General features: G+C 35.8%; 9 protein-coding genes, 2 long non-coding RNA genes and 1 other non-coding gene across 57 annotated transcripts in view; 5 read left to right on the top strand and 7 right to left on the bottom strand.

Moving 5' to 3' along the window:
• Nucleotides 1–876, top strand: part of LOC111021675 (poly polymerase) — a 1,552-nt gene extending 676 nt beyond the window's left edge. The window contains exons 1-2 of the mRNA XM_022298737.2: nt 1–79; nt 150–876. The exon at nt 1–79 is cut by the window's left edge and continues 676 nt beyond it. Coding sequence (XP_022154429.1) covers nt 1–47 — 47 coding nt within the window. The 3' untranslated portion in view covers nt 48–79; nt 150–876. The remainder of the gene's footprint in view (nt 80–149) is intronic.
• Nucleotides 877–1,825: 949 nt separating this feature from the next.
• LOC111024858 (Tetratricopeptide repeat (TPR)-like superfamily protein) lies at nt 1,826–15,310 on the top strand. Of its 3 annotated transcripts, none has more exons than XM_022302741.2 (22): nt 1,836–2,023; nt 2,127–2,246; nt 2,341–2,547; nt 2,637–2,759; nt 3,671–3,754; nt 3,831–3,881; nt 4,020–4,112; nt 4,849–4,971; nt 5,049–5,129; nt 6,168–6,415; nt 6,498–6,669; nt 7,942–8,057; nt 8,172–8,229; nt 8,541–8,606; nt 8,693–8,905; nt 9,069–9,120; nt 9,263–9,636; nt 9,756–9,850; nt 10,374–10,616; nt 13,167–13,810; nt 14,032–14,235; nt 14,753–15,310. In XM_022302741.2, exons 1-22 carry the CDS (start codon nt 2,021–2,023, stop codon nt 14,935–14,937), a joined length of 3,555 nt encoding a protein of 1,184 aa, XP_022158433.1. In that variant the 5' UTR covers nt 1,836–2,020; the 3' UTR covers nt 14,938–15,310. The 3 variants fall into 3 exon arrangements, 2 of the variants coding, with proteins under 2 accessions (XP_022158433.1, XP_022158379.1); XM_022302687.2 differs by having other exon boundaries at nt 4,831–4,971; XR_015788844.1 differs by lacking the exons at nt 13,167–13,810; nt 14,032–14,235; nt 14,753–15,310 and adding an exon at nt 10,023–10,101 and having other exon boundaries at nt 1,826–2,023; nt 4,831–4,971; nt 10,374–10,513.
• A 2,363-nt stretch (nt 15,311–17,673) lies between these two features.
• Nucleotides 17,674–23,469, bottom strand: LOC111007748 (Calcineurin-like metallo-phosphoesterase superfamily protein). Of its 2 annotated transcripts, XM_022280221.2 has the most exons (9): nt 22,870–23,469; nt 22,466–22,693; nt 22,246–22,367; nt 19,350–19,410; nt 19,100–19,240; nt 18,819–18,926; nt 18,398–18,626; nt 18,057–18,299; nt 17,674–17,941 (listed from the first exon to the last, which is right to left on the bottom strand). In XM_022280221.2, the coding sequence occupies exons 1-9, from the start codon at nt 23,047–23,049 to the stop codon at nt 17,859–17,861; spliced, it is 1,395 nt and encodes a 464-aa protein (XP_022135913.1). In that variant the 5' UTR covers nt 23,050–23,469; the 3' UTR covers nt 17,674–17,858. The 2 variants fall into 2 exon arrangements, with proteins under 2 accessions (XP_022135913.1, XP_087976083.1); XM_088119957.1 differs by lacking the exon at nt 19,100–19,240.
• A 4,247-nt stretch (nt 23,470–27,716) lies between these two features.
• Nucleotides 27,717–43,693, top strand: LOC111019630 (secondary thiamine-phosphate synthase enzyme). Of its 2 annotated transcripts, none has more exons than XM_022296137.2 (7): nt 27,717–28,024; nt 28,559–28,619; nt 28,703–28,797; nt 28,912–28,945; nt 29,849–29,903; nt 29,980–30,022; nt 43,062–43,693. In XM_022296137.2, the coding sequence occupies exons 1-7, from the start codon at nt 27,815–27,817 to the stop codon at nt 43,080–43,082; spliced, it is 519 nt and encodes a 172-aa protein (XP_022151829.1). In that variant the 5' UTR covers nt 27,717–27,814; the 3' UTR covers nt 43,083–43,693. The 2 variants fall into 2 exon arrangements, with proteins under 2 accessions (XP_022151829.1, XP_022151749.1); XM_022296057.2 differs by having other exon boundaries at nt 27,719–28,024; nt 43,289–43,693.
• Nucleotides 43,694–46,167: 2,474 nt separating this feature from the next.
• On the bottom strand, nt 46,168–58,682 carry LOC111005956 (hydroxyproline-rich glycoprotein family protein). The gene is made up of 4 exons (XM_022277672.2): nt 58,467–58,682; nt 58,169–58,330; nt 46,861–48,040; nt 46,168–46,570 (listed from the first exon to the last, which is right to left on the bottom strand). The coding sequence occupies exons 2-4, from the start codon at nt 58,205–58,207 to the stop codon at nt 46,362–46,364; spliced, it is 1,428 nt and encodes a 475-aa protein (XP_022133364.1). The 5' UTR covers nt 58,208–58,330; nt 58,467–58,682; the 3' UTR covers nt 46,168–46,361.
• Nucleotides 58,683–64,296: 5,614 nt separating this feature from the next.
• Nucleotides 64,297–75,675, bottom strand: LOC111004611 (neurofilament light protein). The gene is made up of 3 exons (XM_022275679.2): nt 74,327–75,675; nt 72,673–73,359; nt 64,297–65,632 (listed from the first exon to the last, which is right to left on the bottom strand). Exons 1-3 carry the CDS (start codon nt 75,491–75,493, stop codon nt 65,042–65,044), a joined length of 2,445 nt encoding a protein of 814 aa, XP_022131371.1. The 5' UTR covers nt 75,494–75,675; the 3' UTR covers nt 64,297–65,041.
• A 1,816-nt stretch (nt 75,676–77,491) lies between these two features.
• LOC111009827 (Nucleotide-sugar transporter family protein) lies at nt 77,492–81,888 on the bottom strand. Its single transcript, XM_022283046.2, has 5 exons — nt 81,482–81,888; nt 80,784–80,968; nt 80,380–80,580; nt 78,253–78,414; nt 77,492–78,162 (listed from the first exon to the last, which is right to left on the bottom strand). The coding sequence occupies exons 1-5, from the start codon at nt 81,609–81,611 to the stop codon at nt 77,803–77,805; spliced, it is 1,038 nt and encodes a 345-aa protein (XP_022138738.1). The 5' UTR covers nt 81,612–81,888; the 3' UTR covers nt 77,492–77,802.
• A 4,655-nt stretch (nt 81,889–86,543) lies between these two features.
• Nucleotides 86,544–111,254, bottom strand: LOC111011801 (chaperone protein dnaJ 10). The gene is made up of 10 exons (XM_088119348.1): nt 111,043–111,254; nt 110,142–110,201; nt 104,537–104,619; nt 104,246–104,405; nt 94,993–95,122; nt 92,540–92,698; nt 90,694–90,872; nt 90,515–90,595; nt 90,269–90,424; nt 86,544–86,907 (listed from the first exon to the last, which is right to left on the bottom strand). Exons 1-10 carry the CDS (start codon nt 111,127–111,129, stop codon nt 86,797–86,799), a joined length of 1,206 nt encoding a protein of 401 aa, XP_087975474.1. The 5' UTR covers nt 111,130–111,254; the 3' UTR covers nt 86,544–86,796.
• A 3,720-nt stretch (nt 111,255–114,974) lies between these two features.
• On the bottom strand, nt 114,975–115,081 carry LOC148207968 (small nucleolar RNA R71). The gene has a single exon (XR_015789144.1). It is a non-coding gene; the product is annotated as a small nucleolar RNA R71 (small nucleolar RNA).
• Nucleotides 115,082–118,097: 3,016 nt separating this feature from the next.
• Nucleotides 118,098–119,646, top strand: LOC148207967 (uncharacterized). The gene is made up of 2 exons (XR_015788992.1): nt 118,098–118,625; nt 119,310–119,646. It is a non-coding gene; the product is annotated as an uncharacterized LOC148207967 (long non-coding RNA).
• On the bottom strand, nt 119,126–125,237 carry LOC111007652 (uncharacterized). Of its 14 annotated transcripts, none has more exons than XR_002601005.2 (7): nt 125,125–125,237; nt 124,597–124,981; nt 124,396–124,442; nt 123,874–123,948; nt 123,476–123,597; nt 123,204–123,382; nt 119,126–122,817 (listed from the first exon to the last, which is right to left on the bottom strand). XR_002601005.2 is itself a non-coding variant. In XM_088120059.1 (6 exons), the coding sequence occupies exons 1-5, from the start codon at nt 125,140–125,142 to the stop codon at nt 123,376–123,378; spliced, it is 312 nt and encodes a 103-aa protein (XP_087976185.1). In that variant the 5' UTR covers nt 125,143–125,237; the 3' UTR covers nt 119,126–122,817; nt 123,204–123,375. The 14 variants fall into 14 exon arrangements, 5 of the variants coding, with proteins under 5 accessions (XP_087976185.1, XP_087976182.1, XP_087976183.1 ...); XR_015788990.1 differs by having other exon boundaries at nt 123,874–123,945; XR_015788986.1 differs by having other exon boundaries at nt 124,644–124,981.
• Nucleotides 125,238–127,972: 2,735 nt separating this feature from the next.
• On the top strand, nt 127,973–142,297 carry LOC111007686 (uncharacterized). Of its 29 annotated transcripts, none has more exons than XR_015788804.1 (14): nt 127,982–128,461; nt 128,574–128,683; nt 129,342–129,574; nt 129,782–129,900; nt 132,037–132,160; nt 132,927–133,111; nt 135,648–135,722; nt 136,902–136,958; nt 137,086–137,149; nt 137,262–138,726; nt 139,961–140,394; nt 140,791–140,882; nt 141,680–141,988; nt 142,195–142,297. It is a non-coding gene; the product is annotated as an uncharacterized LOC111007686 (long non-coding RNA). The 29 variants fall into 29 exon arrangements; XR_015788802.1 differs by lacking the exon at nt 139,961–140,394 and having other exon boundaries at nt 128,047–128,461; nt 137,262–137,341; nt 138,420–138,518; nt 138,637–138,726; nt 140,791–141,988; XR_015788783.1 differs by having other exon boundaries at nt 128,056–128,461; nt 137,262–137,341; nt 138,420–138,518; nt 138,637–138,726; nt 139,961–141,988.

Genomic DNA, 142,297 nt, shown 5'->3' with positions numbered 1-142,297 from the left:
CCTTTAAACTCAAATTGAGCACCATCTATGAAGGCACCGTTCTCTAGGGACTAGGGATTCCAGCCTCCCATTTTTTTGGGTATGTCCATCCCCTCCCCCTCCTCTGCTCTGCTCTGCTCTGATATATATGTGTTTGATAATTTCCATAGGCGCATACATACAATTCTCCTATGTAAAGAAACAAAATTGGAGAAGCTAAGAGGGTTAGATGGATGTGTAACTTTCTTTTCATTCTGACTTCCGAGATCCAATTTTTCAATGTTAATGAATTGAAGTAAGAGGGAATTATCCACTTCCGATCGAGAAATTCCAAATTCGATCCATATTATTGGGGGCGTCCAGCTGCTTGTGTTTTTTGTGTATGTCCACATTAATTGGAGGAGAGGGCGAGAAGAAGAAGGAGCGGCAAAGGGCGGAGGGCGGGGGTGGCAACCTAATTAAATATTGTTAATGCAAGTCAGAGTCAGAGGGCGAGCGGTACATGGGATTGGATTTCAAATGTGAAGGCGGAACCGGAAGAAGACAGAATGTGAAGCCCCGCAGCGCAGCCAAAGTTGATGGATCTGAGTTTGAAACCAAAGGCTGTTTTTCCACCACACAAACTCTCAAATCTCAGTTCTCTTATGTTTTATGTAAATTCTATGTTGTTTCCTTGCATGGAGATGCCCAAATCTAATTCCTTTTTCCATCCTATTTCATTAATAAAAAGTCAAACCAACAACTACCTAAGCTAACCTAACCTGTACATGCATTATGATTGATGCAAATGCATGCCTATTTGGTATCAGGTATAATTTTTCATGTACTGGAGTGGAGACATACAATAACTGGAAATGTGGATTTATTTGGATATATATATGACTATGATTTTAAATTGATGTGGCGATCATTTCATAATTCTCTGCGCCACTCATCAATTCCAAACCTTACAAACTCCCCACAATCCTCCAAATCATACCCCTCAATCATCTGATGTCAGCTCCCTTCATTTCGTAGGAACGGAACTCACGAAATTTTCATTTTCTTTATTAAAAACAATACAATTAGAACACAACGACTTAATTATTAATTCAGGACCCAACCTTATTTGGAACTATGATATTTTGATAATTTTACAAATAGAAATGATAGATACTTATAGGAAGGAATACAAATAAGTTCGAATAAATGATTTTCAAAATTAAAGTGAATCCCACTAGTTGATTTAAAAATAAAAAAAAGAACTCAGGGAAGGTTTGTTATGCAATTCGAATTCGCTTTAGCTTAATATTGTTAGATTTGTTTTTTAAAAATGTTTTTGCAATTTTGTATACTGAATTTAATGGATTTAACGAATACTTGTTAGACATATTTATTTTAAAAGAATTATGTGATCCAATAATAAAATTATGGAAACTAACATTTTTATGTTTTTAGTTTTTTGGAATTTAAATTTAAATTTAAAATACATAATTAATAGAGATAAAATATCCATAAACATATTATTTTATGTTATGAACTCATTTATTTTTGTTAAAATTACAATATATAAAATATATTACTATTATAAAGTATATAATATAACAAAAATAATATTTACACAAAATTTATAACGTATATATAAATTAGTTAATATTATCTTAAATTAAATTAAATATTAAGTTGGTAACTACCTTAATTTACACATATATTATTAAATACTTCTTTAAATTGAAATTTAATTTCTAAAATATACCGATAAACATATATTTCAAAACAAATACCAACTCTGTTTTTATTTCCTCTATAAATCACAATTCACAACCATTATATTTTCCCATTTTCTTTCACCTCAAATATCGAGGCCATTTTCCGCTCTTTAGCTAAAAAGAACTATAAAAACCATCGAGGCGCTGTTAATGTGCTACTCCGGCCGCGGAGGATGGATTTACATTTACTTGACATTAGCTGGTGAGCGAACCACGAGAGCGAGCTTTCAGGGCGGTTTAGGGTTTACTGTTTAGTACTCAGATGCACAACAACGTCAGTTACTGGCATAACAATGGCACGCTTTCTTCTCTCTTCTGGTCTTCCCCATCTTCTACCGTCACAGTTGATTCTTCCTGGTTTCATTGACTTCTCTCCTTTTCTTTTCATTATCGTACCAGGAAGAGATTGCAGTAGAAAAAGAACATGTAGGAGAACCGGGGACCCCTTATATTACGACAATACAATTGCAAGAAGCAGTTGACGCTCATCCAGACGACCCCTCTTCCCATTTGAAACTCGTAATTTTCGCACATCATTGATTCAGCCCCGCGTGCTCATAAACAATATTTAATGTATAACTTATGTACAAAATTCTGCATCTGCAAATTTTAGGGGATTTTCCTGTGGGACAATGGACGAAGCCACGATAAGGCGGCTGCGGCGGACCATTTCCTGAAATCAGCCAAGTTAGACAATCGGAATGGTGCCGCTTTCAAATATTTAGGGCATTATTACGCCACATTTTCTGTCGATATCGAGAGGGCTCTTAAGTGCTACCAGAGAGCTGTCAGTCTCGATGCTGAAGATTTTCAATCTGGGGTGCGTCTTTCCTTCTATTTTACTTGGTCTATTTCTCCGTGTTATCCGATACCAGTTTTAATATTGTTCCTACTGACGATTATAAATAGGAAGCCTTGTGCAATCTGTTACACCATGAAGGAAAGGAAAGTCTAGAGGTTGCTATATGCAAAGAGGCTTCTGCTAAGTCACCCAGGGCCTTCTGGGCTTTCCGGAGGTTGGGCTACTTGCAGGTTCTCAACTTTTGGCTGTTATCTCTCTGTTATCATTCTATTTTCCCCGTTATCTCAGTACTGTTGAACAACACCAGGGACGTAAGGAGTAGGGCAATTGGTCATTGCAGTGTTTTAAATTTAAAATTTTGTGTAAAGGAATTAGAAGTTTTTACTTTTACTTGCCTCTTAAATTTTTAGAATTAAAATATTATTATTATACATAAATAATATTTGGTTTTTAGGTTTTGAAATTTATGCTGGTAAACACTATATTTATGGCCAACATGAGCATAACTCTTATTATTTAGAGGTTGGAGGTTCCATCTCCCGTCCTTGTTATCTATTTTTATTTTTTTAGATAAGATTGTTATCTATTTTTATAAATGTTTTTAAAATCTTAGTCAAAATTTAATAAAGAACCATTCGGAAAGAAATTTGAAATCAAATAAAGTAATTGTGAGGAAATATACTTAATTTTTTAAAACCCAAACTTATAAGTAGTCAATATAATTTAACATTAATTAATCAATTTTGTTTTAACGATATACACTATCATTTGTAATTACCATATTATCTATAACATATTTGATTCAATTTTATAATTAAAAATAACATGATACCATAACATAAAACTACTGATTACTAGATTGATTGCTTATAATAATTGTCTGACATTTCAATTTACTTTATAAATTGGAAATGATTGTATCTTTTAATATTATGTTACCCCATCAATTTACTGCCGTGAATCATATATTGGCCTGGAACGAACACATGATATGTTTTCATAATTTTGAACACCTTTACATTAAATCTGTTAGAAGTCCATTAATGAATATTATTAAAAATTACAGTATTAAAACAACGTATAAACTTGACTTTGCATTCTATTTTCTCTTAGCTCTGTTCTACTGCTTACCTATTGGCAGGTTTATGAAAAGAAATGGGCTGAAGCTGTTCTAAGTCTTCAGCATGCCATTCGAGGATATCCTTCTTGTGCTGATCTGTGGGAAGTAAGCTTTAATTTTTTTAAACATTTTCATTGTACCTATTGAGTCCAGCTAATGTTGAATTACCTAATTGTTTTAGGCCCTGGGTCTTGCGTATCAGCGACTTGGCAGATTTACTGCTGCAATTAAGGTAGTTGATTTCTCGATCTTCTACCTTTGGTATTGGTTTTCTTCTTCCCTATCTCTGATGAACAGAGTTGTTTTTCTCTTCTTTTGTGGAGTGAGATAGAGTTCATTTTAAAGCCTACATTATTTTCTCTTTGAACAGTCTTATGCTCGGGCCATTGAAATTGAAGAAGATAGAGTTCTTGCTTGGGTTGAGAGTGGAAATATTTTCTTGACGCTTGGTTCGTTCAAGAAAGTAAGACTTGTCTACCATATTTGTATTTACAGATTGCTATCTTTCATTCATTTATATGGTATTGATTGTGCGTCTGACATTTGGTTGTTGGCTGGACAATGAGAGTTAGCTAACTTTCCCTGATGAACCTGCCTTATTCATGTTTTTATTTAGAAGTGGATTAATGTTGTTGAAATAATACATTGTTGGTTTAGTTGAGCAGTTATGTAAACGAATAAGATATCTTTGTTGTGCCCTTTTTTTTAATAAGAAACAATGTGATGTATGAAATTAAAAGAGGAGGGGGGGAACCCCAAAACTGATGGAGTTAGAAGAAATTTCTCCAATTGGTCAAACGAGAATAAAAATTATATGAGGAAAGAGTGAAGACGATTTACACCAAGAAATAGCATGAAAAATAATGTTGTCACAGAGTCCATCACATGAAAGCTCTTTTTCAGCAAAAAGTCTTTTGATTCCTTTCATTCCATGTTGTAAAATAAACGCTCTAATAATGTGCTTCCAAAGGAGCTCTTTTTCTTTAAAACTTATGAGTTGTGAGTTTGAGTGATTGGGGAAATATATGGGTGAGTTGCCTCTGCATTGATGCAGTTATATATATCTGCACTTGAAATTAAATTTATTTATTAACCAGAGATTCATATGCCTTTGAAACTTCTGATACGTTTCCCAAGTCACTTATTTTATTTGGTCATGATGCTTTAACGAATTTGAAAAGGGAGTTGAACACTTTCAGCAAGCTCTAGAGATATCACCTAAAAGTATTACTGCACAATTTGGGCTCTCTTCAGGGCTTCTTGGTTTGGCAAAGGAATGCATTAATAAAGGGGCGTTTAAATGGGCATCCTTTTTGTCAGAGGTTTGATCTTGTATTTGAATGATATTACTTTTTAACCCTTTTTCTTTCGTTACAAGATTTTATTTTACTGATTTTAGGAAGCATCTAAAGTTGCAAGAGGAAGTACTCATTTAGCTGGAAACTTGTCGTGTATTTGGAAGTTGCTTGGAGATATTCAGGTATGCATGATTCTTTTTAAATAAGTTAGCCTATTGATTTTATTTCATCTTAGGTTAGGTAATGGGAAAGTGGACCTAATTTTTGAGGGTACTATAGTTCCCATTAATGTTCTAAAAGGCTAGAGGCAACTTTGGGAAGAAGTGTGAGATGTTAGCCCTAATTTAAATAAAAAAAGGGTTGAAATACTATTTTGGTTTCTCTACTTTAAGCTTTGGTTCATTTTGGTTCCTGTATTTTCAAAATGTTCATTTTAGTTTCCGTAATTACAAAATGTTCGTTTTGGTCATTGGACTTTTAAAATATGGTCATTTTGGTCTTTTAATTTTATTTTTAATTTAATTTTTTTTGTCACAGCTTCAACACAATAGTGAACTCAATATTTTTTTTGAAATGTAACCATGATTTTATGTTAAAGAGTTCTCATTATTCGTAGAATTTGTGCTAAAATTTTGTAACTCGGGACCAAAATGGTCATTTTAAAAAAATACAGGGATCAAAACGAACCTTTCAAAAGTACAGGTGCTAAAATGGACCAAAATAGTATTTTAACTAATAAAAAACAATAATAAAATCATAAAAATGTATAATTAGGTATTACTGAGCATAATGATTTTATAGAATGAAAAAAGAACTAACTTCTCTCAATTGAACTTACTTGAATAAAGATTGTAAAGCGCCATTTAATGGGCGGCTGGATTACCATAGTTTATGATGTATTAGTATTAGCATTATAGACATGAATTTTCATATTGTACAGAACAATTAGCCAATTATCATTCTTCTTCTAACCATTACATGAGACACACAAATTGTGCATTCTCATGGAGGTGCAAGCTTCATATACAAGAGGCATAAGCCTTGTATGATTCAAAGAAGCATAAACTTTGGGGCTAAAAGTTTGAGCCCCTCCCTGAAGCAAGCCTCTAAAACCTAGAAACATTGGTCCAGTGCTAATATTTGCTTACACTTCATCGTGCTATTCGTATTCTGACATGACCAAATCCAATCATGTGATATGAATTATATATCTTATTTAGCTTACGTATGCAAAATGTTATCCATGGATGGGAGATGACTGTGGAGTAGGAATGAGTTCAGAATCTTTTAGATCTTCCGTCCTCTCCTGGAAACAGACCTGCAGTTTGGCTTTATTTTCTGCCAGATGTTCCTACCAGCAAGCTCTGCACTTGGCTCCATGGGAAGCTAATATTTACACAGATATTGCTATCACTTTAGATCTTATTTCCTCCTCGAGCAATGACTCTGGATCTGGATTCAATTCCTGGTATGGCATCTATTTACTCTGTCCTCTTCTGATGTCATTGTATTATTCGACAACTTTCTTAGATTCTCATCCTCCATTCCAGGCAGATATCTGAAAAGATGACATTAGGGGCCTTGATGCTCGAGGGTGACAATCATGAATTTTGGGTGGCAATGGGATGCCTCTCTAACCAGGATGCATTGAAGCAACATGCTTACATAAGGGCATTGCAGTTAGACGGATCTCTAGCTGTAGCCTGGGCTTATCTTGGGAAGGTATTTTTATATACTAGTATACTGCTTTAAGAACGTGTCATTTTTCAGGATTTTTAAAACCTTTTTAGAAATAAAATTGAAAGTGTGGTTTGTGAGGCTCAAAAAGGGAGGAGTTTTAGGAGAATAATGATCTGCAAAACAAAACATGAGCTTGGACCACAAATCATTTAATGAATTTTTTTTTGAGCTGTGAGCGATTAAATTCATGAATTATTGGTTCTATGAGGTCAAAGTCATGTTTACTTCATTGAAAATTCAACCCTCAGTTATATTTTTATATTTAAAAATCATTCACCTCCGAGAAGCCTTGGATATTGCGATAGAGCTGCCAAACAGATTGAGAATGTACTGTATTTATATGGGAATGTTAGACCATTGGGCAGGGTCAGGGCAATGCCAGAAATTTTTTTAGGGAGGGGTAAACATTTATATTATAACTTTTTATATCTATAAACTTCCAATTTTAAAGTACTAAAAAAAAGAACTTTCAATTCTACAAATTTAGAGGGGAATTAGAGAAAAGGGCAAAAGATCGAAAAAGTAAGAGGGGGGCTCCTTCTTTGCTCCGCCCTTAGGTGGGGTAGCCATTTCAATCTTATTCCCATTCTCAAATGACGTTTAGTTTACTTTTGTTATCTAATGATTAAAATTTATAACTCCGTTTAATAATGTAAATGCACAGTTACATGCTCTTACTTGTCAATAATTATTTCTGGCTTGTTATCTACTCATGTACCACTTATATCCTTCGTACTAAATGAAATTAGTGAAATATGCTTCATTTACCATGATAGATTTGGATGGTTTTATAAATATGATGTTTTGAGTCTTCTTATCCCTACTTCGATTACCTTTTACATGAATAGGAATTAGAGAGACGTCAAACAATTGAATTCTCGTCACATGATTATTTAGGAAGGAAAAAAAGAGAGAACGGTTTAGGAGAAGGATTAAACATTTTTATTATACAATAAATGATAGCTGATAATTCTGTTGCAAATTATGGAAGTACTAATGGGCAGGGGAAGAAAAATCTTTGCTCTATCAAAGAACCCATACACAAGTGATGAGATTTACAAGAATACCCCTGAAATTGAGAATGATAGAATATGGAACAGCTCAATCTTTTGAACACATTGGGGGAAATTGGATGTGGTTGGAAAATGTGTGGGCAGTGCAAGCATGTACTTTATGCTTGGTTTGGCGATGATGAAGATTTTCATGTTCCTTGACTTTGGAACTTTTCTATGTTTCTTACACATTCCTTTACAGCTATACAGGAATAGGGGTGAGAAGCAATTGGCAAAGGAGGCATTTGATTACGCCAGAAGTATAGATCCTTCGCTAGCGATACCCTGGGCTGGCATGTCAGCTGATTTGAACATTAGGTGATATAGAAATGTTCTTTTGGATATGTTTTTCATCATGAGGAAAAGATTTGTTTTTGTGGGTGGGGGGTGGGAAATCAAGGATGTTTGATTGATGAGATTTCTATTTGACAGGGAGTCCACATCAGATGAAGCGTTTGAAAGCTGTTTGAGAGCTGCTCAAATACTACCTGTAATTTTTCTGTCTTTTCATATCATTCATATAATATAACTGAAAGGATGAAAGGATTGGCTCATTTTGCTTCTGTTTTAAGATAATGGAATCAGGTTCTCTGTTCCGTTTGGTTATTTGAAATAATAATAATTGTTAAATTAATTTCTTTCTTTTCCATTTTCAGCCTCCCGACACCCCAAATCTCGGCTCTCAAGTTTCTTTCTAACATTTTTTTTTATAGCTTTTCTTTTTATTGATTGTGTGCAGCCATTGGCTCTTTAGTGGTGTTTATCCACAAAATATTCTAAAAAAAACCATATCCTTTGTAGGTGGCGGAATTCCAAATTGGTCTTGCCAGGCTTTCTCTGCAGGCAGGCCATCTTTCATCTCCACAGGTATGATTATTGTTAATTGGTAGATTAAATTCTACTCGATATCCTTTTTGCTTCAGAAGATATTAATGAATTTTTTTTATGTCCAGGTGTTTGGAGCCATACGTCAGGCTGTTCAACTTGCACCTTGTTACCCGGAATCCCATAATTTGAATGGACTAGCTTTTGAGGCACACTTAGACTATCAATCTGCTGTTGCTGCTTATCGTCTAGCACGCCTCTCAATCAGCTATTTTTCAAATAGGGTTCCAAGGTCTCATGTCAGAGATATATCAATCAACTTAGCCAGATCACTCTGCATGGTAAATTTTACAAGAATTTTTTCTTCTTGACCTATACTTGTGTACCATGAAACCTAAATCCCTTCTGGTTTTCTCTTGCTATTACTATTCTTGATGGAGAAGTTTCTTACATAAACTCAAAAAGAGAATTTCCTCTCTCTGAACTGCTATTTCTTTTGTGCAGGTGGGTAATTTCTTTGAAGCTTCGCAGGAATGTGAAAATTTGACTAAAGAAGGTTCTGATTTTGGCTTACTTATTGGAGCTAACTTTTTTCAGTTAATTGTTATACAAGTGAGAAATCTCTAATTGTTATACGAAAAGAATGAGAAATCTCTAGCAAATTAGTATTGGAGATTTGAAATTTTTTATGGTTCCAGGCATGCTCGATGTTCAAGGTTTGCAGGTATATGCTTTTTCTCTATGGCAATTTGGAAAAAATGAACAGGCCCTTACTGCTGTGAGAACCCTTGCTGCTGGCATCTCTACCATGGAAAGAACATGCGTTGCAGCATCTGTTAGTTTCATATGTAGATTGTTGTATACAATATCCGGATTGGATCCAGCAATTAGCAGTATCATGAAGATGCCAAAAGATTTTTTCCAGAGTTCAAAAATGAGCTTTGTAGTGTTTGCTATTCATGCTATTGATTGGAGTGATCGGCTTGAGCCTATTGTTTTAAGCAGCCGTTCGTGTCTCCGGTCTCATGAAGAGATCACTAAAATGCACTTTTTGATTGCTCTCTCTAAGTTGGTTAGCTTCCTATTCTAGCTGTTGGAACCTGAGTCTTTTTCATCTTCTGAATTTGTCCATATAATAATCATATCTGGTTGTTAACACAGTGACTTGATATGATCCTTTTGGCCAAACAGATCAAACATCGATCCGATAACTGCCTAGGATTTCGGAGTGGAGTGATGCATCTCAGAAAAGCTCTTCATGCATACCCCAATAGTAGTTTGATAAGGTAGATCTACTCTATGATGAAGATCAACCTTTCTTCACAATTAACCTGGTCTCCCCTTCTTAAAATATAACTTATAAGCCTAATTTTGCACTTGATTTACCACTAAGAATTATTTCACCGTAGTGTTTGATTGTTAAATCATTTCATAATTTCACGAGTCTAGTGTTGTTAGGTACTGCTGCTGAAGTCCCGCAAGTATACTTTACCATGTTCAAGAACCTTCTCTCTTCTCTTCTCTTTTCGTTGAGGAGGTGGGGGGATTACATACTAATCTTATGAATTTGGCATGATTGATTGACCTTTCTTCTTGCTTGGGTTAGTTTGATCTTGTAAAAGTTTGCCAACGTATTTTATTTGTGTGATGAATTTTTATTGTTATTAGTGCATTATGTCTGCCCATTGTTGGCTTTGGTTCATCAGATTCCTCTCTCTAGATTTATTTAGTAAATGGCCCTCTATTTTTGCTTGTCATTATACCACCATACTATTGTATTGAAGGGTCTAAATAACATGTTCCAAACAGGAACCTGCTTGGTTATCTTTTGTTATCCAACGAAGAAAGAGATGACAGTCACAGTGCTACTAGGTGCTGCAACATGTTGTATGGTTTTGACAAACAAAATGGAGGTCTGAAATCTGCATATGAAATTCATGGTGCTGGAGCAGTTGCCTGCTATACAATTGGCACCAGTCATCCGCGATTTTCTTTCCCAACATGTTCATATCAGTGCCAGAACGGGATTGGGATCATCCGAGAACTTCAGAAGTATGTTGCTGTACTTTTTAATAGCTTTGAACGAGTACTTTTCTTGTTAATTGATGTAGTTTATACACACCATGTTCCAATTAAGCTAAATAGTCCAAACACCAATGATTGTTTGTAAAAAATGTTGATGCAATTTATGGAATACAATAATTAGCTTGAAATTGCCAATTTGAGCATAAGTGGAATACAATACTAATTACCATCCCAAAGATTGATGGCTTAATCTCCATCCTGCAATTGTTCAACTCAAAAAAGTAGTCTGATTCTTTAGGTTCCTTTTCAAGAGTAGTGGCTTTTTGTTGTTGACTTTGATATAATTTTACAGATATCTTTGTTGTATTTTCTTTTCTGGGTGTTCGGACATGACTCAAACAGTCAAATGGACAAGGATATTTTTGTGTGATGATTGCAGGAAATATAATGGGGCATGTTTGCATGCATAATAGGCTTATTGACACGCTTAGAATAATTTAAATATTATGTGTGCTGTTTTTCTTGTGATATGAAATTACAAAAGGTGGGACAAAACTCAATTCAATGAAGTTATAAAAAACTTCTCCAATTGGATAGAAGAGAAGAGAAGCTATAGTAATGAAGAAGAGGTGAACATTTACACCAAGTAACAAAAAAAAAAAAAAACTATCATCAAAAAATTGATGAAAGGACCGCATAGTGTCTTTGAATATCTTTGATTGATTTAAGTAACCCAAAAGAATGCTTGAACGAAGTTCATCAATAGAAGCTTCTTTTCACTTTTAAACTGATGGTTTCTAAGGGCAATAGTTAGGAGAGATGAAGCATAATTTGGAAAAGCCAATGTAAACCAAAACTAGATAGAAGATGAGTCCAAAAAGTTTTAGCAAACTCACAAATTATGAAGATATGATTTTGTGACTCAAGATTGTTCTTGCACAGCGAGCACCATTGTGGTGAAATATTCATGTATGACATTCTTTTTTGAAGTTTATCTTGAGTGTTGATAGCTTTTATGACTGCTTCCAAAGGAAAAATTTTACTCTTCTGGGATAATGGCCTTTCCAAATGGCATGATTCAAATGCGGGGCTTCATCTAAGATTCCTTGGAAGAAGAGAATTTGTTGAGAACAACCGGTTTGTTTTGAGCTTCCAAAAAGATTTGTCCATGAGATTATTTAGATGAATTGTGGAGAGATAATGTAGTAGCTCAGCCCATTCATTGATTTTCTCATCTTTTAAGTTTCTTCTCAATCTAAGGTTCCATGCCCCCGATTCATCCACCCAAACGTCACGAACAACCTGTATTTTCAAGGTTAAGTGAAAAAGAAGGGGGGATTTTTGAGCTAAGGCAGTTTCCGATAGCCATACATATCCTTCAAAAGGAAATATTTGCCCCATCACCAATTTTGAATGATAATCTATCAAAAATCAGATTCTGAAACTTCAAGATAGATTTCCAAGGGCCCTCTTGCTGTAGATACAAAAAAGGTTCCTAGCTTAGTTATTGATGTTGGAGGCCCATATTTTGCATCGGCAACTTCCCCAAAATGTCGATTTTTCATTGATATATCTCCATATCCATTTGCCCAGGAGAATTCTATTCTTGTTTTTAAGACTAGATACCAAGATCCCATTCTCAATGGGGAGGAGAAAATTTTCCCATTTCACAAGATGCATACCTTCGTTTTGACCCTCTCCTTTCCAAAGAAAGTTTCTGAAAATTCTCTCTAAAGAATGACCTTTTGATGGCATGGCAAATAAAGACGGTAAAGGAGGTACATCAATGTGGCTTGAATATGGGTGAGTCTCCCTCCTTGGATATATTAGAGTTCCTTCGAACTTTGAATTCTTTTTTCACCTTTTCAATCATTTATTCCCAAGGCGACAAAGATTGATGTTTACCATTCAAAGAAGACCTAGGTAAGAATTTGGCCAGGACCTCACCTTGCAACCAAATTTTCTAGCCAATTCACCTCGTCTTCTTCCAGATTGATTACCAAAGCACAGATTTATGGTGATTAATATTCAGCCGTGATGCTCCTTCAAATAAATGACCAATGTTGAAAATGTTGAAGAGATTAGTGATATCTGGTTCGTTATATGGAGAGAAAAGAATGGTGTCATCCGTGAATAAGAGACAGTGGATACCAACTAATTTATTCCCCACATCAAAACCTTTTATGAGATTCGAGCTTGCTTCATGTACCATAATCCTACTGAAACAATCCATAATCATAATGAAAAGGAAGGGAGATAAAAGGATCTCATCAAAGAAGTCCCAGTAAACTTTGTCTAATGCTTTCTCAATGTTAAGTTTTAGGACTACACTTGTTTTCTTCTTTCTTTTCCACTCATCTATAAACTCATCTATAAACTTGTTTACAATTAAGGATGCATCCGAGATTTGTCTTCCTGCAACAAAAGTGAAATTCTGAGATAAGTTTGTGGGAAGAACTTTTTTGAGCCTCCATCTTATGTGTGCTTGTGATGTTTTAACATATTTGTATTAGATCCTTACTTACATCCAAAGGTCAGGAAAAAACAAGTTTTATCTTTTTTTTTTCTCATTTACAGGTGCTTGCATCAAGAGCCATGGAACTATGATGCTCGATATCTTCTTATACTGAACTTTCTGCAGAAGGCACGTGAAGAAAGATTCCCTTATCATCTACGTGTGACGATTGAGCGGCTAATCTCGGTTGCCTTTTCCAATGAATTATATTTGAAAAAAGATACGTCCTATCAATATAAAAAGTTTCAGCTGTTACTTTGTGCATCTGAGATCAGTTTCCAAGGCGGTAGCCAAATTAAATGCATTAACTACGCGGAAGCTGCGTCGTCTATTTCACTTCCTGATAATTATCTATTTTGTGCACACTTGTTACTATGCCGAGCCTATGCTGCAGAAAATGATTCTAACAACCTCCGCAGAGAGTTCATAAAATGTTTGGACTTACAGACAGATAACTATCTTGGTTGGGTATGTCTTAAATTCATTGCATCTCGATATGAGCTTCATGCTGAATCCAATATCTTAGAACGTAGTTTTAAGGAATGCTTGAAAGAGAGAGAGAATCTACAACACATGTCAATGCCCATGTTTAGTATGGTGGATGGTTTAACATCCTTTTGGAGCCAGGATTTTATGGTTGCTGAGAAGTTTTTTGCTCAAGCTTGTTCGTTGGGATGCGATGATGTCTGTCACCTCCTCTGTCATGGTACTTTCTGACAATTCGACTCAAACTGTGTGCAAGCTATTTCTTCCAAAAGGCTTATATGTTTTAAGTGGCATTGTGTTGCTATTTTCAGCTGCGGCATCCTTTTAGTTTTTTTTTTCCTAAATTATTTTGTTGTGGGTTCATCCACTCTAAGACGTTTTAATCTCAGTTCAGATTTCCATTTGTGCAGTGGTTATTTATTTAATCTCTAATTAACTCAGGTGTAACCTGCATGGAACTTGCGAGGCAGCTTTGCAGTTCTCATTTCTTGATGCTGGCTGTGAACAGTCTCCTCAAAGCTCAAGTAATTTCTGTTGTTCCAGTACCTATTGTATCGATCATGCTGGCTCAAGCAGAAGGGAGCCTTGGCTTGAAAGAAAAGTGGGAGTCAAACCTTCGTTTCGAATGGTTCTCGTGGCCACCAGGTTTATCTGTGTTTCTCAGTCTGATTTTTTTTAATCTAAGAAAATCATCGTTGACCTTCTGTGAGAGTACTAGGAGGAACATATATTGATAATATTACTAGGATGTCAGTGAGGGCATTATGGTAATTAGTTAGGGATGAGTTGGTTATAAATAGAGGGAATAGATGGAGGATTAGGAATAGTCGTGTGAAGAAGTGTGAGAGATACCCCTCACGAAAGGCTATTGATATTGTAATTTTTTTTTGATATTGCAATATAGTTCTATTGTCACTTTCTTGTAGTCGGGACCTAACACCTTTTCTCATCGAGGGGATGAGAGTAACTTCTATCACAGGTTGAAATTAACACTACTTGTTCTATTCGGTTAGTTTTCAAAAAAGGCGTTCAATTAGTCTTCTATATGAAGTGTTTTAAGTATATCTTTCTGTATAGAAATTATATTGTCCACTATTGATTCCATGAAGAGTAATATGTTATAATGAACGAACCCTGATAACTGTAAGCATGTTTCTGGCAGATATGAGGTCTGCAGAGCTGTTGTTTCAAATGCATTTGTTTGCAAAACAGTCGAAAGTTGGGTCTGATCAATTGGGCGTCGAGTCACGTCAGCCTCCTCTGAGATGGGTTCTTCGTGCAATCCACGTAAACCCTTCTTGTATGAGATACTGGAAGGTGTTGCAGAGCTTGTGGAAGGAGATCTGACATTTCCATGCCGGAATTTGAGCTTGATTTCTCCCGTGTCCTGGGACAGAATTCAAATCATATTGTCGGATGATGGCAGTGGTTTCCCATTATTTCTTAATTTCTCCCTTTGAGCTGTTGTATTAACTAGCTAAAGTTCTTTGGGGCTAGAAAGTTTTTTGTTCTTGGAAATAAAGTGGCCATATCTAAGTTTTAAGATTAGACCTAGGAGAAGTTGATGTTTTCAAAAAACCAAGAAAGAAATTGTAGTTAATTATGCAAATACGGAACTTCAAATGTGAAAATGTTGTGTTTTCAAGAAACTATGAACTATAAGTTTTGAAGAACTTGTTTGAAAGAGTTTCAAAATGGATAGCTATGAGGTTTTTTTTTTTTCTTCTGACTGAGATAGCTATGAGCCTGTTTGGTATGCAATCATGTGAGATATAATATATATCATGTAGAAATATATTATGTTTGTTAAAATTAAATCATGTAAAATGTAATATATATTATAAATTATATAATATTGTTAAATAATAATTTGTATATATGTTAATAGAATAAATTTTTAAATTGAGATTTAATTTTTAAACCTGCTGTCAAACATAACACAAAAACATGGAATATTCTTTCATTGAATTTATTGTTATATTGAGGTTTCATCAGATCCCTTGCTTTGGATTTTTGAGTTTTTTCCATTCAATTTTTGTTTCTTGAAATGAGAAATAGAACATGTGTAGTGGATAGTAAAAATAATTTATATTTCAAAAAATCTGACCAGCTTTTCAAAATTTAAAATATAGCAACATTTTTGAAATTTTATTTTCAAAGTTTTTATCATTCTGATTTTACCCCTATGATATCCGATATACATCTAATGTATATCCGTATTTGATATACTTTCAATCTATATATGATATGCCTTTGATATATTTCTGATATACATTCAATCTATATATGATATACATTCGATGTACTTCTGATATACATCCGATATACATTATTAAATATACTCATAATATACATTATTAGATGTTTGTATTATACCTCTAATGTATATATATCTGATGTACCTCAAATTTACGATATACTAAATATATTTGTAATTGATATACTAAATATAAGGTATATCAGTTGTTTAAATTCTAGTTTGTCATTGCAATTTGTTAGTTGGTATACTAATATTATTGATTACTATATCACTAGTAATTATTCTATATTAATATTAATTAGATACTAAATATAAGGGATATAAACTATTTAAATTTATAAAGTATATCATATTTTTAATTTTTTTTTACGTGCATGATCCACATAAACTTTTTATACAATAATTTTATATTTCAAAAATTTTTTTGCACCATTGTTTTCATATGAAAAAATATTGGATATAACAGTATTATATCAACACACATGTATCATAATTATATTAATAGATATCATGGTTATATAAGAGGTACATTAATAGTAAATTAGAAGCATATAAGTTATTAAGTATAGAAAGAAGCGTAAATGTTAGAGAATTTTTCAAGTGTTGGAGAAAAATGAAAGAGTAGGACATGTTAGGAAGGGAATATTAATTGGAAAAAGAAAAATAAATGTTAGAAAGAGAAAAAGTCAAATAACCAAATATTTTTAAGGAAAGGTATTAATTAAAGAAATTAATGTCAGAAAGATAAAAATGAAAAGAAGACATATGTTAGAGAAAAGTTAGAGCATGAGATATTTTAGAGAGAAAAAAATAAATTTAATAATGTTTTCTTTATTTATAGTATTAATCATTTTTAATTCTTAAAAAAATCCTTTTTATTTCAATTAACATACATCATTATCCTAATATATTTTTTTAGTAAATTTGATTTTTTTTAAATAAAATCATGAATTTCTATTTTATTAGTTATTGTTTAATTTGTTAAAATAAAATGTTATTATTAGATGACACACATACAATTAAAACTAAACGATATTTTTTTACTAATACCTTTTCTTTTAATAAAAAATTATACTAACTTTTTCGAGTTGATGTATTTTACATTATTACTATCAATAAAATTGTTAAAATATAATTCCTTATTATTAAATATTATAACAACAAAAGTTAATAATGTTTTATATTAAAAAACTTGAGCAGCACAACAATTAAACACATGTATCATCGACTAAAAGGTCATTTCCACGTGTTAAACCAAAAAAAAATAGATAGTTATAATAAATAAATTGGTCAAACAATATTACTCTCAAATAAGATTTATTATTTCTTCATTAAAATAATATTAGCACATGATTTAGTTAATTTATTGATAATTATCTAGAAATAAGGAAACAATCTTGCAGTAATTGTTATGGACTCTGATTGGTAATCTGTTTCTCTTCTCAAATTTTTGAGAAACTTGAGCATTTGGTGAGTGTTCATATTTTTTGTTTCTATTTTTAAGAAACATTTTTAGAACCCTGTACCAAAATTTTGGAGAAATTTTGAAAATAATAAAATCAAATCTCTTATTTCTTATCTACGTTTCCATTTTTTTCAAAACATAGATAAAAATACATATATAATAAATATAACATAAAAAATTAAATATTAGTTTTAAAAAAGTTAATTTCATATAAAAGATAAATTTTTTAATTAAAATTTTAAGAATGAAGAATAAGAAATAGTTACCAAACATATATTTCTATTTTTTTTTAATAAAAATAGAAAGAACAAATAGTTACCAAACCAACTTATGTAAATAGAAACGTACTCTATACATCTGGTACCTATTCCAATTTTTTATTTTCAATAACATATGAGATGCAGATTCCAACCTCTGAAATTTTAGTTGAGTATGATGTCCCATTGGATTGGCGGTCAATTTTACATTTTACAGCATCTTTTAACTCCGATCTCTCCCAAGAAAGCGAGAAGAACAAGGGAAAAAAAAGAAAAAAAAAACCTCTTAATCACGCTTGCATTTTCGGAGGCAGCTCCTACATGCCAATGTGACCGCATAAGCAATTCCCATCAAAGCGAGAAGCAGTACTGCAACATTGAGGTAAACAAACCATCACTACTGATACAGATGATAATATTACTGGATAAATGCTTCTCAGAGATGAAGCCTACTACAAATCAGTATGCATGTTTTGTAACTTACAAGTCAAGGTACAACAAAACAAAATTGCCAGCCGATATCTGACTACCCATCCCAAAGTAGATTCCAGAACACAATGCCTCTCATATTCTCCCGTTGACAGATACTCACTGTTTCCCGAGCGCAATGAACTCAAGGACACGTTCACACCAACTGCGGGGAGTCCATTTGTATCTCGCACTTCCATTTTTATTGTTACTGGAGTTGCATCCCAATCGATTTCAACGACTCCAAAGTTTGGTTGGCCTAAAAGGGAACCCATAATTTTACAATAACAAGACACGGGAGGTGAAACACCGAATGCATCTAAACTCTAAACATTAAATTTAAGATCAAAGGCATACCGAACGTGCAGGAGTTGTATCTGCAGTTGCTTTTCATAACTCTCATTGTAGTTGGGGTCAACCACGCTAGAAACCTCACTACAAATTGTAATGCTCGCGGAACCACCCTCTCAACCGCTTGGGTAAGACCACTCGAGGTTATGTCATATAGCGGATATTCAACAGCACAATCATAGCGTGAGATTTCTCCAAAATGAACATCTCCGCTTATAAAGAAAACTCCTTTTCTCTTAAATCCAAAAGAAAACAACAACAACAACAACAACAAACTATTAGTAAAGACACAATGCAGGGTGGAATGTTACTTTCAATAACACATGAACTATAAGATTTCTCTCTCTTTCCTTTTTTGCCTTTACCTTTTGGGCTTAAGTTCTCGAAACATTGAATAAAAAATTGGAGCATAGGAATGGATATTTACCTTGCTATCTGCAATCAACTTAAAAAGGAAATCTCTCTCCTTCGGGAAACGTCCCCAAGACTCCAAAGAGAACAACGGACTGGTGGTTGCTGAAAGATTAGATATAACCTGAATTGCAGAATAACTGTGACATGAACTCAAAAATGTAAAGCTGACACCTGCTAAACGACGCAAGGAAGTGGAGAATTCTTATCATAAGATTCATCGCTGAACAAGAGTAAATAAAGATCCACAGAAAAAGGTGCACAGGCTAAAAGCTTGTTGAAGTAGGCTTGAGACACCTGAATGGATGACCCAATTATTGTAACTGCAGATTCCGGACCCTTAAGCTCTCTCTCCAGCCACGCCCGTTGAGCAGACCCCAGAATAGTTCCATCACTAAACATTGGATCACGGTGATATCTAGTATCTAGTAGTATAACCTATTAAACTTCAAGTCACAAACATGGTCGCCGAATGCTAATTATATGTTACACCATCACTAAACCAAATTATGAAGGTGAGAATCATTGATAGGGCTTCATTTTGTACCTTAATTTGTTTACCTACAGGGCCAAATATATATGATGCATACACACCATGCTGCTTCCGCCTGGAATTGAAAATTATGGAAACAATTTAATAGAAAAAAATGTCTACAAAGAAGTAAATTAACAATCAGGGTTGCACTGCTATATAAATTTAATTTATTGTAGGCCTGAACAAATAATAAATTACATATCTTTTGTAATTTAAGTTTAATATAGTCTGAATTATCTATTCACTGTATACCAATCCTTTCGCCGTTGTCAGTTAAAAGATGACAAAAAGTTGGTGTGAATTTTAAGATTACCATTCCAGTAATCAAGAGAGTTGTGAGCTAGATATTAACTATTGGCGGTCACTGGTTTTCGGTTTCCAAGGGGGGACAAAATCTTGTTAGGTGGGATCAAGTACAGAAACCTATTGAAGAAGGTGGACTGGGCCTTCATAGCATCAAAGGTAAAAATAGAGCTCTTCTTGCCAAATGGAATTGGAGGTTTCTCACAGAATACAATGCACTTCGGAGAAGAGAGATTAAAGCCAAGTTACCATCACAGATTATCGAAATCCTTCTATCAATCGGCTCCCTTGCATCTGCCAGAGGGCCTTAGGAGAGACATTGACAAACAAAAATCTCTAATTTTGGAAATAATACCTTATAAGGTGGGAGGGGTTCTCTTCCCATCTTTTGGAAAGATGTTTGGCTTAATAATGAACCTTTGTGCTGCACATATCCTCTCCTTTTTGCTTTACATGACAGAAAATCTGATTCTGTTAAAGAGTATTGGGCTATGGAAAACAACTCATGGGACATACATTTTAGAAGGAATTTAAAGGATGCCGATATTGTGGAGTTTGCTACTCTTCTACACAATTTATCCACCTCTTGGCTCTCCTCGAACAGGGACACCATCTTTTGGTGATTGGAAGCTCACGATACCACCAGCTCTCTCCTCAAAGACTTGCAAAGGTTCTTAGTGTTGGGATTATGGAGCTAAAACAGGAAACCTATATACTATGAAGAAAAGGATTTTTCAACACTATTACCAATTCCTACTGGGAGTAAGATATTGTTGTCTTATAAGGATTACAATATTGTTTTCCTATAAGAATTAAAATATTTGGCCTCTTATAAATAGAACCTTTATGTTAAGGTTTCATTTGTACAGAATCCAAATGAAACAGATTTGAGTAGTTGTGGGCAGTGTTGAAAAGGATTTTGTATCAAATGGGTTTAGTGAGTGTTTTTTATTCCTGTACCTAAGTATAGTGTGTTATAATACTCAAGCTAGAGGACTTTTGTTGGGGCCTCTGGGGGATATTTTTTTGGGAGAGTTTTGTATTCTAATCCTTAAACAATTATAAGTGAATTACCCACATTTGAGTGGAATACTGGACGTAGCCCTTTGCTGTGTCGTTATTCTTGTGCTTCCATAGTTTTCTTCTTATTTTCATATATTTTTGTTGTGTTTGGATATTTCTGTGGAAGGAGAAATTATTCAGGGTCTTCAATTTCCCAACAAGCTCCACTAGATTCTTCAACTCTATGTATAAGGCCATTTGGAAAGATCATTACCCCCAAGAAGATTAAATTCTTTCTTCGGGAAATCAGCCTTCGTGCCATTAACACTCGAGACAAACTTCAAAGGCGAATGCCCTTTATGAACATCTCTCCTCATTGTTGGGTCTTGTGCAAGCAACACAGTGAATCCATTGGGCATGTTCATCTCATGCAACTTCTCCTTTAGCTTATGGAACAAAATCCTTTCCCTCTTTGGCTGGTCGGTTGCTCTTCCTCCAGATATGCCTCTTTTATTGGCATCTATTCTCATTGGTTGTCCCTTGAAAAAGGAGAAACTTTACCTTTGGTTACATTTTATATGGTCTCTACTATGGACCGTGTGGGTGGAAAGAAATCAGAGGATCTTCAAGATAAGGAGCACTCACTTCACAACATTTTTTAATCTATAGTTTTTTTGTTATATCTTGGTGTAAATGTTCTCCTCTCTTTCATCATTATAGTTGTTATCCAATTGAAGAGCTTTTTTGTAACCCCTATATCGGTTCTCTCCTCTTCTTGTAATCTAATTTCCTCCTATCAATGAAATTGTCTCTTTTTGGGGGGAAAAAAAGGAATGGAAGTCTCTCTTTTACGGAAATTTACCTCTTCTCAATAGGGACTGTGATGACCTACAAATAGTGCTTTCTAACCTCTAGCACCTAATTTAAGACTAGTGCAAATATTAGCCCAGTGCAAGGCGGTCAAAGGTAGTTGGTGAATTGATGATAATAGGAGAGTCAATAACTGAGGCTCCGGGAACAGATTCACAAGTAAAGTTCTAGAAAACAGAGTCTAAAACTATTATAGAACTTCCTAGATATTGGACAAAATATTTATAAAAAAATATGGAAAAGAAAATCGTAAGGTGTTAAAAGTCGTTCTTCTATACCCACCACCCAGCGTAAAAGCATAATATCTTATGACCATATGCTTCACACCTCAAATTTGAGTTTCTGCAATGCAAATAAAATGCTTTGCATGAAAACTTCCAGCTCCTCACGACAACTTCTATTTGAGATGGACATATACGGGAGAAAGAGGAGCTATGCACAGAAATGAAGAAGAAGGTGACATAACATAGAAATAGTGGATGTAGTACAGAATGCTTGCATATGGAATAATGGTATGTTTACATTATTGCTAACAACAATTTTAAATATGAACGTCAACTTTCTAATTTCAGTTTATGGAAGTAATCAGACGTAAGGAATAAAGTGCGAGAGTTAATATCGAGAATTTAAAATAAGAATCAGATAACCAAAAAAACACAACCCTCATACTCCAGGAATAGCTGAAGTCGTAGGTCAGGAAAATAATATGTAAAAGTAGAAGGGGAATTCCCACCTTGGACTATCAAGAGGTTCATCTAAGAAATCAAGGAGAAGCTTCTGATTAGAGACCTTCTCAGTAAATTCCTTTCCAGCATCGTTTAATCCATAATCATGGTCATCCCAGACACCGATTACCTAAAACACCACAAAAAATTTAGAAGTGGCACCCTCCCTTTAGCCTTTAAATATCAAATCATGTACGGGATTTTTCGATGAATTTACGGATCAGGCACCTTGGTCCTCTGTCTAAGACGAGTATAACCTGGAATTGTCTTGCCCTTCTTATATTTGAGGACCATTTCCTGCTCAGATGAAGGAGCAAAACGTGGAACATTTTTCCATGGTCCAGCCGTCCTTTCCCGACCAAGTAGTTTGAAAGGGCGCCTAATGTCTCCGTAGATGTTATCACCAAGCCAAATGAAAACTTGCGGGTCGAAGTTGATTATGGAATTCCAGATTGGCTGCAACAAACGACTCCTTGTTAAATCTTACTTCTAGTATAAGAAACATTGATTTTCATTCCTTTCACGTCGCAGTACAAAATTGTTTTGAGACAGAATTAGAATATACCACTCGTGTCCGTAGATAAAGTTAATTTTAAAAAGGACAAAAGGAAAAAAGAACCAAAAAAAAAAACCTGAGGAGCGTCCTGATTGGCGCATGATCCGAACGCAATCCGGGAAACTACAGCGTGGGGATCTTTCTGTTTCTGTTGCTCCGTTTGGGAAGCACTGCTTCCTGGAAACCGAAAACCAGTGACCGCCACTCCAATTACAATGAAAACCCGCCACCATCTCCATCTTCTCTCAATGCCCATTTCTGTTTCTTTGTTCCCCTAATGGAAGGACAAGTTGATCGGTAGTGGCAGAATATGTTGAACTGATAACATAGATAAGTGGATCGATTCCGTACTCGCCTAGGAAATCAAATAGAAGAAGCAGATAATGAAAAGTAGTTAATCAGGAAGCACGACCTGCCTTGATAACAAAATCAAACCATCAAGGAAGAGTGCCTATGAAATCAAAGAAGTGCAGTTGAGCTCGAGTTTGCAACTAAGAATTTGGTCTGCTTCTGCACCTTCTTAATTAAATTTATTGATTGCCCAAAACTGAGCCTGGAAATCAGGGGCCAAAAAAAAAAAGAGAGAGAGCCTGGAAATCGAATGAATGTATTTGATATGTACGAATATAATTTTTTCAATCCACCCTGCGAGAGTGAGAATTTGCACTCACCCTTTTTCAAATAAAATATATTAGCATTCGTTGATACTTTATATAAAAAATAGAGTATTTCAACTAAAAAATAAGACAATTAGATAAGATGGTAGAAAAGATTGAATATGATGTAAATTTGAAATAATAAATGTAGTTATCAATTTTTAATTAAAAATAATTTTATAAATTTAAAAATAAATAAATCTAAGACATGATACATTATCATTCAAATTATGTAATTATAAATCCAAACAAAGAAATTATTTGTTACATAGTCAAAATTATAATAGGAATAAATAAAATTCTTTTTTTATTACTCTTAAGCTACTTTTTTAAATTGAAAATTGAAAAATCAAATATCAGTTTTTTATCTTTAAAATGATAAATATAAATGATACGGCACCTTTTAAATATAAAAATAAAATCTCAAATAAGAGAAATTAAAGAATTGAAATTTGAAAAATAACTGAATAATATGTACTGTCATGAAATCATTTAAAAATTGTGGGATAAAGAATCACACGACTAAGAAAAATAAAATAAACACTGCACCAATCAAAAAGACATATTAATTAAGATAAATAGGAAAACTAATACTAAAATAATATCAATATATTCTAAAACTTGAAAAATATTAAATTAAACTTAAAAAGAACCTTAACTAAATATTAAAACACGAAAGTATCATGAATACATGTAATTTAAAATAATCTATAAAAAGATTAAAACAATCTAAAAAAAACTAAAAGTTAAAAGATAACATGAATACACTACCTCTTTAATAGATTAAATAGATTTTTGAATTCAGATATAGGTACAAAATTAGAAAATATAAACATAGAATCTAAAAGTATTTAAGATAACAGCAACCACTCACATTAGGAAACAGATACTCAAAATATGATCAAGGTAGGTACAAAATTAACATCAATTTAGAAATCCAATAATTAAAATTAATAAATTCAATTTTTTTTTTTGAAATCTCAGCATTCGTGATCGATGAAGATGAACAGTTTTTCAGCGAACGAAATAGACAAAATAATGGGAACAACTCAGACGAACTTTTAGTCTCCTTGGACAGAGGTATTGTTCTTACAACTGATATGACTAAATTGCAAGATTAGAAAAAATAATGTATTATATAGTCATTTTTTCTGTCTATTCTTAAATTTATCTCAACTTGGATCTTCATTTACAATTAAATGGGGAATGAAGAAGGAAGATGCTTTTATATCTTTGCCATAAAAGTGTATCGTCATGCTTATTCCTCTCTTAGGTAAAAAAAATATATAAACATAAAATAAAAAATCTAAACAGTCATGAAAACAACAATAAGTGGGATAAATACAAATATTAAATTTAATTTTATAGGGATCCAAAAATAATAATAAATAAAGAGAAAACAACAATGTCAGTTTATTAAAAATAATACACATAATATGATAATAGTACAATAATTCACATAAATTTGTAAAACATAACGCTCATAATTCACATAAATTTTAATACTTTACCTCTTCATCGACTAAAATTAATTTTTATATTCACAAATCTTGATTTTGGCATACTTCAATGTTTTTGGTGTTCGAAATTATCAAGTGTACGAATTGTCACAAGTAATATAGAAGAAGTAAGTAAAGTATCATCTCCACATGGAATGAATGATTACTAATTACCAAATTCTCCACTTCAATTTTATCTGAATGTCGAATGTTTAATGGTGGTGAAATGAAGTAGTTCTAAAAGAAACTCGATCTAAAACAAAAGAAAATATCACAACTATCAAGAATCAATTCAAGCGGATTAAACTCTAGAGCATGACTTCACCGATATTGCCCTTAACTCTTCCGACTACTTTATTCAAAACTTTTCTAAACAATGGTTGTTGGCGGATTCTACCCTATTGACTCGATATTCTTTAACGATTTTCTTTGAAAAGTAGAGTATCTATATCTCTATGACTACTCTGACGATTCAAATAATTAAGTACGTAGAACCCAAAAACTATGCCACAAAATTCACAAGAATATCTCTATCTCTTGCTTTAATTTGGGAGAACTATTCAAATCTAGTCAATAATCTTATAATGATTGGACATACTATTGCTATTCATAATGGAAAGGACCATTTGCCTATTTATATAACGGATCGCATGGTAGGTCATAAATTGGGAGAATTTGCGCCCACTCGAAATTTCCGGGGGCATGTGAAAAATGATAATAGATCTCGTCGTTAATAAGATAATTCGTACTATTATTTAGTATTTTCTTTTATTTAATTGAAGAAATAATTGGAAAATAAAACAGCAAGTACAAAAATGAGTAATAACCCCCAGTAGAGACTGGTACGATTCAATTCAACATTTTGTTCGTTCGGATTTGATTGTGTCATAGCTCTATAATTCGGATTAGGTTTATCGTTGGATGAACTGCATTGCTGATATTGACCCTTTTCAACCTCGATTTATGACAACGAATCAATGTAAAGAATGGTCAATTCTCAACAATGCATTAAAAATATAAAAAGTTCTCACAACCAACAAGTTTAGAAACAAAATCAAATAAAAAACATAGGAGAGTCAAGTTTGATAAAGGTTACATCAATGTCCTGGAAATTGTATTTAGTTCATGCTTGAATCCAAAAAAAAATTCTCAATCAACATCATTCACGGAAGTTGAAGCTAAAGGAGAGAAAGAAGAAGAGAAAGAAAACAAATCTGGCGATCTCTCAAGCCTCCGTCTTCGCGTTCCTTCCGATCTTCTTAAAATCCCCACTTTTCTCTCTAAAAACATCTATTCTCTCTTTGTTTTCCCCCAGCAGCTAGGGTTAAAATGATATATTTAACAAAATTCTATCGCGAGCGCCTAGGCGCCCAAAAACACGTGCCAGCAAAAACCAACGCTTCAATATTCGTAGCGTCTAGGCGCCCAACATTCTTTTTTTTTTCTTTCTGCCAACTTTGGCGCCTAGGCGCCCAATGCGCTAGAACGATGACCCTTTTTGCTTCTTTATTTTCTCTTTTTCTCTTCTTCTTCAACTCAAGTCCTACAAAAGAAAGAAATACTAAAAACGATTAACTATCTAAAGAAAATGTCTGTAAAAACTATCAAATAACCATAAATTACAAAAGCTAAAAGTCACTTATCAGTTCCCCTACGAAGAACAGAAACATGTAATTTCCACTTTTTTGGAGATGTATGAGTTATTTAATAAAAGAAGAAATTTTTATAGATATTTTGGGACAAAGAATATATGAGTTTTTAATCGTTTGTAAATGAAGAATAGTCATACCTCTTCAACGTAATACTTCTCTAAACAGACACCTCATTCAACTTGGTATATCTTAAAAATTTGGGGGCAAAATAGGAAGGTAAAAATTCTACTCAATAGCCCCATTTAGATGAAGTTACTGTTAAATGTCTTAATTAATTTAAGTTGTTATTGATTTTTATCTAAAATGTAACTATATTTATTTTCACAATTTTAAATAAATTACTTTATACAAAATTTAAAATAAACTATATATTTAATTAAAATTAAATAATTATTTTGTTTGTATTTAAGATGTCAATATATTAGCCAACATGGATCTAATTGTCATTTGTCTCTGACCAATAGCACATGAGTTCGAATCCCCTCCTATCGCTTGTTGTACTAAACAAAATAATAATAATAATATTATTAGGGTTTAGAAGTTTTAGAAGTTTATTTAGTATAATATGTTAGGTAATGTAAATCTTCAGCTATGTTTAGGTAAACCAAATATATATATATTTTTTATTACAATATGTGAAGTGGGAATTTGAACTCGTGACATTTTACTCATAAATATTTAAATTCGACAAGATTTATCAAATTTTATAAACTTTTTATTTTATCGAATTTCATCTTAAACGTAGAGGGGAGTTAAAAATCTTCATCCTACATTTTAAAAATTGTTGCAAAATTGACCTAGGGTAAATTTACATCGGAAAAAAGTATAATTATTTGCGTCAAATGGATTATATAATTTGTATTTTAGTATGAAATTGATAGAATATAGAAAAAATGACATCAGAGCGAAGTTTTTTTTTTTAATCTTAAGTTTTGACATAATTATTTAATTTGGGACAGAATTAGTTAATTAGCAGAAATTGAGCGACGGCAAAAGTTACAAAACTTATTAAATCTATAGTTGAATTTGACGAAATAAAATAAAAAGTTAAAAATGAGAACCGATAAATTAAGGGTAAAAAGTATTTGAATGGATTGGTTGTCAATGACACTGCAGATGCCAGATGTAGATGCGTCCTTTGGTATTCATCCCATCATTAGGCGGTTCGGCTTTGGGGACGACGCAGGAGTGGTGCGGGCTTTGGGCTGCAAATAATGCAAGGCGCTGTTCTCTTGGCTGTACAAGCACAACCAGTCCGAGTAAAGTTGGCGAGGAGCATCAATTGCAATACCAGTAGTGGTCATCCGTCCGCCTCCGCAGGCTCAGGCACTCCAAGCCAGATGGCGGCCGCTGGTCCGAAGTGGGCTCAGAAGACTGTTACGCTGCCTCCTCATAGGCGGGGCTGTCATCTCATCACCCCGAAGGTGATCAATTGCTTATCTTCTCCCACCAAATCCACAATCTCGTATTCATTTACTGGGGTTTATTTGAATGATCACCTTCTTTCTCTTTTCATAACTCCCCGATGCTTAACCCATAGCTTCTCATCCACATCTTTCAGTTCCCCTATTACTACTTGAATTCTGAGAGTGTCGCATTCTTTTGATATATCCGAAAAAATCCTCTTATTTTCCTTTTAGTTTGAAGCAGAAAAAGAATCCTCTTTCTCGTATTTGTATATGTATTGGATATTTCTCGTGTCATCAATATTTGATATCACTAGATAAAGAACCACTTATATTCTAAAGGTGGCTTTTACCAGAAAATGAAAATCAAAGAGAAGAAGATTTTCGTTTGCAAACAGTCTTATATATATTTAAAGAATACTCAATCCCCATCCCTACATTTGTTGCACTAAAAAAAACTGCGGTGAGATTTTAAAATGGGGGGCGTTACAACTTTAACGTGCACTAAATTTTTCCTTATATTCCTGCTACTGATTTTGAATTCTGTATCAGATAATGAAGGAAATTGGACAAGACTTGGCAGAGTTCAAATGTGGCCTTGCTCATATCTTCTGTAAATCTTCTAATCCCATTTTCCTATTTCGGAGAATCATGTGTAGTTAAATTTATTTCTCGAATCATTTTATGTCTTTTCAGTGCAGCATACAAGTGCCTCTCTTACCATCAATGAAAACTATGATTCGGATGTTCGCAGCGATACTGAAACCTTCCTCAATAGGATAGTGCCTGAAGTTAGTTTGTAATTGGCACTTATCATTTTCAACTCTCATTTATTGAAACCTGTCCTATTTGACCCATTCTCTCTGTCTCTCTGTCTCTCTGTCTCTCTCGGGGGTTGTTTGCAGGGGACATCTGCTCCTTGGAAGCATACACTTGAAGGTTATCGCAATTTATTTCCTTCTACTTTATACTTAGAATTTTCCCTGTTTTTTGTTTTCTGATTTCATATGCTGAAAAGGATAATATACTGCTAAAAGGGCCTGGGCCTGGGATTTTGTCTGCTATCATAATATTGTAAGATGGTGGTGCATGGCAATGGGGGACGAGAGAATATGAAAAGTAGTATTTTATGAGAAAAGGAAGAAAAGATCAACCAACAAGGGCCAAGAATATTTACTACTTAGATAGAAACGCAGACTGAAACAAAATTTCTCTGAAGTAACCTACATGTTATATTTGTAAAAACCAAACTCACTTCTGAACCTCCATCCCATCTAAAAGATGATTGAATTGGTAATTATTATCAATAATTAAGCTTCCGATAGAAAAGGATTCTTAGACTCAAACTAACGAATTTAAATAAACTAAAACCAGGATAAAACTAATTCAACAAATTTGTTACACCTACTTCTGGAAATTATTGAATGTATCTTAGAATAATAAAATAACTAGCAAAACATGTTCTATATATAAAGAACACTATTGTTGCAAACTTTTCTTTTAGAACTTTCAAATAGAATGCAAGTGCTTCAGCATCGCGCATCCTGTTGTTCGGTCAAAAAGAAGAAGGGTTGTGCCCAGTCCTAAACAGCTCTTCCATTTTGCCTTTTGGGAATCAGATGATGCACAGAGAAAATTCATAAGAAATATAGGATGGGAGGTTTGGGAAGGCCTTTATTTTTCCTAAAAAAGTTACTCTCTGGTTTTCTAGTTCTAAAATGTTATAAGGATTGGGTATATTGACAATTTTTTTTGTCATTTTTGTTCATGCTGTCCTAGAGTCGAGCAAGCCATTCCTTTTTATATATATATATTTTGACAATGAATATGCTCATTATGCAGGTCCGGATGACATGCCAGCACATATTAAATCATCAATGTTTGGCTGTGCTCTCACGTGGGTTATTCTACATAGTTTATGGATTAAAAGCCTGGTTGACTTACAGTTCTCATCTGTTGGTATTCTTTTGCAGGATTCCAATTACAAATGGAACGTTTAATATGGGTACTTGGCAGGTACAATTTAGTAGATTTTTAGTTTATGTGTCGTGTATATATATGTCTAGTTTTTCTAACTAACAATTCTCGCTGATAGTGAGAATGATTAATTGGAGAATGACATCTTTTAAATTTCAATATTGATGCTTTATTCATTTAGAACACGATTATGTTATTGATATGTTTTGTTATGTTTTAAATTTCGAGATTTGTAATTTAGGTATGAGAACAGATTTGTAATTTATGTTATTGATATGCTTTATCAACCTTTATATGATTTGTTATGCTATTTAGAACTGAATTATGAGCTATAGCTATGTTAGTCTTATTGTCACAATAAATCCATCCAGACATCCTCCAAGGAAACTTCAATTCTTCAAGTATCTTTTTGATCCATATACCTTCACAAATTCCATACTAAGACTCTCAACTCTACTTCAACACTATTTGTGGCCACCACAAACTCTACTTCAGCACTATTTCTGGCCACCACATTTTGTTTTTTACTTCACCATGTAACTATATCGTCCATCAAAGCAATAATAATCAAAAGTAAGTCTTCTATCGGTAGCAATTCCAGCTCAGTTTGCATCAGTATGAACTTCTACTTCAGTACTTCTAAGTGGTTATTCTTTTTTAATAAAATACCTTTTCTAAGAGTTCCTTTCAAATATCTCAAAATTTTGTAGGTTGTTTCTAAATGAGTCTGTCTAGATGCATGCATAAATTGACTTACCATGGGGGCTTTCTCATCCTCGGGCCTTTGGGCTGTTTCTCTCTCTCTCTCTCTCTCTCTCTTTTTTTATTTATTTTTTTTATGACAAGTGTCTATTTCCTAAAAAAAAAAAAAGGTTCAGCAGGGGTTTTTGCAATCCTACAACCAAGTAGTCTTGTTTCTCCAAGTTAGTCAAAAACATATTTTCTTTGGTTAACAAAGATACATTTCTTTAAAACTCCAATCTCTCCATTACCTTTCTTTTAGAGTAGAAGGAAATTTAAACGCCTAAGGTCTTTGAATTAGGATGAGCAGCTGCATTCGAATTTATTGGAAGCCTTTAATGAGGAGAGAGAAGGCAAATGCATGATCTATTCGAGGAATTCCTAATTTAGAAGGGGAGTTGAAACGTCATTTAAAAGAAAGGGATTTAAATTGTCTCTCTCAAGGGGTGATTAATTCAACAAATGAAAATATAGCAAATCAAGAGCCGTTACAAGATTTCTCTGTTTGAAGATATATGCTCTGAAGTTAGCCTCAGTAGTTATGCCTCTTCCCACATTTCAAATTCAATAAATTCTTCAAGTGAAGTATTATGTGAACAATCCTTCGCAGAAGAATTTTATGTTCGATGAGTTTCAGGAAGTTGAAAAGTCTTGATTAATTCCTCCAATCCTGAAAGAAGTTGGTATTACCCTTGTTAGAGTATAGATATTAGTATATTTTATATTCTTGTATTAATATTAATTTGTCCTTTACCTTCTCCTTATAAGATTAGGTCAACCTTATATATTTATCTATATATATAGACTTTAATAATGAGAATATATTAGTGTTTTTGAGGCGCAAGGTGCACCGCAAGGCAACAAACCCTTTGATCGCCTTGAGGCGAGAGGCGATACAAAGGCGACGCCCGATTGAAGCGAGGCGCACCTTAATAAATAAGTAAAAATTATGTATATAGTGCTTAAATTACCTTAAAAAATCAATACCAAAATAGTAAATGTCAACAATACAAAAAATCAATACCAAAATATCAAAAATACTTTAGGTGAAAATATTTGGTGCAAATAAATTTTAACTTAAATAATTAAGAAAAATTAAAAATATAAATTTAAAAAGAAATTAATAAAATTAGTGGTTAAGTAGAATACTAAAATTAAATCATAAATTAACTTAAATAAAAAAAAAATTATTGCAATCTTTCCCTTTCGCTTCCAAATGGCAAGATAAAATTGCATGCAATTGATGTGCATGCCTTGAAAACGTAAAAGGAATAGGAAAAGTCTCAACCAAGCATCAAATCCCCATATCTTTTAATCTATTTTTCAATTCTTCTTCTACTTCTACTTTTCCAATTCCTCCTCTTCTTCATCTCTAATTCTTCTTTCATGATTCTTCTTCTTCATCTCTAATTCTTCCTTTCCGAGCACCTACGTCGCCCTGAATACACATTCATAGGTGAAACTAAATATTTTGATTGTCTACGAAGAAGGAGAAGGAAGGCATGATGGCTTCATATCGTGCAATGAGTGGGGACAAAGGCGGTAGCAATGGCAGCAACAAAGGATGAAGCGGTGGTGAAAGAGGAAGACTTTCGTGTGGGTATTTCGATTTTTGGGTGTGGGTTTGCATCTTTTTAGGGCTTCTTTTGTGGGTTTTTTAAAATTATAACAAAAAAAAAAAGAGTCGCCTCGCTTCAAAGAGGTGCTTGCCTCACCTTATGGCGATGGCGCCAAGGCGCAGCAAGGCGCATCCAGGCCAAAACGCCTCGCCCCTCGCCTTAGGCGAGCGCCTGGGCGCGCCTCGAAAACACTGGAATATATCACATTGGATTCTCTCCAACCTTAGTCTCTACATGGTATCAGAGCTCTAGGTTTTGTGCCCATTAGAGTTTTGTGCCCATTAGGGTTTTGTCCCTTAGGGTTCTGTTCATTGCTATCCAACTCAACTGACTACCACCGTCACCGACCACCACCACCGCTGTTTACTGATTCGCCAATGCTGCTGTTTTCCAATTGCTGTTCGTGGGTTTCGTCTCGCCGCCAATCGCCGTCGTTTTCGCCGTGTGCTTTCGTCACCACCAGTTGCCACCCGTCGCCTTCGCCCCTCTGGTTGTCGTGGGATAGCACTTAGGGTTTCTAGTTTTAGAAAACTCCTAATCCGGTTTGGTTCCAGCAGTTTGATTCATCTGTTTTGTTTGGTTCGGGTGGTTTGGTCTGGTTCTGTCGTTTTGTTCAAATAAGTTCGTTTGTTTGTTATGGCTGATAAGAAATCAATCGTAACTTCTGAGGTGATCCCAATGATATCAAAAATCACATAACACAAGTTGAATGGAGCACGAATAGATTGTTTGTCTAACAAGTTGGACATGATTAATATAAATGCACCAACTTAAGGGGGAGTGTTAGAGTATAAATATTGGTATATTTTATATTCTTGTATTAATATTAATTTGTCATTTACCTTCTCCTTATAGGATTAGGTCAACCTTGTATATTTGTCTATATATATAGACTTAAATAATGAGAATATATCACATTGGATTCTCTCCAACCTTAGTCTCTACAACCCTTATACCAACTTTGTCAACAAAATGAAATATTATCTTGGAACATCTGAGGTCTTGGTAAAAAGAAGCAGAAGCTGACAATAAAGAACTTTATAAAGAATCATTGCCCGGATATTGTTCTCTTTAAGGAAACCAAGGTGCAGCAAATTGATAAATCTTTAATCAAAGGCCTCTGGAGTTCGAAAGACATCGGTTGGTCCTCAATTGGTTTAAGTGGCAAAGCTGGAGGCTTATTAATCATGTGGGATGAGAGCAGATTTTGTGTCAAGGAGCTATTGGAGGGATGCTTTTCATTAACCATTTGTATTTCCTTTTCTGACTCTAATGAGATTTGGTTAACAAATGTTTACGGTCCATCCGATTATCATGAGCGAAAACACTTTTGGTTTGAAGTCTGTGATGTCTATAGCTATTGCGGAGATATTTGGTGCATTGGTGGTGATTTTAATGCAACAAGATGGTCATCCGAAAGATCTTCTAGCGGGCGAATTTCGAATGCCATGAAAGCTTTCAATTCCATTATTGAGGAATTAGAACTTCTGGAGGTGCCCCTTTCCAATGGTAAGTTTACATGGTCTAAGGCTGGTAATGGCTTCGTTAACTATTTGATTAACAGGTTCTTAATCTCTAAGGAGTGGGACAATCTTTTTGGCAACACTAGAGTCTCAAGGGCCAAAAGGGTCAAGTTAGATCATTTTCCCCATTTGCTAGAAGCAGGAGATTTATCTTGGAGCCCTTCTCCTTTACGGTTCTACAATTCTTGGCTAAAAGATAAGGAGTGTACTCGTATTATCGAAGAAAAATTGGCAGCTGGTACTTCTTATGGATGGGCTAGATTTCCCTTTCTTCCAAACTGGGAAATCTAAAGGCACCTATTAAACAATGACATTTGAAGAATGAAAAGAAGAAAGAGGCGAAAGAGGAATAGATCATCAATGATATATTCTCCCTTGATCTCTTAGAAGAATGTTTTGGCTTATCTTCCGGTGAACGCGATAAGCATTGTGCCCTTCAAAATGACCTTCTCAACATTTATGTTGAGGAAGAGAGGACTTTGATTCAAAAGTGTAAAGTTCACGGGTTCATGAACAAGGAAAGGTTGTGATTACAAAAGAATTTCATGTAATTTATTCACTACCAAGAAGTAGTGCTGTATGTCACAACCATACTAGTAGAGAGTAGGTTGTGACGCCCACGTAGTGTGCAAGTGTCAGCGACAAGCATATGTCGCCCATCGGGCCATGTCAAGGGCCGAGAGTGAAGTGCCGTGATGCGACCAAGGAGGATGGTGCATCACCTATCACACCATATGGATGTGCTCAAGAATGCCTAGAGAAGGCATATGCAGAATGCAAAGCGAAGGCGACGTCAGTGGTGTCGGTGACAAGCTCAACGGGGGCCAGTTGGGGCCCCGGGCCACGACCCTAGAAGTTGGGGTTCCGTCGAGAGTTTGGACGAGCGGCTTTAAAGTTAGATGCATATTAGTGAGATATGTAAGCACGCCAAGTTTCGTGTCAATCGGAGTTCAAACGTGCACTCTACGTTGGCGAGTGACTCCTCGCCACTTTCGACGTTCATTCCTGCCAAGTCAAGTTTGCCTTAGAATGTACCTTAGGGGGAGGCATGGTGTTGGCTCTCCACCACCCCTGGGCCATGTTAGGGCCTAAGTGAGCCACCCCATGGCACATGCGTGTGTCATGGCGAGGGCGAGCGTCTACAAGACGAGTGTCTTGGGCGACTTCCGTCGAGGATAGAAAACTCGAGGACAGTGTCGGGCGGCACGGGTGTGCCGGCATTGCGCCTCGGTCCATGTGTCGGAGGTTGCACCACGGGGGTCCCTATGCGGTACGGTATGCTCAAACGACACGGCACGAGCGCAAGAGTCGTCGTGCCACGATAGTGTCCGGATGGCTGGATGTCCGGAAGGTCCCGATCATTAAGACAAGCACATGGGTCGGTTCTCGGTATGCGTGTCCAAGTGAGCAGTGAAGCCCGATGACATCCCGAGACTCGGGGTGGCATCCTATAGTACCGGTGTCACCCGGTAAGTGAGAAAAAGCTAGTCTTGGCCCGGTAAGCGGCAAGACTCATCCCGGTTGCCAAGTTTAGTCATTCATTGTCCGGAAGTCGGCAGGAATCATCCCGGCAGTACCCGGTAAGGCCGTTTAGCCCGTTATTGACTAGTTTCTCGGCAGGAATGGTCCTAGAGACGTCCGATGGGTCCGATAAGCTAGTTTTGACATAGTTAAGCGGCAGGAATGTCCCGGTTGTACCCGGTTGGCGTTTTAAGCTCGTTCTGACCCCGTTATTGGTCAGAACTCATCCCGGTAAGGTCCTGGCTCATCGTAGGAGCGGGACGGTCGAGTGACCGAGAACCAAGATGGTTGAAAACAAGTTGCGACGTCGCGTTCAGAAGACCTTGGCCTAGAGTAGAGGCAAGGTAGAGCTGTGGGACTTGGCCTAGTGTAGAGGCAAGCCGGCTAGAGTCGCGTTAGAGTTTAAATGCACGTACGGGCGACGTGCATTGCCGAGTCAAGTGAGAATTCCGCTGTAAGTGAAGCTCGGTTGAGGAAGAAAGAACCTCGCCTAAGGTCCGACGAAGCCACAAAGGGGCGTGAAAAGTGGATTGGAGCTAGAGTTCCTCGTAAGGCTGGCCATGGTCCAGCTTTGATCATGGCGCCGCACGGTTGAAAAACGTACGACCGTGACACTGTACATCCCTACAAAAAATGTAAAAAGGAGTAGTTTTATCCTCAAAAACTCGGGAGTTCCTTTCTAGCCAAAGGTGCCACAAAAGTGCTCTTGAAGCACACTTTCAAAGAAATTTAACCCTTTTAGGAAGCATCCACCCATGAAGAAATTCAGAAAGCCAATCATCAATTTGTTTTGGGAAGCATGTTGCCACCCCGGAAATATCTAGGAGAAAATACCAGCCTCTTGCTGCAAACTGATAGTGAGTAAAATTACGATCAATGTTCTCACTACTTCCATTGCACAAACTGCACACTGAGGGGGAAATCAACCAAGTTCGGTACTTCTTTGGAGCAAATCATGTGTTTTAAGACTTCTATGTGCCAGAGACCACAGAAACACCTTAATCTTCTGTGGAGCTTTGAAATTCCAAACCGCCAAAATGAGAGGGGATTTTAAGGACGGGTTGCACTCCACCATGTTGAGACAAGTCGAGCGTGTGGAAAAAAGCCCTCCTTTTCCTAGGGACCAAGCTACACGGTCCTCTCCTTCCCCTAACCTCACCACATCGATAGTGTGAATAAGGTTAATCCAGCTATCCACTTCCCAATCAAAAAGGCCTATACGAAAGCCTAAGTCCTTCTCACTCACTCCAACAAGCAGCAAATGTGGCCTCTTTTTTTTGGTGGAAATGTTGAAAAAATCAGGGAAAACATCATTTAGGGGCCTCTCTCCATCCAAGTATCCAACCAGAATCTTGTACGATTCCTCTTTTGCACTTTGAAGGTAAGAAATTTGGAGAAGAAGGTGCTGTTTTTTGCAATCTCATACCATGGTCTACCTTTAGCACTCCCCCCCGGGGGAGTGCCCCACTTCGTTTTTGTCTTCTCCATAAATATTGGCCATCACCCTTCTCCATAAGGCGTGGGGTTCGTGAGTGAATCTCCATAACCACTTGAGAAGAAGGCTATTATTTTGTTGCTATAAAGCCCCTATACTGAGTTCACCAAACTGCAAGGGGAGGCTAGTTTTCCCCCAATTCACCAGGTGGTTACACAAACCTTTTGAAATCCCCCCATTCCAGAAGAAATTTCTAGTTAAGCTCAATTTCTTTAGCCACCCCCTTTGGAGCTTTTAGGAGCTAGAACAAATAGAGAGGTAAGCTAATAATCACCGACTAAGCTAGAGTTGGCCTACCCCCTTTTGAGAGAAGGAGATTCTTCCACTTTTCAATCATTTTCTTCACTCTGTCAATAAGAGGTTCCTAAAACGACTTCTTAAAATTTCCTCCTAGTGGGATGTCGGATCCTCTCCACTTTGCAACCCATGTCTTCCTCCACATGAATCCCTATTAGAGAAGTTTTCCCCAAATTCAAAGACAACCCCGAGGCTTTAAGAAAAATGTCCAGGACCATCCACCATCTATCAAGCATTCCAAGGTCATTTTAGCAGAAAATTATTGTATCGTCAACATGTTGTAAGTGAGAAACGTTCACCTCATGTCTACCAACCCCAAAACCTCTGACCAGTCTTCGTTGGTTGCAAAATGAACCATACGGCTAAAAGAATCACCAATAATCGTGAAGAGAAAAGGGGAAAAAGGGTCCCTTTGCCTCAATCCTCTTTTTGCCACAATCTTACCCCTCGATTTGCCATTTATGATAATGGAAAAATTCGCTGAAGATAAACAACTTTTAATCCAATTTCTCCACCGAGGGCCAATGCCCTTTTGCTCCATAACCGCATCGAGGTACATCCCATCCACCTTATCATAGGCTTTCTCGTAGTCCAGCTTAAGAATGAAACCAGATTTCTTCCTGTTCCCAACCTCCCATTGTCTTAGAGGCTAGGAGAATAACATCTATGATTTGTCGACCCTCTATGAAGGATGATTGAGCATCGTGAATAATAGGTAAAACTTTCTTAAGCCTTTCTGCCAACACTTTCGAGATAATCTTGTATAGCGAAGTCACAAGGCTGATCGGTATATCTTCCCCTACCTTCATTGCCTTCGTCTTCTTCGGGATCAAATAGATATACGTCTTATTTGTACTTCGGTCGATGACAACATTCCTAAAAAAATCTTGGAACACCCCTAGCAAATCTACCTGGAGGACGTTCCATGACTTTTTAAAGAATTCATTTGTGAAACCATCCGGACTTGGGGACTTCAAATTTCCCAGGTTAAAATCCGCTTGTCGAATATCTTCTATATCAAAAGGTCTTTCAAGCCAAGCTTTCCAATTCTCCTCAAGGCCACCCCATTGCAAATTTTCAACAAAAACTGATGCCCAGAAGTATCCCCATATAAACGTTCGTAGAACCTTACTAGCTCCTGCTCAATCTCCTTTTCTAAGGTAAGCAAATCCCCCGAGTCTGTTTCTAGCATTGACATGCTAAATTTAGACTTCATTGCCGACGCCCACCTATGGAAAAAGCTGGAATTCTCATTCCCTCTTTCAATCACAGCAGCTTGCATTTTTTAGCCCACTTTCTTTGTTCACTGATAATTAGGCTCAAGTAGGTCTTTTTATGTTCCTCCCTGTCTTTCCTCTCAGCTTCATAAATCAAGCCATTCTAATTTATCAAGAGCTTTGATTCTATTTTCACGATTCTTTAAAGCATCTTCCACCACCCCAAAGGTCTCTTTGTTCCACTTCTCAAACAGAACTTTAAGAGCTTTCGATTTCCCCATAAAAGCATATCTCAACCAACCTTCAGAAGGGAGGGATGTCCACCATGATTCTACGTTTTCCTTGAGAGTGGGGTGGTCTAACCAATGTTCTCAAAATGAAAAGGGGAAGGTCCCCATTTCTTTAGCTTTAAAAATAGGGGAAAATGGTCCAATGTCGTTCTTGGGAGCCTAATTAACTCCACCTCTTTGAAAGCCTCCCCCCAATTATGAGAGAGGAAGAATTTGTCTACGCAAGTTGCTACTGGTCTCTCCCAACCGTCGGACCACGTAAAAAAACCATTCTTCATGGGAACGTCAACCAAACTCAACTCGTTGATCAACAAGTTGAATTTCTTCATACTTCTAGTGACTCTTCCCCCATTTAACTTCTCTGTTAATCTTCCCACCACATTAAAATCCTCTGCTAAACGCCAGTTATCAGCACACAGGCCATTGAGATCTTGCAGCTCCTGCCTAAGGTCATCTCTTTCTTTATAGCTAGAAGGCCCGTAGACTCCTGTAATCTAGCCAAAGAAACTATCTTTGACGTTAGCATAAATAGAGACCGAGAACGAATCTATCATGGAATCCTACACTTGCACCGAATTTCGGTTCCACATGACAAGAATTCCACCAGCCGACCCTACAGCTTCTAGCTCTGCCCACCCTAAATTTTAGTGAAAGTTTCCTTTTTCTTGCTGTAAAAAATCTGTGGAAAAAACTTTGTTTGCATTAGCTTTTTTCAACCAATGAAGCTTGTACCTTTGGATCAAGTTCATTTCTTCTCAAATATGCAAGTTTGCAAGATCACATTTTAGAGCCAAACAAAGATTAATTTCTTCCCGAGAAATATTGCTATTCTCCTCTTTTGTGTTGATCCACATAATGTCTTTCACTATGGAAACTCTCTGTTTCTTCTCCTGTTCCTTTCTGCCAAGTCCCAATCCATTCTTTAAGCTTGACTTTCACGTTGCGGAGCTTCGATGAAATAATGGAACCTGCCCTACCTGATGAAGAGAATCCTCTGCAATGATTTTTTAATGATCTGTTTGCAAGCTGTCAAGTAACCATGAAACGAAAAGGAGAAGGCCCCATAAGAAACTGCCTTGAATAATGGGTAAATGATCCGAAACAACTCTTGAATTATTAGTTCCAAGCAACATCCTTCAGCTTCTTTCTGGTATGCAGCTAAGTCCTAAAGTTTGGCTCTTTTCGGTCAACGGTATTAAAGCTTTACTATCAGAATTGTGGTTCAAAAGAAATTAAAGGATTTTTTAGGGCAAAAGCAAGTCCTTCGCTGTTTCAGCTTAGCTAAGTTCAAAGCTTTTCATTGGTGTTCTTTCTCAAATTTATTCTTTAATTATTCCCCTAGCCTTTAGTTTCAATTCTTGTTTTCATCTTTTATCTTTTTACCTCACTCCTTTGGGAATTTGTCTCTTTAAACAGTTTTTGTTCCTTTTTATTCATCAATAAAAAGTTTGTCTCTGGTTAAAAAAAAAAAAATTGTTCTTCAACTCTGTGCGATCTCGATAATTCAATTTAAAGCATTTGGTCATATCCTCACCCTGGCCTCATATTTCTTGTATTGGCGAAGCACCTTCCAATACTGGTCTCATATTTCTTGTATTGGCGAAGCACCTTCCAATAATTGCTAGTTGTTGGTAAATATCCTCATCGATTATTATCCCTGTACAATCTCTCTCTTCCACTAAGAATTAATTCATTTTTCCATTTTCTCGCTTTTGGCATTTGTAGATTTAGTTATAGATTTTATTTATTTTTGGATATCTATAAGTATTTCGGTTAGCTTGTGCACACCTCGACTAATCTCATGGCACAACCGCTTGACCATACTACATTTGGTTGCCAAGGGAACTCTTAGGATATTAAATCATAGATAGGTGGTCACTATGATTCAAACCCATTACCTCTAAGCCCTTTACTATTTACAATGGCCTTAATTAACCACTGGGCCAACATATAATAGTTCAAAATTAGCTATAGATTAATAGGCAAGAATATTAAATTTCCCTTTATACGTATAGAAAAGAGAGGTACATAGTTGACAAACTTTTGAGAGGTCAGTTCTCTCCACAATTTTGAGAGGTCAGTTCTCTCCACAATACACATATGACCGTGATCCCATATTCTAGGAAGCACAAACATGGTGTGGTTTCTTTTCCTTTCAATTTATAATCATTCTATTTCTTCATTTCTTCATTGCACCGCAATCACTCCACCACCCATTTCTCCTTCATTGCACCACAACCACCCCTCCACCCCTACCAGCTTCTCCCTTGCCTATCACTAATGCAAGCCACCGACACTAATAAACCCAGGGACCCAGTTTCTTTCTCTCGCTAATCGCTGGATCAAACCACCAGCACTAGCAACCTAGTGAACCAGTTTCTCTTTCTCTCGCCACCGCAAGCCACTACCCACCCGCACCAACAACTGTCGTCCCAACTTCTCTCTCTCTCCCTCTCGCGACCACAATCGAAAGAAAAAAAAAATCGGTTAAAATCGAAAAACCAACCAACCGAACCAACCAGTCAGTCGATCGGCTTAAGCAATGTTTAAAAAAATTCGGTTTTCATTTCGAGAACCAATGGGTCGGTTTTGGCTAAAAACCGGACTTCGATCGACCGGTGATTACCCTAATGCAATCTCTCTCTTCCACTGAGAAATAATTCATCTTTCCATTTTCTCGCTTTTGGCATTTCCAGATTTAGCTATAGATTTATTATTATTGTTATAATATACATTTTTCTAGATATCTATGAGTACTTGGGTCAGCTTGCGCACACTTCGACTAATCTCACTGCACAACTGCTTGATCCTAATATATTTGGTTGCCAAGGGAACTCTTAGGATATTCAATTTTAGATAGGTGACCACTGTGGTTGAAACCTATTATCTCTAAGCCCTTTGCTATTTACATTGGCCCTGATTGACCACTTAGCCAACCTAAGATAGTTCGAAATTAGCAATAGAGGCAAGAATAGTAAAGTTCCCGTTATTTACGTATAGAAAAGAGATGTACATAGTTTGCAGACTTTTGAGAGGTCTGTTCTCTCCACAATACACATATAAACACAATACACATGTGACGATGATCCCATATTCTAGGAAGGACAAGCATGGACACGCAACACAGATACGACATGACACGGAACGACTACATGTTAATTTCTAGAAAAGTAGGACACGACACGCTGGGATACATTAATTTTTTTTTATGAAAAAAATATGTGCGTATTTTGATATATTATTAATATTTAAGATTGTTATGAAGGAGAACAAATGAAGGAGTGTGAGAAAATGCAAGTGAGGAAGATGAAACGGAGGAGAGAAGAAGAAATGGGAGAGAAACTTCTGGAAAAGAGAAAGAGAAGAAATTGAAAATGAAAATAGAATCTGGGAGAAGAAATGGAGGAGAGAAACTTCCGTAAAGGAGAAAGAGTGGAAAAAATGCCACGGAGGAGGAACTTATGAGAAGGAGAAGGAGAAGAAATTAGAAACGGAAGAAAAAACTAAAAAGAAAACCCTAGTGGTTTGGGCTGGGTTTTTAAAAAAAAATTCTCTTAATGACCTGTGTGTCCCTCCCCCCTTCCCCTGTCCCTGCCTGCTGTGTTCCATGGTGTCCGGCGTGTCTCAAGCAAATCTGATTAGAAAAAATAGACGCGTGTCCGAGCATGTCGGTCTTCGACACATGTCTGACATCGACACTTCGCCATTTTTTAGCGTGTTGGTGCTTCCTACCCACTATTTTCTAACTATCATACCTTATTACTATTTACTATTATAACTATCCAATAACTTCCTTCTAACTCTCTTGTAACTACCCATATAATACATATATCCTAGTAACTCCCCCGTACCCTTCCCTTTGATAAGTAAAATGGATCGGAGGAGTGATTTGTCCATCATATGTCGGGTACAAAAATGTTCAAACTTGAAGAATCGATAGCATTTCTATTATTACTGAGGAATATTAGGAAGCTTTCCCTTATTCATGAGGGTTGGACCGGGACTTTCCTTTACCCTAGTGTTCCTGCTTATCTCCACTTCCTCCACTTCTTTCAATGTGCAAGTTAGCAAGCAAAAGTATGTAGGTGACTAACTAACAGAATTCTGTAATTAGCAGCCTAACCACTCCATCAACTACACCAGCCTTATGATGAACTCTTTTTCTTTCGTGCTTATGTTAATCATGATAAGGACTTATGTTGAGCCAGAAAATTAGTAGTGTTGTTTAATTTGATTTTACTTTTCATTATTGTAACCATTTGAATTGGTTGTAATACATTTGTTTTTGCATATTTCTGGTCCTTAAGTTTATATGATTCTTTTAATTTGATTGAATTTGAGGTAATGCCTAAGGGATCAGGATGCCGCATTGCAGGTTTTAAGGATCGGAAGTTGACTATATCAAATTTTGTTGCATTTACTAGAACTAGAGAGATGAGATGGGGAAGGGTTGATGAATAGATTGGGAGTTCGGATGGGGGGGTCTCTATGCTTGGTTTAGCGTGACGAATGGATTTGTAAATGGAAGGCTACATTCTACGACAGATGAAATTGTTAATTTAAATTTAAAGGCTAATTTTGATTGGGCTTTGGATGCTTCAGGGAATATGGCTTTGTGAGCACCGAGACCACCCCACTGCACGCAATGTTGTGGTCACCCTGAATGGAATTTAGGAATATGCTAAGAGTTGGAGCTTCTGTCCACCCCTCCATTTCCCATGGTTGTATCAATGTCAATAATAAACTATGTCTCGCTTACCATCTCGGCAGACCTGGACTGACTTGGACCATGTCAAATCTCTGTATACCTTATCACTCAGGTTCTATAATATACTCCTTTCGTACTATACCAGTTCTACAAGAAAATTTTTGATGTAGAAAGATGAAAGCGAATGCGAAAATGGAAATAAATTGGATTGGAAACATGCTCAAAAGTAAAAATTGGAGGGATCGACGGATTGTCGTCTTTTTCTGGCGCAATTGAATTAAAACAGCCTATTCTTTTAATATCACTGCGAGTGTGACAATGGTCACGTTTTATGTGTGGACTTGACTTTGGGGGTTTAGTTCTCAACTTCCCCTATTCCATATTGGGGGGCATGTCCACATTGAATTACAGGATCGGCATGTTGACTATATGGACTTGACTTCGGGGGTTTAATTCTCAACTTTCCTTATTCACTTAAATTGTTATTTTGAATTTTTAATTTATTACATACCTTCGTTTTTTTTTATTTCATTGGTTTGGTGCACTAATTTTTCTTTCCTTCATTTTTACACATCATATTTATTAGCTATTATAATATAACTTCAATGTAATTAATCGATCAATCGATCTTAATTCTCTTTAATACATGACCATATATTTCACTTTTTATTTATCCTATTTCTTTCCATATATTGATTTTGATACAACATATCTATTGCCTATTTGCTTCGTATATTGGTTTAGATACAACTATATATTGATTTTTTTATATGTTCATTTTTTTGCTTTGCAAGTTTGTTTCTCTATTACCAACTTTTCCTTGTCCTTTTACTAATTTTCTTATGTAACTTCTTAAGATGGTTGGATCCTTTGTTCATGTTGGATCTTCCTTCAAAATTAAAATTTTGAAGTACTAGAAACAATGTGAAAAATAAACAAGGTATTTCAATAACCAGTGTAATACCCACAAATTATGAAAAATACGTTGAAATAAAAATCCCGGAGATGTCTAATAGCTAAGGTTGAGTATTTAAAAAAAAAATCTCATAAATTTAGGAAGAGTGGGTATCTCCTCTATTCGGTTTTAACTTTTACAAAAAATGTTAAAATGCTAGATTATCAATGGAAAACATAAAACTGTTTTAACTAGTCTTTTAAAATGGATTTATTCAAGGATGCTGCATTTTTTAAAACCGAAAGATATAAAAATACAAAATCTTGACACTTAACCACAGGTCCTACAAAAATTCGTTTAACTCCATTTTCTACCAGCATTCTCAAAAAATAAAAAAAAAATAAATAAAAACAAATAGAACACCATTTTCTAGAAAGCATACATTGCAAACATACATCGTTGTAAACTCTTCATAATGAAGGCATATCTTCGAATTCTTACCCATGCTCTTCACTCTTTTGGGTAAGTGCACTCTTCCTTCTATGAAGTCGTGTAAATAGTTATATCTAACGCAATCTCTCAAGAGTGACCGAGCTAAGAGTACTCACTTTCAATCTCTTTCCTACAGTTGTTTTTAGATTAAATATGAGTCTAATGGTTTTTTTTCCAGGTTTGTAATTATAAAATACCAAATTTAAATCAACATATGTGTGTATGAATTTGAATTCAGAACTTTTTTATTGGAGATAGATACTTCGACCAGTAGAACTATGTTCAGGTTGATTCATTTTCACTGATTTTTGAACTTCTACCTAATTAACCTTTTAATGAACGATCAATTTTTAACTATTTATTTTTAAGCATCTCATAACTTAGATTATATGGTGTTTGAAATGACTCATTATAAGAATAGAAACCATGAACTAGTTGAAAGAGCATGATTCTTTTTTTTTTTCTCTTTTTAACAAATGATGAAGTGTCATTTCAACTAAAAGAAACCACGTCTGAGACATTGAACAACGTTAGAGAGCCCGAGGTTAACCATTTTGTCAAAGGATGGACATGTTTAAAGAAGCAATTTCTTTAGCAATTTAATAACGTTATTCGAGTTCCTAGAAATTCTCCTCCCGTAATCCTAGTACAATTCTACAAATCTACTGGAGATATTTCGCCATCTCGATCCTTGTTGAAAATTTTTTTGTTAATAAAAAATGATATTTTGAATTAATCTTAAAGAGGATGTACTGAAGAAGATGAGATATCTCCGAAGAGCCAAGGGCCGCCACTGCATTATACCAAATAATTCTATGATTGGTACATTTTAAAAGTAAATCCATGTCTGTACCAAGCTCAAACATCGAATCAAAGTATTTATCGGTCAAACTAGAGATTTTACCTTTAGTATATTATTATATTACATGAATGTCGAATCTAGGATATTTACCAATGAAGGATAAGACCTAACACTCATTTCAATTTCTATTTTCCACCATACGGTTAACAGGACAAACAACACCATCAGAGTTGCTGAGCTCGCTCCACAAAATTTGTCCTGTGTCCAACCAATTCCTAATCTTGTAACATATCTTGATATCTGGGAGTATCCAAATCAATTTACATGCACCTCAACTAATTTCATGAGATGGGTAACCCTACTACAAACGTTTCTTAATATTTTAACAATCTTGGTTTCCTACGAAAGTTCAATCAATGACCACCAGGAATAAATCACTTGTTTATCTCCCTCGAAGAAAAAGGTCAGACGAACAGCAGTTTAGATGGAATAAAGCATAGTGACGATGGGTGTACACAATGGGCAAGCAGATTGTACGGTGCTAGTATACAATTCACTGAAAAAAGTCAACTTCATCTATCAAGTACAGAAATTCGACCCATTCCATATCTAAATTTGCACGATTAGGAACACAAATTATAATTGTTCATCCGTCCAGTGACCAAGTCATAACTGAGAGAGACAACAGGTTAGATCATAGGTTAGACATTCCATGGAAACCTGCAAAGCAGAAAACAGATACACAAACAAACTGAAAACTATTTTTGAGATGGCTCTCTTAGTCGTGCCATGAAAAATCTCCCTTGACCTCCCTTAGGCTCCTTCCTCTTCTGTAGTCAACTTCTGCATCAGAGCAGGATAATCCAAGATTATACTTGCGACTATTTTTGGGTGGCACTATCCTTGAGAATACATCTTCTGTTTCAACTTGGTTGAAAGAGGAACTTGATCCTGACATGTTACCAGGTTGTCTTTGCAATTTATTGTCTGCATCAAACAGGTGATGATTGTAACCAAAGGCATGCAATGAATAATCTAACTATTTTATAGTATCAGAATTGTGGGTCCGCACTTTAAATTATCCTTACGGGTGGAAGAAAACTAGTGCTAATATTCATCAGCCTCCACAATTCTACCCCCCACCAAAAGAAAGTATAACATCCTAATTATTTGACTTTTTAAACACATTTCCTCAGAACATTTTTATGCCTTTATTTTCTTTTGATTTCTCATTTTACAGAACAAGTATGTGCTTGTATCAGGTTACAGGAGCTCACCTTCACAGCCATTGCATAATGGCAGCACTTCAGCGCAGGTTTCCTTTTCGACAACATCAGATGCTGGCTTCATACTTCTCTGACTCTGTATAGTTGTCTTTGTGGATTTTAGTTTTTCACCTAGCAATGGAGGTTCAATACTTTCTTCTGCCGACAGACTAGTTGAAGTAAAAGGTCTCATAGTAAAGGAATCCTCCATTACATCAGATATCTCCACATATTGTGTAGTAGTTATAATTTCATCTGCACTGAAACCAAATGATGCTCGGTAAGCTTCTATTTCCTCCACATCTTGTTTTGGAGACTTGCTGTGCCGGTTTTGATAACCGTTCCCTCCAGAAGAGTAAACATCTGAATCCTTTGATACACTCAACCTCCCACCGGTATGAGGGAATGGTGGATTGTCCAGATAGAATTGTGCAAATGTAGCAGGGCAGAAGAAATTGGAATCTTGAGATGCCAAAGATGTTCCTGTTTTCTCGTGTCCAAATAGCCGACCAGAACCACTTCTTGGATATTTTCCATCTTGGGGAGAAGATGAAGGATTCCACTGTGGGGGGAAGTCCCTCTCAGGAAATGAAGATGATAGGCAGTCGCCGGATGTCCTTGAAATTGGTGATACGAGGCTACTGGCTGGACTTCCAGGATAGAGAGAATATGCTGCTTGAAGATCATTTGAAGCAATGTAATTTGTCTTTCCAGTTCCTTTGAGATCCACTGATGAGGAGAGGAACTGAGCAAAAGGCACATCAGGGGAAGAAGGCGTAGTTAGGTGAGCTAGTTCGGGTGGGGGAGTGAGTGGAGCGGTTGATGGTTCAGTGGTGAAGGCTGAGAAAACAGGAGGAGAGACCAGTTGTGGTTCATGGGCATACGGCCCTGTAGCAAACATTGTCGATGAAGGACCTCCAGGTGAGTTGGCAGATAAGGACAAGAAACAGCTAGGTGACTGAACGGTTGAAGGGAGTGCAGAATTTGTAAAGGATGCTGGTGAAGAAGGTGGGGCAAGAAGGGATGGAGCTATAACTGTAGCCTGGTTGGTCATTCCAGCTGCTTGAGGTCCATTTGGCTGGGTTGTCACAGCATTGCCCTCAGGTAAACGAGATGCAGGTACAATGCGCTTTCCACCTTTCTGAGAGTGAAAGCAGGATAATGCACCCCAACATCCACCCCATCTCTTCCGCTGGTACAGAGGAAAGAATTGGAAGGTAATCATAACAGCTCATTCGAGAATAGTCTATGAATAACCAAAAAAGTTTAATCCCACGGAAAATTTTGTTCTCAGAAGCCAAGCGTAACAAATAGATTTCATTGCAAAAAATTAGAGCCATCCTTTTTCACAATTTTTGCACCAGTTCAAGCCAGCAGAGAGCCAGTACAACATGATTCAGGTTCAACAATCAGTTTTAGCATGAGCTAAGTGCCTTCTAGATCTAAGCATGTTGTTAGTGGAAGGAAGTGAGCCACTTCACCGCTTCAGAAGAAGCTGGTTGGAAAGTGGGGGTCAATAAATCACATATCTACCAGCACTAATAAAAGCTGTAATTCAACAATTATAAATAAATAAATAATAAATATATATATGTATGTATGTGTATATATATATATATATTTAACGCTAATATTCAACCAAAGTTTTCCATCTGCAGAGTATCGCATCATTTTACTTCGTCTTCTATAAATAGAATTCCTCCAACCTACACTCACTAAGTTTAAAATTACAACTTTGCACGATTGAATTAATGGTCAGGAAACTTGTAAGAAATTCCAGCAAGTTTTGTAGTACGTCTTGATTTACAAAGCAATGAAAATACGAGAAACTAAGCAAGGGCGGTTAGTGGTTTGATTTTCAGAAACAAATTCTAGAACTAATTTTAATAGTAGGAAATGTTTTGGAAAGTGACTAAAAGTTATCTTCTGTGTTTCTAGAAATGACAGCATCTCTCTTCTTTTCCTCAGATCTTCTATCTTTCACGTTCTTATGGAATTCCCTCTCATCTTTTTTATTTTTTTATTTTTAAATGAAATCCTCTCTCATCTCCTTGAATTTGCTTCTTCTCCAAATCGGTTGCTACTGCTTCCTGATTTACTCATTCTTCACATGGGTTTTCTTCTTTTCTCATATAGGACTCTCATCTTGTCTATTACTAGTAATTTTTTCATTGGGTTTTGATAGCCATGGTTTATTTTTTGTATTTTTACATTCTTTATCTTGTCTCTATTTCACTTCTTTTGGAGTTTGTATTGTTCTCTTTCATTAATTAATGAAAATTTTGTATCTTCCAAATAAAAAACTTATTTATTATGCTTCTTCCTTTCAGATGATTTCTTTTATTTTATTCTCAATAAGTCTTTCGTTTCTTTTAATTTTTTGTCTCTATTCTTTTTTTTCCCTTAAAAGAAACCTGAGACATATGTATTATAAACAAAGAAGAGTTGAAACAGCCTATGGACTGGGGTAGAGAGAGTCCCCACCCAAAAATACTAAAAGAAAGCTTTCCAGTTGTTCACAACCATGGAGAAGTTTTTTTTTTTATGTGAAACAAAACTTTCATTGAGAAGCGCCACCAAAATAACCATGGAGAAGCTATAATTACAAAAGAATTTCGTATTTGTAAGGCGCCACCAAGAAGCTGTGTGCTGCACATTCCTACAACAAGGGTTAAAAGTGTAAACCTTATCTTAAAACGTAAGCCGATTCCTTTCTAGCCAAATGTGCTAAAGAAGAGCTCTAACCGCATAATTCCAAAGGAATTTAGCCTTTCTAGGTAAAAAACCAGCCCATCAAAATTTCAGATAACCAATTATCGATATGTTTAGGAACACAAGTCGAAATGTCAAAAATATCCTGCAGAAAGTACCAACCTTGGGTTGCAAAAGGGCAATAGATGAATAAGTGGTCTATGGATTCACCATCGCTATTGCACAAACTACAAATAGAGGGGGAAATAGTAAGCTGCACTTCTTTTGAAACCCTCTTGGGTATTTAGCTTCTGTGCCAAAGACGTTGATTTTATTAGGAATTCTAAAATTCCAGATTGGAGCAATAAGAGAGGTCTTCAATGAAGGGGGAGCCTTTGAGAGCTTTAAGAAAGCAAATTTTGTGGAGAAGCTCCTTCTTTTCCTAAAGCCAATAAACCTTGTCATCACCTTCTCCAAGTCTTACCACCTCCAATAATTGAATGAGTCCCACCCTACTTTCCATTTCGCTATCAAAGAGACCTCTGCGAATGCCTAAATCCCAATTTCTTGATTTTTTTTTTAAATATTCTTGAGTATCCAAACCAGTTTGTGTGTACCTCAACTAATCTCACAGGACACCCGCCTGACCCTACAACATTTATTGTCGGGAAACACATAGGAATTAATTCCTAAGGTAGGTGACTATTATGAGGTTTGAACTCATTCCCTCTCAATTAATCATAGGCCCTCTGGACTAATGAGGCACCCATGATGGTTCATTCTCTTGAGTTCTTATGCTGACAATCAGAAATAGATGATTCTTTTTTCAAAGAGATGTTGTAAATGTTCGAGAAATATGCTCGAAGAGTATTATCCTCTATCCATTCATTAGTCCAAAATCTCATTTCCCCCCATTTTGCACTTTGAAGTTAAGATTCGGAAGAAAAATTCATTGTTTTTCGTGATGTCGAACCAAGGTCTCCCCTTTGCTTTACCTTTAGGGATAAGAGTGAACCACCTATTCGGACTATCACCATAGATACTACCAAGTACTAATCATCCTTTTTCATAAGGCCTCCTTCTCTTGAGTGAATCTCCAAAGCCATTTGGGAAGCAAGCTATTATTTTATTTTTATTTTTTGTTAGAAAGTGCCTATGCCCAAACCTCCATACTAGGGAGAGAAGTCTTCCTGCAAATCACAAGGTTATTGCAGCCACCTTTTGAACTTCCACCATTCAAAAAAAAAAAAAAAGAAAAAAAGAAAATCCTCGCTAACTCTTCAATTTCGATACTCCCTTTGGTGCTTTAAGGATAGAGAAAGTAAAGAGGGAGACTACTGATCACCAATTGAACAAGCATCAATCTTCCCCCTTTAGAGAGGGTTAAGTTGCTCAATTTATCAACCTTTTTCCTTGTCTAACATAGTAAAAGACTTCAGTAGTTGCATCCCAATGAATTCCCAAGTAGGAGAAGGGGAGCTTCTCCACTTTACAGCCCAACTCCAAAGCCTGTCAGACGGGTGCTATGCTCCAGATTTATACCGTCAAAGAAGTTTTGCCTAAATTTAAGGAGAGGCCTAAAGCAGCTAGAAAGACAACGATCACCAGCCACCAGTTAGAGAGAAGATCATCCTGCTCCAGACAAAAAATAATAGTATCATCAACATATTGTAGGCGAGAAATTTAATCTCATTTTGCCCACCAAAAGACCTCTTATGAACTTCCTTTGGTAGCAGAAGTGAACCCTGACTAAATATGTCTGAATAGGAAAGGAGATAAGGGATCGCCTTGCCTTTAAGCCCCGTCAGGCAAAATTCTTTCCCCTCATTCTACCGTTAATCATAATTGAGAAGTTGGTAAAGGACTAACATTCCTTGATCCACTTTCTCCATCTTAGGCCAAAGATTTTCTCCTCTAAATGGCATCAAGATAGTCCTAATCTACTTTTCCATAAGCTTTCTTATAATCAAGCTTCAAAATAAAACCTGATTTTCCTTCTGCATCCCATTCTCCCACCAATTTCAAGGTCATCGAAATCGCATCTAGGATTTGTCTTCCTTCAATAAAGGCCACTGCGCATCATGGATAATCAAAGGAAAAACTTTCTCGAGTCTCTCTGATAAAACCTTCGCAATGATCTGATAAATGGAAGAGATCAAGCCAATAGGTCCAAAATCCCCAACCTTCATCGCCTTGGTTTTCTTTGGAATCAAACAAATATAGGTCTCATTAGTGCAGCGATTGATGATGAAGTTTTGAAAACAAATCTTGGAACACTCCAAAAAAATCACGCTTCAAAATGTTCCAAGCTTTTTTAAAAAACCCGTTGGTCATGCCATCAGCGCCAAGGGACTTCAGATTACCAAGACTACAAACTGCCTGATGAATCTCTTATTTTTTGAAAGGTATTTCAAGCCAATCCTTCCAATTGGAGACAAGCCGCACTGCAAATCTTCCACCACAAACCTTTTTCCCTCGATAACACCGGTACAACTTGGCAAAAAACTCAACCACTTCCTGCACAATCTCATCTTCAGTGTTGAGCACAGTACCATCCTCTTTTTCTAGGATAGAGATTAAGGACTTCGAATTTCTAGCCGAAGTCCACAAGTGGGAAAAAATGGGAATTCCCGTCACCCTCCTTTATACATTGAAGCTCGCATTTTTTAGCCCATTTTTCCTTTGCTTTTTAAAGTCCAGTAGCCTTCAATTTTGATCTCTTAGCATTTAGGGCACTGTTCATTCCTCCCACCTCCTCTAATTTGCCTAACTCATCAATGCTGTCCTGGACCTTCTTCAAGCTCAATTCTACAATGCCAAAAGATTCCTTATTCCACTTAATCAAGTGACATTTAAGGCCTTTTAACTTTTTTATAAAAGCAAACCTCGGCCGTGGAAGGAGCTCCACCAAGAATCAACATTTGTCAGAAAGGAAGGATGATCCAACCACATTGTTTAACCGAAAATGGGAGGTCCCCATTTTTTATTTCCCATATTAAGTTGAATAGGGAAGTGATCTGAGGTAGTTCTAAAGAGACGAACCAGCTCCACTTGTTTAAAAGAATCAACCCAACTTCTAGAAAGGAGAAATATATCAAGGTGCATTGCAGAAGGAGAGCCCCTAAAGTCTGACCAAGTAAAAAGGCCATTCTTCATACAGGTATGTTAATTTTTTTTTTTTTAAACAAGATACGAACTTTCCATTGAAGAAATGAAAAGAAACAAAATTGTTTAAAGATACAAACTCCTAAAGGAGTGAAGAAGAAACCAACAAAAAGCAAAAAACATAAGAATCCTAAGCATAAAAAGGTCCCCCCCCAGCACCAGCATTAAAAATGAGAAAGAGCCCAATAAGGAGTCAACTCCTTGCACTGAGTTTTGATTCCACAAAATAATCACCCCACCCAGAGAACCTACTACACCTAGCTCTATCCAACCTATGTGTCTCAAACTCCAGATCAACTTGACCAAGTTTCTATCAAAAGCCTCTAGCTCGGTCTCTTGGAGAAAAACAAGAGGGACTCTTTTGATTCAGATGATGGGGATGATTTTATTGACGAGGTTGGTTTCGATATGAGCATTAGCAGCCAAGATTCTACACCTTTTTTGGAAGAGCAAACAAATTGTTTTGAAGACCTTTCGAATCATTCCTTTGCAGAACATTTTAATAATCTCTTCAATTTGGACAAATAAATGGTTGACCTCCCTTCTGTTCAAGACCAAGGGAAGATTGATGGTTGTCTCCTGAGGGTAAATTTTCGGGTAAGGAAGATGTTGAGCAGTCAATTCCCCCTTATTTCAAAGGGGCAGGAATTTTTCTTGTTCCCTTTCAATCTTCTTCACGAAAATCTTTCTTAGGGGTTATCAAGAAACTTCTAAAGATCAAGATTTCCATGGAGGGGTCAAAGGTGAAGCTATGTGTGGCAGATATCCCATCTAGGAAGGGACGAAGGTGAAAGGTTATGTGACAGGTGGTTTTTCAAGGAAGTTTTGAAGGTGGCATGATGTAAGGTTTTTTAAATTCTCCCTGTTTTGCTTTGCTTTTTCTGTCTCCAGAGGCTGGACGTTCTTCCTTTTGCCTTAGATCTTTTGTTGAAAGGTTTTGGGTTCAGACTTTCTTCTTGTTTGTTCGAGCCTGTTTCTGGAGGAATAGACGTTCAGGCCATTGTTTCTTCGGCCTCTTCAACGGTTAAAAGTTCGGCATTTTGATTGTTTTAGAAGTTGTGGAGCCAACTAAAGAGCTTGTTTATCCCATATATATGATCGTCAATGTAGATTGGTTTTCGTTGGTTTCTTCCAAGAGTGGCCGATTTCTGCTTGGTTCTTTTTGGAGTATGTTCTTGGTTTTGTTTCTAGGGAAATATTTGTTTTATCCCTCAAGCATTCTTCAAGTCAGGACTCTAAGTCGTGTTTGTGGAATCTTCTCTTGAAGTTCTTATGGTTCTCCAAGCGTTGTAGCGTGCAGTTTGCAGAGTTTCTGCAGCATTGTCAGCGTCGCTGGGTTTTAAATGTCATTTATCTTTTTTTTGTGTTTGTATTGCTCTTGTTGAGCTTATTCTAAGGTTTTTTTTGGTTTAATTTTTTAATTTTTATATTTCTCTTCTTCTTTCATTACCTATAAGAGGCACCCCAAGGTAAGTTAACGGCCAATTACTAGCAGTACCCAATGTTTTAAAAGGCTTTTGAGGCTTACGCCTTGCGGCCCGCCTCGAGGCAAGGCTCTAACTTTTAGCCTTAAGTCTTACGCCTTCTTTGGACTATAAGAGGCTTGCGCCTCGCATAGAAGAGGCTTACGCCTCTTTGAAAACGCACTGAGACTTAAAGTATACGCCTCGTGTAATGATTACAAGAATACTATTAATTTTTCCAATTCTTAAAAAATATCAAGGTTTTTTTTGTATGGAATCCTAAGCAGGAGTTGTGACAATTCAATCTATTACTACTTTTACTACCTAGACTTTAAAAATATTGAAGACAACAATTTATAGAATAAGTAAGTTCTATTGGTGATAATAGTAGTGATGTTATGATGTTTTTTTAGAAATTTTTTTGAGTGACAAGTAACAAGTGGATATTTTGATAATTTTATATAACTATTATGTTTGGTAATACTTGACCACACAAATTTAAGATTTGTTTAATTCTTTTAATTGAAATTGACGCTTACGCCTCATACTGCCTCGAGGCTTACGCCTCGCCTTTTCAAGAGAAAAAGCCTCGAGGCCGCCTTTAGCCTTTTAAAACATTGGCAGTACCACCCAAATCCTATTCTTGAACTTTGTCGTACTCCACATTAATTCCTGAAATATACTTTTATCTTTGTTAATCTTCAAATCAGAGGCTTTCCTCTAAAGAGTCAAGGCTACGAAAAGGATTCTCCAACTCATTAATATTAGTGCAAAATACAAGGACTTCATTAGCAAATTGAAATGGTTCACCCAATTCTTACCCATATTCAAACTGCAAAGCAACCAGAATCCACCCCCTTAAAACTCTTCGAAGAACATCAATAACTAACAGGATCGGACAGAGCAAATTTCCTTGTCTCAGACCTCTGGAAACTTAAATTCTACCCCTCTGCCAGTTGCCAACTATCTATTAAAGTTTTTAAATATATATATAGTTTTAGTTGCCTTCCTTGTTAGATGAAAGAAGGATAAATAGTATGTAAGGAGGTTTGTGAGGACTGAATGGTGAGTTTTCACCTTTAGAGATGTAGAGGTTGTTCCATTTGCTAAGTCCATTCTTCAATCTTTCTATTATGGGAAGCCAGAAAGCTTCTTTCCTTGAGTTGCCATTTAGTGGAATCCCCAAATAAGTTGATGGCCAATAGCCCATTTTATATCGTCAAGCCTTGGCGATGGCTTCCAAGTTCTGTGAGTCCAGTAGAATGCCTAAAATTTCAGATTTGTTGTAGTTGATGTTGAAACCCAAAGCCATCTCAAACACTTTGATGATTATGAGGAGATTTTTTATGCAACAAGGGTCCTTGTTAGAGAAAAATAGGGTGCCATAAGCAAATAGTAAATGATTTACCTTGATGGAGCTACATCTAGATGCATAGCCAGATAAGGAGTCTCCTTGTCTGATTTCTCTAGTGGAAGAGCATTTGCCCCTCGATTTCCCATTTATAATGATAGAAAAGCTTGATGTTGAGATACAAGCTTGATCCATTTCCTCCATGTGGTGCAGTTTTACGAAGCGTCTAAGCACAGTTCATTGTTGTTCCAAAACCCTTGTGATAAAGAACAACATCTACCTATTACACCATGTCAAAAGCTTTCTCTATGTCTAGATTTAACACTACTCCTTCAATTTTCCTCTCTTTCCATTCATCAATAATCTCATTTGCAATGAGCGATGCATGAAGGATTTGTTTTCCTTCCACAAAGGCTTATTGGAAGTCAATGATAGTGTGACGAAGGACCTTTTCTAGTCTCTCAGAGAGCACCCTTGCTAAAATCTTGTAGGCATAAGGAATAAGACTGATAGGTCAGAAGTCGTGTACTATTTTGGCATCTCTCTTTTTGAGGATGAGACAGATATAGGTTTCATTCAAGCTCACTTTTTATTTTTATTTTTTTTAGGCGTCAAAGCCTTGCTCCCCTATACCCAGGGACACCCGCACCAATCCCAAGACCTGGACTCAAGAGACATCGAGGGTTTTTGGTATTAAGTTTATTGGAAGGTTCGAACTTGAGACCTCTAAGCCAGCATAACCAAGAGACCTCAAGTCCTTGCCAACTGGGTTGCACCTTCAGGGCCATTAAGGCTTGCATTTATGATTCCATTTTTGAAAAAATCCTGGAACATCGCCATGATGGCAGCTTTGATGATGATGTCGACTATGATCATTTCCTATCTTCTTAAAATCAAGTAACAAATTTAATTTTTTAAGAAACCAAAAAACGCACATGTTTTCTTTAGAACTCAAGGACACATTTGTACAACCTATAGAACATATCCTGTTCAAGTAAGGTCGTCAAGACCGCACATGTTTTAAGTAATAAATCTTTAAACAGTTTCCTGTAAGAGTTTTTCAATCACGAAAGTTTTGGAATTCTCCCTTCTTTCTAAATAGATGGGAAAAAGGAAACAAATTCATAATATCAGACGTAGGCGTTCATAGAAGGTTCTAAATTTGTGGCATCTTAATTGGATCTAAGGCCTTTTTCACTCCATCCAATCCTTGGGGTTGAATCACTTCATCATTCTTGACCTATAATTAAGAGAAAGGGATTCTGCTGATATTGGATGCCATGGAAAATAGTCATCTCATTAAACCTGCATTTTAGGATACAAATCATCCGATTGTTCAATTTTTTGAAAAAGAAAAGTATTTACACTTAGAATATAATAATGATATGTTATCAATCTGTGTTAACACGCTTCATATCAAATTCCAGTAGCTCATTCTTTTCTGTCTTGATATTTTGGCAGACTGAGTATCTGGTTGCTATAGTCATAACTTCATTTGGACTACAAAATCTCCTCTCCTTTCAATATCATTATTTTATTTTAAAAGGCATTAATAGTAGAAAGACGAATAATAGATTAAATTTGGTATCTAATTGATTGAGTGTACATGGAAAAGTAGCTACGGAAATATACTAGAGTTTCTTGGAAGTTTAGTCTCATTCAGCAATATTTTTGGATGATCCTTAAAATGAGTTGGAGCCACCGTTATGCCGTAAAAATTGTTCCCAAGCTGTAAAAAATTGGCAAACTTTAAACTCAACTATCTTTTTTGAGAAAGGTAAGTAATGAGTAATTGTTTGGAGATAAGTAAAACTGACCACCTAATTCAGGTTCCTACTAGCAAGAACATAACCATGAAACTTGTTTAATGTGAAATATTTTCTTAAAACTTCTTTGTATGTCTCATAAAGATTTGTATGTAGAAACTTGATTAACTGTGACGCTAAAAAAATTATTAGGATGTCTATGCTTGTTGAATTTGTATGCAGAACATTGATGAATTAGCTACTTCACAGAGAATGACGCTCATTCTTCTTGAATACCAGTTCCAATAGAAAAAGATGCTTAGAGGAAGCAAACAATGTGAAATTAAAAATTATCTAATAGCAAAGGAAACCAACGACTGCACACCTCACTCCCAGCTAAGTCAGATGCATCTCGCCTTGAAGGGTTTAAGTATATCACAAGCGTTCATTAGTTACAGACAGAGTAAGTTCACACTAAGATTAACGGAAGGGAACCAGAAGTGAAACTGAAATTAAGTAATAATTAGCATAAGGTGGATTGATCATAAATCAGATCAGGACGAGAAGGCGATGCCCATCAATCAAAGCGGTAGACCCGTCGGAGGACTGGCTAAAAAACCATCACGTACATGGGATCCGCATCAGTAAATTAACTCGGGATAAGAAGAATGGATTGAACAAATTTGCTAGCAAATATAAGGGTGGCGAAGAAAGCAACCCCAGATCTAGGGAAGAACAGGCAGAGAAAAGAATGCCTACAAAGTAAATCCTAAGCCTAAGCAAGCAAAATGGTGCCTAGAGCACACTAGATCTACCGCTACAAGAAACAATGAGCAAAAACCATCATATTCCGGAGCAATAAATTTCATATTAGCAGAATGATCAGTGAGGGAAGAGATGCATACCCGTTCCTGCTGAGGGAATCTGTTCTGCTCGGACCCCATCCGTAACTAGTAGCTCGACTAAGTTAATTTATATTTTAGTGTCCTGAGCTGCACCTTCCTACAAGACTCTTGGCCCTCCTCCTCCTCCTCCTCTTCCTGCTGCTGCTGCTGCTCCTCCTCCTCCTGACGGGCATAAGTATAATTAATTATGCGGAATTACGTTAGTTAGTGAAATGAGGAAGTTTAAACAGAAAAAGGTACATATCTATCTCTATTGTTTCAGCTTGAACGTAAAGAGGAGAGGAAGGAGGTCCATTACCGTCAACTTCGTCAATTTAACGACTAATGGGAGTCAGACCCATATCAACCCTGATATTTCTCAATTCACAGTGCACAATCTGACAGCATTTAGATTTGCTCTCGCAACGCGGAAAAGAGCGACTGATAAAGAGAAAGAGAAAGACGATCCAATATACTTTAATTTTAATAGAAAAGAGATAAAATATTAATCGAAAGGACAAGGAAAGACAAAAGCGAGAAAGATAAAGAGGCATAACACAGTGAACTATGAAGTGAGCGTACCTGAGAAAAGATGCCCTTTTGCTTTTTCATTTTATTTTCCCTCTATTTCAATTTTACCTTTCTTTTGCGCCATTTTTCTCAATTTTTAATTTAGTTCCGTTTTTCATCTCTCCTTTAAAAGAGATTAACTAAATCAAATTATTATATTTTAAAAGATTGAAATTACCTTTCCTAATTTTTTTTTTTTTTTGAAGATTAACCATCAAACTATCCAGCTTTAGGTTCATAATAATGTCTCATCTGTCTCATGTGTATTTGGTAAAACTTTTAAATTTTCATGTCTATCCCTTAGAGATGAAAAAAATCTCTTCAAGGTTGGGTACCAACTCCAAGAACAGGGAATGTATTTTCCATCATACCCTGATCCCTTCTCCGATTCCATTTTTTAACCAATAAATATATTTTTTAATTACCTATAATACTAAATTGTGAATAAAATATTAAATGTTTCTTTTTTTTTTTTGGAAATATTAAATTTTTCTTAAAACTAATTATTATATTGGTAAATAATATTTTTTCAGTAAATAGATATAATTTTCATATAATTTATTACTTCTTATTTTTTTAATTCTAAAAACAATTGAAATTAATTATTAAATCAGTAATTTTTCCTCAAAAATCTTTGTCTCTGGACGAGGATTCCTCTATTGGACCTCTATTCCTGATATCAGAGAATAGGTGAAGACAGAAACTAAAAATTTCTAAAAAAAAACGAGGGGACGACATCCCGACCCACATTTTAACCCACTTTCATATCTTCTCTACATAGATTTTTTTCTCTCTAGCCTATCTCTTCAACTCTAATCTTTTAAAGGTAGAAAATAAAAAATGGTTATTGTTTTGGTTTTTGTTTTTTAAAAATAAAAAACAAAATATGGTTATTATAATATATATGGTTTTTATATTTTTAAAAACAAAAAACAGAAAACAGAAAAAGAAGAATAAAAAATCAAAAACAAAAATCATTATCATACCATACCATACTTTTTCTGTTTTTCATTTTACTGGTCTACCAAATAAACTTCCCTTCCTCATTTTGCAAAATAACTTTTCAAAATTTAAAATATGAGAATACCTATAGTTTCTTTTGTTTAAATTATAATTATTTCCTTACAACGTTGTCGTCTTAATCGGCCCCGTGCTTATCCATGATGGCCGGCTGGTTCGTTAGACTGTTTATCCAACTTTTTAAATACTCGTTTTTTTTTTTTTTAAATGATTTGCAGGTACTCTATCTTTTCTCAAATTACTAATTCTTCTCGCTCTCCTTTTTCTTGCAATTATTTTCTTCTCTCCCCTCCCTTCTCCCTCAGTTTTTTCCAAACCAATTAGAAAAAACAAGAAATTGACACTTTCCATTCAAGAAGTAATACATGATTTCTAACTCGTCCGTTGATTTCGAGGCTACATTTTTACTTCTTGTTGTTGCTACAGTTGAAGTAGTCAAAATTGTGTGTCTACAAAAATCTTATTCACTAACACCAATGTATTAAGTATCAAGGGAAAGACCGAAATGTCGCTCAATATTTTGGAATTATATTGGTAGGCTTGAAATAGAGGAAACATTATTTTTTCTCAAATGTCGAGGACACATCAACATTTCGTGAACCGACATTTTTTCAATATATCCTCTAAATATCAATGATTTGCATGATTTCTAACTTGTCCATTTCAATATTACATTTTTATTTCTTGTGGTTGATACAATTGAAGTAGTCAAAATTGTGTCGACGGAAATCTTATATTCACTCGCAGGAGAAATGTGTTAAATATCGAAGAAAAGAATGAAAAATTGTTCTATATTTCAAAATATCGATAGGTTCAAAATTTTATGATGAAGAAACATCGTTTTTCCGTCGACATTAATGTCGACATTTGACACTTTTTCGACCATCCTTGAAATATTAAGGACCCAAAGATTTGAGTACTACCGTACGAGCCACATTGAATTCAAAACACGGCCCATTTATGGAGCCCATGGGCCACAACCACTATCTCAAAGAGGAGATGGGAAGAACTATCTTGGGGAAATGCCAATAATCAACCAAATAAATAGCAGGTTTTAAAAAAAAGGGAAATCATGAGTAATGACAACGTACAACATATTGTAATAAAAATAGTCTAAAATTTTCGTAAATTACATATATGGTCATACTTGGATTTCATGTTCATATTGTCTTTGCTTCATTTCTCAATTTTACCCATCTACTTTTCAGCCGCCCATATTCCAGAAAATCACATTATCAAACCGTAAAATACCTAAATTCTCTCTATAACCAAACCAGCAAGATCTCGAAAGCTACCAAATCTACATTAAAAAACACCAATCTACCTATATCATTAAACTTTTTAAAAAGATTATTAATTTTCTCCAACATAATCTAATTAAAATTTATAGCAAACCTAATTAATTGGACAGTAAATTCTATTGCAATCACCATCTTAAATACGGTGTCTCCTAAATATTCTTACAAAAGTTTCATCAATCCTTATTTTTTATCAACCCAACAATGGACCAACAAATCGAACAGAGAATGCTTGTAAAGTTTGAGTCTCCAATTCCATGATCGAAATTCATCTAGTAAGCATTCAGATTATAAGAAGAATTTAATTCAACAATAGAAGAACTAAATAATTTTTTCTTGTTATAAAAAAAAAGATTTTTTCTTCTCCTGGATAGTTTTCTGCCACAAAATATGTCATCCAAACCGTTTGTTGTCACATTCGTTGGGAATGAAGCTCTGCCCCAGCTTGATTCTTTGGCTGTGCGAATTGTGTCATTTGATCCCCATTTTAAATTATGCATTAGAATCCTAATTTGCAAAAATTAGAAGCAAACGTTGGAGGACTCGATATTTAAGGTAATATAATTATTGAGAGTTGGGAGAAAGTAGTAGAAGATAGAGAAGATGATTGGAAAGGAAAATGAGTTTCTTCCCCACAAAACATTGTAGCCATAATGAGCAGTCATATGATCTCATCATGTCTTTTGCAGCCAGGTACTGTGTGTATCTTTATTTACTCTGTATTTATTCTATTTATACGTCTCTTTACTTAATTTGTCTTTATTATATTTATATGATTCTTTACTTATTCTGTCTTTATTCTGCCTATACGCCTATTTACTTACCCTTTGTCTCCTCTTTATTCTTTCTATACATCTCTTTACTTATTATGTTTTTATTCTGTCTATACACGTATTTACCCTATATTAGATAGAAATTATTATTCTTAACCATGGTAAAAACTAAGTAATGAAATGATGCAAGCAAATCGCTCATTATAGTGTAAGTAAACTACTTTCAATATCACGTAAGTATTATTATATACAATGTATGAATAAGAAAATACCTTAGCTTCATCCTTATCCAGATGCTTCACCACGTTTCTAGTTTGTCCTAACCTTTATTTGTAACCTATTTTGTAGGTTATTTTTTTATCGATTACATTTTTTGGGAGAAGGAGACGGTTCGTGAGTTTGGTATTAATTATTGTGTCTCTCAATGTAGTTACCCCTTCCATAGTTTTAAAAACAGTATTTGATTTTTCAATCTTATTTTTTTATTCATTTTCCAGTTTTCTAAATTGATTTTATGTTTTTGTTAGTCCATTTTACATTTTGATTCCTTCTTAATTTTTTTTATTTGAAAGTATGCATTTAAAAGATTTTATCTTATAAATTTCGAAATTTCTAAATCTAGAGGTTATTTAAAATTTTTGAACTTTATAATTTTGATTCACTATTTTGTTTCCTAGGTGTATTTGTTTCAAGAATATTTTCGCCACAAATTTATACCGGTAATGACAGGATAATTTTACCTATTTTGATTGGAGGGTATATTTGTCCACATAAAATTATCTAATTCAAATCTGACCGCATTTATATTTGATTATTTTGACCATTTTTCAAATCAAACTATTTAATATAGCTGCCCCTTTAGTTACCCTTTAAAAAATGGTTATTATAAAAATAGGCAACTAACATTTTTTTTTCCTTAACAATCTTAGAATTTATTTTGGTCAAATGTATCCGTGAAACAAAATACTTATACAAATGCACGATTTTAGGATTTTTTTCAACAAGTAGTAGCAAAAAACATGCAGCATCATGGTAGAAAAATCAATTTACAAAATCAAAATTAAATAAACTAAAGATTATGTAGTTGTTATTTTCAAAGTAATTGCAACAAATAAAAGTTAAATTTTGAAATTTGGAAAAAACACAAAATGTATACTAGAATCTGATGATAAAGATGAGAATGATGTTGGGCAATTAATGAAATAATAAAAAGAGAAGATTAAAAAATTTGTAAATGAGTAAAATAAAGATTTTTTAGGTTATGGTTTTTGATTTTTTTATTATTTCAACAAAAGGTAATTGAATTTGAAGATAAGAAATCACTAAAAATCATTTGAGAGAAGACGTTGTCTAAAAACAATATTTATATATTGTTTTATTTGATTTTTTTAAAGATAAACCTTTGTTTTAGAAGTCATTTTATTTTAATATTTTAGAAGATAATTTGTTTTTAGTTTTTCAAAGAAAGATATATCTTTTTAAAAAGTTTTGTTGGGTTTGTTTTAAAATCTCCTAGGGGTTTTTTTTTTTAATCAAACCCTAGTTTTTAATTAAAATTTTGTTATACGGCTGGACCAAAGATTTTGGAGAGCAGTCCCAAAAATCTTTGCAGAATTTTTTAGTTTGAATTTTTTAAATATATAGTTTTGTATAATATCTGATATTTGGTAAAAAAGGGTAAGTGGTGAATTGTTTTCTGTATAAAAAAAAAACTTGATATTTTATTTTATAAAATAGAAAAAATTCAGTTTAAAGTTACCAAATTATTTAATTGTTTTGAATTGATTTGCTAATAAAAAATATGCATTTGCTCTCCATGTGCCAGTTTTGGTAATGGAAGGAATGAATTTATGTTATGGCTTAATTGTGAAACATTTTGTGGTCTAACGTTCATTTGGAACGCAGATTATGTGTATTAATTATTCACGTGGCCTTACATTTAATAAGCAATTCTAATTGTTTAGATCGATATTTATTTGATAACTCTTATTGAATCTTCTATATCCTAACATAAATTAATGGTAGAGACTAAATTATTACATATGACTAAATCGTTACTATTAGACTAGATTATTACATATGACTAAATCGTTACTATAGAGACCAAATGTGTTTTCAAACCTTAAATCTTTAACTAGAATTAAATCTACACAATTTATTTGTACCATTTGGACTCGTGTGATGTATATGAGTACTTAAAACTAGCATAACATGTATACGAGTTTTGAACGGACAAAAACAACCCTACTTTGTCAATAGTTTCGTCTACCGTACTTATTGAATTTCCTCTTTAAAATACATTATTTCTGAAATTTCCCCTAATAATCATTGCAAGCACTAATAAACCTTCATATTCATCAATTGTAATCATGGTAATCTTTTCTTTTCCATCCTTTTAGCAGTATGGATAATGATTAATCAGATGAAAATGAGGCTTATTAAAGATTATTTATTTATTTTTTATAAACAGTGAGAAGGGCACAAAAGGTCAGAAGATTTTTCCTTTAATGGAACAAGGTTTCAAATTTTCAATAGTTTATTTTTGGTTCTGTCAATCTAACTCAATGGCCAAGCGCAATCCATACCTATCAACAAGATTTTCAGGATCCTAAGACTTGGTAAAATTCATGTCAAGTACGGTCGAAATGGTCCCTTTTTATCAAAGACCGAGAACCTGCCATGACTTTATATGAATATTCAGCGCAAAAAGGCAAAAAGATGAAAAAGACCAAAAAGAAATACATTCAACACATGTATGTCATGCAATACCTCGAAAGAGAAAAGGCCAGCAGAATTCAGATCACTTTCGTCGTCCTTCGTAGGGCACAGAGAGCTTTCTCTAGGCAAAGAACATAATTACTGCGACGGGTTATGCCAGCTACCTTTTTCTGACGCATTATGAAATCTCATCTTTGAGCGGAAATGATCAGGAATGCCACCACCAAATTCTTCCTTGCTGATGAGGCTCATTTGTCTGTCAAAATTCAAAAGGAACCAACAAGGAAAGATGGCAATCCAAAGCGACAGACGTCTGCATTATAACAGCAAGACGACAGCATATTGTCTTGATACAAGAGTTTGAGCAAATCTTGACGCTGAAGAGAGTAGATAAGTGATCTGAGAGTCAGCTCGTTTAAGTACCTCAAACTCCTATCTGCAGCATTGATCAGATACTCTTCCTTCATTGAATGACAAACACTAAAATTACACATTATCGAAAGCAAAATTTCCTTTTAATCGTCCAATGTAGGATCATGAATAGATGCTACCAGGTCTGCTAATTTCTCACGCCCTAGATTAAAAACAAGTTCCAATGAGATGAAGTGTTTGGGGATATTTGAAAACTCGTCCTCATGGAAATCATAGACTGGCTGAAGTTTTCTGGCTTCACAACGTGCTGATTCACTCTCTACAAATAGAAGGTTAGCTTCTCCTGTGTCGCCCAACTCTAGAGCAGCAGCTCCATCTGCTGCTGCAGCACCAGCTATTATAAGCAACCTCTGGAATCTAGCTTTCGCTACTTCTTTTTCCTTCAATTGAATCAACTCCTCAGTCTTCTGCAACCATTTCATGGTGCCTCTAGTCTCTTCCTCGAGCTTCTCCAGCTCTAATAAAGCTCTGTCAATGTCAATACAGATGCTATCTTTCTCATTGCTCAGAGACTTTGCCTCAGCAGCAACTCGTGCAGCTTCTTTAAAATTTCTACCAGCAGCAACAACTTTCTTTTCCGCTTCCAGCTCAGGAACTCTCTTGTCAATGAAAGAAATTCTTTGCTTTGAGGAAACTATATCTTGCTGGATGTTTGATTTTCTTGAAGACAATTCCTTCAAACAATTGGGAAAAAGATTAATTGAAGACCTCAACCATACCTCAAAAAGTCAAAATTACTATGAAAACAAGGGGGGGAAAGGGAAATGTAAATCGTATTACATAAAACCAGAAGTCCATGTATAAAAAGGAACCGTTAAAAATGCATACCAATTCACAGAAAATTTTGAAAAAAGGCCTTCGACCCTGCTAATTTTGAGTTATGAGAGAAGGGAACCGAGAGTCCTTTGAAAGGAAAGATAGTTTGGGGCGAGAATAGAAAATTGTATTAGGGGAACGGCTAGGCTAAAAGTAGAAAATCTTGAAATGTTAAAACAACCTTTTCTGCAATAGGGTGGAAAGAGTAGATAGACTTTACATTTCCACGATTACTCATCTTCCTATGGTTAACCAAAGACTACAATACCTATCATCTTGGTATTAGAGCGGTGTAACAATCAAACCATGGCACAGAAGAAAGTTGAAATGAGGGACTGGATGGATGCACTAGTGGAGGAGATGGGCAATGCAGGAAGAATTGCAGCATCCAACAGCATAGAGGGCAAATTGGAGCACTTAGCTATCTCAGAACGTGGTACAAGTGTTGGTAACTCTTGACGTCAATCAAAAGATATTGTTGATCGAACAAAAAACTCCTGAGAATAAAGGTCAGGAGAACCGGAGTATTGTAAATGAATAGAAGAATAAGAATTTGTATTTCAATTAGTTCTCTTGGATACAATACACTGGCTTTTATAGCCACTCAAGCCTTAACAGACCTACGATTAACTTCTATCTAACTAACTGACCATCCATGAGCCTTTAACGGCAACTAACCATATAAAAGGCTTCAACTTCCATAAACTTAGCTGGCAGCCATGACTAACTAAAGCCTTCAACTACTAGTTTATTAAGAGGGAGAATTTATAATAGACTCCCTACATCATAGAGGATGAAGTGGTATTAAAAGGTCTGTCAAAACGGCAATCAGGATTGAGTTAAGAGGAGGAATAGAATAAAAACTAAGGAGCAGAGAAATTTGGTGGAGAAATCCCAAGATTTTGGCATGACATGAGTAGAAAAGGTGGCAGACATGAGGATAGGATTGGAGAGGTATCAAGCATGTAGATGCCAATTTTCTGAGGAAATTATTTTTTAAAATTTTAATAGGAGAGCATTTCTCAGGCAAAAATCTTGGCTCCTGGATATCCATGGCAGAAGATATTTCGTGATTCATGCGTTCTATTGGACATAGAGAAACCATCAGTGGGAGTGGTAAGTTGGAGGGTCCATTGACTAGAGAGTATGTTCATCAATGGGGTCGAATCTAACCGTACGCGCAGAGGTTCGACTCTTATACTCCATTGGGTCAACTCAAATTATGGACATGCTCAATGAATTGAAGTCCATGATCAAGAGGCCCAGGAAAGCAAAGTTCCGCTAGACCATTGCAATGCAAGAGCACAAAGTGCAAGGACTGCTTGACAAAAAGGGTTAAGAATTGATTTTGACCCACACTATAACAATAGAGAAGCAGACTGTTAAAGTATAAATAAATGATTAAATTTACTATGACCCATCAATTTAAGCTTTTGAGTTCAATGGTACTTTAATACAAACTTCAATCTACCACAAATAAATGCTTTAGATGCATCTACTTGAAGTCAAGTTGTAGGAAAAAAGAGTTCCATTGTATTTTGTAATGAGAAGTTTTGAGTGATCACCATTGCCTCAGTCGTGAGCTGAAGTACAGAATGAGCTTGACCAGGAATTGGAGCCTATAGATGAGAGAGGACAGTGTTCCCAGCTGGCAGTGTTGGGGTTAATGGTTGAACTATCACTTGATTTGGTGGTGGGTTCAACCACCCCAGGGACAATGAAAATGAAATGGGAAACTGAAGGGAACGGACTGTTGACGTTGGTGGACAATAAAGCTACCCTCAATTTTATTTTAGATCTGGCGTGCAAGTTGGAAGTCTCGATGGTGGAAACACATATTACAGGGATATCATGGACAAGGGGTGGCATAGGTGGTGCAAGGAATGACAATAACAGAAGATTCTATTGTTGAAACCAAGCACTGATGTCATATTGGGCATGCCATGGTTACAAAGCTCAGAGGAAGTGAATTGGAAGGCCATGACGATGAAATCCTGCCTGCAATACACCACGGTGATACTCCATAGAGATCCCTGCATTCCTGGTCAAGTCATGTTGCCAGAGGACCGGTTTTCCTTTTATGGAATTGTGCAACTTCCCCCTCCAATTAGGCCCAATCTTAGGAGCCTAATGATATGACCCACAGCCCTCACCTTCCAACAAGGACAAAATAGATTCTTGACTCAAAGTCTACATATGAAAGAAAGCTAATGGCCATCATTTCAACTGTTTAAACATGGAGATATTAAACTGATAAGAACAGATCTTTGAACATTTTATGTTCTTTTTCATTTATCAATGAAAAGTTCCTTTCTTGTTCAAAAAAAACATGGAGATATTATTGGGCCGTTGCATTCAATTAGATGTGGTGGCTGCCTTCTTCCTCTTAACTTCCTCATACTCGGTTGAGGATAATTTTTCTCCTCTGTTCTTGATGAATCTCTGCAGACTGACCTTTTCTCCCCTTGGTTGATTTTCCAACGAACTCCGGTCCATGTTCTTGGGTTTGATCGCTGGCTTCCCGCAATCCTTCGTCCCTGCTTCCGAATGCTCTTCGCCGTTGCTTCTTCCTTCCTTGATCTCTCTTTTTCCTCTCTAACAGTGAATACCTTTTTGCATTTCTTTCGTTATTTGAACCATTTCATTTGAACGTTCCGTCATTTCCCTCAACAATTGCTACAACTCCATTCCTATCAATAATCTCCATATCCTCGTAACTGTCTCGAATGAAAGATTCATAGCCAGGACGAACTTGCTCTGATACCAATTTGTTAGGTACCCGAATACAAGAACTTAACAAGAACACTATGTTGCAACACAAAAGAGTAATTACAATACCGATAGCCTTTCGAGAGGGCTATCTCTCTCCCAAAGAACTCTCTCAAGTTCCTTACCAAAATACTAATCTCCAAGATGATCTTCTCCTCTCCCTACTACCCTTATTTATAACAACTCATCCCTAACTAATTACCATAACGCCCTTAACCCAAATAATAATATCATTCCTTAACTATCCATAATAGGACTCTCACACACTCTTCTTCATGCACACATGAACTTTTCATGGAAAGTTCCCCAAAGAAGGATATCAATGATTTACAGAATCCAAAGTGACTTTTCATGGAAAGCCTTCCTTTTGAAATGAATCCACTCACAAAGAAATAAGACTGCTGTAGCTTCCAAAATCCAATAAAAAACTAAAACGAAGGTGACTCTTCATGGATAACCACAAAGGATATGAAAAGCCAGTTCCAATAAAAACTCCAAGATCTCTCCACCCCTAAAAATTTTATGGCTTGTATCAAACCAAATGCCCCACAAAGTAGCCAAGAAACAGGCATGCCACAAAAATCTTTCCATGTCTCGAAAATGGGGAGATAACAACACCTCCTCCATCGCCCTACAATCCCTGTTACGAGCCGAAGCCACCACAAAATACCCAAAATTTGATCTCATAAATCTTGTACAAACTGACAAGACCACAAGATATGGTCAAGATCCTCCAACTCCAAGGCTCCTCTGTAGAGAACACACGACGGACCCAAAAAGAAGGAAAAACACCTCTAAATACGATCCAAAGTATTGACCTTCCCTTGTAAGACTTGCACCCAAAGAATTTAATCTTTTTTGGAATTTTGACATTCCAAAGAGAGGCAAACAAAGGGGTTGAAGGGAGACGGGAAGGAGAGCTCAAAATATAGAAAAAAGAACAATGGGAGAAGGGTGAGGGACCAAACCCAAAAGGATATGAAAAGCCAAGGAATATGATAACCACAAAGGATATGAAAAGCACTTCCCATTAGAACTCCCTCGATCTCTCCACCCTTATCTATTGTTTCTCTCAAATAAAATGCTCCATAAAGTAGCCAAAGAAACAGGCATGCCACAAAAATCTTTCCATGTCTCGAAAATGGGGAGATAACAACACCTCCTCCATCATCGCCCTACAATCCTTGTTACGAGCCGAAGCCACCATAAAATACCAAAAATCAATCTCATAAATCTTGTGCAAACTGATAAGACCACAAGATATGGTCAAGATCCTCCAAGGCTCCTCTGCAGAAATCATACGACAGACCCAAAAAGAAGGAAAAATACCTACGATCCAAAGTATTGACTTTTTCATGTAAGACCTGCACCCAAAGAATTTATGCTCCGTTTGGTCTCTGGAATTGGTAGGAAATGATTTCAAATTCCACGATTTTAAATGACGGAAATGATTTCAAATTCCTAATTGCGTTTGGAACCAAAATGATTCTAAATCATTAAAATTAAAATTTATTGTTTGGATGTTCACGAGAAATGAAAATAAAGTATAACATTTTACTATTATGCCCTTAATATTTTGCAGAATATTATATTATTAAAAATATAACATTTAATATAAACTGGTAACTTCAACCATGGAAACATTTATTCTAAAAACTAAACTAAAAAAAAAAAATTAATCAAATAAACCTAAAAAAAGTTAAAACTTGTCAATGTCACATTTATTTTAAGAACTAAATTGAAAAAAAAAAAAACTTGTAAATCTCTTGATTCAGTTTGTTTGTTTTTTTTAGCAACTCTAGATTCAAAACTTAAAAAGAAGAAAAAGTATACCAAAAAAAAAAAAAGAACATAAACATAAACATCTAAACAATATTGGAATATGAAGAATATTAAATACACAAAAAATAAAATAGAAAATAAACCTTAGTTTGTTTGAATGGTGATGAAAAAATGTATAAGGATAGTCACTTTATAGTTATTAGAAATTAAAAAAATAGGACAAATCAAAATTTGAAACGAATTTGGTTGATGATGATGTGCAAATGAGATTGGAGTGATACGTATTCTTTTTCCACCAAAGTAGGGCAAAATCGGAATTTGCTAAGTTTAAACTTAAAATCCTCGTAAATCCGACCTATTTGGAATAGAAAATATTTGAACCAAAAAATGAATTTCAAATAATCTAGGATTTCAAATTCTTTTTTCTTTAGTTATCCAAACACATGAAATGATTTCAATATTCATTCAGATTTTGAAATCCCTCCCAATCGCAGGTTCCAAACAAGGGGTTAATCTTTTTTGTAATTTTGAACTTTCAAAGAGAGCCAAACAAAGGGGTCGAAGGGAGACTGGAAGGAGAGCTCAAAATATAGAAAAAAGAACAATGGGAGAAACTCCTACAAGGGTTACCACACCCCCCTCCCCGCACAAACTAATTGCCCTTAAATTTTACATGACCCAACTCGATGGTGAAACAAACGACAACAACTACCACAGATCTCTTAATCAAGATAAAAAAAAAATCATTAGCCTCACTTTGATGATCAATGGAATTTAGATAACCCTCATGTAGCATAATAGAAGCCAAAGTAACATTGTCGAGGAAGTGCGTGAGAGTGCATTAGTAGTCATAGTTTCCAAATAAGACCAGATAATCCTCATGTAGCATAGTAAAACGTAATAGAAGCCAAAGTAACATCACCGAAGAAGTGTGTGAGAGTGCATTAATAGCCATATCATTCATGGCATGGATAGTCCCATGATGGTGTTGAGACGGCACATACTCCCTCTACACAACCATACTCCCTGGCCCCTAGGCCGTTACTCTCTCTAGCTCATTATGTCTTTCACCCTAGTACAATCCCTTTTTTGCCCCTTCTAGAATAAAGTCTCACTCTAGGAGGCCTAGCACAACACTTATAAGATTCAACTACCTCCCAATTTCAACATTAGCCCTATCTTTAATGTTGCAGATTTGTACTCTTATCAAGCTCCGGATGAGTTTCGTTTATCTCCATAACTCGAGGACGAGTTCTTATTATAGAGGGGGGAAACTGATGCAACTACCTAGCTTATTCTTTTCATTAGCTAGTTAGTTAGTAGTTAGCCTTTTAGTTAAGGTCTTTAGTCTCCTTCTGTCCGTGTGTTACAGATAAAAGTCCACACCTCCCCTTTCCTATAAATACCCCCAGTTATATTCTTCTTAGCCCATTATTAAATAATATTTCTCTCTTCCCATTGGGTTACATCAGTTGGGTTCAACACCAATGACCGATTTTACTTGAAATTGCCACCATAATTTAATCCCCATCTAGTATCCACAATGGGTAATGTACATATGTCGTTCCATGTTTCTTAGTAGCAAAGCCTTATGTACTAGTATGACCCTGCAACTGGTGCCAACATGGACTCTAATTTTGAATGCACCACAGATCCGTAGCAAGTATTGGAGATACAACACTGATACTTGGGATAGCAAGGGAAATACTCATTAAATGGAAAGACTTACCCAGGTTTGAAGACTCTTGAGCGCCCCCTTACATTATCCCAAACCAACTTTCCAACATTGGGACAAGGTGTTGTTGACATGTTCGAACCCCAGTTAAACAAATTCATGTAAGAAAGGCTAAAAATGGAAAGAGAAATAAGGAAAGTCAGTTGGAGGAGAGAAAATGCACCTATGAGTAAGAAGGGGGTAGATAAGCAGCAAGCATGATTTTGTAGTACACATGTGGAGTGGGAGATCGGACTTATAACCTCTTAGTTGGAGATATATGCCAAAACCGCTGAGCTATGCTCGCTTTGGCCGGACATGATTTTGTAGTAGAGAAAATAAGAGAACTTTGGAAAAGAAGTATGGGGGATAAGAGCTTGAACTTTACTGGGCTGGTAGTGCTTCGTCCTTTGCTTCATTTCTATAACTGGATACCTAACAATTACTAATCAAGTAATGGCCATTCCATTTGTCCTAAGCATATACTGATATATAAACTTTTCAAGAAATAGAAGTTCAAAATCTCACAAGATATGGAAGTTCCATCAGTAGTATTTCCTCCATCTCACCTTTTTCCTTCGCGTGGGAAGTAATAAAGAAGGAAGCCATGAAAAAGTAGGAAACAGAACTAACCTGGAGAGAAGACCTAGCAGAATGAAACTCTTGTTGAAGCATTTGAACATCCTTGGAAAGATCATCCTCCGTTTGTGTCAGAGTAGCTTTATCTTCCCTTGTTTTCAAGATGGTAGACATCAGAAATTTTCTCAGCCTGGCAACTTCCCTGTACGCTTCTGCATCTTCTACGGAAAGGTGAGCAATTTTCTTCAAGTTCGCTCCTTTTTCTTTCTCCAGAGTGAGGAACTCCTCGATTTCCCTTCTTCTATTTGAAAGAGTTTGACTTTCTAACTGCATCTGAGAGAGGGTTGATTGTAAGGCAGCATATTTTGCATCCATGTTTGATTGCACATGCTGAAAACCAGAAATCGCATCAGAAATTCTTTTCTCAACAGCATCAATCACAGAGTCATTTTCTTCTATCTCCCTTTTCTTCTCTTCCACCATAGCTAGTAATTTCTCCAGTTCATCTGTCAACGCGGCCTTTTTTTGACAAAGAACTTCTTTCTCTCTTCTGTCACCCTCAACCAAAAGTTCAATGGAATCATTCAAAACCATGCAAGACTCACGTATAATTAGTGACTCAATTTCAATTCCCATCTTCTTGGCCTCCAAGACTTCATTTGACAAATGCCACTTTTCCAATTCTTCTGCAGATTCTGAATCTGCCATATTTAAGGCTAAAACAACACTATTTGCAGCATCCTGCAAAAACGGAAAATAAATAAAGAAGTCATTTCGCTCACATGGAACAGACTTAATCGGTGAAGATGACAAGTGTACAATGCTGTGTATTGCATGTCCTTATAATCTTTAATCAACCTCTAATTGGCTGTTTTTCTTTCTAATGCTCCACAACTAAAGAATTTAACGTGTACCCTTTTTTTAGTCAATTTCGGAGTGTTTTTGTAACTTCCTAACTTAGATTTTAGGCTTGACTTGTTATCCGTATTCTGTAAATCTTAATTCATTAATACATTGCTTTCTTGTAATCTAAATTATATGTGTTTAAATAGTAAATAGTTAATGGAACAAACGGAATCAAAGCAAAACTTCAAAAGGCTTGGTTCAAGGATCATTTGGGATAGGCGGCTCTATCAATTACTACCAGTGTTAAGAAGGTGAGATGGACGAAAATATCCATTTATTTGCTGTTCCATGATTTTAATGTTCTACATCAATATTGACAAGAAAAACAAACTTTATCTTCTATGGTAAACATTAATATTTTTCATATTATGAAAATTAAAAATTGGAAGTCTATTGACAATTATCTCTACTGTTATGTTAAAAAAAGAAAATAGAGCACTCCAAAATATGAATGAGCGGTGATATTTGGGAATTGTAACTACACAGAAGACTTTCCGAATTTTGATTCTTGCTTATCTTCAGAGAAAAAATTGTTGTGTTTCAATACAGCCATATTAATTTTGGATTATTTATTTTATTTAGTTCCTAATTCCTATAGAAATTGAAAACTTATCAACGTTTCCCCTGAAATTTTATTGAATAACTTCATTTTTATCATTGTGAGACATTTTATCAATTGACAAACGAGCACGAACTATGTTTATGCTCTTTATGTAATGCAGACAGAGTGAGTTGTACGTGTACATGCAAGTATACAGAGATGTCAAACATTAAGATGCATAGAAATCCTATTTGAACGGACCATAGCAAAAGTTTGGAGCAGAGAATCACAATTTTCCTCGGTGGCAATCAAGAAGTCCAAAACCTCGTGCATTCTGGAATCCATTGCATCACATAAGGCTTCAGCATCTTTTAGTTCCATGAGGAAGGCTTGCTTTTCTCGCTCAGCAGAAGCTAGGCTCTCGCTAAGCCTTTCTGCGGTTTCAAAATCTTCGGCTTCGCAGGCTTCCTCCAACTGCTTTTCAAGATGTGAGTACCTGTCTAATGAAATTTTTAGATTATCCATAATTTTGCGTTTCCGTTGAATAACTTCCTTCCTGGAGGTAGACACAGAGGCAACCGAGTTACGAGCATGACCCAGCTTCTCGGAGATCTGAATCCTGACTTGCTCCAATTTGAACTCGGGTGAATCGCGTACTTCAGCCTCAACGCTATTTTTTTTATGTCGATCAGCATCTTGTTGGTTTTGACGTTCCGTTATGTGATCTTCTTGAGATACAAAACTAGTGGATTCGATGTTGTTGTTGTCTACTGAAGGACCATGAGGAGCTAAAGTCTGTGGTGGAGAAGCAGATGGTTGAATCTGAGGTAAAGCATCAGGATGCTGGTCGTCGTCATCGCCACGAATGTGATTACTGAAATGCGTAGAGTGAAGATCGGGAGTGGGGTTTGGGGTATGGGCATCTCTGCCGTAGCCAATTCGCAACCCAGCTCTCCTTTTCCTTCTCGACATCTGTCGAGAGACTGAGACGATCAATCCTGGGTCTCTATCTGCTGCTTCTCCTACTACCGAACCAGGGATTTTCATAATTGTGGCAGCTTGGAGAGGATCGGTGATTGGTAGCGAATTTTGGTCTAGCTGGATTTGAGTTTGGTCCTTATGCATGGAAGTGACCAGCGTGAGGTCCGAAAAGAGGTTCTCGTCAAGGGGTTCAGAAAGATGTGAAGATGAAGCAGTCGTTGTTGCCGAAGTGGAAGCTGAAGCACTGACCGTAGTGGTAACCTCATCTGCAGCAGAATTCGGAAGGTCAGGCTGATCAGAAACAATTGGACCGGGATCATCACTATCTTCGCGAGTCGGATGGATTTGGATTCGGTACTCGGAAGGGTCGAAGAGTACCATTCCTTCGAAGAGAGAATCATTCTCATTTCCATCCTCCTCTATCTGATCATTTAGTTCCACGTCCATGAATTCCGAAACTGCTATCTTCAATTGCAGAAAGTCGATCACTGCTCCTTTCCACTCTTCCGTTGGAATAAACTACTGCGGAGAAAATTTTGGCACCCACTCTAGTCTAATCCTTTTTCCGAGTTCAACCAAGGTGGATGGGGACACTTAGGTCTTTTCATTAGTACCTAGGAATTGAGATTTACCGTTTTACGACTTCTTGATATTAAATCTTATGCAGATGAAAATAATGAATTCCTTACCTTTAATTTTACCTTCACTCCTTTGAAACGTTAAATTTTATTTTTCATTTATTATAATAAACTATATCTTTATGGTTCCTAAAATTCGACCAAATTTCATGACACTTCTATCTTAAAATTGTGAACTTAAATATAGTTCAGTCAGACATCTATATTTTATTTTTGTTTGGTAATGTACATATGCCGTTCCACATTTCTGAGTAGAAATCTATCACATCTTTCTTTTTCTTCTTTCGAGAGGAGGAGGAAGAAAAAAGAAAAAAAAAAAAAAAAAAACTCCATCACCTCACCTCTCCACCCTTCCGCTCCCCTTCCCTTGGCAGAAGAAAACTCCCATCTCCTCTCCAGTCTCCATCCTTTGCCTTTGCCCTTTGCCCTTTCCCCAACTACCGCGTGCACACTACCTCCCCTAGAACCGACGCTGCCCCACCCCACTGCCTTTCTCTCTCTCGTAGAGATGATCAAACATTGCAAATCAACCGAAACGATTTAATCAAAGTAGGTCAGTCGTTTCGGGATGTTATACAATATTATTTGAATTAGTTTTAGTTTACATTATATTATTTGAATTAGATTTTCTATTTCTATCATGGTTAGGAACTATGATGTTATAAATACTTCATTAGATTTATATTAAACAATTCAATTCAATGAAGTCTTATTTGTTATTCTTCTTATTTTATTTCCTCCCCTAAATGTTAACATAGAGAACCTACGATGGAGCCTATTGTTGATGTTTTGTCGGTTTCCTTTAAATCCAGAAAATTGAAACTTTTCTTTCTCATGATTTTTGCTATTAGACGCCACTCTTTCTTTCCCATGATGATGTAATTTTATATAACTTTTATTATTTGATTTAATTTGATTATAATTTATATTTAATTTTGTAATTGTTGAGTTTACTTGTTATTATTAATTAATATCAATAATTAAAAAAAGAATTTATTATTATTAAATATTACAACAATAAAATTTAAAAATATTTTATATTAAATGTTTGTTCTTGTAATAAAAAATTATTTTAGTTGAAGTAATTTTATTTTAATTATTTTTTATTTGTTAATATGAAATAGATTATTGTAATAAAAAAAATATTTATTATCAATAAAATAGTAATTAAAAATAAAAATTTATTATTATTTTAATTTTAAAAGGATTAGCAGTATTTGTAATTAGTTAAAAAGAATAAAATGGTATATTAGTAATTGTTATATATTTGACTCTTATTCCGATTACAGCCAATTTTATTAAACAATTTCTAATTTGTTCATATTCCAATTGACTTGATTCTAATTAATTTTCATTATGGTTCGTGGTTAGTGAATAAAGAATGCCTCAATCTCATTCTCATTCTTTAATATTCATCATAGTTATGCTACTTTTCCTTTTTTACGCGTTCTTTGCATAACTTGACTGAGCCTTTTTATCTTTTCTCCCTGAACAATTTATTAGGTACCAATCTATCAGTTTTTTATTTTATTCCTAAATCAAGCATTTTGTGATTCACAAGTTTTTTTTTCCTATCTCAATATATATTTTAATTTTAATTTTCTATTTTGAAATAGAAAATGGATATTTGAAAGGTGGTCCCCAGATTTAAACTTATACTAAATATCAAAATTCGAACATAAATTTCCCTGGCTTGATATTAGATCAGGGCAGGGCCTCCTTTAGTATGTAAAAACGTGGACTAAAATATTAATCCTCACATGCCAAGACAAATGTATGTCGTATTGGTATTTGATACATACACAAATAAGAAAAGAACTCAATCAAAAGTAAATAAAATAACAGGTCTCCAGTTACAAGAGACGTTTACATTGTACCAGCCTTTCTGGGTCTTGCCACTAATCTCTCAGCATAAATATTATGAAGAAAAAAAAATATACATACATATAAACGTATAAATTTTAAATTTAAATAAGAAAACTATAACTGGACGGACAGGGTTTCTACTCGAGCATATAATATCTAAAACTGAGTCGGTGTAGGGACCGGGAGATGGATAAGTCTAAGACTCTAGACGCAACATGAACAATGCAATGACCTAAGAAAATAAAGTGAAATTTATCCTTTAGTCTCACCTAGTTCAATATCCTTAACTGGATTGGATTCCATTCCATCCTTCAAAAGTCTAATTTCCTCCTCTGTCAAGCTATTTTTCACATTGATATTAGTCTTCATATTGGATTGCTTCTCAACCTCCACAGCCCAACTATAAATGACCATACCAACAACTGCTAGAATCATGCCCGATATGTTTTTCAGAGTCAGCTCTGAATCAAAGAGCAGCCAACCCAACGTGAGAACACACACTGTTTTCATGTGACCTAACACCTGGAAGGAGACAGCTGAGAAACGTCCAATGCACAGGTATTGACTCACATTGCAGAACACAGCGAGAGAGCATGAGAGAAGGATGAACAACTGCAAATTTGTACCATCATCAGAAATTAGTTAAAAATCCGTAAATGCATGAATTGGCTAAATTGATACTGGAAAACACCAAATACTTACAACGGCACCAGAAGACATCTTATAGTTCAGTAGAGATTTGTCACTTAGGTAGTAATCAATAAATGGACCAAGAACCAGGAGAGAGAGGGCTTGAATAGGTGCTGTCTTGCTCAGCAATTCAAAAGATCCAATGGAGTACTTCTTCTGTAGTGAACCTATAGTCTGTTGCAAGAATACACTTTCAGAGATGAGAGCATTTAAATACTATTACATTCATTGTTATTTTTATTATTAATTGAGAACAGAGAAAAATATTCTTATTACATTTATTGTTATTTTTAGGGAAAAATACATGGTTGGTCCTTGAGGTTTGGAATATGTCTCTACTTGGTCCCTGGAGTTTCAAAATGGACACTTTTGATACCTAAGATTTGAGGCAAGTGTTATATGTCTTCCCTGAAGTTTCAAAATGAACACTTTTAGGATTGAGAAGTGATTTGAAATGGTCCCTAAACTACTTTTGGAGGACCAATCCACTGTTAAAATGACGTGGCACTTAAACGACTGGTTTGACAAAATATATTAATCCAACAATATACTTTTTAATTGGACTTCTCTCCTTTCTTCTTCTTTTCAAACTATCTCCATCCCCTTCTTCCCCCCACCGCCACCAACCTTCGATGATCTTTGCCAGCCACGAAGAGGGAACTAAGGAGAGAAGGCTCTCCCGCTCTCCTCTGCCATGGAATGAGGGAAAGGGGGGAGAGGGAGGAGCTCTCCTTTTATCCTTCATTCTAGCTCCTCCCTCTCTCCTTCGTTCCTTCCTTGTGCTCGGCAAAGGTCACCGAAGGTTGGCAGTGGCCGGTGGTGAGCTTCATCAGAGAAAGGGAAGAAGAAGAAGGTGGGGGGAGGGGGGTGAGGGAGGAGCTCTCCTTTTATCCTTCATTCCAACTCCTCCCTCTCTCCTTCGTTCCCTCCTTGTGGCCGACAAAGGTCACCGAAGGTTGGCAGTGGCTGGTGGTGAGATTCATCAGAGAAAGGGAAGAAGAAGAAGGTGAAAGAGTGGAGATAATTTGCAAAAAAGAAAAAATAAATGAAAGAAGAGAAGTCCAATTAAAAAGTATATTATTAAATTAATATATTTTGTCAAATCATTAATTTAAATGTCACGTCATTTTAATATTAGTCAACCAAAAGTAGTTCAAAGACCATTTAAAACAATTTCTCAAACTTCTAAGATCAAAAGTGTATTTTATAACTTCAAGGACCACATAGACACTTACTCTAGACCTTAGAGACCAAAAGTGTCCATTTTAAAACTTCAAAGACCAATAGACACCTACTCCAAACTTCAAGGACCAAAACTATATTTTTCCCTTATTTTTATTATTATTTGAGAATAGAGAAAATTATTCTTCTATAAGCAAAATAGCATGTGAAGGTTAACAGAGAAAAGTATTATTTTATAAGCAAAGCTTTCTTCTACCCACTACCTTGCCCGACGGCAAGATGATCAGACAGAGCCGAAGTTCTCAGTGCTTTTAGAATCCAACTTAACCTCAAAAAAAAGATATATACACACACACACACATACACAAGGTTTGACGAATTTAAGAAAAAGAAGAAAGTGGTAACACAATTCCTTGAAGGAAAGGATAAAAAATACATAGATGCATCAAACTATGATGCTGGTTTGTCAAGTGATTCCAAATTTGAAATTCGAATTCAAAAGGTTTCACCATCTCGCCTGACCGTGAGATAGCTGTATTTAGTTATTTTTCCCAGAATTTCAGTATCCAAAACATCCTCCAATAAAAAAAGATAATAATAATGATGTCCAATTGTTATTTCTGGTACGATTTTTAAGAAACATTTTAACATGATTGCCTACAGAGGAGTGGGGTTTCTCACTCGAGGTGGTTAGAACAAAGCCACTGTACCATAACCTTCAGAATACAACACAACCTCCCGTTAGAAAAGATTTAAGGTCCAATTTTCTACTTTTTCTGTTTCTCTTCTTTCAGTGGGAAGAACAAAAAAGAAAACGAAAGAAAAACAGTCGCACCCTTGCTGATAGAGAGAATCAGGGAAGAACCAATTGATCAACATATATATAAAGTAAAAGGAGTGAAGGCTAAACAGGGGACAAAGAAACCCGCACAGTTAGATAGGTGAAGAAGTACTCACAATTTGCTGCAAAGATGTTGACAAAACTGCTATGCATGCACATGTAAAACCTTTGAGATTAACTTTTACATCGGTGACAGTGCAAACTCCCACACCAATTACTACTACAACAACAGCAATTTTGACTTCTTTTGAGTAGTGCTTGTTATGAAGGATCCATTCCATCACACAAACCACAGGGATCATACTAAGTTTTGAGATCTGAAACAAAAATATTCTCCGATCAATTGAAAAGTAAGAAAGAAAGTGAGCAGAATATGGAGTGATATTGCATGAAGACTCAGTTAGATAACCATTCGTTAACTTGTTATGCCCAATGCTTTCTTATAAACTAAATTAAAGCGCATAAGGTTCTCGATAGTCATATAATAAACAAGGAAACAATCTTCTTAGCAAGTACATACTTGGTAAAATCCCACTGAGTTTAACATGAGGCTAAAGTTCATTCCCGTGATAGACATATTTGCGACAATAGAAAACCAAAAGAGTTCCCATAGAGGAATGTGCTTTGAGGTGGAATAACCGGTGGCATTTGAGACCAGACCAACAAGTGCAGTCACCGCAAAGTGGAACCCGGTCAAAGTTGTGGCTGAAAAGACAAAGAATTTAAATAAGCTTAGAGGTATTACATTTAATTAGGTCCATAACAGAACAAAGATCCACACGAGAATGCAATATAGAAAACATGGTTAGAAGTAGCAAGATAGAAGAAAACGTTCGTTAACTATGGCACAGAAAACTGTCCCAAGTTTGCAAGCGAGGGATGAAACGTCATTTGCAATATGTCTATGAGGTCGAAAACGTTGGCCTACACATGTAAAATCGCATCGAGCTTAGATAAAGATGTGAAATTCAACTGTAACTAAGAGAATCGATCCGTAGTTTTTCGCATTACATTAGATGTAACGAGAGTGAAGAGAACGAGACCCGTGGATAAGAAATTTAGATCGTTTAAGAACGGATATTGCCACCAGGAGTATAAATAGCAGCATAAAAATATTAAAAAAGGAATGCATAACTTTGAAATCAGAGATCTACAGGAGAACTCTTCGAGTTAGGGGAAGATGAGAGAGTAAGAACGATAAGATTCAGTGACTCTCACCGAAGCTGAATCCATAACCATTGGCAGACATGAGCTGCTTGTTAGCCATGATAATCCCGACTGAGCTGATTATGTTCATCGCCCATGCCCCAACATCTGATACCGCCGACGATTTCTTCTCACTCTCCATTTCTCCTTTTTCTTTCCCTCTCTCTTTCAAACTTTAATTTGTGCAAAATCTGAATGAGAGAAAACGAAAAAGGAAGAGACGGAGGGACGGAGAGAGAAATTGAAAGACCCTCCAAACAACAGATGCCCAGATCGGATCTTAAAATGTGTTACAGATAAGTGAATGTAAAAGACGACGGAAAGACAGGCGAGAAGACAACAATAGAGAGGCAAAACATTAAAATTTAAAATGGAAATAGAAAAGAAACAAAAGGAATATGAAGGGGGAGGGGGGAGGCTTATACTTATTTCTAATTTTTTTTTCTCCTTTTGTTTCTTCTTGTGAAAAGAGATAGAGTAGAAGATCCGGGATCTTTGAGGTATCTTTCCTTTTCCTCTCCTCCTTGTTAGTTCTTTCTTATTGAGTCTCTACCTACGAGTCAAGTCTCTATCTCGCTCTCGCTCCACCTCCGCCTCTGCTGGACTCCTCTTTTCCAAGTTGATATTTCTTCTTTTTCTGTTTACTGAATTATCAGATCCACCCGACTCATATGAGATATCTGTGACAGCAACAAAGTGTACGTACGCGTCGCGTGGGGCTTTTCATGTTTACTATCACTTCTTGGTCATCAAGTCATACAATTTTACCCTTCTACAAAATTTAGGTCAACCTTTTTTTATTAGGGACCGAATTAAAAGTTTATCAATTTATTTGATATTTTTAAGAGTGAATAGATTCAAATCTTATAGATTTGTTGAGAAAAATTAGTAATTCTTATGTAGATTATGAGAGAATTAGTAATTCCTATATAGATTACGAGAAAATTAGTAATTCGTATGTAGATGAGTTGGAATGCACCTAAACTAGTTCAAACACTCACGTACATTGGAAAAAAAAACTTAAATTTATTTTTAAAACTTTTAAGAACCAATAAATTTTATAATGTTATATAATTTCTTCAATAATTTTGATGTCAATCTTTCTCTTTTTTTTTTGTTTGAGGAATAACAATTTTGATGTCAATTAAAAAAAATTACAATTTAACGTAAAATATTGTAAGCGAACTGCTTTTTTTTTTTAATTGGTATTAAACATTTAAACGATATTTATAAATTTTGTTGTTTTTACAGTATTTAGAGAAACATAGGAGACGCAGTGTCTCCGCGAGTCCGTGATAGATTTCATTTAAAAAGGAAAAAAAAAACAGAAAAAGAAAAGGAGATGAAGACACGATTTCTTAGGTCAAAAAGATCATCTCTTCCTGTTTATTCGTTCTCTTTTTCTTCAAAAAAAAAAAAAAATCGTTCTCTTTCGTTTGCCAATATTTTCAGCAGCACACTTGGTAACTCAACCGACAATAAGCAATCTGTTAAAAGTTAAAACTTCATCCAATCAATAAGTTTTAACGCACGGCACTCCGTCTACGCAAGTTTCCCATAGTTCCACCCACAGTTACGGCCGGACTCAAATCAAACTAAAGCACAGCCTGGCAAAACCCATGGAATGGTAAATTTGCACGACTCTGTTTTGGTGGATGAAACTGAAAGCTCCGCTGCGAAAATATGATGTGTGAAACAAAGCCCAAAGTTGGAGGTTGAAGCTCAGAACACCACACTTGGGCAGAAAGTGGGAGAGACAGTGAGGGAGTGGGGAAGGTACCATTTTTTTCTAAGAAAGAGTTGGGTGTAAGAAGGGAGACGATGAGACGAGGAAGAGGGGCGAAGGGGGCAAAGAGGAAAATTGGGGCTGGGCACGGGTGTCACGGTCATACTTTTTTTCACTGGACGGGGTCATGATCGATCATAGCCAGACTTGAGGGAACGTACTTTTCGTGTTCTTGGTGACTTCATCAAACCTTAGGCAAGGTTCTTTCTTTTCGACCAAACTTCATCATGTGAGCAATTTTGCTTGTGTCAACAATGCACGCCGCCTGTATGTGTATTTCAACTCTCTCGCAACTCTAGCAAGCTTACCTCTACTCTGAGCAAAATCTCACCGCTCAACCTTGCCTCTACACCAGGCTAAGGTCCTTTAAACTCGATGTTGCATCATTTCTCAACATCTTGGTTCTCGGTCACTTGGTCGTCATGCTTCTACACTGAGCCAAAATTTACCAGGATGAGTTCTGACTTTTAACCGGGTAAGAACTAGCTTAAAATGCTTACCGAATACAATCGAGTGATTCTTGTCGTTTAACTATATTATAACTAGCTTATCAGGGTCATCAAACGCTTCTAAGACTATTCATGTTGCAAAACTGGTTCATAACGGGCTAAAAGATCTTATCGGATACTGTCAAGATGATTCCAGTCGAGATCCATACAAGGAATGACTAAACTTGGCAACTGGGTTGAGTTTTGTCGTTTATCCAGCCAAGACTAATTTTTTCTCACTTACCGGGTGTCCACCAGTATAGTAGGATGCCATCCTAAGCATCGGGATGTCATCGAGTTTCGTTGCTCCATCCAGACACTATCGAGGCATAACGACTCTCGTGCCCATGCTTCTTAACTTGAACATATTGTCTCGAACAACAACCCTATGGCGACCCACGGGACGCGGTACAATGTCCACACACCCATGCTGCCCGACACAGTCCTTGAGATTCCTATTTCCAAAGGAAGACATCCAAGACCTTAGTTTTCTAATGCTCACCCATACCATGACACACGCATGTGCCATGTGGTAACCTCACTTCGACTACAAGGCCAAGGGGTGGTGGAGAACTGACACCATGCCTCCCCCTATAACATATTATAATGCATTTTTACTCTGGGAGGTGTTTTAGTTGTTTGCATATCTCGCTAATATGCATCTAACTCCAAAGCTACTCATCCAAACTCTTGACGGAACTCTGACTTTAAGTGCCCTTACTGAGCTTGTCACTAACACCACTAACGCCGTCATTGCTTTCCATCTTGCTTGTGCCTTAGTTGGCTTTCTTACGCACATCCTCTTGATGTGTTAGATGATGCACCATCCTCCTTGGTTGCATCACGTTACTTCTCTCTCAGTCGGTATATGGCACGATGGGAACAAATGCATATCACCACCACTTATGCGCTTCGTGGGTGTCACAACATACTCTCTTATAATATGGTTGTGACACGGGGTGGATTTACTGTAGGTCCACCTGAACCTTTAGATATATACAATAGCTTATTAAATGTGGTCAAAATAGCTCTTTGGTCCAGTGGCATGTGAGCGCCTAGCCTCTTTGAGTGCTTGTGGTATGGATCTTTGAGGAGTCACACTGTATGAAGAATTGAACATCTATATACATTTTAGAAAATCTCAATCTCTCTTATATAAGTAAAATTTTCTTTACACAAATATATCACTTTTTAGAAAATGAAAAACAAATGTATGCTGGTAAGATCTTCACAAGGAAATTATCCGATAACTCTTTTATTCCTTCTCTAATACATTTTTGTCTTTATAGGCGGCTACGGAATAGGAAAGTCATTAACCCCTCGTCAATTCCTTCCTAGATCATTGGATTTTGTGGGAATTGCATTGGCATTTACTACCTTCCTTCATAGAGTCGTCGGTTACTCCAAAGATGGTGGAACAAATTGAACAGATTTTGAGATGTGTAGTGGTGGACTGGAGATCGACCCCTCTAGTGTAGTTGAGTTCGACTTTCTGACCTTCATATGCTGATGGCTCCGTGCGACACACGACAATTGCATCTCAATTCCCCCACAACAATTAGGGAACTACAGAAGGCAATTTTGATTCTCTAGAGAGTGTTGAGCTAGCATCCTTGAAGATGCTTGATGGAAAAGAGAGGTAAAGTAATCCAATGAAGATGCTTGATGGAAAAGAGAGGTAAAGTAATCCAAGGAAGGCACTCACAAGTTCCTGGATTCCATAGCTAAGGTTTACTTTGACAGATTTTAGATGAGGGTGGAGGAGTAGCTCTTTCAATAAAATATACATTTGTCTCTTTAGTCTAATTGTTGTCAACGATTTTCAGGTTTATTTTTATTTTCAATTTATAAATTGACATCACACATGGATAATATTTTTTTACAAATTATTTTATTGATATCTTTTTTTAATGTGAAAAAGAAGCACATAAATGTAACAAATTTCAAAGATACTATAAATTTTACATAAAATATTATTATCATTCTTTTACGCTGAGATTCAAACCTAAAAGGCTACTCTTAAAAAAAAAGGAAAAGAAAAAAAAACCAAATGTAGCCATTGAACTATACTCAAGGTTAAATTATTACTCATTTTTATATATGTAAGGAAAAATTGCATAAATAACCTCTATAGGGTTGTTCTAATCATGCCTATAAATTTTTAATTTGATCAACCATCTCTAAAACTTAGAACTTTTACTATAAAATTCTACAACTATAACACAATTAATGTTAGATTTCGAATGAATGTGCATTTACTAGATAAAAAATTAGCTTTTGAAATCTAAAAAAAAAAAGTTAGAATAAATGATATTTTTAGTTCTTGACATTTGAACAACCTGTCTATTTTATCAAATAGGTTTCAAAAGTTTTTGTTAGCCAATTTAACATATAAATGGCGTTGCATACTTTATAATAAAAATAGTTGACTTGACAATTTATAAAATTAAAAATCAAAATAAATATTTTGCATTTTTGGTAATTCCATTACAAGTTCTTAAAATATTTATATCTATACAATACAATGATACATAGAATTTTTAGGAGTGCACTAACTTTTATTTATGACATATTTAATTAAATAGAAAAAAAATAATAGAAACACAGATACAAGAATCTCTGAATAATTTTTCAAATCATAAAAAGAAAATAGTTACAAAAATTTATTCTTGAGAGTACGTGCAAAAGATACTCAGAGCAACTGTGGATTAGAAATAGTCAACATAAACTAATTCAATATTTTTCTAATTTGGGGGAAATCAAACTGAAGCCATCGATGATAGCGGCATTTGGCGACTGGTGCGACGGAAACACAGTCCAATGTAATAAAGAGTTCAAGAATCATCACCAAGCGGCAAAAAGCAGCAGCTGGAATGATGAAAAGTTCCGACTACAGCCATTAATCTTATAAATACTATATCCACGACACGACACATAGCCTCAGACCAGAGGGATACGAGATGCTTTCTAGCACGATTATCCACTCATACAAGAACATCTAAAACCTTACAAATACAATATCCTACATGATACATACAAACATACACATTGACTCAATCCCTGCTGGATGAAGGATGTCTTTGTGCACCTGGAGGTGCTGTTGGCCTCGGGAAGTAGTTATTAATATGTGCACCTGGAAAATTAGGAGCCTCCACATACGGACTCTGTAGTACAATTGTTTTAGTTTTAAAAGAGCAAAACGGGAAAAAGGTTAATCAGTTGGACTGCTAATTCCAAAAGAAGTTCATACGTTACAGATCAAACAAGGTTATGAAGTAATCTCTGAAATACGAAAGAAAAATATCCGACTAGTGTGAGCATCATCATATTATCTTTTTTTTTTTTTTTAATATTCGTGAGTGTGTGGACAAGCTTACGCGCACCTCAACTAATCTCACGGGACAACCGCCTGGGGAAACACATAGAAATTACTAATTCCTAAGGTAGGTGGCCATCATGGAGTTTGAACTCATTCTCTCTTAATTAACCCTAGCCCTTAGACCAATGAGTGACCCATGATGCATATTAACATTTGATGTCACACGTACGTTAGGAAAAATGCAATTTCCACTCTCAAATTACTACAATTTAGACTCCAATTTTTCAATTCAATCACGATGTGAGCCCCACCGTTACTTTTGTCAAATTTCTATTATACGGCTCAATTAACCCCTAAATTATTGAAAATACAGCAATATAGCATCCAATATTATAATTTTTGCAAGTTTAATGAGTTTAAAATTAACATATTAAAGGAAAAAAGAAGTCAAAGCGAACATAGCTCAACAGTAATTAACATATATCTCCAACCAAGATGTTGTGAGTTCGATCCCCCATCCCACATGTTGTTACTAAAAAAACAAAACAAAAAAATAAACAGAAAAAACCTATTGTACCGCAAAAATAACTCAATTACAAAGAGAAAAGATGTGAAGTATCAACAAATTGTAGTCAACAACAAAACTCAAATTGAACTACGTATTATATTTAAAGATAAAATTTATTAAAGTGCAATATAAGAAAATTTTAAGATCAGATGAAAGAATTTATTAAAGTGCAATATAAGAAAATTTTAAGATCAGATGAAAGAGAACACAAACACGCCAGACGCAGGGGAAGTGAACACCGCCGCATCAATTGTATTAGAACTTATACTTTCTGTTAGACTGTTGTAATATTGTTACTGTGTTAGCCATTCTCCCCTGTAACTGTACTTGGTCTATATATATGACCATTTGTTCATTAAGTTATAAAAGTATTATTTACTCTCTAGTTTTAATGGTTCCTCGGTTTTTTAAACTTGTTGAGACACAGTTTTGGAAAACCATTAAATGTTTTCGCTTGGACAATGCTCCTAAATTGTCTTCTGTTGAGTTTTTCCAGACCAAAGGTGTTCTTCATCAGTTCTCTTGTGTTAGCCGCCCTGAGCAAAACTCAGTCGTTGAGAGAAAACACCAGCATCTGTTGAATGTGGCTCGTTCCCTTCTTTTTTCAGTCTTGGTTCCCATCCAATTTTGGGGAGAATGTGTTCTTACAACATCTTTCTTTCCTGATTAATCGAACTCCTTCACTCCTACATTGGAACACTCCGTTTGCTTGTTTATATGGTAAACGAGCTAATTACTCGTCTCTTCGAGTTTTTGGATGTCTGTGTTTTGCATCCACATCTCCTCACAATCGGTCCAAGTTTCATCCAAGGAGTGCTTCCTACTGTTTTCCTTGGCTATCCTCCAGCAGTGAAGGGCTACCGTCTCTTTGAAATTGAACACAACAAATTTTTTATCTCCCGAGATGTGGTGTTCCATGAAGATGTGTTTCCGTTTCATACTATCAATCTGGGAGAACAGTTTTTGGATCCATTTTCTGATATTGATCTACCAAAGTCACTTGATTTTTCAGGCATACCTACTGGTTCTGATGCTCCATTGCCTCATAATACTGTTATGCCTCCAGTTGGTGCCACTGTTGAGCCTGATTTTGTTAGTTCTCCTGCTGTTGCTTCTTCTACTGATGCTAATGATTTGGCCATTGTGACTGATTCCAGAACTGGTGTTGTAGTTCCTAATGAGGTGCTTGGTGTTCCTTTTGGTTCATCCACTGATATACCACCTCCTACTGATGTTGATACTCATGTGCCTGCTTCTGCTAGTCCTTCTACTAATGATGAGTCCACTGATTTACTTGGCTCTCTAGAATTGTTCCTACACCAGTCATTCGAAGGTCTAGTCGGCAGTCTCACCCTCCTCCTTATTTGAGGCACTACCATTGTGGTTTAATCCACTCTCGTGATGGTCTTGACTACGTAGAGACTTTTTCTCCCGTTTCTAAGATGGTCACGGTTAAAGTTTCATTGACTTAAGCGGTTTCTTTGCAATGGCCTCTTGTCCAGTTGGATGTAAATAATGCCTTCTTGCATGCGGATTTAGTTGAAGAAGTTTACATGGACTTGCCTCTCGGTTACAAACATAATGTTGTTACAAACATAAGGTTTCTTGCTTCGAAACCTTGTGTTTTGCCAATGGATCCTAACATCAAATCCCTGTTTCTGATGGAAAACTTTTAGAGGATCTTTCTGTGTATAGGCGCTTGATTGGACGATTGTTATACTTAACCATTTCTTACCCTGACATCACCTCCGTGGTTCACAAACTCAGCCAATTCGTGTCACAGCCTCGGCTATCTCATTTAAATGCTATACATTCATTGTTGTGATATTTGAAAGGCTGTCCTGGGCGTGGAATTTTACTACAGCCTTCACATTCTTTTTAGTTGCCGGCTTTCTCTGATGCTGATTGGGCATCTTGTGTAGATTCTCGGAAATCTACTGCGGGCTTTTGTATTTTTTTTTGGACGAGTCTCTTATCTCTTGGAGAAAGGAATGCGATTAAATAAAAAAGGTTGATGGAAAAAGGAATATATCTAAAAGAGATCGTCACCAACAAAGGGAGAAGACATGGTCAGAGTTGGAAACATCGACACAAGCTTAAGAGTAAAGTGAGAGAGGTCGAAGAAACCCTTCCTTCAAATGAAATGGGTCCTGTTTCCTCTTGCAAACACGAAAAGGAGAGTTAAGAGTACGGGTCCATTTCCTCTTGCGAACGAGAAAAGGAGACAGAGAGACCCAAAAGGAAAAAAAAAAGATTGTTTGCATTTAAAAAAGAACTGATTAAACAGATATTGGCGATTAACTTAGAAGTTTGTTAAAAAAGTAGTTACAAATTGGTTGAAGAGGGTTTAAGGCAGAGACATATGTGTATGTTCAACATGTATCTGACACCAACACTCTGCTTAAAATACTCGAGGACAGTTTATCCTTCTGCACTTGATATTTGCTACTTTACATCTTCACTTCTCAATATTATTCATTCTAAACATTCATCCTAGAGATCCATGCTTAGAAATAGAGACATTAGATAAATTTCATTCAATTCTTGTAACCAAAAAACTGAAAAGGTTACAACTCTAAAAGAACTTAAGATTATACCAAAAAAATAACAAGTCTTTGAGGAGAAGCACGAGAAGTACCTGTGTTACAAATGCAGCATAAGATTTTTCTTCAGAGCCTGAAGATTTCAACGTTGAAATCGGAGAAGCATCATGGCTTGATTCACTTCCATTCAGTTTATCTACTGAACCTTTTACCACCGTTTCACTCTCATTCACATTGGTGGACTTAACCCTCTTCATCCACATACAAATTTTGAAGTAATAACCACTTAGGGAACATGACATAACCAGAACATGTTATGGAGTAGTAAAATAGAACAGTACCTGGAAAATTTTACCAAGTGTTTTCAATCCCTTTGCTCGTGCACGGAGCTCCTCCTTCCTGACGTGGTTCTCTTGAAGTACCTGAAACAGTTTTTAATCATTATTTCATTACTAACAAGAAACGCCAGATTATAACTGTTACTAGTCAAAAAAGGAAAATACGGATACACTAAAGCAACCTGTTGACAGACACGTGAAAGTGTGGCCTCAATGTCAGCCACGTTCAATTTCCAGAGGGAATCAATCATCAGTTTCTTATGAGATTGCACATATTCTTCAAGCTCTTCTTCAGTATAATTTCCTTCAGCACTAAGTTGCTTTTTCATGTCCTCCTGAAGTTGAATCAGTGCAATAGCACCTAATGCACCAGCACAAAAACCAGTTCAATCAACCGACATTAATGTTCTTCAAGCAGCAAGCTTAGGTGCACAGAGCAGGTAATGAAATTGCTGTTTATACATTCAATTAGAAAAATCTAAACAAGCTTAAATGTTGAATTCAAATTTTGATTTTAACAAAACTATTGGAATTTTCACCAATTGGTCTCATATTTCCGGGATAAGAGTCCCCAATCATTATGTTCAGAAATATAACAATCCCAATCAAAGAAGAGATCTCATTCAATCATATAGTTCTCAGCTCTCTCATAAAATGAACTACCATTTACGCTGGCATTTGAGATGATCTTCTTTAAGACCCTGTAAGTTCTGATCTTTGGTTTGAGCTTATAAAAGCGAGCCTTTCTTTTCTTGTACAGAAGAAACCTGTCTTTAAGACCCAACGGATTCCAATTCTCATTCTTGCATTCTACTGATATTAATTCCACGATTGGTTATGCATCTTTGGCGTCCTCTCATCCACCCATTTTCTTGCACCCAATTAGATCCAACTTCTTGTGGGCAAATGTGTTTTGAAATCTTTTGGTTGCTGAGTGTGTTCCACACCATGGAGGCGGTCTCCCAAAATCTCCCTCAACTCGAGGGTATCAAGCTAGCCTGCACCTTCAACACTTCCAAATGGTTCCTTCTTCGAGGTTCATCATGACACCGACTTTTGACTGCACAAGCCGTAGAGTTTTTCCATTATTCTTGTAAAGGTGGCCGATAGGATTGCTACAGGATAGATTAGGGATATTTTTAAGATATTGAGGATATATTGGTAATTGTGTAAGGAGCTTTAGTTATAAATAGAGGGAGGAGGAAAGGAGGAAGGGAGGCAATTAGTGAGTATGGTTTAGGCTTGAGTAAGAATCCTCAAGAAAGGGGAGGGTCCAAGTACCTTGAATTACTTGGTAATTATTGTAGTTCTTATACATTTTATATATCAATATATCGTTAGTGTTTGAGTTCTAGTAATTTTGGAATCAGAGCTGTTTGGTTTTGGCCATGGAATTTGAGATAGATGAAGTTTTACATGAAGGGATGTTGACAATTTTACGTGAAGAAATGGACCAATTAAAGAACCAACTGATGAAGGAAATGGGCTCAATGTTCCAATCTATGCAGGAATCTGTGGCCCAAGGTTTCAGAGAAATAAGAAAAGAGATTGCAGAAATAAAAGAGGATTCTGTAATTAAATCCTAATAGGGGTGGTATAGGGCTTTTTTTTATCTAGTTGGGGTGTTATTATGAAAGTTCCTTTATCAAATAAAAAAAAAAATTCTTATTACGAGGCTATAAATATGTAATTCAAAGCAAGTACACACATGGTTGTAACCTACTTTATGAGTTAATAGTCTCCAAGATTCAAGAATCTTTTAGCTTTTGTGTGCACCATACTGTTTGTTTTAAATCAAACAAGTTATTAGCCAAGATCATAGCATAAGTGTGCACAATTACACATGCAAAAGAGTAAATGAAATAAATCATTTTTCCAATTTGAATAGATTAGAGCTCCTTGAGGTGGAAGGGAAGAACAATGATGAAAAACGGAGCTGAAATAATACCAGTCAGCCAAACAGTATTACAAGGAAAAAAAACAAAAACAGGGGGAAAGAATGGACTTAAAACAACAATATATGCTAACCTGTGGCTGCTGTGACTTGGGATTTTATGAAGTGCCCTTTGTTTCTAAACCACTCCGCAACAAATGGCACACCCAGATAAATTGCCTTCTTCCCAAGCTCTTTAGCAGCCTGTCTGGCATATATATAGCCAATTGTGTTTAACATATCAACTCCATAGGCTGCACAGAAACACAAAGACAAACGTAAATAATCAGAATAGAAATTAGGGGAAAAATGTGAATGAAATAGGTCATGAACCATATTGTAAGATGTTAATAGTGCTTCCACTATGCTTTTTATACATTTTGTACCCAATATCTTCATTCTTGTACCCAATATCTTCTTGTGTATGCTAATAAACTAAATGATGTTAGTTTGATTATTAAACTTTAGTCAAATCCCATAAAATGAAATTTAAGGGATTGTGAACCTTATCTCTTAATTATCAGTAAAGATTGGTTTTGAGTAATCTCTAGCAGAAAGTTGGTTCATGGTTGCACCAATTAGTATCAAAGTAAAACTCTCGTATAGGCCAATGGCTACTATTGATTTTTTTCCAGAAAAATGAAAAAAAGGAGATCTTAATGACGAAGATGAGCCTTGTAATCTTGTGTTCAATATCAAACAGCAAGTAATAAATTTCAATGAGCTACTAGATCGATTAACCTCAATACATCAACCCTGATTAGTGATTACAATTAGCGTAACCTTAATATAGGTTTTTCCCAGCAAGTTAAAGATGCTAGGTTGAGATGAGTTTTGGTTAGAAGTTGGATTGTAACCAACGAGTGAACACATTTGGTACCTGTCATTTACGCCAAAACAATTTTACGTCCTCGAAAAACCCAGCAATCCTTGCACCCTGGACTTCACCATATATAATACCCACATGCTCTAAAATAGATCTTTGAAGGCCATGAATCTCATGGTCGCCACCTTTTTGAAACCAACATTTGTTCTTTCAGTTGCTAGAACATAGTACTAAGAGATTCAAACTTTTTCAAAAAATCTACTAGGTTGATGTAGTAATTTGTTAGGTGTTTAAATGTTAGGGCTCTCTTTGTAATTTAGCTTAAGTAATTTATTTTTTTAGTGTTAGGTAGATTATTAGTTAGTTACTGTGGTCCATAAGCCAAGCCTATAAATAAAGGGTAAGGCTTCCCCTTTTCTGTACACTTTTTATCATTAATAAAATAACCAGCCTAAAGCTTTTCTGCTCCACCATGAGTTTTGCAAGAAATATAAAGTCACTAATTGCCTGTTGCCCATGAGACCTAGTTTTTTTGAACAGAAGATACAAAGAATGACAAAAAAAAGTAAAATCATAATTACAAAGGATCAATAAAAACTCCCCAATTAGCATTCATAAGAGAGGGGGAGTAATGTGAAAATGAATCAACAAGAGAGCAAGGTAACTCTCATCATAGGACCTTCGTTTGCCCTCAAGTAACTGCAAATTCCATTCAAACCATAGCTCTGGTAATAAAGCTTTAATAGCATTCAACCATAAATACCGAACTGAAGACAATAAATGAGAAGCCTCGTGTAGATCTAGTGAAAAATGAAAATAGTGGAATGTAGTGAAAACTGAAAATAGTGGAATGTAGTGAAAAATGAAAACAGTGGAATATAACCTTTACAGAGTGCAAGGTAATATAATCTTCTCTTCAAAGCATCCGCAACTTTAAAATTATAGGACGTGTCATTTAATGGTAATATCAAACCTCTCTATGAATGAAATCCATCAGGTGTGCATCTTGTTTATACTCTTTTGGGAATTCAAGTATTTTAGTGAATGATAGTCGCTTGGTAAGTATATATTCTCAGCCTAACAACTAGTGGCGCCTACTGCTTCAACGGTCTTGCTAAAGTATACAATTCTATACATACTTCATTGTTAGTGAGAGGACTCCACCAATTTCTCACTAAAGAATCTACCACCGCCATAAATAATTCATCAAACTATGACAGGACAAATACTAAAGTAGATCTCAACTTCTGTTTTAAGTATTAAATTTACCTATGTGCACCTCCCTAGTAAAAGCTTCTCTTCCTTGAGAAATTTACGAGTGGATATGAGACCCATTTTTAAGCCATTTGTGAGCGGAGTTGTGGTTGCACTGAAGTTTCGAATGAACTATTCATCAAAAGTTTCCAGGCCATGGAAGTTTAGTTCACCTTTGCAAGTTTCTGCTTCAAGACCACTCATGTAGCATGTATTTCTCAAATTTTGTTTTCATCAAACCAGATGCTATCCTTCCCTATTTACAGACTACCTATTCTGTGCACATACTTCGTAATTATTATATTCTAAATGCTTGTAAAAAACATGCTATGCGGCTAATAACTTAGAAGCATATGAAAGTAATCCTGATGATCTGGCATGCCTACCCACACGAATTATGGCATATGAGCTTTCTACACTTCATTACCCTTTACCCTTTTATATTGATCCTCAGAAGGACCACATTACCTGCGTTGGAGAGCCTTGCTACTTCAGCTTCAGCATTATTAACAAAATCGTCTTTGTTACCTTGAACATATTGGTTTAGTCGACCTCTCAAAATTTCTGAAAGCTTTTCTTCTCTTTCCTTTTGGACAATCTGCACTGGAAAAAAAAAAACTTCATATTGCATGCTATGCAACTTTGAATGATGATAACACTCAAGTGAAAGCATAAAAGATAAAAAAAACTTCGTTCTTGGTTCAATATCAAAATTCAAACCTAAACATTTTTTTTTTGTTCCATCGGTTTAGCATAACTAAATTTAAAGCATCACAATGGTGTTCTATGTCTAATCTTTTTGGGAATTATTCTCCTACTATTATTTGTTCTAATTGGGGTACTTCCTGTTCCCATTTTTAGCTTTCGTGTTTTGTATTTGTTTCTTTGTCACTCTTTCGAGAGTTTGTATAGTTGAACATTTATGTTCCTTTTCATTATTTCAATGAGAAGTTCGTTTCTTGTTAAAAAAAAAAAAGTTTATTAGTGAATCTGCGGCAAAGCGGAGCCTCTGATGATATGGCGGCTTGTGCTGTACTATCATTTTGGATTCCCGGCCTATTTCGGCACTAGTTAAATGGGGCGAATCACCCAGATCTTGAATCAACTAATAGATCATCAAATCAACAGGGACCCAATACATTCTCCAGATGAGTTGGGAGCTTGGGCAGCCTGCACGCGCGAGGAATTTTGATGTAACTAACTCTACTTTAATTCGTTAGTTTAGTCTTTTAAGGTAGTTAGGCTTTTACCGTTAGTTCACTATCCTTTTACCATGGCCTTATAAATAAGCGTCTTTGTACATTTGGTCATGGATGCTATCATCAATAAGATTTGATTCATACAAACCACACCAATTTTGGTATCAGAGCGCCGCAAATCCTTGGGCTTTTCAAGAATGGCAGGGAAAAAGAATGCTCCGAGTGGGGGAGATTCTTCTCTTGCCGAAAAAGAGGTGGAAATTGCTGCTGCCCGCCCTCTCTCCATGATCATCAACCATTCGTTTACTGATGGTTGAAGAATCTGTCGAAAATCTACAGCAGAATGTGGTAGAGATTAAAAAAATCCTTCATGTGCTGGTAGACAAGATTGACAACATACAAGTAAACCAGCTGAAGACGAAGAATGGGAAAGAACCATAAGGGGGAGGGATTACAATCATTCGTGAGACACGCTTTCTAGCCCCAAGAAGTAATCAAGAAGACCTTCCTATCCAAGGAACCCACCCTGTTCTGACAAAAAATCTTCCTATCCAAGGAACCCACCTTGTTCTGCCAAGAAATCTTCCTATCCAAGAACGCCACCATATTCCTCCGCGAAACCATGACATCCCCCAAAATCATAACCAAGATTTCCATAATTGACCACTTAGAGAATACCATAATCCTGTTTTTGCCCCTCCACGTTATCAAGATTGGCCAAGAAACTATAATGGCCATCGAAGATTCCTGTAGAGACAAAATGTTTACCGTGACTCTTCAAGTGATGAGGATGACTTACAAACTTGGCATGAGGGCAGGCGACAAAACAGATGTCATCCCTAGCACCATCGGGAACAAAACTACTACAAAATGAAGATTGATCTCCCTTACTTCGATGGCAAGATGGACATCGAAGGCTCGAATGGATTAAAAATGTTGAGAGCTTCTTCGATTACATGTCAACTCCGGATCATAAGAAGGTAAAACTGGTGGCCTTCAAACTCAAGGGCGGCGCTTCAACGTGGTGGGAGCAGCTGGAAACAAATCGCCAATGTTTCGGTAAGTTTCCTATCCGTTCTTGGGAAAAAATGAAAAAACTAATGAGAGGCCGGTTTCTACCTATAAATTTTGAGTAGATTTTGTACCATCAATATCAAAACTGCAAATAAAGAACACGTTATATTAGTGAATATACAGAAGAGTTCCATCGTTTGGGGGCAAGAACTAATCTTGGAGAAAATGAGCAGTACCAAGTGACTCGATTTGTTAGTGGCTTACGAGCTGATATTAAAGAAAAACTCCAAGTTCAGCCTATTGGCTTTCTTGATGAGGCTATTGTCACAGCCATAACGGTTGAAGAGCAGCAAGTCAATAGGTTTCGGGTTTAATATCGGCGTCGAACCTTTGATGACGATCAAGCTAGTTCTTCCAAGAAAGGAAATCTTGCTTTCGAAAAACCTAGTACCAACAATACATCTACTTCAAGAGCCTCCAAGATGCAAGGAAATAAAAATAAAATCTTTAAGAATCTTGAACACAAAACTCTGGCAACGTCGACTTTATCTTCTGGATACAAGGTTTTCAATTGCTAAGAATATTTGGCTCGAATCTTTCTTTGAATTTCAGAAATCTCTCCATCCTAATCAGCTTGTAACTACATCTTCCTAAGATTGCTCTTCTAAACAAAAAACATGTTCTTGCGAATTTTGACCAGCTCATAATTAAGAGAGGCTAGATAAGCATCAATTGAGAAGGAGATAAGCTAGAAATGTACTTGAAGGATGAAACTATGTATTCATTTGATGTAGTTAAGTAGCTGCTTCATAGCTTTTCTCGTTTATTAGCTACTGTTATAGCTTTTATTTTAGTAGCTTTACTTTTACTGCACAATAACAATAGTTACTCATGTAACTCTTAAGCTTGAAACCTCTAAAATAGGTTGCAGTAACAATAGTTACTCATGTAACTCTTAAGCTTGAAACCTCTAAAATAGGTTCCAACCTTTTAATGAAAAAGCATTGAATCATTTCTTAAAAGACCTTGTGAGGTGCTGCATCAAATTGGTATCAGAGCACTTTCAATCTTGGGTGCAAGAGATGGCGGGCAAGAAAAGCACTGTGGGAGACTCTTCTCTCACCGAAAAAGAGACGGAGTCAGCATCCCTCCTCTCACCACGATCATCAACCGCACGCTTGCTGTCAATTGAAGGAGACGTGAAAGTCATCCAAAAGGAAGTGGGTGAGATTAAACAAATTCTGGAAATTATCCATGAGAAACTCGAAACTTTGAGTGTGCAACAATCTCCGGTTAGAACTCCTCAAAATTCTGCAAGATTGGATCAAGAAATGTGGATGGAGGATCAAAGGACTAATTACCTACAGGAGAAACACCCTACACCACTAAGAAGAGTCCAAGAAGTCAATCGGAGACCAAGAATCCTCCAAGAACAGCAACTTTTTCATCAAGAATTCAATAGGAACCCTTTGTTTCAGCGACATCGTGAGTTGCTAGTCGATTCCTCAAGTGAAGAGGAAGATGACCTTTCTGCATTTGAAGGAGAACAACTAGGTATGGGCTAAATCCTAATAGGCCACAAGAAGCTAGACTATCACAAGAATTTCACAAGAATCGTCAATATGAGTCAACAACCAGGGAGAATTTTTTACTGGCCTCTAATTTTTTCCAAGGAAGACACCCTTCAGATAAGTTCAAATAACATAGAAGATGAATTTCTTTTGAGTTTTGCTGATTATTTTGATGGAAGGGGATAAAATTCTATTTTGTTCGGAGAAACTTTTCACTAATGCTGTAGAATTTGATAAAAATCCTAAAGAAACTCGTGTGGCTAGAGTTGAGAAAGGTTTGGTTGAAGCTAATATTATTAGAGTTGAACAAACCGGAGAAAGTTCAATTTGCCAACCTCAAGAATTCGAATCTGATTTGCTGCACGAAGGTCATGATGTGGTTGCATTGCAGTTAATTTCTTTGGAGAACCAAGATCTTACTATAAAAAATTTGGGTTTTTTACAAATTGATAATATTACTGGTTGGGTTTTTGGAGTCTAGATGCTGCTGGGGTATTTTCTGTCAGTTCTCTTTGTAAACCAAAAGGTCTTTCTGTGGAATTACCCTCTGATTTTTGCTCTAAGTTATGGAACTCTTGCTACCCCAAAAGGGTGAATGTTCTTATGTGGATACTGATATATGGTAAGGTGAATACAGCTGAGGTGCTTCAGAAAAAGATGCCTACAAAGGCTCTCCAGCCTTCCTTTTGTGTTCTATGAGAGAGGGCTTCAGAAAATCAGATGCACACTTTCTTTCTGTGCCCTTTAGCAGCTGTATGTTGGGCTGAGTTGCTGAGTTTATTTAATCTCTCTTGGGTTCTAGATAAAGATTGCTCAAAGTCGATTTTTCAGTTGATGTTTGTCCCCCGTATGCATCCTAAAGCGAGTCTTCTCTGGGTTAACGGATCAAAAGCCCTCATTTCGGAATTATGATTTGAACGGAATCAGAGGATTTTTGAAGATTGTAAAAGTTTGTTTCTTGTTAAAAAAAAAAAATACTGGCGGGAGTGAAGAGGTTGAAAAATTCAGAATTTTCATTGAACTTCAAGAGCATAGACTACAAGAGAATGCAAGAAAGCTCTTCCTTCCAAGTAGACTTCAAGAGTGTAGATCCAAGAAAGAGAAAGATTCAATGTGTGGGAAAGTTGAGAACCAAACTCATTCGGCTTTGAGAAGTATTGGGATGAAGAAGAAAGTGGGTAGTTTTGTGAAGAAACCCGAGAAAAAGAAGGTTGATAATTTGGAACACTTTTGTCTCAACAAACTATTGCATCAAAATTTATTGGGATTTAATTCAGTTTGGGGAAGAGCCTCACAAAAAATAATGAGATGCTTCAACGGTAAGACAAACTAGCAAAAGGATCTCCTGACTTTAAATAAGACAAGCAAGGGCATAGAGAGCCTCTTCAACTTCTCATACTAACGAAAATTAGGAGGGACAAAATGGAATAAAAGCTCCTTGAAAAACCGAATCATCGGTCTTTGATTATTCCATAAACTAAGATAAAGTCGGCAAAGAGGCAATTGGGTGGGGATCATGACTCTTGGAGGTGGTTTATTGACCCCTCAAGCAGCTTTAGTTGCAAATCTCTTCCAAAACTTATCCACCGCAAATGCCATTTTAGATAATTGTCTTTGCTTCATAATTTGGAAGGATAATTATCCCAAAGAGTAATGATTTTTATTTGGGAGGTCTTTCTTGAAAGTATTAATACAGCTTATAGGCACCAAAGAAAGAATGTTGACTCTTATGCTCTCCTTGAGTTGGTGTTCTATGTGCAAGAAGGCCTAGGAGAGTCAAGATCTATTTTCTTCCATTGCGATTAAGCCTCAAAGTTTTGGAATTTAGAGCTTTCTGCTTTCGGTTGGTTTATTGTTTTGAATCAAAAAGTAGCTAACGACCTTGTCTCTCTCTCTCTTTTTTATTTTCTTTAAACAAGAAACAAACTTTTCATTGATAATATGAAAAGGTAGAAAAAATTTCAATGATACAAGCCCCCAAAGGAAGCAAAAAAAGAATAAGAAAAACAATCAAAACAAAGAAACAAAAAATCCATGAAATAGATGAGATTTGCAGCCTAAGAACAGATGCTGAAAAACTGTCATCAATAAAGCCTGCCAATTCAAAAGGACTGACTGTTGAGGAGGAAACCAAAACAATCACTTAACACAAACCGATCGCTCGAATGAAGAAGTAAAGAACACCAAGGGAAGATAAGAAAACTATAATATCTCAACCCTCAAAACTACTGAAAAGCAAAACCAAACAAAAACTTGTTGCCCATAATTAAAGCGGAGCCTACCTACAGTGATTGGAACTAGGGTAAGGCCTACATCTTCAAAATATTTTAAAAAAACTTTGATTGTCTGCGCAAGAAGTTTTTTTGACTACCCAAAGCTGCTCCCGAGAAGGAGAAAGAATGGTATCCATTTTTGCAGAAGAGCGTAATTGGTTGTTATCCTCTGCAAAAAGTAAATTAAAATCCTCTGTAAGGGAAACCTCTGATAAATCTTCGTTAACAACCTCTTGCTCTTTGAAAAAAGGTAAGTATGTTCCTTTCTCTCTTCTCTCTCCTCTCTTCGAAGGTCGCTGAAGGAAGATTGTTTGGAGGCTTCATCTTAGGTGTTCTATATCCATCGATCGGATTGTTTGGAAGGCGAACTTTTTGATACTAGTTTCTGCATAATAGAGGTTAGTAGTTGTCGAATTGATGGTAAGTTTTTTTGCATTTGGGCTGAAAAGGACCATCTTATGCTTGAAGACGTGAAGAGAAAAGAGATGTTCTCTCTTCATCCAGCTCAATTTCTTTGGCTTGACAATCACACGGCAAGTTTAGTTCATAAGCCGCTTCATTCCTCCTTCTTTCATCATGAGTGAAATGAATCTGGTACTTGTCGTATTCATAAGCTGAAGATTAGAAATTCTTGGTTTGTTTCATGTATTATTTGGCCATTCACTAGAGGAAGAAGAGTCATATTAGTTCCGGTTTGCTCTAATATGTCAGGATGGAATGACTTCTGGTCTATGTTAAAAAAAATTTCTGCTAGGAATGCCGAACGGCAGATGAGAGAAATCTCAAGATCTAAAGAAGCTATGATGGGGAAAGATTCTGACATTCATATTCAAAGGCAGAAACAGGGCACAACCTACGCTGAAGTAAAGGTATTTGTTCTAAAAAACCTTCTTCTTTTTGGAATTTAAATGAGAATTACTTAGGAGAAGAAGGTAATGTAGTTTGCAACAATCATCCGGAATTAGCTGCTTCTAAGTCAAATCAGGCGCATACACCAAACCCTCGTACAAAGACAGTTCAATGGTGCAAGAAAGAAACCGAAGTGTTGAGCTTAGATTGGAATAATTTAATGGTGGTTTCCAGATGTTGTGCTCATGACGATTGGGCCAAGATCTCTGCAGCGTTTAAAATTAAATATTCTCAATCTTGTGTGCTTAATCCTTTCATGGTGGACAAAGCTTTATTTAAGCTCTGCAGTGGCCGATTATCAAATTTTAATGAGTTACCTGGTAGGTGGCGATAGGTGAATGAATTTCGTCTTAAGTTAGAAAAATGGAGCTTTAATAAGCATAGCAGACTAGATTTTACATTAGGTTATGGAGGTTGGATCAAAGTTAAAGATCTTTCTCTTTCTTTTTGGAACCGAGGATGTTTTGAAGCTATTGGGAGGTATTGTGGAGGTCTTGTATCCATTTCCACTAGAACTTTGAATATGTTGGACGTTTCAGAAGCCATTATTCAAGTTGAACCAAATCAGTGTGGACTTTTGCCGGCTTTCGTGGAATTACTCCCACAAGGATCTCGGTCTTTCATTATTCGAATTTCCCAAGATCAAAACTCTGCTCGATACATGAGGCCTTATTCATTGTTTAAGCACGGAAATTTAATGAACTCGCTGGATATTGCTAGATTTCAGACAGTAATGGAAGTCGAAAGATCTTTTCCTCTTGGTTTTGATGTTTATTCAAATAAGAGGAATAATATAGCAAGCCAAATTCCATCTTGAACCGGTTGGAATTTCTAAAGTAGACTGCCAGCTCTCTGATTTTAATTGCCAACCAATATGCAATGGAAATTCTAATATTACAGCAGTTAGAATTAATGAGCCAACTAATGAGCCAATTAACGAGGCACCTCTTGATTGTAATTTTCAGAAGTCAAAGGTTTTTCCTTTCCTTTTGCGGTAAAGAAGTTACACGGTCGTATTGAGCCCCTGCCTTTTTTCTATACAAGGAAAAAAGCAAAGAAGTTGACATTTGATAATCTGGAAAGGATCAATTCAGCTGAAAAATTGCAATCAAATTTATTGAAGGCCTTTAATGAGGAGAGAGAAAAGCAGTCTGATTGGATTTTTTCTCAAAAAAATTAACAGTGACCTTTCAACTTCTCTTTCACATGGAATGATTAATTCTACCAAGGTTGGGGATCCTATTCCTTCATCTTCTCCTCTCCCCTTTGTTGATGATTCAGGTTCGGAGATCAGTATTAGCAGTCCTAATTCCTCCCCCGTTCCCAATTCAATAGAAGTATCTAGTGAAGTACTGCGTGCATCATCCGTAGATCAACACATTCAATCTCTTTTTATTGAAGAAAAGGAAGTGCAAGAGTCCGCAGCCATTCCATCATTTTTTGAAAAAGTTGGGATTCAATTAAAGAAAGCAAAAACAATGGGTTCTGGGTTCAAGATTCTGATTTTTCCAGCAAAGAAGAAGAATTTTGCTGTGGGTTTGTAGATTATTTCGATGATATGGAAGATGATTCTCATAGGAGTGCAAAGATTGGAGGAGATGAAAGAAGCTTGAAGCAAGAATATACCACAAAGTCTTTCCTTCACAGAAGACTTCAAGAATGTAGACATGAGAAGAAGTATTTTTGTTTGGATGAGTTAAAAAGGGCATTTTCAATTGGAGTATTTTTGAACCACAAGAAAAGGCAAAATTCCATTTTAAAGATTGTTCACAACCTTCTAACTCCACTGCATTTAAACTCGAGGACGAGTTTTCTTTTAAGAGGGAAGGAAACTGATGTAATTACCAACCCATTAGTTTTATTAGTTATTAGTTAAAGGCTGAAGTTAGTTGGTTAGCTGTTATTAGTTAGTTGGTTGGCTGTTTTTAGTTAGTTGGTTGGCTGTTATTAGTTAGTTCTTGTTAAATGTCTTTAACCCTCTTCTATACAAGGGGCTGCTGTCTTCATTTGTTGTGTAGTTTTTTCAATCAATAAAATTCTCTCTCATTTGGTTTACATCAAATCTTCCGAGTCATTTCTTCTTGGATATACAGTCAAGGTCGTAGAAGAGCATTTAGTTGTTGATGCTGCTTTTGTTAACGGTTTTGAAAGTTCTAGTGTGGTCTCCTCGATTCTTAAAGGCTTTTATGGCTGAAGATGAAGATTTTTTGCCAAGTTTCCTAAATTTTTATGATTTTGTCATTGTTCTTTCTAATTCTTTTGTTTTGTTTCTTTTTCTCTCCCTTTAAATAATTTGGTTCCTTTTCATTAATCAAATGAGAAGTTCGTATCTTGTTAAAGAAAAAAAAAACTCTTGCTCTTCCAAAAATTCTGCTGAATCCAATTTTAGATGATGCCTTTTTTGTTGCAACCACTTGGTGTAGGCTTGGCAGAAGTTTCTGTAATTACTATTCAAACAATATTTTTGCTAATTGGAGTGCTTTTTCATAACCTCCTTTGGCTAGGGGCTGACTTTCCTTCCCTTTGCTTTAAACCCTAAACCCTAAGATCTTGAAGCATCCAAGATCTTTATATACAACCAGGTGGCCAAAAGTCAAAACCCTAAGATGAAAAGCTACTTACCTAGTTATCAGGAGTTTCCTAACTACCAACTAATGTGAGGACTATAATAGTCCACAATTTCAAATTTAGATTGTATCAAGGGTTTGAATTTTTAGGTGAAAAGAATGCCATCATATCATAGTGAAAGTTATACCCTCATCTTCTCTTGCAACCGTTTAGCATCAAATTGCTCCCCTTCAGTGAAAATGTCCAGAGAAGCCATTGATGCCATGGCGAGCTGACCTATGTATTCCTCAAAAAGTTCACTTCCGAAAAGCATCGCAAAAATTGCTGCAGGATCAATAATCGCATCACTGCAATCAAAGACAATAATGTAAAAACTTAAAAAAAAAAAAAAGGAAAACTTCACCCAGTAATTAGAAAAATAGAAGTACAAAGAAAAGGAGAGAGAGAGAGAAACTATATAGATGGGGGAGAAACTGACGTTGAGATTCCAGATTTCCCATGAGCATCATAAGCTTGCCTTTGAGCTGGATCACTTAATACTTGGTAAGCTTCACCTAGAACCTGATTCCAAATAAAAAAAGGAATGTTTAATTCTGCACAAATTTGCAAAGTGGAGTAACAAATAGAACGTGAAAAGCTAGTGTATCTGATTGTAAAGAAATAAGTTCAAAACACAACATAGACCTTACCTGGTTTCTAGCAAATGATTTCCACAAGGTTAAGGTAAAATCCATAAAACCAAATTACAGAAGTCCCATTTGTTGGTTGAAATTTCTGTAAGCAAAAACTAGTGGATTCTCATAACGCATAGTGATTTTCTAGGTGTTCGGTGCAGTCTAAATTTGTAATCTTTTTTATTTATTTTCTTTAACAAGAAACAACTTTTCATTGATATATGAAAAAGAGAAGAGGTCAAAGATACAAACTCCCAGAGTGAAAGAAAAAGATTAGAATAGAGGCTCGACAAGGAACAATATAATCAAGTTAAAAACAATACAAGTTAAAAATCATGACAAGAGGGGCCAAAAAACTTCATGAGTGAGACTTGGGGCATTACTAATCTTCCGAACTTAATTAGTTGAAGAATCCAAAAATGATGATCCCTGAAGTCATCCTTCAAATCTTTTAAGTAAGCTTGAAGTAACCGAGTCTGCTCTCAAAAGCTTTAAAGTAAAAATCTTCAAAAAAGTTTCAAACAACCAAGTGAAATTAAAGCTTCCGCCACTTCGCTTCCAAAAAAGAATTCAGAATCACAATGAGATAAAGCCTGCTGAGTTTTCAAAACTACTCCTTGCTTGCCAAACCAAAGCATCCAAGCTGACTTCAAGGGAAAATAACCTCGAACTGACAAAAACCACCAGAATGTTCAAGACTTGGAAATGCCTTTCAACTTCACAGGATATCATATGAAACCGAAGAAAGATAAAAGATGTGACCTTTCAATCTTCAGAAGACATAAACAATGGGCGGATCCAAGGAGAATCTAAACCTTTTCTGCTGCTTCTAACTGAGAATGGCCTTTCAGCTTCAAGAAGACCCTCACTTTCTTTCTTTCTTTCTTTCTTTTTTTTAATAACCGGGAGGCAGAGCTCTTCCCCCTATACCTAGGGGTACCAATACCCACCCAAAGGCCCGAACTTCGGAGACATCAAGGGTTTTTAGTATTAAACTCATCGGAAGGTTCGAACTTGAAACCTCTAAACCAGTATGACCATGAGACCCCAAGCCATTGCATCCCGCTTTCTTTAAAAACCTCAAACTGATGTTTGGAAAATCTCAAAGAAAAACAGATCTAGGAAACTGAAAGCACTCCAAGTCTTGAAAAGACCTTTCAACTTCTAAAGATATCTTCACACCTGATTTTAATGAGGTGATCTTTTAACTTCAAAACGACTCCTGCTCTGTTTACTTACTTCATCTCTTTGAATGGAATGTGATTTAGAATAAGAATTGTTTCTCACAGATGTTCCATGAAAGAATCTTCATGAGATACGTTCAAATGGAACAAGGGAGATCCAAAGGCTGATTCAAAATTCCAAGTATTTTAATTGTAACTGATTGATTGGTACAAGAGAAATACCTACTTCTTCAAAAAACGAGGTATCTCTTCTATCTTTTCATCTTCCTTGAACAAGAGATTAGCATCTTCTAGATAGATAAGTCACGAGAAATAATCAAAAGGGACTTTGAGGGAATCTGAAACAGTAGGCGAGTCTAGAAAACATACACTAACCGCCAAGTCTTCCTCATTATCTGAAAAGTCAAGAGGCACACGTCGAAATGCTGCCAAATCGTAGGTTGAGTGAATTGAACCGCGAGAGGCACACGTCGAAATGCGGCCAAATCGTTGGTGGAGTGAACCGAACCATGAGAAAGTGACCTTTCTGCTTCTTCATTGCCTTTCTTTGGCAGAAACAATATTTAATCTCTTTTAATTTTAACGATATTTCTAAATAAAACTAACATTATCTTGTCACAACCAACCCTGATTATATATTTGTAATTGTTGGTGGCCTCATGGCTTCTGATGCTCTAGAATTTTTTTTTTTTTTTTGGAATAAGATACGAACTTCTCATTGAAATAATGAAAAGGACATTCAAACAAACTCTCGAAATAGTGAAACATGAAAGAAAATAAACAAATAAAGAACTTAACAATTAACAATAAATACATCTCAGTTGGAGCAAACATGCTAGGGGAATAATTCCTAAATAATTTCGATAAAGAACACCATTGAGAAGCCTTGAACTTAGCTCTATTAGGGATGTTCAAAAAACCCGGTGACCTGAGCAACCCGGACAACCCAACCCAAACCGTAAGGGTTGGGTTGGGTTAGAAATTTTTTTGAGTTGGGTTGGGTTGATTTTTTCAAGAATCGAAAATTCGATTCGGTTCACAGGTTCAATAAGATTTTGGTTGGTTCAACCCGAATTGAACCAAACCGTTCATTAATTTAAAACAAATATTATATATATATATATATATATATCATATAATTAAAAGCTACGGTTTCCTTATACGGTTCCCCTTCTGCCTCTCCCCTTTTCTCTCACCTCCCCTCGCCCTTCATCCTCCCCTCCCTCTCCCTAATCTCACCTCCTTGATTTCCCTCTCTCCCCCACCTCCTTGATTTCCTCACCCTTCGTCTCCCTCTCCCTCTCTTCCGTCTCCCATCTCCCTCCTCCTTTCTTCTCTCACATCTCTCGCAATCTCACCATTCTCACCTTTCTAACAATCTCACCATTCTCACCTCCCACCATCTCACCTCTCACTGTCTCTCTGGTCACTGTCTATTACCGTTCATCGCCGTTCATTGTTGTCTGCTGGCAGCTAATTGCTGCTGTCCACGCCCTTCAGTCTGTCGTCCGTTCCCAGGCCAACCTAGTTTACAAAAGAAGAAAGAAAAAAAAAAACAGCAACCTGATGAACCGACCCGACCCAACATGAATGATATAGGGTTGGGTTGGGTTGGCCATTAATTTTGGTTCCAACGGGTACTTGAGCTAGTCAACCCGAATTTTCGGGTTGGTCCCAAAAATTCCTCTAACCCAACCCAAGCTAACCCGTGAACACCCCTAAGCTATATTGAAGCGCACTGATGATGATTGTCTCTTTTCTTCAAATACTCTAGAGTTCCCTTTGAACCATATCTCGTAAAGCATGGCCTTAATAGTGTTAAGCCAAAGAAGATTGACTTTAGAATTCAAAGGGGGCCCGAGGAGAAGCTGAAGGACATTATCTGCTGCTATGTTGCTAAATGCCCATGACAGATTAAATTCCTCAAAGATTAGTTCCCAGTAATGTCGTGCAAAAGGGCAATGAAAAAAGATATGAGTCAAGCTTTCTCCATTAGAATGGCATAGAGGACAGAAGGATGGCATAACATTAAACCTGGGCAACTTTCTCAGCTGTATTCCCATTTAGAAGAATCCAAGTGAAAAAACTCACCGTTTTGGAACTCTTAGTCTTCTAGATTGGCTTTACATAAGTCCGGTGGCATAGATTTGTCTGAAGGGGACTTGCGAGCTCTAGAAGTTTTTTTGGCAACTTTCTTCCCAGTTTGAAGATCCAACTAAGCTTTTTATCTTGTCTCAAAACCAAGCCTGATGGTTTTTATTGTTTGTTCATTCTGTATTCCTGTTTTCCTTTCATTGATTTTCCTTATTTCTCTTTTGGCTACTTTCACTCCCATTAGAAGTTTGTTTCTCGGAACATTGTATTCCTTTTCATTAAATCAATGAGAAGTTTGTATCTTGTTTAAAAAAACAAAATAAATAAAACTGACACGATCTTTTTTTTCTTTTCCTTTTTTATAACTCAAGAATCAAAGCTTTGCTCTCCTATATCCAAAGAGACACTCACACCCACCCTAAGACCCAGACCCGAAAGACATCAAGAGCTTTTTGTATTGAGCTCACCTGAAGGTTTGAACTTGAGACCTCCTACCGGTATGACCAAGAGACTCCAAGCCCTTGCTGATGGGGTCACCCCTTGGAGGCTAAAAGTGACATAATCTTTTCGTCTTCAAGAAAACTTTTTCCTCGAATTTTTTCGTATATATAAGAAACAAAATTTCATTGGTAATATGAAATAATCCATATGACAAAAGGAAGGGGGAGAAAAGCCTCATAAACCATTCCAAGTAGCCAGGAAAACTCATAGTTGGAGAAAAAGCTTGCACAGACCAAGATAAAGCCAAAAAAACACAAAACAATGAATAATCTCTCCTCTCCCTAAAATATTTTATTGTATCTTTCTAACTAACAATTTAAAGAAAAGCTTTTGGTAACCACCCTTGGCGGTTGCTTCAAAACTGAGAGGAAGACTAGCTTTTATGACATTGAACCATGAACCTCCACAGCTATTATAGATGCACTTCCTTAATAACTCGGAGAGAGTAGATTGTAATTTTTCCGGACCGAATTGAACAAAGTAAGACGGCAACTTTTGAAAATAAGTGCTTCCTCGCTTGTCCAATATGTGACTGATTTTCTCCAAGACAGGAGTCCAAATATGAGGAGATTTGGGCACCCCTCTAACGGCATCCCTAAGAAGATCATAGAAAAAGAGTTTTCTGCATAGAAAACCAAATAGCTTCATAGATGATACGAGATCATAGGAAGAATTACCTTTACAGTCCCAAATATTCGCTACTCTTGATATTTCCTCTTCATTTGTATTAAATTCAACATAATTGGTGAGATTAATCTAACCCACAAGATGAATTCAAAAGTCTTAACTAAATTGAGAAGGTTGATGATTTTGGTGTATACTAAAAGAAGAAAGTTGTCATCAGAATATACATGTGTGTGTATGTGTTTCATTCTAGGTTCAACAAGACCACGCTTGACATCCTTTCAAGGATTATACTCAAACAAGATAACCCACTAGGAGGAAAACAAAAAGGGAAATTGGGTCTCTTTGCCTAAGGCCTCTAGGAATAAATGCAGAAACTTCCGGTCAAGGGAAGCCCCTTTTGGCCTTTAAATGAGATTCTGGCAAACTGATTTCGAAATTAATCAAGGATTTATATCATCCTACAGAACTTTCAAACTATTAGGTCAAGCAACACTCAGTAGCCCAGCACAGAATTTCAGCAGCAAGATGCACAAGCATGCCGAAATGGAAATATTATACACACGTTGTTTGTGTTTCCTTGGCAAAAAAAAAATTAAGAACAATTTTAGCCAACTGAATCCGTAGAACAGAAAGATCAAGATGTCATCCAACAGCCATGCATAAACTTCGGGCTCAAATCTCTTCAAGAGAACATCAATACTTGCTTCAACAATTACCTACCTATCAGCTATCACCAGCAGTATTCATGACTTTACAAGTGATTGAATTAAATGGAATGCCAACATTTCTCTTCATCAATCAAAGAAAAGTTATTACCGTAAGAACCTTGAAACACAAAACAGTTAACATGTAATAATGAACAGTCAGAAACCATTCGATACTGTTGCACGTCAAACAATTATCAAGAACGGTTCTTTTGTCTTTTTTTTTTTTTTTTGTGTGTGTGTCGTGTGTGTTTTGGGGGGAGAGGGGGTGGTCAGTTGATACATTCAACAAAGCATGCCTGAAATTTTTGTGCTGCCAGAGGATCACTTGGGTTTTTATCTGGATGAACCTGCCGTGCCTAAAATCCATAAAAAAAAAAAGTTGAAATTATTGATAAAAGTACCAGTCTACCATGCAGAAGAACAAGTAGCGCATAGACAAAATATAGAGTAAGATTAAAATGATTCATTAAACCTTAAGGACAAGATTGTTATGAAAAGACTAAACTCAAAGTTTTGAAACAATAAAAACTAAATTGAAAAATACCCAAATATTGACAACTAAAGCATTATTTAGCATATTCTGAATCCAAAATATAACAAATAAATCAATTGCTTTACATAAATGTTTTACAATGAAGTCAAGAAAGTTAATCATTATTATTATTTCTTTTTTTGAGTTCAGCACTTAGCTGGCTGGGGATCAAAACATGGTAATAAGATCGAGTTGACAACGACATTATCATTAACTGCACTTGAATTTGCTTGCTATAGACTACTAAATATTTAATTGACTAGTCCTATACAATTACTGCGTGTGGGAAAAATGAAAACATCTGAAATGCGAACATTTAGGGTCATAATGGTAGCAAATAAAGCAGAAACCACAGAGGAAAAATAATACGAGAAATAAGTGCACATGGCGTTAGATTCGATACGCGAGGGTCTGTATATCAACAATATCGAATAGAACCAGCCGCAAATGATTGCTCATATATAACAAAAGAGGCATGAATATCAAATCTCTCCAAATTAATCTGAAATGTGTACAGAGCATGAGTTGATACAGAAGAGGTAATCGAGTCCGAATGTCATGGTATTCTCCGTAACGAGAACATAAAAAGTGGTAATTGAAGAAAGAGGAGGAAATTAAGCCGAATATCACAAAAGCTGGGTAGAAATAATAAAAACGAAAACCACCTTGATGTAATAAGCTTTCTTGATTTCGGCCTCCGTAGCCGCGGGGCTGACTCCAAGCACGTCATAATATTCCGTCTCCTTCACCATCTCGGACTTCCGATCAGACGATTGAATTTTATGATGTAGGAGTTTAAAAGTCCCCGCCGGCCTTTTGCTAGAATGAAGGTCGGAATGCCGGGTTCAATTGTTGGAAAATGTTAAGGTGAATAATTTATTTATTTAAACAAGAGTGATTAACAAGATTAGATGACTCCTTGGAGAATAGAAGAAAGATCAAAAAATAAAAAATAGAAACGAAAAAAAGTATCGCGAGCCACGTGGTACGATGCGCGTCAGTCCGCCTTCTAAATATTACCAGTACGATTTTTTAATTTAATATTATACTAACATCATATTTAAAAAATATATATATATATATATATTAACGTTCGAGGAACCCTAGATGCTGTCGGAGTAAAGGATCGTCAACAAGGGCGTTCTAGTGCGTTGTTGATTCTTATCCAAGACTTGTATCATTTGATGATGCCATGTGAATCGCTAGAAACATGTGAAGTGTATGGCTAACCCAATAACGAAAGTTTCGTAAGGGAACTGGAACAGGCTACCATAAAACAAACACGGCCGAAGATCCATTGCTCTATTTTGCATGCTCCGCTCCCAAAATGCAGAGAGACTTTCGAGGGCAGATCCGGGTTGGTTGGTCCGGAAAGTCATGGGAGAGGCAGGCTAAGTGAAATAAAATAATACCCTGGACACATAATTAAATTTTAAACTATAGCTCCTGCTATGAGAGGTCCTGGTTAAACGAAACCGAGGACCGCTCATGGCTGAGTAAAAAAAACTACAAAACCCCTTTATTCAAAAGAAAAAAAAGAAATGGCAAAAAAAAAGGTTCTGTAAACTTCATTTTGTAGTTCCAGAGAGGGTTATAATACTTTTGAAATTACTCATTAAAACTCTATAATTAGATATTATTAAAAAAATAAAATATTTAAAAATGAAATAGAAATTGACCAACTCTGGGAACGTGGGCTCGGACCGGATGAGTTGGACAGTGAGTTACGAATGTCACGTAAATGACCTGCAAAACAGAATGAGCACTCTGATGCCAAAGTCAGTGAAAGTCCGAACAAAGTCGAGAGAGAATCAAAATGTTCGCGTACCTCTAAACGAACGGAATGGATCTAATTATATGCGAAGACCCCAACACTGTTCCCGACAAGGCCTCAACGACTCTTTAAGGTTATCGTGAAACACGGCGTGTTGTCGTGGAGTATGTAGGAGGTGTGACTGAACTAAGGTAAGCTTATTAGTTCAATAGGAGATATGGGAACGTAATTGTAAACACGCTTGTTCGGCTCGGCACATAAATGGTTTGGCTCAGGGTTTAGGGTTGAGGGTTGAGGGTTTAGGGTTTAGGGTTTCGGGTTTCGGGTTTCGGGTTTCGGGTTTAGGAGTTTCGGGGTTAGAGGTTAGGGGTTAGGGGTTTCGGGTTTCGGGTTTCGGGGTTTTGGGTTTAGGGTTTTGGGTTTTAGGGTTTAGGGTTAGGGTTTTAGGGTTTTAGGGTTTTAGGGTTTTAGGTGATTACGCTTGTTTACATGCGTAAAAAGAAGGTTTTAGATGCTGTTTTACTATGTTTCAGCTTTGTTTCGGATTTTTCTCGGTCGTTTGAGTTCCAATTCATGCAAAATTCATATATTATGGTTTGTGGTTGGCTTATATTGTATTTATGACATTTTAGGACCATTTGGGAGTGCAAATTAATCAAAAGAAGCAAAAAAGACGGAAAAACCTACATGGGAGGCGTCAGGCGCCTGCGTGCCTGCAGAAAAACTGGTTTTCTTCCAACTTTGCCCTTAATGAAACGCATCTTCCAATGCGTTTTGGTGGTTCCAACCGATGCATACGTGTAGAAGAAGTGTTCCACTATCAGTTTGAGCACGATTTGGTCAGTCAAAAGAGTTGGAAATGGGTGATTCACCATCGTTTTAGGACCTACCTAACCAAGTCTGCACAGCTATAAATTCCAGCAACTTCTCCACCAAATTCATCAAGCCTTGCTTCCTTTTCTTGATCATTTTTAGTGTTTCTTTATTGCTTTCTAAGTACTTTTGAGTTGCTTTCATTAGTTGCTTTTGGTTTTTAAATCCCGAGTACTTTACATTCCTTTATTGAGTTTTGTTTTGTTTCCATTTGTACTTAGTTATTTTCTACTTATTCAAATATATAAAAATCCAGCACTTTGTTTCTCTTCTCTTTGCCTTTACTTTATTTTTAGTTAAGAGAGTTGTGTTTTTGGAGGAAAGAGCACGTGACACTCCCCCTTGCTTGAAAGAGAAGGGCGAAGCTCTCAATCCCGATAAAAACCCTCCGTTAGTTAACTTTTGTTGTTCACACATGCATTCCAATTTCGACCATTTTACTTGCTGTATTTTCTTCAATATGTCTTTCTAAATTCCCGTCTCTAGCCCGGTTATGGATAGTTAGCCTTTTATGTCTAAAAAGGGTTGCTAAGAAGTAGTGTTTTTGCTTTCCATTCATTGCTCAACATGTTTTCTCAAAACGTTAGGATTTAGAGAATGCCACTGTAAGTCTTAACAAGTCAATACTGAAAAGGTTGTTTATTTGCATTGTTGAGTGGTTAAACCGAGGAGAGGAGCGCCTTAGACATAAGGGTTCCGCTTAAGTAGCCTAGACATAGGACCTTAACCCGAGGTTGCGACTATTTCCATCCTAAAACTAAGATATCTCTCGTAATAGACATATTAGGGAATGTCTTAGGACTTTGAACTTGCTTAGACATAAGTCAAGTGAAAAGCGTAGTCGTTGGTTCCTAAAGTAAAATGCATATCGTCCTTAGCATATCTTTGATTCTTTGTTGGCTAACTTGAAGTAATTCGGGCTAGATTTTATCATTATAAGTCCAAATCCCAAATCCCAAACCATTATTTGTGACCACTTCCCATTTTACAAGAATCACTCATTTCAACATTCACTATTCTTTGAAACTTTAGAGTTTGGAAATTATTTAGAAGTCCTTGAGGATCGATACTTGGATACTCCATCCATTTTATATTACTCTGACAGGTGTGCGCTTGCATCTATATAATTGTTACCACGCTTAGTGCGTGCGTTCAGCAAAACGCCAGTCAAGTTTTTGGCGCCGTTGTCGGGGACTTTAGTTTTAAAATTATTTTCAAATTCTTTTAGTTTTTATTTTTGTGAATTGTTGTTGGGTGTAATTTCCATCCACCGTTTTTGGTCGTTTATCTCACAAGGGTAAGTTAAAGTGCATGAGCACAAGATCTTTTCTTCTACCCCTTGACCCTGAGATTGAGCGGACCCTTCGAAAAACTCGAAAGGAGCAAAGACTTCGAAAACAACTAGAAAAGCAAAAAGAGAGAGAAGGTGAAATCAGTCCTGAAAGTGAGGTAGAGAGTACGAGCACATCAATGGCAGATATTCCACCTCGTGATCCGGTTGATCCACCTGCTGTTAACGGTAATATGAGGGAACATGCAAGAAATGATGAATTCAAACATATTCAGATGGCGGACAACAGAGACGTGGCAATGTGAGAATATGCCGCCACGGCTTTTCAGAACTTTGATTCAGGGATAGTCAACCCTATTCCAGCCCACGCAAACTTTGAGCTTAAACCAATGATGTTCCAAATGTTGCAGACAATTGGACATTTTGGAGGGCAGGAACATGAGGATCCACATGATCATCTGAAATCATTCATTCAAATTGCAAATGCATTTCGATTACCTGGTATAACAGACAATGCTCTTAGACTAACACTTTTTCCATTTTCTTTGAAGGACCAAGCTAGACCATGGCTCAATGCATTTCCACCGGGATCCATCACCACATGGGGGTCGTTAGTGGAGAAGTTCTTAACAAAATTCTTCCCACCTACTCGCCACGCTGATATCAGAGAGGAGATCATCTCCTTTAGACAGTATGATCGTGAACCTGTTCACGAGGCGTGGGAAAGATTTAAAGAACTAATCAGGAAATGTCCGAACCATGGCTTGCCGGCATGCATCCAGATAGAATATTTCTTTAGAGGTTTAGATCATCCTACTAAGATGATGCTAAACAATGCTGCCAATGGAGCCTTTACAAAGAAGACATTCAACGAGATAGTTGACATCCTAAATGACTTAGCTTCACACAACGAACTATGGTGTTCGCAAAGATCTAAGGCAGCACCAAAGAAGCAAGATCGAGCTGGAGTTTTGGCTCTGGACATTGCGACCTCGATGCAAAAAGAGATGGTTACAATGAACCAGAGGCTGAAAGAGATGGCATTGGGAATAAAAAATCCATTAGCCACGCCGATACAACCTGTGCAGTCGGATTATTGCACTCCTGCCCCTGTTTGCCAAGTCAACGATCTCATTTGTTCATTTTGCAGTGAAAACCATATTTATGATAATTGTCCACATAACCCTGCTTCCGTTTTTTATGTAGGACATGGGAACAATATGAACTTTAACCCATATTCGAACACCTACAACCTAGGTTGGAGGCACCACCCTAATTTCTCATGGGGAGGTCAAGGAGGTTCGAGCGGTTTTAATCAAGGGCAGAGCCAGCAGAACAAGCAGCCCTATGTTCCACCTACACAGCAATACATCCCGCCACCGCAACGACAGTACAATCAGAGAACACAGACTCCACCAGTTCAAACAAATATTGCATTTAGTCCTGATGAGCAACTCTTTCTGACTCGAACATCGGTCGAGAAAGAGAGCGAAACGGGAGGTCTGCTCTATTATTGTTAGGTCTATCTCTAATGATTTTCTCAGCTCTGCTTTGTAGTACAATCATTGCTGATATTAGTTTGACTACTGCAAATCAATTGTATTACTGTCATTATTTAGTTTGTTAATAGAGGAAAAAGAATCACTCTCTCTCTCAACTTTACCACTGCTCTGTTATAACAATTGCTACTTAGATTTTAATTTTATTTTTTTTATCTCTCTGTTATTTATTTCGATTTTTGTCAGCTTGCTTAATCCTCTCCAAACCACCGGAAAAAAAAAACAAAAAACTCCTTCCAGATATATGGCAGAGTTAGATTTTGACAAAGTCCTCCTTCATTTAGAAGCTGCCGGTAAGGCAGCAACTCTCCGAGTGCGATTTTCTAATTCGAGCAATATATATAATCTATTGATAAGGTGTCCATTTGTTTGCTTCTTTTATCTAATTTAATTGAACTTTGTAGAACTAGATTCAATTGAAAGCATTGGTTGAAGAAATGCGAGCACGGAGTATATAGGTCCTGATAAATTGGAGCAAGAGCTAGCTAACTGCTTCAAAAACGTCCATATTGTATAAAATGAAAGAATTTGATTGAGTAATTCACATGAAAGAATAGTGTTTGGAAAACGTCATATTTTATATAATGAAAAACGTCCATATATTGTATACAATGAAAGGTTTCAACCTATCAGAGTTGCTGAAAGCCAGCTTTCCTTCTCACAGGCCATCCTCCCTTGAGACAGGTTAGCTCGATGACATGGAGCATCATATTGCATACAATGCATTTTCTGTAAGTTCTATTTTTATTTTGTTGAGTAATTCACATCCTTAAAAAAATTTGTTTATAAGTATAATTTATTTCCTCTTTGAGACTACATGTCAAAGTTTTCGACTCCCTTTGCACTAGACCGCGTATACATGTCAAACTGAATGCCCATTGTGACATAGATCATCATATTGTATACAATCTGTATTCTTCTAAAAAAGCTCTAGTATTTGAGAGGTTGTTATTTTCAGGGTCTAACACTCTGCACTATTCAGATATATTGTGACTAATTGTGATTGACATGTCAGATGGCATTTTCATGTTCATACAAAGGATTGTGCTGTCCTTAGAGATGTAAGTGCTGTCTTTTTCTCAAAACAGAACTTGATCATTTTGTTTATCTGGTATTCATATTAGTAAGAGAATTAAAGTTGACTATATAGTTTTCATTGACTAGTTAAATGCCTTCCATGTAACACCAGGACTGTTGGGCATTTATAGCAACCTATCGAATGCAATTCAGTGAATAATTGCTAAATTTATTTCAGGAAATGGAAATGTCGGCTGATGTGCTTGCCGCAGGTTTGCTTGAGGTTGCTGATCCATATCATGCAAGGTTTCATTGACAAAACATTTTTTCCCTCGACATCGCGAGTCTGTTTGTTGTTCTAAAGTAAATCACATTCACTTTTAATAGTGATTTTCTTCCCTCCAACTTTTGATAACAAAAAATAAACAAATTACTTTGAAAATATTTCCTAAAACAATTCAAGAAAAACAAATTTGAATTCAAATTACTAGTAGTGCAGTAGGATAGGATTCAATGTTAAGGTTAGATGAGTGTAAATGAAATGGACCTAAAGAGACAATTGCTTGCATTGTTATTTCACAATCACAAATGAAAGGGAAATCAATTTTACCATTTTGATTAAGAATATAGACCTACTATTAATTCAATTTATTACATGTGAAATAAAATAGAATTACAAAGGTTGTGAACTAAATTGTTTTGTCGGTTAAAAATATTCTTCATGTATTTATAAAATTATATTCCAGTCATTAACATTACACATTATTACTTTGATTCGAAATAAAATTATGATTGTATTCTTAAATCTAACACTAGATATCTACCCATAGCTTAAAATATATTCTTACATTTTATTAATTCTATTAAATATGCTACCATAATTAAAGTGATAACTAGTAGCTAAAGTTATTATTAAAAAAAAAACTAGTCAGTGAGATTGATGATGCTAAAATAAAATATTTAAAATGATAAAAAAGATTGAAACCAAATAAAACTAACAGAGTTTTAAGTAAAAATTTGAATTCGAAATTGATTATAAATTATTGTTTTAGACACATTTCTAAGATAAAATTATATATATATATTTTTATAAAATTGGCCCAAAACTTAAAGAAAGTAAAATGAAATATTTAAAATTTATAACGGAAGCAAAATAAAATTAGATAAAAATTTGAAGTTTAAATTAATTGAGTGTATAAATTTTTTGCGACACTTTTTTAGCATATAATAATAAGATAATTAGCATAATCAGGGAAACGATTAACAATTGGTTTTACAAAATTTATAACCAAGGAAACGATTTAGATTTTAATAATTAAAAAGAAAATTAAAATAAAATAATGTTTGAAAAAGAAAGAGGAAAAAGAAACCGTCAAAACGGATCCAGTAATAGGACTCGGGCCTCGTCCATTAGTTCTCGCGAGTCCCACTTTAAGCCCAGCTGGACTTTCAATTGCCACGTAACTTTCACGTCCATTCCACACGGTGCCTTTCCCTCTCTCTTTCTCTCTCTAAATACGCAACTCTTCTTCTTCTCCATCTTCCCTCTCTCTCTCTCCTGTCCAAAATCCGTCCGCCATTTCCACTGTCCCGAAGCTCGGCGATAGCAGCGTATTTCTTCTCCTAGGACTCGGTCCCAACTGTTCGTTTTCTTCTTGTTCCGGTGTTGCAAGATCAGAATGTGTTTTGTGTAGAGAGATGCTGCTCTGGCTCCGCCGTTGAATACAGTCTCAGGTTGCTTGGTTTTACTTTTGCATTTTACCTTATTTGCGCTAGATCCTAGGACTGGCCGATTCGAGATTTTTCTCTCAAATCGTTTCTGTGTTCTGTAACTTCACGGTTCACTGGATTGTTTTGTTTGAATTTTGCTCCACCGTGTTGTATTTTTCCTGAATAACTTGTTTCGTGAGCTACGGAAATCGGTGAGAGATTGGCGAGGGGGAGAGTATTTGTGTTCTTGTTTCGTTTGAAATTTACTGGCAGCTTCACAGTAGGTCTTTGAAGTTCGCGACCTTTCTCGGTCCCCAATCTTCCTTAATGCAACTTTTGAGAACCGACTTTTCAATTGTTTTTGCTTTAAATCATGATGGTAAAGTGCCAAGGTCCATTTTCCACCAGTTTCTCTGGACCCAAAAAATTCATATAATCCGTCCCCCTTTTTCCTTTTATCTTTCTTTTACTTTTTTGGTCCTGTTGACCTTTTCGTTTCCCTGATCTTATTTTAAACGCAAATCAAATACTAATCATACATATATAACTGAAACAATATACAGGATTTCAAAACAAGTTTGAGTAATTAAAATTTCCACCTATCCTAAGCATAGACATGTTTTTCACTTCAAATCGGTGACCTCGTTTCATGATTTTTTTTCCCTAACACTACCTGTAAGGACTAATTCTTTATTGATAATTATGCAGTGGGCTCATTCTGATCGACCTGTTTATCACATTGTCTGCTGCAAGCCTCAATTGATTTGGATGAATTGTATTTCCATAGCATAGCCCAAGTTTCCAGAGAAGATAACAAGATGATGTCAATGCGGAGAAGACTGGCTTGCTGCTCAAGGGACCGAGCGGTCAGCCTTGACATGGACGCCCCAGTAGCATTCGCCTATCTTTTTTGAAAAGCACTCAATTATTATTATTTTTTTTTGACTTATACTTGATTTTAGGATAATATTTAAAAGTTTATGATGTAGCTTTATGCTGAATTAATATAAATCTCACGTTATCAATTCAAAAAGTTACTACCATAGATTTTGAATTTGAAAAATTAGGAATAACTCCACATGCCACTGGGACATTTTTTATTCATGCATGGTTTGACTAGCCATATCAGTTTGAAATACACTCACCACGTCCACATGCTACGAAGGATTTTTTTCTTCCTTCGTATTTATTCATTGCTAAGGAAGGTTATGGGTGAATTTTGAAAAGAAAGGGGGCGATGATCATGATAGTGGGCCAGGTAGAGAGTAAAAAGCGTGTCTGTTAGGGTTTGGTAAACTGAATAAGGGGGACTCGAGGGAAACGATAGGTCCAGAGCGTCAGATCTTGTGAGAAGGAGTAGTAGGTGTAGAAGGCAGATGTTACTACCAAATGTTCCCCGGTGTCTTATTAGCATGACTAGACCCATTGCTAGTTCCGTGCAAATTATGGTGCCTTCATTTATGATTCCGAACGTACTATTTATTGTACTGTTGGACGTCCAAACCAAAATGGTGTTGGGTTTTTGGTGCTATGCTATACTCCTTAGGGAGTTTGTACCTTTGAACAATTTTGGTCCTTTTCATTTATCAATGAAAAGTTCGTATCTTATTCAAAAAAAAAAAATTATACTTATATCGAAAACTAAAAACAAATGAATGAAAACCCAAAAACTCATAGGAACTAAACAAGATGGAGAAAATATATTAATTCATTTGATATAATCTCATGGGACGTGAAGAGAAGATGGTGATAAATGTCATGTCGTATTATGTCTCAGGGTTGCTTTTATCCTCATTCAAACCTCCTCCTTTTTTTGAGTATTAACAACATGTAGGGTGGGGATTCAAACCCACAATTTTTTGTTTGAAATATATGCCTTAACCTGGTTAGCCATGCTTAGGTTGATATATTCTTGCTCAAATGTTGATCCTGCTATTCTAATTTTGATTATATAATTATTAAGATATCACGAGCCAAGGGAATTAAGCAAACTAAAGTATGTTAGTTTAATTTTTTATATAAATTTTCCTCTCTTATTTTTTTCCCTCAAAATAACGTTTTCTTGAAACCATGGTTCTTTTGAGCATGGATTACCAAGGTCCTAACGTGCTACTAGACTCTGATACCAACTGTAACGCTCCAGGATTTTCAACTTTCCAAACGAGGACTAAGTAAGAAAACCACCACGCTTCCACTGCACTACTCGGATTTAAACTCCACCATTTCCATATGTTACCTACTTAAGAGGTAGTCTGTGCAATTTGCCCGATATATATAAATATATGTTTAGTTTATTTATTTTTATTATGAAATGTCTTGTAGGCCATTTGTCTCAGATATTTTGAAACGTCTTGTAGGCCATTTGTCTCAGATATTTTGAAATGTCTTGTAGGCCATTTGTCTCAGATATTTTCCACGTGACAAGATTAAGCAAATGACTCTAATACTATTTGTTAGGGACAAGGAACCACCCTCCACATCTCCGATATGATATTGTCCACTTCGGGCATAAGCCCTCATGGTTTAGCTTTGGTATCACCCAAAAAGCCTCATTCATATAAAGATGTTGTCCCTCACTTATATATCAAAGATCTTTCCTTTACCTAGCCAATGTTAGACTTTGGTCGCATTCCCAACAGGGGAAAGTAAGATTATATCTCCTATATCCAATTTCAAGATGGCATTATGATACTTGGAAAAAAATGACAAAAAGAACCAAAAGAATTGCTTTTCAGTGTTAAAATTCTTTTGGGAGCATCCCACTAGGTCTTCAAAAAATTCGAGAGGTGGTGGATTGATTCAAAGCCTATTGCATGGTTAGTCAACTGAGCATTCTATCCAAATGACAAGATTAAGGGAAAGACTTTGATACCATTTGGTAGGGACAAGGAACCACCCTCCACATCTCCATTAATATAATATTATCCACTTTGGGCATAAGCCCTCATGGTTTCGCTTTTGGTATCACCCAAAAGACCTCATACATATAGAGATGTTGTCGCTACCTTAAATATCAAAGATCTTCTCTTTATCTAGCCAATGTTGGACTTTAGGTCGCGTTCCCAACAGGGGAAAATAAGGTCATGATCTCTTATATCTAATTTAAAGATGACACTATGATACTTGGAAAAAATGACAAAAAGAACCAAGAGAATTGCTTTTCAGTGTTAAAATTATTTTGGGAGCATCCCTATAGGTCTTCAAGAACTTCGAGAGATGGTGCATTGATGCAAAACTTATTGGGTGATTAGACACTCGAGCACTCTACCCACATGACAAGATTAAGGGAATGACTCTGATACTATTTGTTAGGGACAATGAACCACCCTCCACATCTCCGATAAGATATTGTCCACTTCAGGCATAAGCCCACATGGTTTAGCTTTTGGTATCACCCAAAAAGCCTCATTTATATAGAGATGTTGTCCCTAACTTATATATCCAAGATCTTCCCTTTATCTAATTCAATGTTCGACTTTGGTTGCGTTTCCAACAGGAAATTAAGGTTATAATCTCTTCTATTCAATTTGCAGATGACACTTTGATTCTAGGCAAAAATGACAAAGAGAACCTAAAGAAATTCTGTTCAGTGTTTAAATTTTTTTTTTGGGAACATCCCTCTCTGTGTTGAAAATTTTGAGAATTGGTGTTTTAATACTAAACATATAGGGTAGATAGGCACCCGAGCATTCTTCCCACATGACAAGGTTAAAGGCATGACTCTAATACCATTTGTTAGGGACAAGGGACTTCCCTCCACATCCCCGTTGATACTATATTTTCCACTTTGGGCGTAAGACCTAATGGTTTTGTTTTTTGTATCATCCAAAAGGCATCATTCATATAGAGAGGTTGTCTCTAACTTATATGTCTAATATCTTCCCTTTATCTAGCCAATGTTGGACTATGGTCACGTTTCCAACGCGAAAAATAATGTTATGATCTCTTGTATCAACTCTTAATAATAGTTAAAATTGATTAGGTTGTCTTATACAATTCTTCAATGCACGCTTAAGGTACTTTGCATCTAAATGAAACCAAAAACAGTCCAGAAATTGAAGCAACTACCCTAGCCCATCTCATTTATATATTCTATACCATGAAGGAAATACATAATAATCTCACAAAACAAAAATAATTATAACCTGAGGCATTTTATCAAAGATCCAATGCATAGATCACCCCTCCGCTTAGCAAGCTGATCTGATATATGGCACTATATTTGGCTTAATTAAAATCAAAATATTCCCCTACTCGAAAAACATTTTATTACTAGTAACCAAACCAATAAGACACCATGTTACTACAAGACAAAAAACAAAATATGTTCTTAAATTAAAATAACAAATTATGTTTGGTATACCATTATGGAATCAATGTGACAATAATTGTTTTATCGTGTTTATAAATAGGTTTGAAATTATTTTCATAGTTATTGGATAATAATAAAGTTAAAAAAGAATATCTATTTTGTTTGTTATGAAATATAATCGTAAAAAATTGAAAATATGGAAATTATTAACTAAATAAACATTTATATACATTAAAAACTACACAAACAATCAATTTTGTGAGGAACAGAATTTGCTTGTTGCAACATACCTCAAGTGAGCTAGGGTAGGAGAATCCATACTTATTCCTCTATGTTTCTCAATAAAATACTGTATGTAGTAAAAGCCCTCTCTCGAAGCTTGTAATCTCGCCATCTGACTCATCCACACATCTTGTAAATCAACAACTTCAGGCCATCGGTTACATTTCCAGAGCCAAAATACTAGCACCTTAAATAAACAATGTCAGTAATAAATAACAATAGAATTAGATCACCAATGTCTATTTTACAAAAGCACAGAGGAGAAGAAGATGGGGAAAACCTTAGAGAAGACGCAAGGTTCAGGCAGTGAGTTAAGATTAGCGCTAGGGCACACATGATATCAATTACTTGGAAAAATCCTCTGGAAAAACTCACAGAAAATATTACAAAAACTGCATGTACCTGCAAAATTGAGAATCCAGGGACTGAGAAAGTTACAATGTCATTGGAAACAAAATCTCTCCTTCAAAAACATAAAAATCAGCCCCTGTAAGTTCCATTCCTTTCCAGCAGACTCCGTCCCAAAAGCTTCTCTATTGGTTCCTTCTTCACTTTTCTCACCAATCTTTAAAGTAATCTAGGCTTTCAATAACTTGTGGGCGTTGTCCTCTCAGAAAGAACATACGTAGAAAACTCATTACAATCATGCAAATGATATATCACAATTTCAAATTTTACCTTCAGCGAGGAGATGCCAAAGTGGATATCAAGTGAGGCTATGGCAGCATGACAGTCTCTGATGTTACACAACTACTACAAGGCAAAAAAAAAACTTTTTCAGACCAAACCTAGGCCTATTACACACACTTGATCGCAAAGGAAAGGATGAGAAGTACAAGGCAGAAGAAAGAGCAATAATTCATCGAACCATATTAAATTACAATATCCCAACTCAATACAACGGAATTAGTGAGTTCCCCAATTTAGGTTTTCCAAATAATTTGATAAGTGGTTCATCACAGCTTTTCAATTACTTCCCTACTATTCAAAACGTTTTAGAAGTTCCTTTGCTGTTGTTATCCAAAAATACATAGAGTACAAGTAAATTATATCAACGAAAACAGTACACAAAAAGGGGGACAAAAAAACATACAAAAACGAAAAATAATTCAAAGTTAATTTTAAAATTTCGTATAACCGACAAACCCAATTTGATCCTTCAAAAAATTTTCACAGTAGAGATTGCTGTTGTTAAAATACCTGCATGCTAAGCCATCCTGCAGTAAATTCCTATAACCAGCCGAAACCTAGATAATGTACGCAGAAAGGGAAAAGAAATGAAAATTCAATAAACAGAGAACTTCTAAAAGAATGACTCCTTTTTAAGCATGCTCCTTTCTAAGGATTACTTAAATTAGGGAAGAAATTAAAATCAACGCAAATAGTAATCAAAAGCAATACCACGAGACGCAACTTTGGCAACAACAGGCATTCAAATCTAAGAGTACCTCAACCTTATCCAGCTTCGTGGCTCTGGCTAGCTATGAAATCATTTAGACACTCCAAATTTCCGAATTCCAAATCGAGAGCGAAAAAATAAAAGAAACAGAAACCGATAGTTACGAAAATCAAAATTTCTTCAGTACGACCAGCATAGTACTCCCCAAAAATTTAGGGTTTCGAAGTACCCAAAAGCCTTAAAAAGATGGATAAGAACAAACTTATGCCGATCAATGGGAGTCGGTGAGTTTACCAGAAACTTGGAATGACGATCGCAAAATTGAAAGAGCGAGATTGAGAATGGGGTGAAACAGAGGGGCGGTGGTACCCAGAATGCGATAAGAGCCTGCGAAACCAAGAAGAAAGTTACAGTACGATTTTCTGTACTTTCAAACCGGAAATACACTGATAACGAGCGAGATTGAGTGAGAGAGAGGAGAAAACCCTAATTGAAAACCGATAAATGAGATCAAAAAAAAAAAAACGAACCTGGATGGTTGACTCCATGAACTGAAAGATGCGCCAAAGAGAGGGAGAGCAACGAACATTTGAGTAAACCGCGAACCCCTACACCTTATAGCCGTTAGCGTGCGTGAAGAATAAGCAAACTCAAAATAAAATTATAATATCATTTGTTTTAATTACCTTTAATTTAAATTACTTTTTTTTCCCACCTACTAAAAAAAATACATTTTCCATTTAATTCGAATGCATTTTTCTGGTAGATATTTAGACTTCGATTATTAGTTGGGTTGGTCTCATAGAGAATGGTCTTTGTTTATTATCAATCGAGGTGGACCTAATAGAGAATGAGTTTTGTTTATTATCTTGAACTGCGTTTGAAACTCTAATATTTTGTATAACAAAATTCAGAATGTTGATTCAATTTAATTTAATTTTTATATCACGAAATTCTCAAGAACCTAAAACCAGAAGAAGAAGGCCAGAAATTGTACCGTTACAAAAGTTTTCGTGAAGAGAAAGCAAAAGCAACTAAATGACTAAAACAAAATTTTCTTTTATTAAATAATAATAAATAACATCAAAAAGGGCTGGACCTAATACACATAGTATGTTTCATGGGTTTTTTCTTTCATGGTCAAAACTGTAATAAATAAATAATAGCAATAATAATAACAATAACTAGTCGGTTTTGTCAGAACCCAACCCGTCTGGGCGGCTTGGTTTTAGTCCTCTGTTGAAAGAAACCAATAAATATATACATATTTAAGTAAAACTGTATTTTTTTAACCAAAAAGTAAAAGATAAAAAATACTCTGGTTCCTATACTCACCTAAAATAACAATTTAATCCATGAACTTCAGTTCGTAACCATTTAGTCCATGTACTTTCAAATTGGGTTTTTAACCAAAATTAAATGATGGATATAAAGTTTTTTCCTTGAGTAAAATTCTAACCATTCTATGAACTCACACTTCAAGTAGAAGTGAAATAGTATTCCTCACCATATCAATACTAGATGACTAGTGATGAGTGAATCATTCCCGAAATAGAAAAAGAATAAAGAAAAAAAAGGTTTATACTTGAGGGGAAAATGACGAAAGAAAACATAGTAACCTCATCTGAACCACAATCGTGTTAGAATTGTCGTCGGTTTAATTAAACACTTGTTCAGAGTCATCGAACGATCTTGTGCACATTTCATCGATAGTTACGCAATGTAAAACAATAAAACCTGATTATTCAAAACAAAATAATCTGAAATTGGAAAATGAAATAGCTTATATACCTAGGAGGGAAACAACGAAAGAAAGCGTAGTAACTTCAGAAGAACCACAGTGGTATTGGAATTGCGATCAATTCATGATGTATTTCATAAATTGCATCAAAGCATGACACAAAAACCCTAGAAACCGTAGCAACAGAAGATAGAAATTTAAAGGCTGAAACAGAGTAAATAACTTATGAGAAACAGAGAAAACGAATCCGTTGAGGAAGGCAGAAAGTTTATGAAATAGAAACGGTGAAAATTTCACTATTTAGTGAAACATTTGTTTTCGAAGGATGAAGCGTGGCACATAAACCCTACAAAGGAGGAGACGAGATTCGGAGGTCGAAACGGAGATGAGAGTCGATGAGAAAAACAGAGAAAACGAAGTCATTGAACTGTTTTCGTTGAGAAAATGATCCTTATTCTAGGATGATAAGCAAGTCTGTTCTAGATTGCTATTTTCTTATTGGTATTGTAGAATCCTCATTTTTAGTTTCTTTGGTTTGAATCCAAACCAAAGACAAAAACCTTAGTTTGAAGCAAGTCCCTTTATTATGGGCGAGGATGCTAAGCCCATAAGTTGATGTGGACAAACTCGTAATGTGGGCTGGGCTTTAAACAAAAGCCCATTAAATAAAATGCGTAGCGTTCATGGTCCGAAAAGAATTGCTTGCTATTTTCTTCTTGGGTATTGTAGAATCCTCGATTTTTAGTTTCTTTTGTTTGAATCCAAACCAAAGACAAAAGCTTTAGTTTGAAGCAAGTCCCTTTATTATGGGCGAGGATGCTAAGCCCATAAGTTGATATGGACAAACTCGTAATGTGGGTTGGGCTTTCAACAAAAGCCCATTAAATAAACCGCGTGCACTCTGCGTGGCGTACATGGTCCAAAAAGAATTGCTTCTATAAATTGTGAAATTTTGGTTGTTTCTATTAGAGTTCCCGCCTTCTTCAATGGCTTCATTTTCTCTGTTTTTCTCATTGACTCTCATCTCCGTTTCAACCTCCCAATCTCGTCTCCTCATTTTTAGGGTTTATGCGTCATGTTTCATCATCCGAAAACAAATACTTCACTGAATAGTAAAATTTTCACTATTTTTATTTCATACACTTTCCGCCTTCTTCAACGACTTCGTTTCTCCATTTTCCATGGGTTATTTACTCTGTTTCAGCCTTTGAATCTCTATCTTCTAGGATTTTTGTGTCATGTTTTGATGCAATTTATGAAATACATCATGAATTGACCGTAATTCCAACACCACTGTGGTTATTCTGAGGTTACTATGCTTTCTTTCGTTGTTTCCCTCCCAGGTATAAGCTATTTCATATTCCAATTTCGGATTATTTTGTTTTGAATAATTAGTTTTATTGTTTTGCATTGTGTAACTACCGATGAAATGCACACACGATCGTCGAATGTCTCTGAACGTGCTTTTAACGTGCTTTTAAACGTGATTTTGACCCTATTGATTGTGAATTGTGTTACCGTTTCAAGAAAATATATGATTTCTTCTACTTTTTCTTTGTATTTTTTCATCCTAAACACTTGTAAACTCGTTCGTGATTTTGAAAATCTGTACAAGTTTTGTAACGTTTTTCAATTTAGGGAAAGAAAAACGTATATTTCTATAGTACCATTCAAACATTTTCAGAACTTCAATTCCAATCAACAACCAAACGTGGCTAAATATAAACAAATTAACGGAGTATTTATTTTCGAAAAAAGAACCAAAATGAAATTAATTTTTTTTCCCTATAGCCGTTTGAATGGAGCGGGCCGTTGACCAAGTCAACCTTTGGAAGGACGCGGATTGGACACGGTTAAAGTTAGTTTAAAAAGCAAGCCGAAGAAGAGAGGAGAGGATCTATCCTTCCGGTTCCCGCCGTTCCAACTCCTTCGCGCTCTGTATTTTTCTACACATTTCGATCGCTGAAATCCTAGATTAGGGTTCGGTCTCCTTCAAAATCTTGCTTCCGAAGTGAAGAAAGTGTTCATCGTAGCTGCGTAATCGTTGACGGCCATCTCTCAGGGTTTCGTTTCGGTTTCCTCCGCACGAGTATCTCGACATCTCCACAACGACGCCTCCTCCTCCGGTATGATTTCCACCCCTCTCTCTCTCTCTGCACTGTTCTCTGTTCTTTATCGCAAAATCCTAAATTAGGGTTTTAATGGCAGGCGAAGTTGTTCTTACCCTTTTATTTGCAGATGGTGAGCCAGAACCTTCCTTCGCTATTTAATATTCAAGGCGCACGCACTAGACGTATTCCACATTCGTTTGTCTCGATGAGACCGAAATCAAAATCCCCGGGGTTCGAGTAAGTTCAATTTCTTGTTCTATGCGGAGAGAACTAAAACAAATCTATTTAGTTGTTGTAGCTTCTTCGGCTGTACAGGAGAACAAGATTTTAACTGTCGTCATGAGTAATTCAATATTTTGTGATAAATCCTGGTTTGGAATTCACTTATTAGTAGTAAACTTTCGCATCATCTTAGAATGTTGTACTTTCATTCACTTTGTTTTGCATTTTATCTTTGCCGTCATGGTCATATTTACTTATCGACGAAGGGTGACGATTGTTGAATACTGCTTTACAAACTCTCACGATGGGAATAGCTGAAAACTCAATTTCTAGGTGGGGAATTTATAATCTGATTGAAGTTACACATGCTAGCCACAATTTTAGTAACTTTTTTGTGAACATGATCAATAATAACATGCACTGGTATTACCCAACAAATTTAAGGATCGTTTAGTAGCATTATTATATCTCTCTTCTCAATTTTCGTTTCACTGGTTAGAATTTTGGAGGATTAAGAACAATCTGATTACTTTGATGGATACGAAATTAAAACATCCTCATTTCTTCACATAGTTTTTTGTATCTATCCTTTTCTCTACATAAAATATACAATAATATCTACAAATCAGTCACACTTTCTATGAGCTTTCTTCTTAACAGTCTGAGATTGCAGGTTCTTGAACGAAATCCCTTTTATCGAATGAAACTGCATCGGGGAGGTGAATAATGGAGGCAATGAGATGTGGAGGAGTTTCCCCTGTTGAGTGGTAGCTGAGCCCTCTTTGATTCTTAAAGGCGCACACACTAGACGGCGACGGTATTCATTCAGTCTCAATGAGACCAAAATCCAAACCCTGGTGTTCCTCGCTGTTCCTTCGGGCCATAGTGGTCCAGTCCAGTGTTTGAGTAAGATGAATTTCTTCTATCAGAGAGAATTTATACAATTTTATTTAATTGCTGCGGCTTCTTTGGCTGTACAGGCCCATAGGATACTATTTTGAAGGAAGTTGGCTTGGTCTTTGTTGCTTCATATTTCTTTATTCGTCTGGTGATGCTTGTTGTGCTATATGGAATTTACTAGCTAATTGATGTTTTAGATGGTTTTAATTGCAGCAGCCCATCACTTGCCATTTCCCAAAAAAAAAAAAAAAGCCTGTGTCAGATAAAGCTGATTCTTGAACTTCGAGTGTTTGTATTGGTTAAGTGCGGAAATCAAAATCCCCAGGGTTTGAGTAAGTTCACTTTCAGTTGATTGAGACCACATATCATGTTATTCACTCTTTTGAGATGCTTGCAGCTAGCACCTACACCTATCACCTAGGACCAGAGAATAATTCAAATTTGTAGGTTTTAGATACTTTCAATAGGACGGTGTTAAATGGTCATGATGCTAGTTTTTCTTTTCATAGCATGTAATGTATGCAAGTTTCTGTCTCTTGGTTCTGTTTGCCTGTTGAATTGTGATGTTTTGCTTACCAATTTCCCATTGCGGTGACAAGAACACTAAAGAGAATTGATATTTAGTCATGCATTAGATAGAAAACATTTTTGTCTAGTGTATCAGGTAAATGGTCAATTTTATTAATTTTACTACTTTGTAAGCCTTTTTCTGATGGATTATTTTTTGTTTTGTTTTGAATACTATACAAATTACAATACAACATTTTCTTCGTGTTTGCTGATTTTAATTTCTTAACTTGCTGTTGATTGAGACCCACATATCATCATGTTATTCCCTCACTTTAGATACTTACAGCCGGTGCCTAGCATCATAGATTAGTGCAAAATTTTTAGATTTTGAATAATTAGTACCCTTCCTTGTAATTATTTTTGTGGTTCTGTTGGTTGCTCTGGCTTTTGGGCTTTTGGGCTTTTGTATTTACCAATTCATCCTTGTTGTGAGTGCTATTTCTTATTAAAGAATTGTATTTGGCTTGGATTTTATGCAATATGTTGGTGTCTAATGGTCATGATGTTAGTTTTTCTTTTCATAGCCTTTAATGTATGCCAATTTATATCCGTAAGTTTTATTTGCTTGTGGGTTTGTCATGTTTTCTTCCTTTTTCATTTCCATATATTGACAAACTTTACCAACTTACAGTTGATATCAAAATATGTCATAAGAAACTTACATTTCTTTGTCTCTAAACAACATAGATCTAGACGAAAAGATGCGAGATGTGCTTTGCAATTATAGAGATGAGTGAGGTGTAAATGATTCTCTCTTTCAATTTCTTCAAGCATGGCTTTTTATGTTAAAGAACATCAAAATCTCATGCGGTGGTTCAGATCAGTTGGCTCATTCATCAATGAGCACAAGAGAATTGATACAAGAGTGCTAAAGAGAATGGATAGTTGCCATGCGTTGGATAGGAAAAATGTTTGTCCAAATTCTAGATTTCGTGGAATTCATGGTTCCATCTCCATAATTGGTTAGGTGTATTAGGTAAATGGTCCTAGTTCATTTAATTATACAATTTTGTAGGCCACTAGCTGTTGTTGTTGTGTTTTTTTTTTCTTTGCTGCAAAAGTGATTAACATATTGAATTCATAAATCAATTACTATATGTTGTAGTTTCATTTCTGTGGGCTCTGTTGCAAACTTTTTGTGGTTTTGTTTTGGGTAGACTATAAAACTCTTTTTTATAGAACTGGTATTGGTGTCTTTTACTTATATCTTTAAGTTTTAGATTCATCTGTACATGATTAGTATCATTGTTGTGAAGTCTTGATTTATGTTTTATTTGTTTTGTACATAAAAACACTAGAACTGGTATCAGAGTCTTTTACTTATATCTTTAAGTTTTTCAAATTTCATCAGAATATATCTGTAAGTTTTTCAAATTCCATTGGAGTGTAATTTTTATGCAAAAATGCATATTAGAATTCAGCACACTTCATACGTGTGATTAACTTTACCAAATTGTAATTCGCATCAAAGTTTGAGTGAATGTTTTTTCCTTTCTGAAGTTTTTGACAGGTAGAATGAAATGCATTGAAGGATAAATTTTTTTAATTAAAATTTAGTGGTTCTGTTCATATATGTTTCCCCTCCCTCCGTTCTTTCTCTATTTCTTCAGCCATAAGGGGAAAAAGTGATGGAGAAAGTAGATCCTCCTCCCTTCCCTACCATATTGATCTGCAAGGTTGTTTTTTTTCCCTTTTAAAAATTGATCCGGAAGTTGGGGGATGATTTTAGTCAGGGGAGACTTTTGGTGGGATATGTAGCGGGGTATTGAAGTTCTTTTTATGGGTGTTAAAATTTAATGATGAACTGAAGATGGTAATAGAATTAGCCTTGAGTTGAGATTCTACTGTCGCTGGCCGAGTTGGTTGACTCATAGTAAGTTCACTCTCTGCATCTGTAGCTGGCCGAGTCATTTTTGCAGTGGAGTAGCAGAGTTCTGTGGTGAAGACTAGAGTTTTTAGACCGTCGGGCCTTCAGGGAAAAGGGTCAATGTTCATGCATTGCTGCTCTCCACCATCCATTACGTGAGTCATGCAACATTTATTTATGTGTCTGGGCCTTGTAGCCTTGAAGTATGTGTTCTAAGTAAAATAACTTGTGCACTTTTTTGAAAAAAATCAGTTTTAAGTACTTTTTATATGTATTAAAACTTCTCAAACCACTTCTGACAATAAATTTCTAGAACACATTTTTAATTGGTCAAAAGCATTTTGATCTGATAGCCAGTTCTCGGTGAATATTAATTTGATTTAGGAGGGCCGATATGTAAACTATCATTATAATATTGTTTCTGGTTGTTCTATGTGTTACTGAATGAGAGATAGATATTTGTCTAAAGAAAACAGTAGAAGCACGTTCTGGAAAGCCTTCACAAATTAACAGCTCCAGTGAAGAAAAGAGCAGAAGCATGTTCTGGAGGACTAGAAAAATAGCCACTATCCTAGATATGGTTGTCAAAGTTTAATGCTTTGACCTCTTTATAGATGTTCACAAATGAGTAAATATGAGACTTCGACTCTTTATTATAGATATTCAATAACTCTCTTCGGGTGTCGGTGGCTAAAGAGTTTCATAGTTTGATGAACTTTATAAAATTATTCATAAGGTAGGAAATATATGATATCATTAATGATAATTTAGAAAAATAATATTTTGTTAATTACTACTATTGACTAACCGATTATAACATGATAATAATTGTCTATCAATGTTATCTTTAATTATTCATCTCTTAACTGAACCAAAAAAATCACTCATGGTGTCTGTATCTGACTAAATGTTCTTTTTCAGGTTGGGGCCTATACCTTAGTGATGATGGCGTTGGCAAAGAAGTAGCAACTAAAATTGCAACTAATATGAAAACCAATAGAGCGGTTTGAATTATGTGATTTCGATTTCCATCTGACTCCTCATCGATCCTCGGCGTCCGCCTTATGCCTAGGGTTATCTTATCCCGCGATCTTCTGTTTTTTAAGGTACTTTCCCCTCATTCACTCTTATCGTTGCGTTTCTCGATGCATATTGGGGTGCAGTCCGTCGATTCTCCTATCTTTGTTTGGTTGACTTATGAGTGAATGCATAAGAAGTTCGAACGGGGATATAGAGACTATTTGAAGGCATCGTGATTTTGTTGACCGATTTAAGTTTTATTCGGTAATTTTCATCAATCGATTTTTCGTTCTTTTATCTTCAAGGTGTCTTTCTTTCAAATGATTTCATGATCTGTTATAAATTGGGGCTAGATAAAGGGAAGATATTAGACATAGAAGTTAGAGACAACCTCTCTATATGAATGATGCCTTTTGGATGATACCAAAAACAAAACCATTAGGTCTTACGCCCAAAGTGGAAAATATAGTATCAACGGGGATGTGGAGGGAAGTCCCTTGTCCCTAACAAATGGTATTAGAGTCATGCCTTTAACCTTGTCACGTGGGAAGAATGCTCGGATGCCTAACTACCCTATATATTTAGTATTAAAACACCAATTCTCAAAATTTTCAACACAGAGAGGGATGTTCCCAAAAAAATTTAAACACTGAACAGAATTTCTTTAGGTTCTCTTTGTCATTTTTGCCTAGAATCAAAGTGTCATCTGCAAATTGAATAGAAGAGATTATAACCTTAATTTCCTGTTGGAAACGCAACCAAAGTCGAACATTGGCTTAGATAAAGGGAAGATCTTGGATATATAAGTTAGGGACAACATCTCTATATGAATGAGGCTTTTTGGGTGATACCAAAAGCTAAACCATGTGGGCTTATGCCTGGAGTGGACAATATCTTATTGGAGATGTGGAGGGTGGTTCCTTGTCCCTAACAAATAGGATCAGAGTCATTCCCTTAATCTTGTCATGTGGGTAGAGTGCTCGAGTGTCTAATCACCCAATAAGTTTTGCATCAATGCACCATCTCTCGAAGTTCTTGAAGACCTATAGGGATGCTTCCAAAATAATTTTAACACTGAAAAGCAATTCTCTTGGTTATTTTTGTCATTTTTTCCAAGTATCATATTGTCATCCTTAAATTAGATATAAGAGATCATGACCTTATTTTCCCCCGTTGGGAACGCAACCTAAAGTCCAACATTGGCTAGATAAAGAGAAGATCTTTGATATTTAAGGTAGCGACAACATCTCTATATGTATGAGGTCTTTTGGGTGATACCAAAAGCGAAACCAATGGAGATGTGGAAGGTGGTTTCTTGTCCCTAACAAATGGTATCAAAGTCTTTCCCTTAATCTTGTAATTTGGATAGAATGCTCAGTTGACTAACCACGCAATAGGATTTGAATCAATCCACCACCTCTCGAATTTTTTGAAGACCTAGTGGGATGCTCCTAAAAGAATTTTAACATTGAAAAGCAATTCTTTTGGTTCTTTTTGTCATTTTTTTCCAAGTATCATAATGTCATCTTGAAATTGGATATAGGAGATATAATCTTACTTCACCTGTTGGGAATGCGACCAAAGTCTAACATTGGCTAGGTAAAAGAAAGATCTTTGATATATAAGTTAGGGACAACATCTTTATATGAATGAGGCTTTTTGGGTGATACCAAAAGCTAAACCATGAGGGCTTATGCCCGAAGTGGACAATATCATATCGGAGGGTGGTTCTTTGTCCCTAACAAATAGTATCAGAGTCATTTCCTTAATCTTGTTACGTGGATAGAGTTGCCTAAACCACCCAATAGGTTTTGCATCAATGCACCACCTTTCGAATTTTTTGAAGACTTAGAGGGATGCTCCCAAAAGAATTTTTACACTCGAAAGCAATTCTTTAGGATCTTTTTGTCATTTTTTCCAAGAGAAAGTGTCATTTTCAAAATGGATGTAAGAGATCATAACCTTATTTTCTCCTATCGGGAAAGCGACCAAAGTTCAACATTGGCTAGATAAAGGAATGATCTTTGATATATAAGTTAGTGACAACATCTCTATATGAATTAGATCTTTTGGGTGATACCAAAAGTTGAACCATGAGGGCTTATGTCCAAAGTGGATAATATCGTACAATGGAGATGTGGAGGGTGGTTCCTTGTTCCTAACTAATGGTTTTAGAGTCATTCCCTTAATCTTGTCATGTGGGTAGAAGGTAGACTACAAGTCAATATCGTACAATAGATATTAACTTGTTTGATGTTTTATTTCCTTTTTTCCGTTTTCTTGGGATAAGGTAGCATGGCATTTTTAATTCATGTTCTATATTATTCATCAGGCCCTCCTCATAAAAGTTTGCAACCACTTGAAATATGTTTATGAAATTATTTGTAGAAGTTTGTTTTTATTGTTTTAATATTGAAAGGAATGTGTAACTTAAGTAATTTCTTGAATTTAATTTAAATGGTTACATTCTACGAAGAAGTTAACATTTAATTTTAGATTGTTTTTGTAGCTTTTTTCCTTTTGTTGATTGTTTGCACCATTTTAGGATTATGCTCTTTTGCTCCATAAATCTAAAAACTCTCACTACAGGTTTTTGAAAATGCGTGCTTTTTCATTATGTAGCGCAAAGATTGTGAAAAGTTGTGAAAAGTAGCGCAAAGATTGTGAAAAGTTGTCAGGAAAGTGTCTACGACAGAGGTATTATCTTTTTGTACTGTTTCCTCCTATATTCGAAACATGTCTCTTCTTTGTCTAAGATTTTTGGGTACGAATTTGTCCCTCGATGTAAAGTACACACTCCCCTTAGGTTTTTGCACAAAATTTGGAGAACTGATAAGGATGTGGGATGTTTCGTTGTTGTGCTTTTCACTATATATATATATATATATATATATAATAATTATTATTTTTTTGAGAAATTGCTTTTCACTATATTTTGTATGCTTTAAATGAATTTTTTTCGTGAATACATCCATTTGTATTTTTTAACAACTCTATATCAGTTATAGAAATATGCTTGCCCTAAGGTAATATTAATATAGTTTGAATATCTTTTGGGCACCAATCAGAATGATCCATGTCGAATTTTTTAAATTGAATGGTGATCGAAATACTGTTTATAAGACATCATTGATGTTGATATTGTTTTGTAGTATAATTTTCTTCAGAAGCTACATTAATTCTTTTTGTTCTCTCTACTGATTTCATCTCTATTCTATTGATAAACTTGGTAGAAAGCTTCCATCTTTAGCTATCTCATATTATTAGTGATTATATTAATGTCTAGTGTTTATGGTAGTTTAACATTTTTTGCAGCTCTATCCCGATGCAAAGATTATTTCAATTAGATATTATGGTAGTTAAATATTGCTGGAGATTAGAACATCAAACTTTTTTTCTTTTGAAATGGGGTAACCTTTATTTTAGAACTTGGAGGAAGTGGTCACTTGTTAGTTTAGTTATAGAAGAATGAGAAGTAACTGGGTTGGATCTTTAGTGATAGGAACTTTATTCTTTATATGTTCTAACTGCATGGCAGTTTGTGGAGCAAAAAAAATAGGAATTTCATTCTCTCTTTTGTCTTTGATTAATAAACCTCACAACTCTCTCCCTCTGCTTTATACTTTCAAGACTCTAGATTACACTTTTACTTAGACGGGTGCAAGTTGTTTGATTAGGTAGGTTGACCTATAAATTTCAGTTTCTAAATGTTTTTTATTGGTTTGGATTTTGATCACTTCCACTAAACAACTCTTCTGTTTTTTTGGTTTACATTTGATTTGTTAGGCAGTTTTTTTAGTAAATCAATTTCACGGCTCATAATGGATCCATGGTCACATTTGATTTGAAAGAGTTAATCGATTGGTTGATTTTCAGGCCATGATAGATTTGATGGGAATGATACTTTTGATTGAGAAAGGAAGAAATCTTGAGGTATTAAATCTCAAACCTTTTTAATTTCACAGCTTATAATGATAGATTTGATGGGAATGATACTTTTTATTTGGTATTGTAATTACTTTACAATCTTTTGTCTTTTTGTTTCTGAAATATCTTGAAGTATCACTGGTCGCATGGCTGTGGATGCATCCCAACCAATGGGGGAAGAGAGCCTTGCCAAATGGGTAATGTATTCGTGCTTCTTTTGTATGTTTTCTCTGATATGGATATAATTTGATGCTGCTAGCAGCCTTTTGATATTGTTGCCTGATTTCAATGTTGAAACTTCTATTGCAGCTGCTGCTTTTGTATTTGACTAGGAAAACCACAATTATCATAATTCATATGAAGCATGAATTTCCTCACTTGCCGAATGGGTAATCTATTCATGCTTCTTTTGTATGTCTTCACTGATCTTGATATAATATAGTGATGCCGCCACCAGCCTTTTAATGATATTGTTGCCTGAATAACCACTTGTTTCATATAAAGCATGAATTTCCTTACTTAACTGCATCACTTGAGAAAATAATCCTTATTCTAGGATGATAAGCAAGCTAAGACTCGTGTGTAAAATGAGATATATTCAGATTGAAAGCTTGAATGACGCTCTAGTTCCTCTGTATCAAAATTTCCAAATCGTAATAAGATATAACAGGAAATTGCCCATAATTTTTTTTTTCGAAATTCAGTATTGAGGAACCCTAACCCTAAGATGATTTTTGTGTGGGATGAATAATTTTCTTTGTTTTGCAGAGTCAACCATCCAGATTTGTTCCTTTTCAATTTCATTTGTTTTACAGCAATGAAGGCTATCGGTTTCTCCAGTCTCTCACTCTTTTTCCCTCAATCTCGCCTTCTCTCACTCGATTAACCCACTTTCCGAACCTTCTACTTGATCTTCGTGTTTGCCGCCTAATCTCGATTTTTAGTTTCTTTTGTTTGAATCCAAACCAAAGACAAAAACTTTAGTTTGAAGCATTTGATCAGGGACTACTGAACCATCAGTCAACTACCCTTTATATATCTGCAGGAATTTAACAGAAAACCTTTAATGGAAATAACTTGTCCTTGAGATCTTCGCAGCGTCAAAAACTTGAACCAGTTCCTCACCTCTGCTTGGGACCCTTCAGAGTCCAAGCTTAAGTTTTTGGTGGCCTCATCGATCTGGGCCCGATATGGCGGCAGCTAGTAACCTTGTCTGGGGCACACGTCTTGTGTAGAATCGAATTAACAAGAAGAAAATTATAATTTGATTTAGGTGTAAGAAAACTAAAAAGAGATCGGTGTTGATTTGTACTGTTGAGAGTCAAGTTTATCCGTTGCAGATTTCTCATATTTGTTATCTTCAAGCATTCTTCTTCTCTTCATTTGAGGTTTTTGTTGCAAGTTGTGTTGTAAACAAGAGTATCCCACTTAATTGGTTATGACATATGTTGAGGTACTGGATCGCAGGTAGAGAGAAAAGAGAATAATGGATTGACACATGAAATAACTAGTAGCTGAACCTTATGATTCTTGAAGGAATTTTAGATCTGAAGGAGTTTTTTCTCGGTATGATGAGCACAAGAGTTTCACCCAGAGGAGAAAATTCTTGTCCAAGATACCAGTTCGTTTTCTCTCTCTTTTTGTTTTAATAAACTGTAATTTTCTTCTTGGTTTCATTTCGCAGGTTCTAATCGTTGCCTTGGTCTCGGTTTGGAGGGTTGGTAATCTCTTAGGTCTCGAATTGGCGGGTTCTAATCTCTATATTCTTTGGCAGGTACGCACCTTTTGTAATCTTTTCATAATTAATATCTAATATCTAGAATATGAAAGATATAGTATTTAAAGAAATTAATAATTAGATTTTAAATAACATAAATATTGTTAATTATGATTAGAAAAAGTTAGTTTGAAATCAAATATTATAGGTAGGAAGGAAGAGTGAGAGATATAGTTTTTAATAAATTATATGTTGTAACGATTGGTCCTGTACGTTCACTAAAGTAACAGTTTAATCTCTGAACTCCAGTTTGTAACGATTTAGTCCGTGTACTTTTCTTAAAATAACAATGTAGTCTCTGAATTTTAACTTCACTAAAGTGACAATTTAGTCCCTGAACTTTAGTTTGTAACGATTTAAAATGACTAAATTGTTACACATTAAAACTAAATGACTAAATTATTACCAATTTAAAAGTACCACGACTAAATCGTTACAAACTAAAGTTAATGGATTGAACAGTTATTTGTTTAAAAGTGTTTTTTAACCCAAATTATATTAATTTTTTGAATTATTTGATTTAAAAATATTATAGTATATATCTCAATTTCTGATATAAAATTATTACAATTTAAAATTTAAATTAGTTTGAAGTTAAAATTTTATTATTGTATATAAATGTAAGATTTTTTTTTTCAATTCAAAAAATTGTTATGTAATATAATTTATGTTACAATTTAAAGGTAAACAGTAATATCACATCTAAAAGATATAATTTATATTATATAAAGATAATACAATGTAAAGATGCCCAGATTTTTTTGTTAAAAAAAATGTAAATTGTCTAGTACATTTAAAATAGAAGTGGTAGTATTTTTATTAGAGATCTTAGTCATCAAATTTTAGTTTTTGCATAAAAAAATCAAATTTTTGTTTCTATAAATTATTCATATTTTTAATTATTAACTATTAGGGAAAGATTGGTGAAAAAGATATTATAATAAAAAAGTGGTAGAAAATTTGCGGAGAAGAAAAGTTGAGGAGAAATGGAGTTAAACAGAAGAAGTTTTTACTAAAACAAATTTAAAATATAAAGTAAAAAATATTTTTCTACTTTGTATTATTTTTATATTTCAAGACATTTGATAATTTTATTAATAAAGAAGTTCTGCAAGTTATTTAATGGTTAATTTTTAAATTTTTAAGTAATTTAAATCAAGGTTGATAAAAAAAGTAATTTAAATTAAGATCAATTAAAGCAATTTATATTTATAAGTTTATTTTGAGTTAGCTTCTTCTGCACGCACGCTCCAACGGCTATAAGTACGGAGTCGCTTCTGGTTGGATTAAGAAACGACTCCTCGAACATTTCCCGCCTTCTTATTTCTTCTTCTCCTTCTCCTCCCTTTGCCATCGCTATCGTGATCGCTCGATGCATGCCACCAGTTCCACCGCTTCGATCATCTCTTCCTTCTTCTTCATCCCGTCGACGGGAGCCGTTGTTTCTCCGTCCTCTGTCTATGGCCTCCGATTCAAATTGTGGTGGTCGGAGGGATGTTAGGGTTCGACAACCGAGGGAGAGGCGGCACAAAAGTTCCCATCCCTAGGTTTTCGATTCCGTTGGTTTTGTCTATCATACACATGTCCGATCCGTGATGTGAATTTAGGTGCACTGAAAGATCTCATAGGAGAGAGTAGTTTCTCATGCTGCAGTGTGTTGTACTGGTAATTATCTATCTACTCACTAACCGCCATTTTCTTTCCAATTCATATGCAAATCTTCGCCCATATTCTTGAATGTTCTGTTCCAGGTTAAGGTCATATCAAATTCCATGAAAAATGTCATGACCGGTGTTGGAATTGTCTTCTTTCTCTTGTTATTCCTTTATGTTAAAGTTTATTTGCTTGATCTGAAATTACGTTGGTGTCCTGTCTATCATACACATGTCCATATACTTCTCAACCTCGTGTTAGGGTTCGTTTGTTATTCTTTTCTGATCTCATTTATCGGTTTTCAGTCAGGGTTTTATCCAATCTCTCACTCAATCTCTCTCATTATCAATCTATTACCGGTTTGAAAGTACAGAAAATCGTACTGTAAGTTTGTTCTTGGTTTCGTAGGTTCTAATTGCATGGGCCTCGATTGGGAGGGTTTGTAGTCTCTTGGCTTCTGATTTGGAGGTTTCTCAATCCCTAGATTCTCAAGTTTGCAGGTATGTTCATTTTTTAAGTAATTGAAATCATGTGCAGTAGTGCTAATCTTAACCCACTGCACGAACCTTCTACTTCATGGGGTTCGATGCCAATCTTCTTCCCTAGTATTAAGATTATTGTTTATTCATTGTTTGCTTATTTATACAAGGCTCGCTTTTACTTTTAGCTGGTAAGCACATGAATATATAATTTTTTCATTTACTGTTCTAATTTTTTTCGCTCCTTACCTCTCGCCCTCTTTTCTTCTCTTTTGCTCTCTCCGGTTCCCTCTCTTTTATGGTGTAAATGGCAAGTACTTGTGCCTTTTCATTTCCATCTTTGGTGCTCTATCTTTGTAACTTTTTTCCTCACTTAAATTTGGACCTCTATTGCACCTTTGATTTAGAGAAGCTTTTTCTTTCACCTGCCGTTTTAGGAATTTTAACATGTGTATTTGCATTTTCGAACTCATCAAAGAGATTACAGTGATTGATCTTTAAAATTTATATATTAACATTTGTGTTGAGAGGTTTCTTTCCCCGTGTTTGTTGTTTTGGTCATTGTTGTTTCTAACCTTTGGTTGTTGCTTTGAGTGATGTTTTCTCCCTAACATAACATTATATTTGCCTATATGTATTGTATATGATCTTAGATAATTTCTAATTCCTTACCTTCAGCTTTTTTGTACACATCTTTTGTTATTTATTACCCGAACCTTCTCGACTCCATGGGGTTCGATGCCCAATCTCCCTCCATTCTTCAAGTGTCGGGTCTTTCTATTGTTGCTTATTCTCTATCAAATGTAACCGATACTCAGTCGAATTGGAACAAGAAAGTTGTCCTTGAAGCCAGGGGAATAACAGCAGGAAACAAAAAACAGGAAGAAAACAAGGAAGTTCTTCATGTTCTTGGAACTCAACTGAACCGAATTGCCCTTGAAGCCAGGGGAAGGTTTAGATGAACTTACCAATTCTTCTTATTTTTTCTTATTATTACTACTTCCAATAAACTGTAATTTTCTTCTTGGTTTCGCAAGTTCTAATCAATGCCTTGGTCTCGGTTTTGAGGGTCGGTCATCTCTTAGCTCTCGATTTGGCGGGTTCATAATCCCTATATTCTCAATTTGGTAGGTACCCGCCTTTTGTAACCTTTTCATAATATAAGCCTAGTAATAGTTACTAATAATTAATTATAATTTTTATATTGCCAACTTATTTGATCGTTATTTTTACGAATTTTTATGCAATTTAAATTAAAGAGAAATTAAATAAATTTATATTATAATTTTATTGAGTTAAGCTTCTTCTCCATGCACGTTTCAATGGCTATAAGTTACGGACTCGCTTCTGGTTGATCAAGAATGGATTCTCCTACCCATAACTTCATTTGAGGTATGTTGCCAAACTTTTCATATCTATTTATAAATATGATAAAA

The sequence above is a fragment of the Momordica charantia genome, assembly GCF_013281855.1.
Source record: "Momordica charantia cultivar OHB3-1 chromosome 11 unlocalized genomic scaffold, Mcharantia_2.0 BLBB01000011.1, whole genome shotgun sequence".
Lineage (NCBI taxonomy): Eukaryota > Viridiplantae > Streptophyta > Magnoliopsida > Cucurbitales > Cucurbitaceae > Momordica > Momordica charantia.
Note: the sequence above shows the minus strand (reverse complement) of the source record. Positions and strands in the feature narration are given on the sequence as shown.

Excerpts from the sequence above, each read along its gene's own strand:
- LOC111005956 (XM_022277672.2), bottom strand. The coding sequence starts at position 58,207 with ATGGGGTCCGAGCAGAACAGATTCCCTCAGCAGGAACGG. Across the intron at positions 48,041-58,168 it reads GATTCCCTCAGCAGGAACGG|CGGAAGAGATGGGGTGGATG; the intron begins GTATGCATCTCT and ends CCTCTGTACCAG. Across the intron at positions 46,571-46,860 it reads ATTATGCAATGGCTGTGAAG|ACAATAAATTGCAAAGACAA; the intron begins GTGAGCTCCTGT and ends TGTTTGATGCAG.
- LOC111004611 (XM_022275679.2), bottom strand. The coding sequence starts at position 75,493 with ATGGACGTGGAACTAAATGATCAGATAGAGGAGGATGGAAATGAGAAT. Across the intron at positions 73,360-74,326 it reads TGCTCCAAACTTTTGCTATG|GATGCTGCAAATAGTGTTGT; the intron begins GTCCGTTCAAAT and ends CCGTTTTTGCAG. Across the intron at positions 65,633-72,672 it reads CTGCTAGGTCTTCTCTCCAG|GAATTGTCTTCAAGAAAATC; the intron begins GTTAGTTCTGTT and ends AATTGTTTGAAG.
- LOC111007652 (XM_088120056.1), bottom strand. Across the intron at positions 123,598-123,873 it reads TTGGCATCTCCTCGCTGAAG|GTACATGCAGTTTTTGTAAT; the intron begins GTAAAATTTGAA and ends TCAATTTTGCAG. Across the intron at positions 123,376-123,475 it reads AACCTTGCGTCTTCTCTAAG|TATTTTGGCTCTGGAAATGT; the intron begins GTTTTCCCCATC and ends TTAAGGTGCTAG.
- LOC111007748 (XM_022280221.2), bottom strand. The coding sequence starts at position 23,049 with ATGGGCATTGAGAGAAGATGGAGATGGTGGCGGGTTTTCATTGTAATT. Across the intron at positions 22,368-22,465 it reads GTCTTAGACAGAGGACCAAG|GTAATCGGTGTCTGGGATGA; the intron begins GTGCCTGATCCG and ends GTGGTGTTTTAG. Across the intron at positions 19,411-22,245 it reads GAACCTCTTGATAGTCCAAG|GCGGAAGCAGCATGGTGTGT; the intron begins GTGGGAATTCCC and ends TTTCAATTCCAG.
- LOC111024858 (XM_022302687.2), top strand. Across the intron at positions 2,548-2,636 it reads CTGAAGATTTTCAATCTGGG|GAAGCCTTGTGCAATCTGTT; the intron begins GTGCGTCTTTCC and ends GATTATAAATAG. Across the intron at positions 5,130-6,167 it reads AGTTGCTTGGAGATATTCAG|CTTACGTATGCAAAATGTTA; the intron begins GTATGCATGATT and ends TATCTTATTTAG.
- LOC111019630 (XM_022296057.2), top strand. The coding sequence starts at position 27,815 with ATGCAAGGCGCTGTTCTCTTGGCTGTACAAGCACAACCAGTCCGAGTA. Across the intron at positions 28,946-29,848 it reads TTGGAAGCATACACTTGAAG|GTCCGGATGACATGCCAGCA; the intron begins GTTATCGCAATT and ends CTCATTATGCAG. Across the intron at positions 30,023-43,288 it reads TTAATATGGGTACTTGGCAG|GGAATATGGCTTTGTGAGCA; the intron begins GTACAATTTAGT and ends TGGATGCTTCAG.
- LOC111011801 (XM_088119348.1), bottom strand. The coding sequence starts at position 111,129 with ATGGTGAAGGAGACGGAATATTATGACGTGCTTGGAGTCAGCCCCGCG. Across the intron at positions 92,699-94,992 it reads AGCAAGGCTCTCCAACGCAG|CCTATGGAGTTGATATGTTA; the intron begins GTAATGTGGTCC and ends GTTTCTGTGCAG. Across the intron at positions 90,425-90,514 it reads CACTTGGTAAAATTTTCCAG|AGGGTTAAGTCCACCAATGT; the intron begins GTACTGTTCTAT and ends ATGTGGATGAAG.
- LOC111009827 (XM_022283046.2), bottom strand. The coding sequence starts at position 81,611 with ATGGAGAGTGAGAAGAAATCGTCGGCGGTATCAGATGTTGGGGCATGG. Across the intron at positions 80,581-80,783 it reads ACTCAGTGGGATTTTACCAA|ATCTCAAAACTTAGTATGAT; the intron begins GTATGTACTTGC and ends TTTTTGTTTCAG. Across the intron at positions 78,163-78,252 it reads AGATGTCTTCTGGTGCCGTT|TTGTTCATCCTTCTCTCATG; the intron begins GTAAGTATTTGG and ends ACAAATTTGCAG.